Raw genomic sequence first — 144,179 nt, 5'->3', positions numbered from 1 at the left:
GGATCAATACCCGGTGCCTCCAGAATTTTTAACACACCTACATGCGCACCTTGCCATGCAAGTGGAGTAATTCTCAGCCTGCAGATGTGTCTAGGAAGATACAAGCGAATGATTAGCATCCACAATTGGCAAGCGTGCTGTTATTAGTGCGCGGGAAGCACCCTCCTCCCACGCCTACACTTTATTTAGAAACAGTACAAGTGTTCCCGTAAGATTCTCAAGCCTATGCCGGAAAGATCTGCGTTGCGCCGAGTTCACGTAAATCCCACTGCACATTCCTATTCTTTGCGTGCAGTCGGCTGCTACTGGTGTTGCTAGTTGTGACTGCTGATAACAGATGCCGTAGCAATCAATTCATGGAGTGAGTTGTATGTTTTGCGATAGTCTGTCTCTGACAAGCAAGCACAGGTGACATAGGTGCGAACACAGGAAGCTAGCAGACCCTCGCTGCCTGCAGACACCGAGCAGCCACACTAGGAGGGCGGCCTAAGCCGTAGGCGAAATGTGCACATTCGCTTTGGCGCGACGTCGAACTATAAATAATGCTGTCACTAGCGTGAGCGTTGCGTGAGCGTCGTGGAAAGTCGGAAAAGTCGGCTGCGTGGGTGAGTGACAAGTTTGGGGAGCGTTTTGTTGTATGCGCAGTGCAATGGAGACGCGGAAACTTGTTGTGGCCCAGGGTTTTGCAGTTGGAGGACAAGATTAGTACACAGTAGTAAAGAGCGAGGCACTGAGTTGGCATGAATAATGGAGTGCACAATGGGGCTCGAGATGTGTTTGTTACCTCAGGTGCTGTATGATTGTCGATAAGGAGCGAAAACGGAGCAATTTGTGACGGCTCTTTCAATTTAAGACGTTAAAAACAGACGGAATTTGCATTTGTAATACCAGAGCATCGAAACTACTTGGAACGTTTGTGTATATGAACGTGTCCGCGCCTTTGTACTCTGCTCCCTTCACCGCTAAAAACCAACCAACCATCGTGTCCGTGCGCATCAGAGTCGAAAAGAATGGGGAATAGCGCAGTTTGGTCGTGCATGTGGCGTAGCTCAGTTGGTAGCGCGTTCGCTTCGCATGTGAAAGGTGCAGCGTTCAAGCCGCGGCGCCTCCATTTTTTGTGGTCAGTGCATTGTAAGTGTTGGTCGCGGCGAACCTAAAGGCACGCAAGATGTTGCAAAGCCAGCGTCACAGACTGATATGATGTAAACTGATGTAAGGAGAGCAAGGTGTAAGTGTGGGGACCGGCTGTTATCGAGGTGTCATCGAGTGCAGATCTGTCTTAGGTATCACGGCTTAACCTCATTGAAGTCTAGAGGGTGGACAACACGTTCGACTTACTCAGAGCGGTGTCCGAACTCTATTTTCGACGTTATACGTGCCACTTTCATTGTGGCCAACTACGATTCGATACAGAATGCACGAAACCTGAAAGACACCCTAACGGATACATAGAGAGTAGTGTTTGTCTGCTGAATAATGGGAGTGCAAGGGTCTGTGTCATCTATATGGCTGTTTGTAGCACCATTAGTCTTCGGGGGGGCGGGCGTAGCTCAGGTGGTAGAGCGCTAGCTTAGTATGCGAGAGGTACTGGGATCAATACCCGGTGCCTCCAGAATTTTTAACACACCTACATGCGCACCTTGCCATGCAAGTGGAATAATTCTCAGCCTGCAGATGTGTCTAGGAAGATACAAGCGAATGATTAGCATCCACAATTGGCAAGCGTGCTGTTATTAGTGCGCGGGAAGCACCCTCCTCCCACGCCTACACTTTATTTAGAAACAGTACAAGTGTTCCCGTAAGATTCTCAAGCCTATGCCGGAAAGATCTGCGTTGCGCCGAGTTCACGTAAATCCCACTGCACATTCCTATTCTTTGCGTGCAGTCGGCTGCTACTGGTGTTGCTAGTTGTGACTGCTGATAACAGATGCCGTAGCAATCAATTCATGGAGTGAGTTGTATGTTTTGCGATAGTCTGTCTCTGACAAGCAAGCACAGGTGACATAGGTGCGAACACAGGAAGCTAGCAGACCCTCGCTGCCTGCAGACACCGAGCAGCCACACTAGGAGGGCGGCCTAAGCCGTAGGCGAAATGTGCTCATTCGCTTTGGCGCGACGTCGAACTATAAATAATGCTGTCACTAGCGTGAGCGTTGCGTGAGCGTCGTGGAAAGTCGGAAAAGTTGGCTGCGTGGGTGAGTGCCAAGTTTGGGGAGCGTTTTGTTGTATGCGCAGTGCAATGGAGACGCGGAAACTTGTTGTGGCCCAGGGTTTTGCAGTTGGAGGACAAGATTAGTACACAGTAGTAAAGAGCGAGGCACTGAGTTGGCACGAATAATGGAGTGCACAATGGGGCTCGAGATGTGTTTGTTACCTCAGGTGCTGTATGATTGTCGATAAGGAGCGAAAACGGAGCAATTTGTGACGGCTCTTTCAATTTAAGACGTTAAAAACAGACGGAATTTGCATTTGTAATACCAGAGCATCGAAACTACTTGGAACGTTTGTGTATATGAACGTGTCCGCGCCTTTGTACTCTGCTCCCTTCACCGCTAAAAACCAACCAACCATCGTGTCCGTGCGCATCAGAGTCGCAAAGAATGGGGAATAGCGCAGTTTGGTCGTGCATGTGGCGTAGCTCAGTTGGTAGCGCGTTCGCTTCGCATGTGAAAGGTGCAGCGTTCAAGCCGCGGCGCCTCCATTTTTTGTGGTCAGTGCATTGTAAGTGTTGGTCGCGGCGAACCTAAAGGCACGCAAGATGTTGCAAAGCCAGCGTCACAGACTGATATGATGTAAACTGATGTAAGGAGAGCAAGGTGTAAGTGTGGGGACCGGCTGTTATCGAGGTGTCATCGAGTGCAGATCTGTCTTAGGTATCACGGCTTAACCTCATTGAAGTCTAGAGGGTGGACAACACGTTCGACTTACTCAGAGCGGTGTCCGAACTCTATTTTCGACGTTATACGTGCCACTTTCATTGTGGCCAACTACGATTCGATACAGAATGCACGAAACCTGAAAGACACCCTAACGGATACATAGAGAGTAGTGTTTGTCTGCTGAATAATGGGAGTGCAAGGGTCTGTGTCATCTATATGGCTGTTTGTAGCACCATTAGTCTTCGGGGGGGCGGGCGTAGCTCAGGTGGTAGAGCGCTAGCTTAGTATGCGAGAGGTACTGGGATCAATACCCGGTGCCTCCAGAATTTTTAACACACCTACATGCGCACCTTGCCATGCAAGTGGAATAATTCTCAGCCTGCAGATGTGTCTAGGAAGATACAAGCGAATGATTAGCATCCACAATTGGCAAGCGTGCTGTTATTAGTGCGCGGGAAGCACCCTCCTCCCACGCCTACACTTTATTTAGAAACAGTACAAGTGTTCCCGTAAGATTCTCAAGCCTATGCCGGAAAGATCTGCGTTGCGCCGAGTTCACGTAAATCCCACTGCACATTCCTATTCTTTGCGTGCAGTCGGCTGCTACTGGTGTTGCTAGTTGTGACTGCTGATAACAGATGCCGTAGCAATCAATTCATGGAGTGAGTTGTATGTTTTGCGATAGTCTGTCTCTGACAAGCAAGCACAGGTGACATAGGTGCGAACACAGGAAGCTAGCAGACCCTCGCTGCCTGCAGACACCGAGCAGCCACACTAGGAGGGCGGCCTAAGCCGTAGGCGAAATGTGCTCATTCGCTTTGGCGCGACGTCGAACTATAAATAATGCTGTCACTAGCGTGAGCGTTGCGTGAGCGTCGTGGAAAGTCGGAAAAGTCGGCTGCGTGGGTGAGTGACAAGTTTGGGGAGCGTTTTGTTGTATGGGCAGTGCAATGGAGACGCGGAAACTTGTTGTGGCCCAGGGTTTTGCAGTTGGAGGACAAGATTAGTACACAGTAGTAAAGAGCGAGGCACTGAGTTGGCATGAATAATGGAGTGCACAATGGGGCTCGAGATGTGTTTGTTACCTCAGGTGCTGTATGATTGTCGATAAGGAGCGAAAACGGAGCAATTTGTGACGGCTCTTTCAATTTAAGACGTTAAAAACAGACGGAATTTGCATTTGTAATACCAGAGCATCGAAACTACTTGGAACGTTTGTGTATATGAACGTGTCCGCGCCTTTGTACTCTGCTCCCTTCACCGCTAAAAACCAACCAACCATCGTGTCCGTGCGCATCAGAGTCGAAAAGAATGGGGAATAGCGCAGTTTGGTCGTGCATGTGGCGTAGCTCAGTTGGTAGCGCGTTCGCTTCGCATGTGAAAGGTGCAGCGTTCAAGCCGCGGCGCCTCCATTTTTTGTGGTCAGTGCATTGTAAGTGTTGGTCGCGGCGAACCTAAAGGCACGCAAGATGTTGCAAAGCCAGCGTCACAGACTGATATGATGTAAACTGATGTAAGGAGAGCAAGGTGTAAGTGTGGGGACCGGCTGTTATCGAGGTGTCATCGAGTGCAGATCTGTCTTAGGTATCACGGCTTAACCTCATTGAAGTCTAGAGGGTGGACAACACGTTCGACTTACTCAGAGCGGTGTCCGAACTCTATTTTCGACGTTATACGTGCCACTTTCATTGTGGCCAACTACGATTCGATACAGAATGCACGAAACCTGAAAGACACCCTAACGGATACATAGAGAGTAGTGTTTGTCTGCTGAATAATGGGAGTGCAAGGGTCTGTGTCATCTATATGGCTGTTTGTAGCACCATTAGTCTTCGGGGGGGCGGGCGTAGCTCAGGTGGTAGAGCGCTAGCTTAGTATGGGAGAGGTACTGGGATCAATACCCGGTGCCTCCAGAATTTTTAACACACCTACATGCGCACCTTGCCATGCAAGTGGAATAATTCTCAGCCTGCAGATGTGTCTAGGAAGATACAAGCGAATGATTAGCATCCACAATTGGCAAGCGTGCTGTTATTAGTGCGCGGGAAGCACCCTCCTCCCACGCCTACACTTTATTTAGAAACAGTACAAGTGTTCCCGTAAGATTCTCAAGCCTATGCCGGAAAGATCTGCGTTGCGCCGAGTTCACGTAAATCCCACTGCACATTCCTATTCTTTGCGTGCAGTCGGCTGCTACTGGTGTTGCTAGTTGTGACTGCTGATAACAGATGCCGTAGCAATCAATTCATGGAGTGAGTTGTATGTTTTGCGATAGTCTGTCTCTGACAAGCAAGCACAGGTGACATAGGTGCGAACACAGGAAGCTAGCAGACCCTCGCTGCCTGCAGACACCGAGCAGCCACACTAGGAGGGCGGCCTAAGCCGTAGGCGAAATGTGCTCATTCGCTTTGGCGCGACGTCGAACTATAAATAATGCTGTCACTAGCGTGAGCGTTGCGTGAGCGTCGTGGAAAGTCGGAAAAGTCGGCTGCGTGGGTGAGTGCCAAGGTTGGGGAGCGTTTTGTTGTATGCGCAGTGCAATGGAGACGCGGAAACTTGTTGTGGCCCAGGGTTTTGCAGTTGGAGGACAAGATTAGTACACAGTAGTAAAGAGCGAGGCACTGAGTTGGCATGAATAATGGAGTGCACAATGGGGCTCGAGATGTGTTTGTTACCTCAGGTGCTGTATGATTGTCGATAAGGAGCGAAAACGGAGCAATTTGTGACGGCTCTTTCAATTTAAGACGTTAAAAACAGACGGAATTTGCATTTGTAATACCAGAGCATCGAAACTACTTGGAACGTTTGTGTATATGAACGTGTCCGCGCCTTTGTACTCTGCTCCCTTCACCGCTACAAACCAACCAACCATCGTGTCCGTGCGCATCAGAGTCGCAAAGAATGGGGAATAGCGCAGTTTGGTCGTGCATGTGGCGTAGCTCAGTTGGTAGCGCGTTCGCTTCGCATGTGAAAGGTGCAGCGTTCAAGCCGCGGCGCCTCCATTTTTTGTGGTCAGTGCATTGTAAGTGTTGGTCGCGGCGAACCTAAAGGCACGCAAGATGTTGCAAAGCCAGCGTCACAGACTGATATGATGTAAACTGATGTAAGGAGAGCAAGGTGTAAGTGTGGGGACCGGCTGTTATCGAGGTGTCATCGAGTGCAGATCTGTCTTAGGTATCACGGCTTAACCTCATTGAAGTCTAGAGGGTGGACAACACGTTCGACTTACTCAGAGCGGTGTCCGAACTCTATTTTCGACGTTATACGTGCCACTTTCATTGTGGCCAACTACGATTCGATACAGAATGCACGAAACCTGAAAGACACCCTAACGGATACATAGAGAGTAGTGTTTGTCTGCTGAATAATGGGAGTGCAAGGGTCTGTGTCATCTATATGGCTGTTTGTAGCACCATTAGTCTTCGGGGGGGCGGGCGTAGCTCAGGTGGTAGAGCGCTAGCTTAGTATGCGAGAGGTACTGGGATCAATACCCGGTGCCTCCAGAATTTTTAACACACCTACATGCGCACCTTGCCATGCAAGTGGAATAATTCTCAGCCTGCAGATGTGTCTAGGAAGATACAAGCGAATGATTAGCATCCACAATTGGCAAGCGTGCTGTTATTAGTGCGCGGGAAGCACCCTCCTCCCACGCCTACACTTTATTTAGAAACAGTACAAGTGTTCCCGTAAGATTCTCAAGCCTATGCCGGAAAGATCTGCGTTGCGCCGAGTTCACGTAAATCCCACTGCACATTCCTATTCTTTGCGTGCAGTCGGCTGCTACTGGTGTTGCTAGTTGTGACTGCTGATAACAGATGCCGTAGCAATCAATTCATGGAGTGAGTTGTATGTTTTGCGATAGTCTGTCTCTGACAAGCAAGCACAGGTGACATAGGTGCGAACACAGGAAGCTAGCAGACCCTCGCTGCCTGCAGACACCGAGCAGCCACACTAGGAGGGCGGCCTAAGCCGTAGGCGAAATGTGCACATTCGCTTTGGCGCGACGTCGAACTATAAATAATGCTGTCACTAGCGTGAGCGTTGCGTGAGCGTCGTGGAAAGTCGGAAAAGTCGGCTGCGTGGGTGAGTGCCAAGTTTGGGGAGCGTTTTGTTGTATGCGCAGTGCAATGGAGACGCGGAAACTTGTTGTGGCCCAGGGTTTTGCAGTTGGAGGACAAGATTAGTACACAGTAGTAAAGAGCGAGGCACTGAGTTGGCATGAATAATGGAGTGCACAATGGGGCTCGAGATGTGTTTGTTACCTCAGGTGCTGTATGATTGTCGATAAGGAGCGAAAACGGAGCAATTTGTGACGGCTCTTTCAATTTAAGACGCTAAAAACAGACGGAATTTGCATTTGTAATACCAGAGCATCGAAACTACTTGGAACGTTTGTGTATATGAACGTGTCCGCGCCTTTGTACTCTGCTCCCTTCACCGTTACAAACCAACCAACCATCGTGTCCGTGCGCATCAGAGTCGCAAAGAATGGGGAATAGCGCAGTTTGGTCGTGCATGTGGCGTAGCTCAGTTGGTAGCGCGTTCGCTTCGCATGTGAAAGGTGCAGCGTTCAAGCCGCGGCGCCTCCATTTTTTGTGGTCAGTGCATTGTAAGTGTTGGTCGCGACGAACCTAAAGGCACGCAAGATGTTGCAAAGCCAGCGTCACAGACTGATATGATGTAAACTGATGTAAGGAGAGCAAGATGTAAGTGTGGGGACCGGCTGTTATCGAGGTGTCATCGAGTGCAGATCTGTCTTAGGTATCACGGCTTAACCTCATTGAAGTCTAGAGGGTGGACAACACGTTCGACTTACTCAGAGTGGTGTCCGAACTCTATTTTCGACGTTATACGTGCCACTTTCATTGTGGCCAACTACGATTCGATACAGAATGCACGAAACCTGAAAGACACCCTAACGGATACATAGAGAGTAGTGTTTGTCTGCTGAATAATGGGAGTGCAAGGGTCTGTGTCGTCTATATTGCTGCTTGTAGCACCATTAGTCTTCGGGGGGGCGGGCGTAGCTCAGGTGGTAGGGCGCTAGCTTAGTATGCGAGAGGTACTGGGATCAATACCCGGTGCCTCCAGAATTTTTAACACACCTACATGCGCACCTTGCCATGCAAGTGGAGTAATTCTCAGCCTGCAGATGTGTCTAGGAAGATACAAGCGAATGATTAGCATCCACAATTGGCAAGCGTGCTGTTATTAGTGCGCGGGAAGCACCCTCCTCCCACGCCTACACTTTATTTAGAAACAGTACAAGTGTTCCCGTAAGATTCTCAAGCCTATGCCGGAAAGATGTGCGTTGCGCCGAGTTCACGTAAATCCCACTGCACATTCCTATTCTTTGCATGCAGTCGGCTGCTACTGGTGTTGCTAGTTGTGACTGCTGATAACAGATGCCGTAGCAATCAATTCATGGAGTGAGTTGTATGTTTTGCGATAGTCTGTCTCTGACAAGCAAGCACAGGTGACATAGGTGCGAACACAGGAAGCTAGCAGACCCTCGCTGCCTGCAGACACCGAGCAGCCACACTAGGAGGGCGGCCTAAGCCGTAGGCGAAATGTGCTCATTCGCTTTGGCGCGACGTCGAACTATAAATAATGCTGTCACTAGCGTGAGCGTTGCGTGAGCGTCGTGGAAAGTCGGAAAAGTCGGCTGCGTGGGTGAGTGCCAAGTTTGGGGAGCGTTTTGTTGTATGCGCAGTGCAATGGAGACGCGGAAACTTGTTGTGGCCCAGGGTTTTGCAGTTGGAGGACAAGATTAGTACACAGTAGTAAAGAGCGAGGCACTGAGTTGGCATGAATAATGGAGTGCACAATGGGGCTCGAGATGTGTTTGTTACCTCAGGTGCTGTATGATTGTCGATAAGGAGCGAAAACGGAGCAATTTGTGACGGCTCTTTCAATTTAAGACGTTAAAAACAGACGGAATTTGCATTTGTAATACCAGAGCATCGAAACTACTTGGAACGTTTGTGTATATGAACGTGTCCGCGCCTTTGTACTCTGCTCCCTTCACCGCTACAAACCAACCAACCATCGTGTCCGTGCGCATCAGAGTCGCAAAGAATGGGGAATAGCGCAGTTTGGTCGTGCATGTGGCGTAGCTCAGTTGGTAGCGCGTTCGCTTCGCATGTGAAAGGTGCAGCGTTCAAGCCGCGGCGCCTCCATTTTTTGTGGTCAGTGCATTGTAAGTGTTGGTCGCGGCGAACCTAAAGGCACGCAATATGTTGCAAAGCCAGCGTCACAGACTGATATGATGTAAACTGATGTAAGGAGAGCAAGATGTAAGTGTGGGGACCGGCTGTTATCGAGGTGTCATCGAGTGCAGATCTGTCTTAGGTATCACGGCTTAACCTCATTGAAGTCTAGAGGGTGGACAACACGTTCGACTTACTCAGAGTGGTGTCCGAACTCTATTTTCGACGTTATACGTGCCACTTTCATTGTGGCCAACTACGATTCGATACAGAATGCACGAAACCTGAAAGACACCCTAACGGATACATAGAGAGTAGTGTTTGTCTGCTGAATAATGGGAGTGCAAGGGTCTGTGTCGTCTATATGGCTGCTTGTAGCACCATTAGTCTTCGGGGAGGCGGGCGTAGCTCAGGTGGTAGAGCGCTAGCTTAGTATGCGAGAGGTACTGGGATCAATACCCGGTGCCTCCAGAATTTTTAACACACCTACATGCGCACCTTGCCATGCAAGTGGAGTAATTCTCAGCCTGCAGATGTGTCTAGGAAGATACAAGCGAATGATTAGCATCCACAATTGGCAAGCGTGCTGTTATTAGTGCGCGGGAAGCACCCTCCTCCCACGCCTACACTTTATTTAGAAACAGTACAAGTGTTCCCGTAAGATTCTCAAGCCTATGCCGGAAAGATGTGCGTTGCGCCGAGTTCACGTAAATCCCACTGCACATTCCTATTCTTTGCATGCAGTCGGCTGCTACTGGTGTTGCTAGTTGTGACTGCTGATAACAGATGCCGTAGCAATCAATTCATGGAGTGAGTTGTATGTTTTGCGATAGTCTGTCTCTGACAAGCAAGCACAGGTGACATAGGTGCGAACACAGGAAGCTAGCAGACCCTCGCTGCCTGCAGACACCGAGCAGCCACACTAGGAGGGCGGCCTAAGCCGTAGGCGAAATGTGCTCATTCGCTTTGGCGCGACGTCGAACTATAAATAATGCTGTCACTAGCGTGAGCGTTGCGTGAGCGTCGTGGAAAGTCGGAAAAGTCGGCTGCGTGGGTGAGTGCCAAGTTTGGGGAGCGTTTTGTTGTATGCGCAGTGCAATGGAGACGCGGAAACTTGTTGTGGCCCAGGGTTTTGCAGTTGGAGGACAAGATTAGTACACAGTAGTAAAGAGCGAGGCACTGAGTTGGCATGAATAATGGAGTGCACAATGGGGCTCGAGATGTGTTTGTTACCTCAGGTGCTGTATGATTGTCGATAAGGAGCGAAAACGGAGCAATTTGTGACGGCTCTTTCAATTTAAGACGTTAAAAACAGACGGAATTTGCATTTGTAATACCAGAGCATCGAAACTACTTGGAACGTTTGTGTATATGAACGTGTCCGCGCCTTTGTACTCTGCTCCCTTCACCGCTAAAAACCAACCAACCATCGTGTCCGTGCGCATCAGAGTCGCAAAGAATGGGGAATAGCGCAGTTTGGTCGTGCATGTGGCGTAGCTCAGTTGGTAGCGCGTTCGCTTCGCATGTGAAAGGTGCAGCGTTCAAGCCGCGGCGCCTCCATTTTTTGTGGTCAGTGCATTGTAAGTGTTGGTCGCGGCGAACCTAAAGGCACGCAAGATGTTGCAAAGCCAGCGTCACAGACTGATATGATGTAAACTGATGTAAGGAGAGCAAGGTGTAAGTGTGGGGACCGGCTGTTATCGAGGTGTCATCGAGTGCAGATCTGTCTTAGGTATCACGGCTTAACCTCATTGAAGTCTAGAGGGTGGACAACACGTTCGACTTACTCAGAGTGGTGTCCGAACTCTATTTTCGACGTTATACGTGCCACTTTCATTGTGGCCAACTACGATTCGATACAGAATGCACGAAACCTGAAAGACACCCTAACGGATACATAGAGAGTAGTGTTTGTCTGCTGAATAATGGGAGTGCAAGGGTCTGTGTCGTCTATATGGCTGCTTGTAGCACCATTAGTCTTCGGGGAGGCGGGCGTAGCTCAGGTGGTAGAGCGCTAGCTTAGTATGCGAGAGGTACTGGGATCAATACCCGGTGCCTCCAGAATTTTTAACACACCTACATGCGCACCTTGCCATGCAAGTGGAGTAATTCTCAGCCTGCAGATGTGTCTAGGAAGATACAAGCGAATGATTAGCATCCACAATTGGCAAGCGTGCTGTTATTAGTGCGCGGGAAGCACCCTCCTCCCACGCCTACACTTTATTTAGAAACAGTACAAGTGTTCCCGTAAGATTCTCAAGCCTATGCCGGAAAGATCTGCGTTGCGCCGAGTTCACGTAAATCCCACTGCACATTCCTATTCTTTGCATGCAGTCGGCTGCTACTGGTGTTGCTAGTTGTGACTGCTGATAACAGATGCCGTAGCAATCAATTCATGGAGTGAGTTGTATGTTTTGCGATAGTCTGTCTCTGACAAGCAAGCACAGGTGACATAGGTGCGAACACAGGAAGCTAGCAGACCCTCGCTGCCTGCAGACACCGAGCAGCCACACTAGGAGGGCGGCCTAAGCCGTAGGCGAAATGTGCTCATTCGCTTTGGCGCGACGTCGAACTATAAATAATGCTGTCACTAGCGTGAGCGTTGCGTGAGCGTCGTGGAAAGTCGGAAAAGTCGGCTGCGTGGGTGAGTGCCAAGGTTGGGGAGCGTTTTGTTGTATGCGCAGTGCAATGGAGACGCGGAAACTTGTTGTGGCCCAGGGTTTTGCAGTTGGAGGACAAGATTAGTACACAGTAGTAAAGAGCGAGGCACTGAGTTGGCATGAATAATGGAGTGCACAATGGGGCTCGAGATGTGTTTGTTACCTCAGGTGCTGTATGATTGTCGATAAGGAGCGAAAACGGAGCAATTTGTGACGGCTCTTTCAATTTAAGACGTTAAAAACAGACGGAATTTGCATTTGTAATACCAGAGCATCGAAACTACTTGGAACGTTTGTGTATATGAACGTGTCCGCGCCTTTGTACTCTGCTCCCTTCACCGCTAAAAACCAACCAACCATCGTGTCCGTGCGCATCAGAGTCGCAAAGAATGGGGAATAGCGCAGTTTGGTCGTGCATGTGGCGTAGCTCAGTTGGTAGCGCGTTCGCTTCGCATGTGAAAGGTGCAGCGTTCAAGCCGCGGCGCCTCCATTTTTTGTGGTCAGTGCATTGTAAGTGTTGGTCGCGGCGAACCTAAAGGCACGCAAGATGTTGCAAAGCCAGCGTCACAGACTGATATGATGTAAACTGATGTAAGGAGAGCAAGGTGTAAGTGTGGGGACCGGCTGTTATCGAGGTGTCATCGAGTGCAGATCTGTCTTAGGTATCACGGCTTAACCTCATTGAAGTCTAGAGGGTGGACAACACGTTCGACTTACTCAGAGCGGTGTCCGAACTCTATTTTCGACGTTATACGTGCCACTTTCATTGTGGCCAACTACGATTCGATACAGAATGCACGAAACCTGAAAGACACCCTAACGGATACATAGAGAGTAGTGTTTGTCTGCGGAATAATGGGAGTGCAAGGGTCTGTGTCATCTATATGGCTGTTTGTAGCACCATTAGTCTTCGGGGGGGCGGGCGTAGCTCAGGTGGTAGAGCGCTAGCTTAGTATGCGAGAGGTACTGGGATCAATACCCGGTGCCTCCAGAATTTTTAACACACCTACATGCGCACCTTGCCATGCAAGTGGAATAATTCTCAGCCTGCAGATGTGTCTAGGAAGATACAAGCGAATGATTAGCATCCACAATTGGCAAGTGTGCTGTTATTAGTGCGCGGGAAGCACCCTCCTCCCACGCCTACACTTTATTTAGAAACAGTACAAGTGTTCCCGTAAGATTCTCAAGCCTATGCCGGAAAGATCTGCGTTGCGCCGAGTTCACGTAAATCCCACTGCACATTCCTATTCTTTGCGTGCAGTCGGCTGCTACTGGTGTTGCTAGTTGTGACTGCTGATAACAGATGCCGTAGCAATCAATTCATGGAGTGAGTTGTATGTTTTGCGATAGTCTGTCTCTGACAAGCAAGCACAGGTGACATAGGTGCGAACACAGGAAGCTAGCAGACCCTCGCTGCCTGCAGACACCGAGCAGCCACACTAGGAGGGCGGCCTAAGCCGTAGGCGAAATGTGCTCATTCGCTTTGGCGCGACGTCGAACTATAAATAATGCTGTCACTAGCGTGAGCGTTGCGTGAGCGTCGTGGAAAGTCGGAAAAGTCGGCTGCGTGGGTGAGTGCCAAGTTTGGGGAGCGTTTTGTTGTATGCGCAGTGCAATGGAGACGCGGAAACTTGTTGTGGCCCAGGGTTTTGCAGTTGGAGGACAAGATTAGTACACAGTAGTAAAGAGCGAGGCACTGAGTTGGCATGAATAATGGAGTGCACAATGGGGCTCGAGATGTGTTTGTTACCTCAGGTGCTGTATGATTGTCGATAAGGAGCGAAAACGGAGCAATTTGTGACGGCTCTTTCAATTTAAGACGTTAAAAACAGACGGAATTTGCATTTGTAATACCAGAGCATCGAAACTACTTGTAACGTTTGTGTATATGAACGTGTCCGCGCCTTTGTACTCTGCTCCCTTCACCGCTAAAAACCAACCAACCATCGTGTCCGTGCGCATCAGAGTCGCAAAGAATGGGGAATAGCGCAGTTTGGTCGTGCATGTGGCGTAGCTCAGTTGGTAGCGCGTTCGCTTCGCATGTGAAAGGTGCAGCGTTCAAGCCGCGGCGCCTCCATTTTTTGTGGTCAGTGCATTGTAAGTGTTGGTCGCGGCGAACCTAAAGGCACGCAAGATGTTGCAAAGCCAGCGTCACAGACTGATATGATGTAAACTGATGTAAGGAGAGCAAGGTGTAAGTGTGGGGACCGGCTGTTATCGAGGTGTCATCGAGTGCAGATCTGTCTTAGGTATCACGGCTTAACCTCATTGAAGTCTAGAGGGTGGACAACACGTTCGACTTACTCAGAGCGGTGTCCGAACTCTATTTTCGACGTTATACGTGCCACTTTCATTGTGGCCAACTACGATTCGATACAGAATGCACGAAACCTGAAAGACACCCTAACGGATACATAGAGAGTAGTGTTTGTCTGCGGAATAATGGGAGTGCAAGGGTCTGTGTCATCTATATGGCTGTTTGTAGCACCATTAGTCTTCGGGGGGGGCGGGCGTAGCTCAGGTGGTAGAGCGCTAGCTTAGTATGCGAGGGGTACTGGGATCAATACCCGGTGCCTCCAGAATTTTTAACACACCTACATGCGCACCTTGCCATGCAAGTGGAATAATTCTCAGCCTGCAGATGTGTCTAGGAAGATACAAGCGAATGATTAGCATCCACAATTGGCAAGTGTGCTGTTATTAGTGCGCGGGAAGCACCCTCCTCCCACGCCTACACTTTATTTAGAAACAGTACAAGTGTTCCCGTAAGATTCTCAAGCCTATGCCGGAAAGATCTGCGTTGCGCCGAGTTCACGTAAATCCCACTGCACATTCCTATTCTTTGCGTGCAGTCGGCTGCTACTGGTGTTGCTAGTTGTGACTGCTGATAACAGATGCCGTAGCAATCAATTCATGGAGTGAGTTGTATGTTTTGCGATAGTCTGTCTCTGACAAGCAAGCACAGGTGACATAGGTGCGAACACAGGAAGCTAGCAGACCCTCGCTGCCTGCAGACACCGAGCAGCCACACTAGGAGGGCGGCCTAAGCCGTAGGCGAAATGTGCTCATTCGCTTTGGCGCGACGTCGAACTATAAATAATGCTGTCACTAGCGTGAGCGTTGCGTGAGCGTCGTGGAAAGTCGGAAAAGTCGGCTGCGTGGGTGAGTGCCAAGTTTGGGGAGCGTTTTGTTGTATGCGCAGTGCAATGGAGACGCGGAAACTTGTTGTGGCCCAGGGTTTTGCAGTTGGAGGACAAGATTAGTACACAGTAGTAAAGAGCGAGGCACTGAGTTGGCATGAATAATGGAGTGCACAATGGGGCTCGAGATGTGTTTGTTACCTCAGGTGCTGTATGATTGTCGATAAGGAGCGAAAACGGAGCAATTTGTGACGGCTCTTTCAATTTAAGACGTTAAAAACAGACGGAATTTGCATTTGTAATACCAGAGCATCGAAACTACTTGGAACGTTTGTGTATATGAACGTGTCCGCGCCTTTGTACTCTGCTCCCTTCACCGCTAAAAACCAACCAACCATCGTGTCCGTGCGCATCAGAGTCGCAAAGAATGGGGAATAGCGCAGTTTGGTCGTGCATGTGGCGTAGCTCAGTTGGTAGCGCGTTCGCTTCGCATGTGAAAGGTGCAGCGTTCAAGCCGCGGCGCCTCCATTTTTTGTGGTCAGTGCATTGTAAGTGTTGGTCGCGGCGAACCTAAAGGCACGCAAGATGTTGCAAAGCCAGCGTCACAGACTGATATGATGTAAACTGATGTAAGGAGAGCAAGGTGTAAGTGTGGGGACCGGCTGTTATCGAGGTGTCATCGAGTGCAGATCTGTCTTAGGTATCACGGCTTAACCTCATTGAAGTCTAGAGGGTGGACAACACGTTCGACTTACTCAGAGCGGTGTCCGAACTCTATTTTCGACGTTATACGTGCCACTTTCATTGTGGCCAACTACGATTCGATACAGAATGCACGAAACCTGAAAGACACCCTAACGGATACATAGAGAGTAGTGTTTGTCTGCGGAATAATGGGAGTGCAAGGGTCTGTGTCATCTATATGGCTGTTTGTAGCACCATTAGTCTTCGGGGGGGCGGGCGTAGCTCAGGTGGTAGAGCGCTAGCTTAGTATGCGAGAGGTACTGGGATCAATACCCGGTGCCTCCAGAATTTTTAACACACCTACATGCGCACCTTGCCATGCAAGTGGAATAATTCTCAGCCTGCAGATGTGTCTAGGAAGATACAAGCGAATGATTAGCATCCACAATTGGCAAGTGTGCTGTTATTAGTGCGCGGGAAGCACCCTCCTCCCACGCCTACACTTTATTTAGAAACAGTACAAGTGTTCCCGTAAGATTCTCAAGCCTATGCCGGAAAGATCTGCGTTGCGCCGAGTTCACGTAAATCCCACTGCACATTCCTATTCTTTGCGTGCAGTCGGCTGCTACTGGTGTTGCTAGTTGTGACTGCTGATAACAGATGCCGTAGCAATCAATTCATGGAGTGAGTTGTATGTTTTGCGATAGTCTGTCTCTGACAAGCAAGCACAGGTGACATAGGTGCGAACACAGGAAGCTAGCAGACCCTCGCTGCCTGCAGACACCGAGCAGCCACACTAGGAGGGCGGCCTAAGCCGTAGGCGAAATGTGCTCATTCGCTTTGGCGCGACGTCGAACTATAAATAATGCTGTCACTAGCGTGAGCGTTGCGTGAGCGTCGTGGAAAGTCGGAAAAGTCGGCTGCGTGGGTGAGTGCCAAGTTTGGGGAGCGTTTTGTTGTATGCGCAGTGCAATGGAGACGCGGAAACTTGTTGTGGCCCAGGGTTTTGCAGTTGGAGGACAAGATTAGTACACAGTAGTAAAGAGCGAGGCACTGAGTTGGCATGAATAATGGAGTGCACAATGGGGCTCGAGATGTGTTTGTTACCTCAGGTGCTGTATGATTGTCGATAAGGAGCGAAAACGGAGCAATTTGTGACGGCTCTTTCAATTTAAGACGTTAAAAACAGACGGAATTTGCATTTGTAATACCAGAGCATCGAAACTACTTGGAACGTTTGTGTATATGAACGTGTCCGCGCCTTTGTACTCTGCTCCCTTCACCGCTAAAAACCAACCAACCATCGTGTCCGTGCGCATCAGAGTCGCAAAGAATGGGGAATAGCGCAGTTTGGTCGTGCATGTGGCGTAGCTCAGTTGGTAGCGCGTTCGCTTCGCATGTGAAAGGTGCAGCGTTCAAGCCGCGGCGCCTCCATTTTTTGTGGTCAGTGCATTGTAAGTGTTGGTCGCGGCGAACCTAAAGGCACGCAAGATGTTGCAAAGCCAGCGTCACAGACTGATATGATGTAAACTGATGTAAGGAGAGCAAGGTGTAAGTGTGGGGACCGGCTGTTATCGAGGTGTCATCGAGTGCAGATCTGTCTTAGGTATCACGGCTTAACCTCATTGAAGTCTAGAGGGTGGACAACACGTTCGACTTACTCAGAGCGGTGTCCGAACTCTATTTTCGACGTTATACGTGCCACTTTTATTGTGGCCAACTACGATTCGATACAGAATGCACGAAACCTGAAAGACACCCTAACGGATACATAGAGAGTAGTGTTTGTCTGCGGAATAATGGGAGTGCAAGGGTCTGTGTCATCTATATGGCTGTTTGTAGCACCATTAGTCTTCGGGGGGGCGGGCGTAGCTCAGGTGGTAGAGCGCTAGCTTAGTATGCGAGAGGTACTGGGATCAATACCCGGTGCCTCCAGAATTTTTAACACACCTACATGCGCACCTTGCCATGCAAGTGGAATAATTCTCAGCCTGCAGATGTGTCTAGGAAGATACAAGCGAATGATTAGCATCCACAATTGGCAAGTGTGCTGTTATTAGTGCGCGGGAAGCACCCTCCTCCCACGCCTACACTTTATTTAGAAACAGTACAAGTGTTCCCGTAAGATTCTCAAGCCTATGCCGGAAAGATCTGCGTTGCGCCGAGTTCACGTAAATCCCACTGCACATTCCTATTCTTTGCGTGCAGTCGGCTGCTACTGGTGTTGCTAGTTGTGACTGCTGATAACAGATGCCGTAGCAATCAATTCATGGAGTGAGTTGTATGTTTTGCGATAGTCTGTCTCTGACAAGCAAGCACAGGTGACATAGGTGCGAACACAGGAAGCTAGCAGACCCTCGCTGCCTGCAGACACCGAGCAGCCACACTAGGAGGGCGGCCTAAGCCGTAGGCGAAATGTGCTCATTCGCTTTGGCGCGACGTCGAACTATAAATAATGCTGTCACTAGCGTGAGCGTTGCGTGAGCGTCGTGGAAAGTCGGAAAAGTCGGCTGCGTGGGTGAGTGCCAAGTTTGGGGAGCGTTTTGTTGTATGCGCAGTGCAATGGAGACGCGGAAACTTGTTGTGGCCCAGGGTTTTGCAGTTGGAGGACAAGATTAGTACACAGTAGTAAAGAGCGAGGCACTGAGTTGGCATGAATAATGGAGTGCACAATGGGGCTCGAGATGTGTTTGTTACCTCAGGTGCTGTATGATTGTCGATAAGGAGCGAAAACGGAGCAATTTGTGACGGCTCTTTCAATTTAAGACGTTAAAAACAGACGGAATTTGCATTTGTAATACCAGAGCATCGAAACTACTTGGAACGTTTGTGTATATGAACGTGTCCGCGCCTTTGTACTCTGCTCCCTTCACCGCTAAAAACCAACCAACCATCGTGTCCGTGCGCATCAGAGTCGCAAAGAATGGGGAATAGCGCAGTTTGGTCGTGCATGTGGCGTAGCTCAGTTGGTAGCGCGTTCGCTTCGCATGTGAAAGGTGCAGCGTTCAAGCCGCGGCGCCTCCATTTTTTGTGGTCAGTGCATTGTAAGTGTTGGTCGCGGCGAACCTAAAGGCACGCAAGATGTTGCAAAGCCAGCGTCACAGACTGATATGATGTAAACTGATGTAAGGAGAGCAAGGTGTAAGTGTGGGGACCGGCTGTTATCGAGGTGTCATCGAGTGCAGATCTGTCTTAGGTATCACGGCTTAACCTCATTGAAGTCTAGAGGGTGGACAACACGTTCGACTTACTCAGAGCGGTGTCCGAACTCTATTTTCGACGTTATACGTGCCACTTTCATTGTGGCCAACTACGATTCGATACAGAATGCACGAAACCTGAAAGACACCCTAACGGATACATAGAGAGTAGTGTTTGTCTGCTGAATAATGGGAGTGCAAGGGTCTGTGTCATCTATATGGCTGTTTGTAGCACCATTAGTCTTCGGGGGGGCGGGCGTAGCTCAGGTGGTAGAGTGCTAGCTTAGTATGCGAGAGGTACTGGGATCAATACCCGGTGCCTCCAGAATTTTTAACACACCTACATGCGCACCTTGCCATGCAAGTGGAATAATTCTCAGCCTGCAGATGTGTCTAGGAAGATACAAGCGAATGATTAGCATCCACAATTGGCAAGCGTGCTGTTATTAGTGCGCGGGAAGCACCCTCCTCCCACGCCTACACTTTATTTAGAAACAGTACAAGTGTTCCCGTAAGATTCTCAAGCCTATGCCGGAAAGATCTGCGTTGCGCCGAGTTCACGTAAATCCCACTGCACATTCCTATTCTTTGCGTGCAGTCGGCTGCTACTGGTGTTGCTAGTTGTGACTGCTGATAACAGATGCCGTAGCAATCAATTCATGGAGTGAGTTGTATGTTTTGCGATAGTCTGTCTCTGACAAGCAAGCACAGGTGACATAGGTGCGAACACAGGAAGCTAGCAGACCCTCGCTGCCTGCAGACACCGAGCAGCCACACTAGGAGGGCGGCCTAAGCCGTAGGCGAAATGTGCTCATTCGCTTTGGCGCGACGTCGAACTATAAATAATGCTGTCACTAGCGTGAGCATTGCGTGAGCGTCGTGGAAAGTCGGAAAAGTCGGCTGCGTGGGTGAGTGCCAAGTTTGGGGAGCGTTTTGTTGTATGCGCAGTGCAATGGAGACGCGGAAACTTGTTGTGGCCCAGGGTTTTGCAGTTGGAGGACAAGATTAGTACACAGTAGTAAAGAGCGAGGCACTGAGTTGGCATGAATAATGGAGTGCACAATGGGGCTCGAGATGTGTTTGTTACCTCATGTGCTGTATGATTGTCGATAAGGAGCGAAAACGGAGCAATTTGTGACGGCTCTTTCAATTTAAGACGTTAAAAACAGACGGAATTTGCATTTGTAATACCAGAGCATCGAAACTACTTGGAACGTTTGTGTATATGAACGTGTCCGCGCCTTTGTACTCTGCTCCCTTCACCGCTAAAAACCAACCAACCATCGTGTCCGTGCGCATCAGAGTCGCAAAGAATGGGGAATAGCGCAGTTTGGTCGTGCATGTGGCGTAGCTCAGTTGGTAGCGCGTTCGCTTCGCATGTGAAAGGTGCAGCGTTCAAGCCGCGGCGCCTCCATTTTTTGTGGTCAGTGCATTGTAAGTGTTGGTCGCGGCGAACCTAAAGGCACGCAAGATGTTGCAAAGCCAGCGTCACAGACTGATATGATGTAAACTGATGTAAGGAGAGCAAGGTGTAAGTGTGGGGACCGGCTGTTATCGAGGTGTCATCGAGTGCAGATCTGTCTTAGGTATCACGGCTTAACCTCATTGAAGTCTAGAGGGTGGACAACACGTTCGACTTACTCAGAGCGGTGTCCGAACTCTATTTTCGACGTTATACGTGCCACTTTCATTGTGGCCAACTACGATTCGATACAGAATGCACGAAACCTGAAAGACACCCTAACGGATACATAGAGAGTAGTGTTTGTCTGCTGAATAATGGGAGTGCAAGGGTCTGTGTCATCTATATGGCTGTTTGTAGCACCATTAGTCTTCGGGGGGGCGGGCGTAGCTCAGGTGGTAGAGTGCTAGCTTAGTATGCGAGAGGTACTGGGATCAATACCCGGTGCCTCCAGAATTTTTAACACACCTACATGCGCACCTTGCCATGCAAGTGGAATAATTCTCAGCCTGCAGATGTGTCTAGGAAGATACAAGCGAATGATTAGCATCCACAATTGGCAAGCGTGCTGTTATTAGTGCGCGGGAAGCACCCTCCTCCCACGCCTACACTTTATTTAGAAACAGTACAAGTGTTCCCGTAAGATTCTCAAGCCTATGCCGGAAAGATCTGCGTTGCGCCGAGTTCACGTAAATCCCACTGCACATTCCTATTCTTTGCGTGCAGTCGGCTGCTACTGGTGTTGCTAGTTGTGACTGCTGATAACAGATGCCGTAGCAATCAATTCATGGAGTGAGTTGTATGTTTTGCGATAGTCTGTCTCTGACAAGCAAGCACAGGTGACATAGGTGCGAACACAGGAAGCTAGCAGACCCTCGCTGCCTGCAGACACCGAGCAGCCACACTAGGAGGGCGGCCTAAGCCGTAGGCGAAATGTGCTCATTCGCTTTGGCGCGACGTCGAACTATAAATAATGCTGTCACTAGCGTGAGCGTTGCGTGAGCGTCGTGGAAAGTCGGAAAAGTCGGCTGCGTGGGTGAGTGCCAAGGTTGGGGAGCGTTTTGTTGTATGCGCAGTGCAATGGAGACGCGGAAACTTGTTGTGGCCCAGGGTTTTGCAGTTGGAGGACAAGATTAGTACACAGTAGTAAAGAGCGAGGCACTGAGTTGGCATGAATAATGGAGTGCACAATGGGGCTCGAGATGTGTTTGTTACCTCAGGTGCTGTATGATTGTCGATAAGGAGCGAAAACGGAGCAATTTGTGACGGCTCTTTCAATTTAAGACGTTAAAAACAGACGGAATTTGCATTTGTAATACCAGAGCATCGAAACTACTTGGAACGTTTGTGTATATGAACGTGTCCGCGCCTTTGTACTCTGCTCCCTTCACCGCTAAAAACCAACCAACCATCGTGTCCGTGCGCATCAGAGTCGCAAAGAATGGGGAATAGCGCAGTTTGGTCGTGCATGTGGCGTAGCTCAGTTGGTAGCGCGTTCGCTTCGCATGTGAAAGGTGCAGCGTTCAAGCCGCGGCGCCTCCATTTTTTGTGGTCAGTGCATTGTAAGTGTTGGTCGCGGCGAACCTAAAGGCACGCAAGATGTTGCAAAGCCAGCGTCACAGACTGATATGATGTAAACTGATGTAAGGAGAGCAAGGTGTAAGTGTGGGGACCGGCTGTTATCGAGGTGTCATCGAGTGCAGATCTGTCTTAGGTATCACGGCTTAACCTCATTGAAGTCTAGAGGGTGGACAACACGTTCGACTTACTCAGAGCGGTGTCCGAACTCTATTTTCGACGTTATACGTGCCACTTTCATTGTGGCCAACACGCGATCTAGTGTGAATGCACGAAACCTGAAAGACACCCTAACGGATACATAGAGAGTAGTGTTTGTCTGCGGAATAATGGGAGTGCAAGGGTCTGTGTCATCTATATGGCTGTTTGTAGCACCATTAGTCTTCGGGGGGGCGGGCGTAGCTCAGGTGGTAGAGCGCTAGCTTAGTATGCGAGAGGTACTGGGATCAATACCCGGTGCCTCCAGAATTTTTAACACACCTACATGCGCACCTTGCCATGCAAGTGGAATAATTCTCAGCCTGCAGATGTGTCTAGGAAGATACAAGCGAATGATTAGCATCCACAATTGGCAAGTGTGCTGTTATTAGTGCGCGGGAAGCACCCTCCTCCCACGCCTACACTTTATTTAGAAACAGTACAAGTGTTCCCGTAAGATTCTCAAGCCTATGCCGGAAAGATCTGCGTTGCGCCGAGTTCACGTAAATCCCACTGCACATTCCTATTCTTTGCGTGCAGTCGGCTGCTACTGGTGTTGCTAGTTGTGACTGCTGATAACAGATGCCGTAGCAATCAATTCATGGAGTGAGTTGTATGTTTTGCGATAGTCTGTCTCTGACAAGCAAGCACAGGTGACATAGGTGCGAACACAGGAAGCTAGCAGACCCTCGCTGCCTGCAGACACCGAGCAGCCACACTAGGAGGGCGGCCTAAGCCGTAGGCGAAATGTGCTCATTCGCTTTGGCGCGACGTCGAACTATAAATAATGCTGTCACTAGCGTGAGCGTTGCGTGAGCGTCGTGGAAAGTCGGAAAAGTCGGCTGCGTGGGTGAGTGCCAAGTTTGGGGAGCGTTTTGTTGTATGCGCAGTGCAATGGAGACGCGGAAACTTGTTGTGGCCCAGGGTTTTGCAGTTGGAGGACAAGATTAGTACACAGTAGTAAAGAGCGAGGCACTGAGTTGGCATGAATAATGGAGTGCACAATGGGGCTCGAGATGTGTTTGTTACCTCAGGTGCTGTATGATTGTCGATAAGGAGCGAAAACGGAGCAATTTGTGACGGCTCTTTCAATTTAAGACGTTAAAAACAGACGGAATTTGCATTTGTAATACCAGAGCATCGAAACTACTTGGAACGTTTGTGTATATGAACGTGTCCGCGCCTTTGTACTCTGCTCCCTTCACCGCTAAAAACCAACCAACCATCGTGTCCGTGCGCATCAGAGTCGCAAAGAATGGGGAATAGCGCAGTTTGGTCGTGCATATGGCGTAGCTCAGTTGGTAGCGCGTTCGCTTCGCATGTGAAAGGTGCAGCGTTCAAGCCGCGGCGCCTCCATTTTTTGTGGTCAGTGCATTGTAAGTGTTGGTCGCGGCGAACCTAAAGGCACGCAAGATGTTGCAAAGCCAGCGTCACAGACTGATATGATGTAAACTGATGTAAGGAGAGCAAGGTGTAAGTGTGGGGACCGGCTGTTATCGAGGTGTCATCGAGTGCAGATCTGTCTTAGGTATCACGGCTTAACCTCATTGAAGTCTAGAGGGTGGACAACACGTTCGACTTACTCAGAGCGGTGTCCGAACTCTATTTTCGACGTTATACGTGCCACTTTCATTGTGGCCAACTACGATTCGATACAGAATGCACGAAACCTGAAAGACACCCTAACGGATACATAGAGAGTAGTGTTTGTCTGCTGAATAATGGGAGTGCAAGGGTCTGTGTCATCTATATGGCTGTTTGTAGCACCATTAGTCTTCGGGGGGGCGGGCGTAGCTCAGGTGGTAGAGTGCTAGCTTAGTATTCGAGAGGTACTGGGATCAATACCCGGTGCCTCCAGAATTTTTAACACACCTACATGCGCACCTTGCCATGCAAGTGGAATAATTCTCAGCCTGCAGATGTGTCTAGGAAGATACAAGCGAATGATTAGCATCCACAATTGGCAAGTGTGCTGTTATTAGTGCGCGGGAAGCACCCTCCTCCCACGCCTACACTTTATTTAGAAACAGTACAAGTGTTCCCGTAAGATTCTCAAGCCTATGCCGGAAAGATCTGCGTTGCGCCGAGTTCACGTAAATCCCACTGCACATTCCTATTCTTTGCGTGCAGTCGGCTGCTACTGGTGTTGCTAGTTGTGACTGCTGATAACAGATGCCGTAGCAATCAATTCATGGAGTGAGTTGTATGTTTTGCGATAGTCTGTCTCTGACAAGCAAGCACAGGTGACATAGGTGCGAACACAGGAAGCTAGCAGACCCTCGCTGCCTGCAGACACCGAGCAGCCACACTAGGAGGGCGGCCTAAGCCGTAGGCGAAATGTGCTCATTCGCTTTGGCGCGACGTCGAACTATAAATAATGCTGTCACTAGCGTGAGCGTTGCGTGAGCGTCGTGGAAAGTCGGAAAAGTCGGCTGCGTGGGTGAGTGCCAAGTTTGGGGAGCGTTTTGTTGTATGCGCAGTGCAATGGAGACGCGGAAACTTGTTGTGGCCCAGGGTTTTGCAGTTGGAGGACAAGATTAGTACACAGTAGTAAAGAGCGAGGCACTGAGTTGGCATGAATAATGGAGTGCACAATGGGGCTCGAGATGTGTTTGTTACCTCAGGTGCTGTATGATTGTCGATAAGGAGCGAAAACGGAGCAATTTGTGACGGCTCTTTCAATTTAAGACGTTAAAAACAGACGGAATTTGCATTTGTAATACCAGAGCATCGAAACTACTTGGAACGTTTGTGTATATGAACGTGTCCGCGCCTTTGTACTCTGCTCCCTTCACCGCTAAAAACCAACCAACCATCGTGTCCGTGCGCATCAGAGTCGCAAAGAATGGGGAATAGCGCAGTTTGGTCGTGCATATGGCGTAGCTCAGTTGGTAGCGCGTTCGCTTCGCATGTGAAAGGTGCAGCGTTCAAGCCGCGGCGCCTCCATTTTTTGTGGTCAGTGCATTGTAAGTGTTGGTCGCGGCGAACCTAAAGGCACGCAAGATGTTGCAAAGCCAGCGTCACAGACTGATATGATGTAAACTGATGTAAGGAGAGCAAGGTGTAAGTGTGGGGACCGGCTGTTATCGAGGTGTCATCGAGTGCAGATCTGTCTTAGGTATCACGGCTTAACCTCATTGAAGTCTAGAGGGTGGACAACACGTTCGACTTACTCAGAGCGGTGTCCGAACTCTATTTTCGACGTTATACGTGCCACTTTCATTGTGGCCAACTACGATTCGATACAGAATGCACGAAACCTGAAAGACACCCTAACGGATACATAGAGAGTAGTGTTTGTCTGCTGAATAATGGGAGTGCAAGGGTCTGTGTCATCTATATGGCTGTTTGTAGCACCATTAGTCTTCGGGGGGGCGGGCGTAGCTCAGGTGGTAGAGTGCTAGCTTAGTATTCGAGAGGTACTGGGATCAATACCCGGTGCCTCCAGAATTTTTAACACACCTACATGCGCACCTTGCCATGCAAGTGGAATAATTCTCAGCCTGCAGATGTGTCTAGGAAGATACAAGCGAATGATTAGCATCCACAATTGGCAAGTGTGCTGTTATTAGTGCGCGGGAAGCACCCTCCTCCCACGCCTACACTTTATTTAGAAACAGTACAAGTGTTCCCGTAAGATTCTCAAGCCTATGCCGGAAAGATCTGCGTTGCGCCGAGTTCACGTAAATCCCACTGCACATTCCTATTCTTTGCGTGCAGTCGGCTGCTACTGGTGTTGCTAGTTGTGACTGCTGATAACAGATGCCGTAGCAATCAATTCATGGAGTCAGTTGTATGTTTTGCGATAGTCTGTCTCTGACAAGCAAGCACAGGTGACATAGGTGCGAACACAGGAAGCTAGCAGACCCTCGCTGCCTGCAGACACCGAGCAGCCACACTAGGAGGGCGGCCTAAGCCGTAGGCGAAATGTGCTCATTCGCTTTGGCGCGACGTCGAACTATAAATAATGCTGTCACTAGCGTGAGCGTTGCGTGAGCGTCGTGGAAAGTCGGAAAAGTCGGCTGCGTGGGTGAGTGCCAAGTTTGGGGAGCGTTTTGTTGTATGCGCAGTGCAATGGAGACGCGGAAACTTGTTGTGGCCCAGGGTTTTGCAGTTGGAGGACAAGATTAGTACACAGTAGTAAAGAGCGAGGCACTGAGTTGGCATGAATAATGGAGTGCACAATGGGGCTCGAGATGTGTTTGTTACCTCAGGTGCTGTATGATTGTCGATAAGGAGCGAAAACGGAGCAATTTGTGACGGCTCTTTCAATTTAAGACGTTAAAAACAGACGGAATTTGCATTTGTAATACCAGAGCATCGAAACTACTTGGAACGTTTGTGTATATGAACGTGTCCGCGCCTTTGTACTCTGCTCCCTTCACCGCTAAAAACCAACCAACCATCGTGTCCGTGCGCATCAGAGTCGCAAAGAATGGGGAATAGCGCAGTTTGGTCGTGCATATGGCGTAGCTCAGTTGGTAGCGCGTTCGCTTCGCATGTGAAAGGTGCAGCGTTCAAGCCGCGGCGCCTCCATTTTTTGTGGTCAGTGCATTGTAAGTGTTGGTCGCGGCGAACCTAAAGGCACGCAAGATGTTGCAAAGCCAGCGTCACAGACTGATATGATGTAAACTGATGTAAGGAGAGCAAGGTGTAAGTGTGGGGACCGGCTGTTATCGAGGTGTCATCGAGTGCAGATCTGTCTTAGGTATCACGGCTTAACCTCATTGAAGTCTAGAGGGTGGACAACACGTTCGACTTACTCAGAGCGGTGTCCGAACTCTATTTTCGACGTTATACGTGCCACTTTCATTGTGGCCAACTACGATTCGATACAGAATGCACGAAACCTGAAAGACACCCTAACGGATACATAGAGAGTAGTGTTTGTCTGCTGAATAATGGGAGTGCAAGGGTCTGTGTCATCTATATGGCTGTTTGTAGCACCATTAGTCTTCGGGGGGGCGGGCGTAGCTCAGGTGGTAGAGTGCTAGCTTAGTATTCGAGAGGTACTGGGATCAATACCCGGTGCCTCCAGAATTTTTAACACACCTACATGCGCACCTTGCCATGCAAGTGGAATAATTCTCAGCCTGCAGATGTGTCTAGGAAGATACAAGCGAATGATTAGCATCCACAATTGGCAAGTGTGCTGTTATTAGTGCGCGGGAAGCACCCTCCTCCCACGCCTACACTTTATTTAGAAACAGTACAAGTGTTCCCGTAAGATTCTCAAGCCTATGCCGGAAAGATCTGCGTTGCGCCGAGTTCACGTAAATCCCACTGCACATTCCTATTCTTTGCGTGCAGTCGGCTGCTACTGGTGTTGCTAGTTGTGACTGCTGATAACAGATGCCGTAGCAATCAATTCATGGAGTCAGTTGTATGTTTTGCGATAGTCTGTCTCTGACAAGCAAGCACAGGTGACATAGGTGCGAACACAGGAAGCTAGCAGACCCTCGCTGCCTGCAGACACCGAGCAGCCACACTAGGAGGGCGGCCTAAGCCGTAGGCGAAATGTGCTCATTCGCTTTGGCGCGACGTCGAACTATAAATAATGCTGTCACTAGCGTGAGCGTTGCGTGAGCGTCGTGGAAAGTCGGAAAAGTCGGCTGCGTGGGTGAGTGCCAAGTTTGGGGAGCGTTTTGTTGTATGCGCAGTGCAATGGAGACGCGGAAACTTGTTGTGGCCCAGGGTTTTGCAGTTGGAGGACAAGATTAGTACACAGTAGTAAAGAGCGAGGCACTGAGTTGGCATGAATAATGGAGTGCACAATGGGGCTCGAGATGTGTTTGTTACCTCAGGTGCTGTATGATTGTCGATAAGGAGCGAAAACGGAGCAATTTGTGACGGCTCTTTCAATTTAAGACGTTAAAAACAGACGGAATTTGCATTTGTAATACCAGAGCATCGAAACTACTTGGAACGTTTGTGTATATGAACGTGTCCGCGCCTTTGTACTCTGCTCCCTTCACCGCTAAAAACCAACCAACCATCGTGTCCGTGCGCATCAGAGTCGCAAAGAATGGGGAATAGCGCAGTTTGGTCGTGCATGTGGCGTAGCTCAGTTGGTAGCGCGTTCGCTTCGCATGTGAAAGGTGCAGCGTTCAAGCCGCGGCGCCTCCATTTTTTGTGGTCAGTGCATTGTAAGTGTTGGTCGCGGCGAACCTAAAGGCACGCAAGATGTTGCAAAGCCAGCGTCACAGACTGATATGATGTAAACTGATGTAAGGAGAGCAAGGTGTAAGTGTGGGGACCGGCTGTTATCGAGGTGTCATCGAGTGCAGATCTGTCTTAGGTATCACGGCTTAACCTCATTGAAGTCTAGAGGGTGGACAACACGTTCGACTTACTCAGAGCGGTGTCCGAACTCTATTTTCGACGTTATACGTGCCACTTTCATTGTGGCCAACTACGATTCGATACAGAATGCACGAAACCTGAAAGACACCCTAACGGATACATAGAGAGTAGTGTTTGTCTGCGGAATAATGGGAGTGCAAGGGTCTGTGTCATCTATATGGCTGTTTGTAGCACCATTAGTCTTCGGGGGGGCGGGCGTAGCTCAGGTGGTAGAGCGCTAGCTTAGTATGCGAGAGGTACTGGGATCAATACCCGGTGCCTCCAGAATTTTTAACACACCTACATGCGCACCTTGCCATGCAAGTGGAATAATTCTCAGCCTGCAGATGTGTCTAGGAAGATACAAGCGAATGATTAGCATCCACAATTGGCAAGTGTGCTGTTATTAGTGCGCGGGAAGCACCCTCCTCCCACGCCTACACTTTATTTAGAAACAGTACAAGTGTTCCCGTAAGATTCTCAAGCCTATGCCGGAAAGATCTGAGTTGCGCCGAGTTCACGTAAATCCCACTGCACATTCCTATTCTTTGCGTGCAGTCGGCTGCTACTGGTGTTGCTAGTTGTGACTGCTGATAACAGATGCCGTAGCAATCAATTCATGGAGTGAGTTGTATGTTTTGCGATAGTCTGTCTCTGACAAGCAAGCACAGGTGACATAGGTGCGAACACAGGAAGCTAGCAGACCCTCGCTGCCTGCAGACACCGAGCAGCCACACTAGGAGGGCGGCCTAAGCCGTAGGCGAAATGTGCTCATTCGCTTTGGCGCGACGTCGAACTATAAATAATGCTGTCACTAGCGTGAGCGTTGCGTGAGCGTCGTGGAAAGTCGGAAAAGTCGGCTGCGTGGGTGAGTGCCAAGTTTGGGGAGCGTTTTGTTGTATGCGCAGTGCAATGGAGACGCGGAAACTTGTTGTGGCCCAGGGTTTTGCAGTTGGAGGACAAGATTAGTACACAGTAGTAAAGAGCGAGGCACTGAGTTGGCATGAATAATGGAGTGCACAATGGGGCTCGAGATGTGTTTGTTACCTCAGGTGCTGTATGATTGTCGATAAGGAGCGAAAACGGAGCAATTTGTGACGGCTCTTTCAATTTAAGACGTTAAAAACAGACGGAATTTGCATTTGTAATACCAGAGCATCGAAACTACTTGGAACGTTTGTGTATATGAACGTGTCCGCGCCTTTGTACTCTGCTCCCTTCACCGCTAAAAACCAACCAACCATCGTGTCCGTGCGCATCAGAGTCGCAAAGAATGGGGAATAGCGCAGTTTGGTCGTGCATGTGGCGTAGCTCAGTTGGTAGCGCGTTCGCTTCGCATGTGAAAGGTGCAGCGTTCAAGCCGCGGCGCCTCCATTTTTTGTGGTCAGTGCATTGTAAGTGTTGGTCGCGGCGAACCTAAAGGCACGCAAGATGTTGCAAAGCCAGCGTCACAGACTGATATGATGTAAACTGATGTAAGGAGAGCAAGGTGTAAGTGTGGGGACCGGCTGTTATCGAGGTGTCATCGAGTGCAGATCTGTCTTAGGTATCACGGCTTAACCTCATTGAAGTCTAGAGGGTGGACAACACGTTCGACTTACTCAGAGCGGTGTCCGAACTCTATTTTCGACGTTATACGTGCCACTTTCATTGTGGCCAACTACGATTCGATACAGAATGCACGAAACCTGAAAGACACCCTAACGGATACATAGAGAGTAGTGTTTGTCTGCGGAATAATGGGAGTGCAAGGGTCTGTGTCATCTATATGGCTGTTTGTAGCACCATTAGTCTTCGGGGGGGCGGGCGTAGCTCAGGTGGTAGAGCGCTAGCTTAGTATGCGAGAGGTACTGGGATCAATACCCGGTGCCTCCAGAATTTTTAACACACCTACATGCGCACCTTGCCATGCAAGTGGAATAATTCTCAGCCTGCAGATGTGTCTAGGAAGATACAAGCGAATGATTAGCATCCACAATTGGCAAGTGTGCTGTTATTAGTGCGCGGGAAGCACCCTCCTCCCACGCCTACACTTTATTTAGAAACAGTACAAGTGTTCCCGTAAGATTCTCAAGCCTATGCCGGAAAGATCTGCGTTGCGCCGAGTTCACGTAAATCCCACTGCACATTCCTATTCTTTGCGTGCAGTCGGCTGCTACTGGTGTTGCTAGTTGTGACTGCTGATAACAGATGCCGTAGCAATCAATTCATGGAGTGAGTTGTATGTTTTGCGATAGTCTGTCTCTGACAAGCAAGCACAGGTGACATAGGTGCGAACACAGGAAGCTAGCAGACCCTCGCTGCCTGCAGACACCGAGCAGCCACACTAGGAGGGCGGCCTAAGCCGTAGGCGAAATGTGCTCATTCGCTTTGGCGCGACGTCGAACTATAAATAATGCTGTCACTAGCGTGAGCGTTGCGTGAGCGTCGTGGAAAGTCGGAAAAGTCGGCTGCGTGGGTGAGTGCCAAGTTTGGGGAGCGTTTTGTTGTATGCGCAGTGCAATGGAGACGCGGAAACTTGTTGTGGCCCAGGGTTTTGCAGTTGGAGGACAAGATTAGTACACAGTAGTAAAGAGCGAGGCACTGAGTTGGCATGAATAATGGAGTGCACAATGGGGCTCGAGATGTGTTTGTTACCTCAGGTGCTGTATGATTGTCGATAAGGAGCGAAAACGGAGCAATTTGTGACGGCTCTTTCAATTTAAGACGTTAAAAACAGACGGAATTTGCATTTGTAATACCAGAGCATCGAAACTACTTGGAACGTTTGTGTATATGAACGTGTCCGCGCCTTTGTACTCTGCTCCCTTCACCGCTAAAAACCAACCAACCATCGTGTCCGTGCGCATCAGAGTCGCAAAGAATGGGGAATAGCGCAGTTTGGTCGTGCATGTGGCGTAGCTCAGTTGGTAGCGCGTTCGCTTCGCATGTGAAAGGTGCAGCGTTCAAGCCGCGGCGCCTCCATTTTTTGTGGTCAGTGCATTGTAAGTGTTGGTCGCGGCGAACCTAAAGGCACGCAAGATGTTGCAAAGCCAGCGTCACAGACTGATATGATGTAAACTGATGTAAGGAGAGCAAGGTGTAAGTGTGGGGACCGGCTGTTATCGAGGTGTCATCGAGTGCAGATCTGTCTTAGGTATCACGGCTTAACCTCATTGAAGTCTAGAGGGTGGACAACACGTTCGACTTACTCAGAGCGGTGTCCGAACTCTATTTTCGACGTTATACGTGCCACTTTCATTGTGGCCAACTACGATTCGATACAGAATGCACGAAACCTGAAAGACACCCTAACGGATACATAGAGAGTAGTGTTTGTCTGCTGAATAATGGGAGTGCAAGGGTCTGTGTCATCTATATGGCTGTTTGTAGCACCATTAGTCTTCGGGGGGGCGGGCGTAGCTCAGGTGGTAGAGTGCTAGCTTAGTATGCGAGAGGTACTGGGATCAATACCCGGTGCCTCCAGAATTTTTAACACACCTACATGCGCACCTTGCCATGCAAGTGGAATAATTCTCAGCCTGCAGATGTGTCTAGGAAGATACAAGCGAATGATTAGCATCCACAATTGGCAAGCGTGCTGTTATTAGTGCGCGGGAAGCACCCTCCTCCCACGCCTACACTTTATTTAGAAACAGTACAAGTGTTCCCGTAAGATTCTCAAGCCTATGCCGGAAAGATCTGCGTTGCGCCGAGTTCACGTAAATCCCACTGCACATTCCTATTCTTTGCGTGCAGTCGGCTGCTACTGGTGTTGCTAGTTGTGACTGCTGATAACAGATGCCGTAGCAATCAATTCATGGAGTGAGTTGTATGTTTTGCGATAGTCTGTCTCTGACAAGCAAGCACAGGTGACATAGGTGCGAACACAGGAAGCTAGCAGACCCTCGCTGCCTGCAGACACCGAGCAGCCACACTAGGAGGGCGGCCTAAGCCGTAGGCGAAATGTGCTCATTCGCTTTGGCGCGACGTCGAACTATAAATAATGCTGTCACTAGCGTGAGCATTGCGTGAGCGTCGTGGAAAGTCGGAAAAGTCGGCTGCGTGGGTGAGTGCCAAGTTTGGGGAGCGTTTTGTTGTATGCGCAGTGCAATGGAGACGCGGAAACTTGTTGTGGCCCAGGGTTTTGCAGTTGGAGGACAAGATTAGTACACAGTAGTAAAGAGCGAGGCACTGAGTTGGCATGAATAATGGAGTGCACAATGGGGCTCGAGATGTGTTTGTTACCTCATGTGCTGTATGATTGTCGATAAGGAGCGAAAACGGAGCAATTTGTGACGGCTCTTTCAATTTAAGACGTTAAAAACAGACGGAATTTGCATTTGTAATACCAGAGCATCGAAACTACTTGGAACGTTTGTGTATATGAACGTGTCCGCGCCTTTGTACTCTGCTCCCTTCACCGCTAAAAACCAACCAACCATCGTGTCCGTGCGCATCAGAGTCGCAAAGAATGGGGAATAGCGCAGTTTGGTCGTGCATGTGGCGTAGCTCAGTTGGTAGCGCGTTCGCTTCGCATGTGAAAGGTGCAGCGTTCAAGCCGCGGCGCCTCCATTTTTTGTGGTCAGTGCATTGTAAGTGTTGGTCGCGGCGAACCTAAAGGCACGCAAGATGTTGCAAAGCCAGCGTCACAGACTGATATGATGTAAACTGATGTAAGGAGAGCAAGGTGTAAGTGTGGGGACCGGCTGTTATCGAGGTGTCATCGAGTAACACGCGATCTAGTGTATCACGGCTTAACCTCATTGAAGTCTAGAGGGTGGACAACACGTTCGACTTACTCAGAGCGGTGTCCGAACTCTATTTTCGACGTTATACGTGCCACTTTCATTGTGGCCAACTACGATTCGATACAGAATGCACGAAACCTGAAAGACACCCTAACGGATACATAGAGAGTAGTGTTTGTCTGCTGAATAATGGGAGTGCAAGGGTCTGTGTCATCTATATGGCTGTTTGTAGCACCATTAGTCTTCGGGGGGGCGGGCGTAGCTCAGGTGGTAGAGTGCTAGCTTAGTATGCGAGAGGTACTGGGATCAATACCCGGTGCCTCCAGAATTTTTAACACACCTACATGCGCACCTTGCCATGCAAGTGGAATAATTCTCAGCCTGCAGATGTGTCTAGGAAGATACAAGCGAATGATTAGCATCCACAATTGGCAAGCGTGCTGTTATTAGTGCGCGGGAAGCACCCTCCTCCCACGCCTACACTTTATTTAGAAACAGTACAAGTGTTCCCGTAAGATTCTCAAGCCTATGCCGGAAAGATCTGCGTTGCGCCGAGTTCACGTAAATCCCACTGCACATTCCTATTCTTTGCGTGCAGTCGGCTGCTACTGGTGTTGCTAGTTGTGACTGCTGATAACAGATGCCGTAGCAATCAATTCATGGAGTGAGTTGTATGTTTTGCGATAGTCTGTCTCTGACAAGCAAGCACAGGTGACATAGGTGCGAACACAGGAAGCTAGCAGACCCTCGCTGCCTGCAGACACCGAGCAGCCACACTAGGAGGGCGGCCTAAGCCGTAGGCGAAATGTGCTCATTCGCTTTGGCGCGACGTCGAACTATAAATAATGCTGTCACTAGCGTGAGCGTTGCGTGAGCGTCGTGGAAAGTCGGAAAAGTCGGCTGCGTGGGTGAGTGCCAAGGTTGGGGAGCGTTTTGTTGTATGCGCAGTGCAATGGAGACGCGGAAACTTGTTGTGGCCCAGGGTTTTGCAGTTGGAGGACAAGATTAGTACACAGTAGTAAAGAGCGAGGCACTGAGTTGGCATGAATAATGGAGTGCACAATGGGGCTCGAGATGTGTTTGTTACCTCAGGTGCTGTATGATTGTCGATAAGGAGCGAAAACGGAGCAATTTGTGACGGCTCTTTCAATTTAAGACGTTAAAAACAGACGGAATTTGCATTTGTAATACCAGAGCATCGAAACTACTTGGAACGTTTGTGTATATGAACGTGTCCGCGCCTTTGTACTCTGCTCCCTTCACCGCTAAAAACCAACCAACCATCGTGTCCGTGCGCATCAGAGTCGCAAAGAATGGGGAATAGCGCAGTTTGGTCGTGCATGTGGCGTAGCTCAGTTGGTAGCGCGTTCGCTTCGCATGTGAAAGGTGCAGCGTTCAAGCCGCGGCGCCTCCATTTTTTGTGGTCAGTGCATTGTAAGTGTTGGTCGCGGCGAACCTAAAGGCACGCAAGATGTTGCAAAGCCAGCGTCACAGACTGATATGATGTAAACTGATGTAAGGAGAGCAAGGTGTAAGTGTGGGGACCGGCTGTTATCGAGGTGTCATCGAGTGCAGATCTGTCTTAGGTATCACGGCTTAACCTCATTGAAGTCTAGAGGGTGGACAACACGTTCGACTTACTCAGAGCGGTGTCCGAACTCTATTTTCGACGTTATACGTGCCACTTTCATTGTGGCCAACTACGATTCGATACAGAATGCACGAAACCTGAAAGACACCCTAACGGATACATAGAGAGTAGTGTTTGTCTGCGGAATAATGGGAGTGCAAGGGTCTGTGTCATCTATATGGCTGTTTGTAGCACCATTAGTCTTCGGGGGGGCGGGCGTAGCTCAGGTGGTAGAGCGCTAGCTTAGTATGCGAGAGGTACTGGGATCAATACCCGGTGCCTCCAGAATTTTTAACACACCTACATGCGCACCTTGCCATGCAAGTGGAATAATTCTCAGCCTGCAGATGTGTCTAGGAAGATACAAGCGAATGATTAGCATCCACAATTGGCAAGTGTGCTGTTATTAGTGCGCGGGAAGCACCCTCCTCCCACGCCTACACTTTATTTAGAAACAGTACAAGTGTTCCCGTAAGATTCTCAAGCCTATGCCGGAAAGATCTGCGTTGCGCCGAGTTCACGTAAATCCCACTGCACATTCCTATTCTTTGCGTGCAGTCGGCTGCTACTGGTGTTGCTAGTTGTGACTGCTGATAACAGATGCCGTAGCAATCAATTCATGGAGTGAGTTGTATGTTTTGCGATAGTCTGTCTCTGACAAGCAAGCACAGGTGACATAGGTGCGAACACAGGAAGCTAGCAGACCCTCGCTGCCTGCAGACACCGAGCAGCCACACTAGGAGGGCGGCCTAAGCCGTAGGCGAAATGTGCTCATTCGCTTTGGCGCGACGTCGAACTATAAATAATGCTGTCACTAGCGTGAGCGTTGCGTGAGCGTCGTGGAAAGTCGGAAAAGTCGGCTGCGTGGGTGAGTGCCAAGTTTGGGGAGCGTTTTGTTGTATGCGCAGTGCAATGGAGACGCGGAAACTTGTTGTGGCCCAGGGTTTTGCAGTTGGAGGACAAGATTAGTACACAGTAGTAAAGAGCGAGGCACTGAGTTGGCATGAATAATGGAGTGCACAATGGGGCTCGAGATGTGTTTGTTACCTCAGGTGCTGTATGATTGTCGATAAGGAGCGAAAACGGAGCAATTTGTGACGGCTCTTTCAATTTAAGACGTTAAAAACAGACGGAATTTGCATTTGTAATACCAGAGCATCGAAACTACTTGGAACGTTTGTGTATATGAACGTGTCCGCGCCTTTGTACTCTGCTCCCTTCACCGCTAAAAACCAACCAACCATCGTGTCCGTGCGCATCAGAGTCGCAAAGAATGGGGAATAGCGCAGTTTGGTCGTGCATATGGCGTAGCTCAGTTGGTAGCGCGTTCGCTTCGCATGTGAAAGGTGCAGCGTTCAAGCCGCGGCGCCTCCATTTTTTGTGGTCAGTGCATTGTAAGTGTTGGTCGCGGCGAACCTAAAGGCACGCAAGATGTTGCAAAGCCAGCGTCACAGACTGATATGATGTAAACTGATGTAAGGAGAGCAAGGTGTAAGTGTGGGGACCGGCTGTTATCGAGGTGTCATCGAGTGCAGATCTGTCTTAGGTATCACGGCTTAACCTCATTGAAGTCTAGAGGGTGGACAACACGTTCGACTTACTCAGAGCGGTGTCCGAACTCTATTTTCGACGTTATACGTGCCACTTTCATTGTGGCCAACTACGATTCGATACAGAATGCACGAAACCTGAAAGACACCCTAACGGATACATAGAGAGTAGTGTTTGTCTGCTGAATAATGGGAGTGCAAGGGTCTGTGTCATCTATATGGCTGTTTGTAGCACCATTAGACTTCGGGGGGGCGGGCGTAGCTCAGGTGGTAGAGTGCTAGCTTAGTATTCGAGAGGTACTGGGATCAATACCCGGTGCCTCCAGAATTTTTAACACACCTACATGCGCACCTTGCCATGCAAGTGGAATAATTCTCAGCCTGCAGATGTGTCTAGGAAGATACAAGCGAATGATTAGCATCCACAATTGGCAAGTGTGCTGTTATTAGTGCGCGGGAAGCACCCTCCTCCCACGCCTACACTTTATTTAGAAACAGTACAAGTGTTCCCGTAAGATTCTCAAGCCTATGCCGGAAAGATCTGCGTTGCGCCGAGTTCACGTAAATCCCACTGCACATTCCTATTCTTTGCGTGCAGTCGGCTGCTACTGGTGTTGCTAGTTGTGACTGCTGATAACAGATGCCGTAGCAATCAATTCATGGAGTGAGTTGTATGTTTTGCGATAGTCTGTCTCTGACAAGCAAGCACAGGTGACATAGGTGCGAACACAGGAAGCTAGCAGACCCTCGCTGCCTGCAGACACCGAGCAGCCACACTAGGAGGGCGGCCTAAGCCGTAGGCGAAATGTGCTCATTCGCTTTGGCGCGACGTCGAACTATAAATAATGCTGTCACTAGCGTGAGCGTTGCGTGAGCGTCGTGGAAAGTCGGAAAAGTCGGCTGCGTGGGTGAGTGCCAAGTTTGGGGAGCGTTTTGTTGTATGCGCAGTGCAATGGAGACGCGGAAACTTGTTGTGGCCCAGGGTTTTGCAGTTGGAGGACAAGATTAGTACACAGTAGTAAAGAGCGAGGCACTGAGTTGGCATGAATAATGGAGTGCACAATGGGGCTCGAGATGTGTTTGTTACCTCAGGTGCTGTATGATTGTCGATAAGGAGCGAAAACGGAGCAATTTGTGACGGCTCTTTCAATTTAAGACGTTAAAAACAGACGGAATTTGCATTTGTAATACCAGAGCATCGAAACTACTTGGAACGTTTGTGTATATGAACGTGTCCGCGCCTTTGTACTCTGCTCCCTTCACCGCTAAAAACCAACCAACCATCGTGTCCGTGCGCATCAGAGTCGCAAAGAATGGGGAATAGCGCAGTTTGGTCGTGCATATGGCGTAGCTCAGTTGGTAGCGCGTTCGCTTCGCATGTGAAAGGTGCAGCGTTCAAGCCGCGGCGCCTCCATTTTTTGTGGTCAGTGCATTGTAAGTGTTGGTCGCGGCGAACCTAAAGGCACGCAAGATGTTGCAAAGCCAGCGTCACAGACTGATATGATGTAAACTGATGTAAGGAGAGCAAGGTGTAAGTGTGGGGACCGGCTGTTATCGAGGTGTCATCGAGTGCAGATCTGTCTTAGGTATCACGGCTTAACCTCATTGAAGTCTAGAGGGTGGACAACACGTTCGACTTACTCAGAGCGGTGTCCGAACTCTATTTTCGACGTTATACGTGCCACTTTCATATCTGTCTCGCGTGTGTCGATACAGAATGCACGAAACCTGAAAGACACCCTAACGGATACATAGAGAGTAGTGTTTGTCTGCTGAATAATGGGAGTGCAAGGGTCTGTGTCATCTATATGGCTGTTTGTAGCACCATTAGTCTTCGGGGGGGCGGGCGTAGCTCAGGTGGTAGAGTGCTAGCTTAGTATTCGAGAGGTACTGGGATCAATACCCGGTGCCTCCAGAATTTTTAACACACCTACATGCGCACCTTGCCATGCAAGTGGAATAATTCTCAGCCTGCAGATGTGTCTAGGAAGATACAAGCGAATGATTAGCATCCACAATTGGCAAGTGTGCTGTTATTAGTGCGCGGGAAGCACCCTCCTCCCACGCCTACACTTTATTTAGAAACAGTACAAGTGTTCCCGTAAGATTCTCAAGCCTATGCCGGAAAGATCTGCGTTGCGCCGAGTTCACGTAAATCCCACTGCACATTCCTATTCTTTGCGTGCAGTCGGCTGCTACTGGTGTTGCTAGTTGTGACTGCTGATAACAGATGCCGTAGCAATCAATTCATGGAGTCAGTTGTATGTTTTGCGATAGTCTGTCTCTGACAAGCAAGCACAGGTGACATAGGTGCGAACACAGGAAGCTAGCAGACCCTCGCTGCCTGCAGACACCGAGCAGCCACACTAGGAGGGCGGCCTAAGCCGTAGGCGAAATGTGCTCATTCGCTTTGGCGCGACGTCGAACTATAAATAATGCTGTCACTAGCGTGAGCGTTGCGTGAGCGTCGTGGAAAGTCGGAAAAGTCGGCTGCGTGGGTGAGTGCCAAGTTTGGGGAGCGTTTTGTTGTATGCGCAGTGCAATGGAGACGCGGAAACTTGTTGTGGCCCAGGGTTTTGCAGTTGGAGGACAAGATTAGTACACAGTAGTAAAGAGCGAGGCACTGAGTTGGCATGAATAATGGAGTGCACAATGGGGCTCGAGATGTGTTTGTTACCTCAGGTGCTGTATGATTGTCGATAAGGAGCGAAAACGGAGCAATTTGTGACGGCTCTTTCAATTTAAGACGTTAAAAACAGACGGAATTTGCATTTGTAATACCAGAGCATCGAAACTACTTGGAACGTTTGTGTATATGAACGTGTCCGCGCCTTTGTACTCTGCTCCCTTCACCGCTAAAAACCAACCAACCATCGTGTCCGTGCGCATCAGAGTCGCAAAGAATGGGGAATAGCGCAGTTTGGTCGTGCATATGGCGTAGCTCAGTTGGTAGCGCGTTCGCTTCGCATGTGAAAGGTGCAGCGTTCAAGCCGCGGCGCCTCCATTTTTTGTGGTCAGTGCATTGTAAGTGTTGGTCGCGGCGAACCTAAAGGCACGCAAGATGTTGCAAAGCCAGCGTCACAGACTGATATGATGTAAACTGATGTAAGGAGAGCAAGGTGTAAGTGTGGGGACCGGCTGTTATCGAGGTGTCATCGAGTGCAGATCTGTCTTAGGTATCACGGCTTAACCTCATTGAAGTCTAGAGGGTGGACAACACGTTCGACTTACTCAGAGCGGTGTCCGAACTCTATTTTCGACGTTATACGTGCCACTTTCATTGTGGCCAACTACGATTCGATACAGAATGCACGAAACCTGAAAGACACCCTAACGGATACATAGAGAGTAGTGTTTGTCTGCTGAATAATGGGAGTGCAAGGGTCTGTGTCATCTATATGGCTGTTTGTAGCACCATTAGTCTTCGGGGGGGCGGGCGTAGCTCAGGTGGTAGAGTGCTAGCTTAGTATTCGAGAGGTACTGGGATCAATACCCGGTGCCTCCAGAATTTTTAACACACCTACATGCGCACCTTGCCATGCAAGTGGAATAATTCTCAGCCTGCAGATGTGTCTAGGAAGATACAAGCGAATGATTAGCATCCACAATTGGCAAGTGTGCTGTTATTAGTGCGCGGGAAGCACCCTCCTCCCACGCCTACACTTTATTTAGAAACAGTACAAGTGTTCCCGTAAGATTCTCAAGCCTATGCCGGAAAGATCTGCGTTGCGCCGAGTTCACGTAAATCCCACTGCACATTCCTATTCTTTGCGTGCAGTCGGCTGCTACTGGTGTTGCTAGTTGTGACTGCTGATAACAGATGCCGTAGCAATCAATTCATGGAGTCAGTTGTATGTTTTGCGATAGTCTGTCTCTGACAAGCAAGCACAGGTGACATAGGTGCGAACACAGGAAGCTAGCAGACCCTCGCTGCCTGCAGACACCGAGCAGCCACACTAGGAGGGCGGCCTAAGCCGTAGGCGAAATGTGCTCATTCGCTTTGGCGCGACGTCGAACTATAAATAATGCTGTCACTAGCGTGAGCGTTGCGTGAGCGTCGTGGAAAGTCGGAAAAGTCGGCTGCGTGGGTGAGTGCCAAGTTTGGGGAGCGTTTTGTTGTATGCGCAGTGCAATGGAGACGCGGAAACTTGTTGTGGCCCAGGGTTTTGCAGTTGGAGGACAAGATTAGTACACAGTAGTAAAGAGCGAGGCACTGAGTTGGCATGAATAATGGAGTGCACAATGGGGCTCGAGATGTGTTTGTTACCTCAGGTGCTGTATGATTGTCGATAAGGAGCGAAAACGGAGCAATTTGTGACGGCTCTTTCAATTTAAGACGTTAAAAACAGACGGAATTTGCATTTGTAATACCAGAGCATCGAAACTACTTGGAACGTTTGTGTATATGAACGTGTCCGCGCCTTTGTACTCTGCTCCCTTCACCGCTAAAAACCAACCAACCATCGTGTCCGTGCGCATCAGAGTCGCAAAGAATGGGGAATAGCGCAGTTTGGTCGTGCATGTGGCGTAGCTCAGTTGGTAGCGCGTTCGCTTCGCATGTGAAAGGTGCAGCGTTCAAGCCGCGGCGCCTCCATTTTTTGTGGTCAGTGCATTGTAAGTGTTGGTCGCGGCGAACCTAAAGGCACGCAAGATGTTGCAAAGCCAGCGTCACAGACTGATATGATGTAAACTGATGTAAGGAGAGCAAGGTGTAAGTGTGGGGACCGGCTGTTATCGAGGTGTCATCGAGTGCAGATCTGTCTTAGGTATCACGGCTTAACCTCATTGAAGTCTAGAGGGTGGACAACACGTTCGACTTACTCAGAGCGGTGTCCGAACTCTATTTTCGACGTTATACGTGCCACTTTCATTGTGGCCAACTACGATTCGATACAGAATGCACGAAACCTGAAAGACACCCTAACGGATACATAGAGAGTAGTGTTTGTCTGCTGAATAATGGGAGTGCAAGGGTCTGTGTCATCTATATGGCTGTTTGTAGCACCATTAGTCTTCGGGGGGGCGGGCGTAGCTCAGGTGGTAGAGCGCTAGCTTAGTATGCGAGAGGTACTGGGATCAATACCCGGTGCCTCCAGAATTTTTAACACACCTACATGCGCACCTTGCCATGCAAGTGGAATAATTCTCAGCCTGCAGATGTGTCTAGGAAGATACAAGCGAATGATTAGCATCCACAATTGGCAAGCGTGCTGTTATTAGTGCGCGGGAAGCACCCTCCTCCCACGCCTACACTTTATTTAGAAACAGTACAAGTGTTCCCGTAAGATTCTCAAGCCTATGCCGGAAAGATCTGCGTTGCGCCGAGTTCACGTAAATCCCACTGCACATTCCTATTCTTTGCGTGCAGTCGGCTGCTACTGGTGTTGCTAGTTGTGACTGCTGATAACAGATGCCGTAGCAATCAATTCATGGAGTGAGTTGTATGTTTTGCGATAGTCTGTCTCTGACAAGCAAGCACAGGTGACATAGGTGCGAACACAGGAAGCTAGCAGACCCTCGCTGCCTGCAGACACCGAGCAGCCACACTAGGAGGGCGGCCTAAGCCGTAGGCGAAATGTGCTCATTCGCTTTGGCGCGACGTCGAACTATAAATAATGCTGTCACTAGCGTGAGCGTTGCGTGAGCGTCGTGGAAAGTCGGAAAAGTCGGCTGCGTGGGTGAGTGCCAAGTTTGGGGAGCGTTTTGTTGTATGCGCAGTGCAATGGAGACGCGGAAACTTGTTGTGGCCCAGGGTTTTGCAGTTGGAGGACAAGATTAGTACACAGTAGTAAAGAGCGAGGCACTGAGTTGGCATGAATAATGGAGTGCACAATGGGGCTCGAGATGTGTTTGTTACCTCAGGTGCTGTATGATTGTCGATAAGGAGCGAAAACGGAGCAATTTGTGACGGCTCTTTCAATTTAAGACGTTAAAAACAGACGGAATTTGCATTTGTAATACCAGAGCATCGAAACTACTTGGAACGTTTGTGTATATGAACGTGTCCGCGCCTTTGTACTCTGCTCCCTTCACCGCTAAAAACCAACCAACCATCGTGTCCGTGCGCATCAGAGTCGCAAAGAATGGGGAATAGCGCAGTTTGGTCGTGCATGTGGCGTAGCTCAGTTGGTAGCGCGTTCGCTTCGCATGTGAAAGGTGCAGCGTTCAAGCCGCGGCGCCTCCATTTTTTGTGGTCAGTGCATTGTAAGTGTTGGTCGCGGCGAACCTAAAGGCACGCAAGATGTTGCAAAGCCAGCGTCACAGACTGATATGATGTAAACTGATGTAAGGAGAGCAAGGTGTAAGTGTGGGGACCGGCTGTTATCGAGGTGTCATCGAGTGCAGATCTGTCTTAGGTATCACGGCTTAACCTCATTGAAGTCTAGAGGGTGGACAACACGTTCGACTTACTCAGAGCGGTGTCCGAACTCTATTTTCGACGTTATACGTGCCACTTTCATTGTGGCCAACTACGATTCGATACAGAATGCACGAAACCTGAAAGACACCCTAACGGATACATAGAGAGTAGTGTTTGTCTGCTGAATAATGGGAGTGCAAGGGTCTGTGTCATCTATATGGCTGTTTGTAGCACCATTAGTCTTCGGGGGGGCGGGCGTAGCTCAGGTGGTAGAGCGCTAGCTTAGTATGCGAGAGGTACTGGGATCAATACCCGGTGCCTCCAGAATTTTTAACACACCTACATGCGCACCTTGCCATGCAAGTGGAATAATTCTCAGCCTGCAGATGTGTCTAGGAAGATACAAGCGAATGATTAGCATCCACAATTGGCAAGTGTGCTGTTATTAGTGCGCGGGAAGCACCCTCCTCCCACGCCTACACTTTATTTAGAAACAGTACAAGTGTTCCCGTAAGATTCTCAAGCCTATGCCGGAAAGATCTGCGTTGCGCCGAGTTCACGTAAATCCCACTGCACATTCCTATTCTTTGCGTGCAGTCGGCTGCTACTGGTGTTGCTAGTTGTGACTGCTGATAACAGATGCCGTAGCAATCAATTCATGGAGTGAGTTGTATGTTTTGCGATAGTCTGTCTCTGACAAGCAAGCACAGGTGACATAGGTGCGAACACAGGAAGCTAGCAGACCCTCGCTGCCTGCAGACACCGAGCAGCCACACTAGGAGGGCGGCCTAAGCCGTAGGCGAAATGTGCTCATTCGCTTTGGCGCGACGTCGAACTATAAATAATGCTGTCACTAGCGTGAGCGTTGCGTGAGCGTCGTGGAAAGTCGGAAAAGTCGGCTGCGTGGGTGAGTGCCAAGTTTGGGGAGCGTTTTGTTGTATGCGCAGTGCAATGGAGACGCGGAAACTTGTTGTGGCCCAGGGTTTTGCAGTTGGAGGACAAGATTAGTACACAGTAGTAAAGAGCGAGGCACTGAGTTGGCATGAATAATGGAGTGCACAATGGGGCTCGAGATGTGTTTGTTACCTCAGGTGCTGTATGATTGTCGATAAGGAGCGAAAACGGTGCAATTTGTGACGGCTCTTTCAATTTAAGACGTTAAAAACAGACGGAATTTGCATTTGTAATACCAGAGCATCGAAACTACTTGGAACGTTTGTGTATATGAACGTGTCCGCGCCTTTGTACTCTGCTCCCTTCACCGCTAAAAACCAACCAACCATCGTGTCCGTGCGCATCAGAGTCGCAAAGAATGGGGAATAGCGCAGTTTGGTCGTGCATGTGGCGTAGCTCAGTTGGTAGCGCGTTCGCTTCGCATGTGAAAGGTGCAGCGTTCAAGCCGCGGCGCCTCCATTTTTTGTGGTCAGTGCATTGTAAGTGTTGGTCGCGGCGAACCTAAAGGCACGCAAGATGTTGCAAAGCCAGCGTCACAGACTGATATGATGTAAACTGATGTAAGGAGAGCAAGGTGTAAGTGTGGGGACCGGCTGTTATCGAGGTGTCATCGAGTGCAGATCTGTCTTAGGTATCACGGCTTAACCTCATTGAAGTCTAGAGGGTGGATAACACGTTCGACTTACTCAGAGCGGTGTCCGAACTCTATTTTCGACGTTATACGTGCCACTTTCATTGTGGCCAACTACGATTCGATACAGAATGCACGAAACCTGAAAGACACCCTAACGGATACATAGAGAGTAGTGTTTGTCTGCTGAATAATGGGAGTGCAAGGGTCTGTGTCATCTATATGGCTGTTTGTAGCACCATTAGTCTTCGGGGGGGGCGGGCGTAGCTCAGGTGGTAGAGCGCTAGCTTAGTATGCGAGAGGTACTGGGATCAATACCCGGTGCCTCCAGAATTTTTAACACACCTACATGCGCACCTTGCCATGCAAGTGGAATAATTCTCAGCCTGCAGATGTGTCTAGGAAGATACAAGCGAATGATTAGCATCCACAATTGGCAAGTGTGCTGTTATTAGTGCGCGGGAAGCACCCTCCTCCCACGCCTACACTTTATTTAGAAACAGTACAAGTGTTCCCGTAAGATTCTCAAGCCTATGCCGGAAAGATCTGCGTTGCGCCGAGTTCACGTAAATCCCACTGCACATTCCTATTCTTTGCGTGCAGTCGGCTGCTACTGGTGTTGCTAGTTGTGACTGCTGATAACAGATGCCGTAGCAATCAATTCATGGAGTGAGTTGTATGTTTTGCGATAGTCTGTCTCTGACAAGCAAGCACAGGTGACATAGGTGCGAACACAGGAAGCTAGCAGACCCTCGCTGCCTGCAGACACCGAGCAGCCACACTAGGAGGGCGGCCTAAGCCGTAGGCGAAATGTGCTCATTCGCTTTGGCGCGACGTCGAACTATAAATAATGCTGTCACTAGCGTGAGCGTTGCGTGAGCGTCGTGGAAAGTCGGAAAAGTCGGCTGCGTGGGTGAGTGCCAAGTTTGGGGAGCGTTTTGTTGTATGCGCAGTGCAATGGAGACGCGGAAACTTGTTGTGGCCCAGGGTTTTGCAGTTGGAGGACAAGATTAGTACACAGTAGTAAAGAGCGAGGCACTGAGTTGGCATGAATAATGGAGTGCACAATGGGGCTCGAGATGTGTTTGTTACCTCAGGTGCTGTATGATTGTCGATAAGGAGCGAAAACGGAGCAATTTGTGACGGCTCTTTCAATTTAAGACGTTAAAAACAGACGGAATTTGCATTTGTAATACCAGAGCATCGAAACTACTTGGAACGTTTGTGTATATGAACGTGTCCGCGCCTTTGTACTCTGCTCCCTTCACCGCTAAAAACCAACCAACCATCGTGTCCGTGCGCATCAGAGTCGCAAAGAATGGGGAATAGCGCAGTTTGGTCGTGCATGTGGCGTAGCTCAGTTGGTAGCGCGTTCGCTTCGCATGTGAAAGGTGCAGCGTTCAAGCCGCGGCGCCTCCATTTTTTGTGGTCAGTGCATTGTAAGTGTTGGTCGCGGCGAACCTAAAGGCATGCAAGATGTTGCAAAGCCAGCGTCACAGACTGATATGATGTAAACTGATGTAAGGAGAGCAAGGTGTAAGTGTGGGGACCGGCTGTTATCGAGGTGTCATCGAGTGCAGATCTGTCTTAGGTATCACGGCTTAACCTCATTGAAGTCTAGAGGGTGGATAACACGTTCGACTTACTCAGAGCGGTGTCCGAACTCTATTTTCGACGTTATACGTGCCACTTTCATTGTGGCCAACTACGATTCGATACAGAATGCACGAAACCTGAAAGACACCCTAACGGATACATAGAGAGTAGTGTTTGTCTGCTGAATAATGGGAGTGCAAGGGTCTGTGTCATCTATATGGCTGTTTGTAGCACCATTAGTCTTCGGGGGGGCGGGCGTAGCTCAGGTGGTAGAGCGCTAGCTTAGTATGCGAGAGGTACTGGGATCAATACCCGGTGCCTCCAGAATTTTTAACACACCTACATGCGCACCTTGCCATGCAAGTGGAATAATTCTCAGCCTGCAGATGTGTCTAGGAAGATACAAGCGAATGATTAGCATCCACAATTGGCAAGCGTGCTGTTATTAGTGCGCGGGAAGCACCCTCCTCCCACGCCTACACTTTATTTAGAAACAGTACAAGTGTTCCCGTCTCTAGGAAGATACAAGCGAATGATTAGCATCCACAATTGGCAAGCGTGCTGTTATTAGTGCGCGGGAAGCACCCTCCTCCCACGCCTACACTTTATTTAGAAACAGTACTAGTGTTCCCGTAAGATTCTCAAGCCTATGCCGGAAAGATCTGCGTTGCGCCGAGTTCACGTAAATCCCACTGCACATTCCTATTCTTTGCGTGCAGTCGGCTGCTACTGGTGTTGCTAGTTGTGACTGCTGATAACAGATGCCGTAGCAATCAATTCATGGAGTGAGTTGTATGTTTTGCGATAGTCTGTCTCTGACAAGCAAGCACAGGTGACATAGGTGCGAACACAGGAAGCTAGCAGACCCTCGCTGCCTGCAGACACCGAGCAGCCACACTAGGAGGGCGGCCTAAGCCGTAGGCGAAATGTGCTCATTCGCTTTGGCGCGACGTCGAACTATAAATAATGCTGTCACTAGCGTGAGCGTTGCGTGAGCGTCGTGGAAAGTCGGAAAAGTCGGCTGCGTGGGTGAGTGCCAAGTTTGGGGAGCGTTTTGTTGTATGCGCAGTGCAATGGAGACGTGGAAACTTGTTGTGGCCCAGGGTTTTGCAGTTGGAGGACAAGATTAGTACACAGTAGTAAAGAGCGAGGCACTGAGTTGGCATGAATAATGGAGTGCACAATGGGGCTCGAGATGTGTTTGTTACCTCAGGTGCTGTATGATTGTCGATAAGGAGCGAAAACGGAGCAATTTGTGACGGCTCTTTCAATTTAAGACGTTAAAAACAGACGGAATTTGCATTTGTAATACCAGAGCATCGAAACTACTTGGATCGTTTGTGTATATGAACGTGTCCGCGCCTTTGTACTCTGCTCCCTTCACCGGTAAAAACCAACCAACCATCGTGTCCGTGCGCATCAGAGTCGCAAAGAATGGGGAATAGCGCAGTTTGGTCGTGCATGTGGCGTAGCTCAGTTGGTAGCGCGTTCGCTTCGCATGTGAAAGGTGCAGCGTTCAAGCCGCGGCGCCTCCATTTTTTGTGGTCAGTGCATTGTAAGTGTTGGTCGTGGCGAACCTAAAGGCACGCAAGATGTTGCAAAGCCAGCGTCACAGACTGATATGATGTAAACTGATGTAAGGAGAGCAAGGTGTAAGTGTGGGGACCGGCTGTTATCGAGGTGTCATCGAGTGCAGATCTGTCTTAGGTATCACGGCTTAACCTCATTGAAGTCTAGAGGGTGGACAACACGTTCGACTTACTCAGAGCGGTGTCCGAACTCTATTTTCGACGTTATACGTGCCACTTTCATTGTGGCCAACTACGATTCGATACAGAATGCACGAAACCTGAAAGACACCCTAACGGATACATAGAGAGTAGTGTTTGTCTGCTGAATAATGGGAGTGCAAGGGTCTGTGTCATCTATATGGCTGTTTGTAGCACCATTAGTCTTCGGGGGGGCGGGCGTAGCTCAGGTGGTAGAGCGCTAGCTTAGTATGCGAGAGGTACTGGGATCAATACCCGGTGCCTCCAGAATTTTTAACACACCTACATGCGCACCTTGCCATGCAAGTGGAATAATTCTCAGCCTGCAGATGTGTCTAGGAAGATACAAGCGAATGATTAGCATCCACAATTGGCAAGCGTGCTGTTATTAGTGCGCGGGAAGCACCCTCCTCCCACGCCTACACTTTATTTAGAAACAGTACAAGTGTTCCCGTCTCTAGGAAGATACAAGCGAATGATTAGCATCCACAATTGGCAAGCGTGCTGTTATTAGTGCGCGGGAAGCACCCTCCTCCCACGCCTACACTTTATTTAGAAACAGTACTAGTGTTCCCGTAAGATTCTCAAGCCTATGCCGGAAAGATCTGCGTTGCGCCGAGTTCACGTAAATCCCACTGCACATTCCTATTCTTTGCGTGCAGTCGGCTGCTACTGGTGTTGCTAGTTGTGACTGCTGATAACAGATGCCGTAGCAATCAATTCATGGAGTGAGTTGTATGTTTTGCGATAGTCTGTCTCTGACAAGCAAGCACAGGTGACATAGGTGCGAACACAGGAAGCTAGCAGACCCTCGCTGCCTGCAGACACCGAGCAGCCACACTAGGAGGGCGGCCTAAGCCGTAGGCGAAATGTGCTCATTCGCTTTGGCGCGACGTCGAACTATAAATAATGCTGTCACTAGCGTGAGCGTTGCGTGAGCGTCGTGGAAAGTCGGAAAAGTCGGCTGCGTGGGTGAGTGCAAAGTTTGGGGAGCGTTTTGTTGTATGCGCAGTGCAATGGAGACGCGGAAACTTGTTGTGGCCCAGGGTTTTGCAGTTGGAGGACAAGATTAGTACACAGTAGTGAAGAGCGAGGCACTGAGTTGGCATGAATAATGGAGTGCACAATGGGGCTCGAGATGTGTTTGTTACCTCAGGTGCTGTATGATTGTCGATAAGGAGCGAAAACGGAGCAATTTGTGACGGCTCTTTCAATTTAAGACGTTAAAAACAGACGGAATTTGCATTTGTAATACCAGAGCATCGAAACTACTTGGAACGTTTGTGTATATGAACGTGTCCGCGCCTTTGTACTCTGCTCCCTTCACCGCTAAAAACCAACCAACCATCGTGTCCGTGCGCATCAGAGTCGCAAAGAATGGGGAATAGCGCAGTTTGGTCGTGCATGTGGCGTAGCTCAGTTGGTAGCGCGTTCGCTTCGCATGTGAAAGGTGCAGCGTTCAAGCCACGGCGCCTCCATTTTTTGTGGTCAGTGCATTGTAAGTGTTGGTCGCGGCGAACCTAAAGGCACGCAAGATGTTGCAAAGCCAGCGTCACAGACTGATATGATGTAAACTGATGTAAGGAGAGCAAGGTGTAAGTGTGGGGACCGGCTGTTATCGAGGTGTCATCGAGTGCAGATCTGTCTTAGGTATCACGGCTTAACCTCATTGAAGTCTAGAGGGTGGACAACACGTTCGACTTACTCAGAGCGGTGTCCGAACTCTATTTTCGACGTTATACGTGCCACTTTCATTGTGGCCAACTACGATTCGATACAGAATGCACGAAACCTGAAAGACACCCTAACGGATACATAGAGAGTAGTGTTTGTCTGCTGAATAATGGGAGTGCAAGGGTCTGTGTCATCTATATGGCTGTTTGTAGCACCATTAGTCTTCGGGGGGGGGGGGGCGGGCGTAGCTCAGGTGGTAGAGCGCTAGCTTAGTATGCGAGAGGTACTGGGATCAATACCCGGTGCCTCCAGAATTTTTAACACACCTACATGCGCACCTTGCCATGCAAGTGGAATAATTCTCAGCCTGCAGATGTGTCTAGGAAGATACAAGCGAATGATTAGCATCCACAATTGGCAAGCGTGCTGTTATTAGTGCGCGGGAAGCACCCTCCTCCCACGCCTACACTTTATTTAGAAACAGTACTAGTGTTCCCGTAAGATTCTCAAGCCTATGCCGGAAAGATCTGCGTTGCGCCGAGTTCACGTAAATCCCACTGCACATTCCTATTCTTTGCGTGCAGTCGGCTGCTACTGGTGTTGCTAGTTGTGACTGCTGATAACAGATGCCGTAGCAATCAATTCATGGAGTGAGTTGTATGTTTTGCGATAGTCTGTCTCTGACAAGCAAGCACAGGTGACATAGGTGCGAACACAGGAAGCTAGCAGACCCTCGCTGCCTGCAGACACCGAGCAGCCACACTAGGAGGGCGGCCTAAGCCGTAGGCGAAATGTGCTCATTCGCTTTGGCGCGACGTCGAACTATAAATAATGCTGTCACTAGCGTGAGCGTTGCGTGAGCGTCGTGGAAAGTCGGAAAAGTCGGCTGCGTGGGTGAGTGCCAAGTTTGGGGAGCGTTTTGTTGTATGCGCAGTGCAATGGAGACGTGGAAACTTGTTGTGGCCCAGGGTTTTGCAGTTGGAGGACAAGATTAGTACACAGTAGTAAAGAGCGAGGCACTGAGTTGGCATGAATAATGGAGTGCACAATGGGGCTCGAGATGTGTTTGTTACCTCAGGTGCTGTATGATTGTCGATAAGGAGCGAAAACGGAGCAATTTGTGACGGCTCTTTCAATTTAAGACGTTAAAAACAGACGGAATTTGCATTTGTAATACCAGAGCATCGAAACTACTTGGATCGTTTGTGTATATGAACGTGTCCGCGCCTTTGTACTCTGCTCCCTTCACCGGTAAAAACCAACCAACCATCGTGTCCGTGCGCATCAGAGTCGCAAAGAATGGGGAATAGCGCAGTTTGGTCGTGCATGTGGCGTAGCTCAGTTGGTAGCGCGTTCGCTTCGCATGTGAAAGGTGCAGCGTTCAAGCCGCGGCGCCTCCATTTTTTGTGGTCAGTGCATTGTAAGTGTTGGTCGTGGCGAACCTAAAGGCACGCAAGATGTTGCAAAGCCAGCGTCACAGACTGATATGATGTAAACTGATGTAAGGAGAGCAAGGTGTAAGTGTGGGGACCGGCTGTTATCGAGGTGTCATCGAGTGCAGATCTGTCTTAGGTATCACGGCTTAACCTCATTGAAGTCTAGAGGGTGGACAACACGTTCGACTTACTCAGAGCGGTGTCCGAACTCTATTTTCGACGTTATACGTGCCACTTTCATTGTGGCCAACTACGATTCGATACAGAATGCACGAAACCTGAAAGACACCCTAACGGATACATAGAGAGTAGTGTTTGTCTGCTGAATAATGGGAGTGCAAGGGTCTGTGTCATCTATATGGCTGTTTGTAGCACCATTAGTCTTCGGGGGGGCGGGCGTAGCTCAGGTGGTAGAGCGCTAGCTTAGTATGCGAGAGGTACTGGGATCAATACCCGGTGCCTCCAGAATTTTTAACACACCTACATGCGCACCTTGCCATGCAAGTGGAATAATTCTCAGCCTGCAGATGTGTCTAGGAAGATACAAGCGAATGATTAGCATCCACAATTGGCAAGCGTGCTGTTATTAGTGCGCGGGAAGCACCCTCCTCCCACGCCTACACTTTATTTAGAAACAGTACAAGTGTTCCCGTCTCTAGGAAGATACAAGCGAATGATTAGCATCCACAATTGGCAAGCGTGCTGTTATTAGTGCGCGGGAAGCACCCTCCTCCCACGCCTACACTTTATTTAGAAACAGTACTAGTGTTCCCGTAAGATTCTCAAGCCTATGCCGGAAAGATCTGCGTTGCGCCGAGTTCACGTAAATCCCACTGCACATTCCTATTCTTTGCGTGCAGTCGGCTGCTACTGGTGTTGCTAGTTGTGACTGCTGATAACAGATGCCGTAGCAATCAATTCATGGAGTGAGTTGTATGTTTTGCGATAGTCTGTCTCTGACAAGCAAGCACAGGTGACATAGGTGCGAACACAGGAAGCTAGCAGACCCTCGCTGCCTGCAGACACCGAGCAGCCACACTAGGAGGGCGGCCTAAGCCGTAGGCGAAATGTGCTCATTCGCTTTGGCGCGACGTCGAACTATAAATAATGCTGTCACTAGCGTGAGCGTTGCGTGAGCGTCGTGGAAAGTCGGAAAAGTCGGCTGCGTGGGTGAGTGCAAAGTTTGGGGAGCGTTTTGTTGTATGCGCAGTGCAATGGAGACGCGGAAACTTGTTGTGGCCCAGGGTTTTGCAGTTGGAGGACAAGATTAGTACACAGTAGTGAAGAGCGAGGCACTGAGTTGGCATGAATAATGGAGTGCACAATGGGGCTCGAGATGTGTTTGTTACCTCAGGTGCTGTATGATTGTCGATAAGGAGCGAAAACGGAGCAATTTGTGACGGCTCTTTCAATTTAAGACGTTAAAAACAGACGGAATTTGCATTTGTAATACCAGAGCATCGAAACTACTTGGAACGTTTGTGTATATGAACGTGTCCGCGCCTTTGTACTCTGCTCCCTTCACCGCTAAAAACCAACCAACCATCGTGTCCGTGCGCATCAGAGTCGCAAAGAATGGGGAATAGCGCAGTTTGGTCGTGCATGTGGCGTAGCTCAGTTGGTAGCGCGTTCGCTTCGCATGTGAAAGGTGCAGCGTTCAAGCCACGGCGCCTCCATTTTTTGTGGTCAGTGCATTGTAAGTGTTGGTCGCGGCGAACCTAAAGGCACGCAAGATGTTGCAAAGCCAGCGTCACAGACTGATATGATGTAAACTGATGTAAGGAGAGCAAGGTGTAAGTGTGGGGACCGGCTGTTATCGAGGTGTCATCGAGTGCAGATCTGTCTTAGGTATCACGGCTTAACCTCATTGAAGTCTAGAGGGTGGACAACACGTTCGACTTACTCAGAGCGGTGTCCGAACTCTATTTTCGACGTTATACGTGCCACTTTCATTGTGGCCAACTACGATTCGATACAGAATGCACGAAACCTGAAAGACACCCTAACGGATACATAGAGAGTAGTGTTTGTCTGCTGAATAATGGGAGTGCAAGGGTCTGTGTCATCTATATGGCTGTTTGTAGCACCATTAGTCTTCGGGGGGGGGGCGGGCGTAGCTCAGGTGGTAGAGCGCTAGCTTAGTATGCGAGAGGTACTGGGATCAATACCCGGTGCCTCCAGAATTTTTAACACACCTACATGCGCACCTTGCCATGCAAGTGGAATAATTCTCAGCCTGCAGATGTGTCTAGGAAGATACAAGCGAATGATTAGCATCCACAATTGGCAAGCGTGCTGTTATTAGTGCGCGGGAAGCACCCTCCTCCCACGCCTACACTTTATTTAGAAACAGTACAAGTGTTCCCGTAAGATTCTCAAGCCTATGCCGGAAAGATCTGCGTTGCGCCGAGTTCACGTAAATCCCACTGCACATTCCTATTCTTTGCGTGCAGTCGGCTGCTACTGGTGTTGCTAGTTGTGACTGCTGATAACAGATGCCGTAGCAATCAATTCATGGAGTGAGTTGTATGTTTTGCGATAGTCTGTCTCTGACAAGCAAGCACAGGTGACATAGGTGCGAACACAGGAAGCTAGCAGACCCTCGCTGCCTGCAGACACCGAGCAGCCACACTAGGAGGGCGGCCTAAGCCGTAGGCGAAATGTGCTCATTCGCTTTGGCGCGACGTCGAACTATAAATAATGCTGTCACTAGCGTGAGCGTTGCGTGAGCGTCGTGGAAAGTCGGAAAAGTCGGCTGCGTGGGTGAGTGCCAAGTTTGGGGAGCGTTTTGTTGTATGCGCAGTGCAATGGAGACGCGGAAACTTGTTGTGGCCCAGGGTTTTGCAGTTGGAGGACAAGATTAGTACACAGTAGTAAAGAGCGAGGCACTGAGTTGGCATGAATAATGGAGTGCACAATGGGGCTCGAGATGTGTTTGTTACCTCAGGTGCTGTATGATTGTCGATAAGGAGCGAAAACGGAGCAATTTGTGACGGCTCTTTCAATTTAAGACGTTAAAAACAGACGGAATTTGCATTTGTAATACCAGAGCATCGAAACTACTTGGATCGTTTGTGTATATGAACGTGTCCGCGCCTTTGTACTCTGCTCCCTTCACCGCTAAAAACCAACCAACCATCGTGTCCGTGCGCATCAGAGTCGCAAAGAATGGGGAATAGCGCAGTTTGGTCGTGCATGTGGCGTAGCTCAGTTGGTAGCGCGTTCGCTTCGCATGTGAAAGGTGCAGCGTTCAAGCCGCGGCGCCTCCATTTTTTGTGGTCAGTGCATTGTAAGTGTTGGTCGCGGCGAACCTAAAGGCACGCAAGATGTTGCAAAGCCAGCGTCACAGACTGATATGATGTAAACTGATGTAAGGAGAGCAAGGTGTAAGTGTGGGGACCGGCTGTTATCGAGGTGTCATCGAGTGCAGATCTGTCTTAGGTATCACGGCTTAACCTCATTGAAGTCTAGAGGGTGGACAACACGTTCGACTTACTCAGAGCGGTGTCCGAACTCTATTTTCGACGTTATACGTGCCACTTTCATTGTGGCCAACTACGATTCGATACAGAATGCACGAAACCTGAAAGACACCCTAACGGATACATAGAGAGTAGTGTTTGTCTGCTGAATAATGGGAGTGCAAGGGTCTGTGTCATCTATATGGCTGTTTGTAGCACCATTAGTCTTCGGGGGGGCGGGCGTAGCTCAGGTGGTAGAGCGCTAGCTTAGTATGCGAGAGGTACTGGGATCAATACCCGGTGCCTCCAGAATTTTTAACACACCTACATGCGCACCTTGCCATGCAAGTGGAATAATTCTCAGCCTGCAGATGTGTCTAGGAAGATACAAGCGAATGATTAGCATCCACAATTGGCAAGCGTGCTGTTATTAGTGCGCGGGAAGCACCCTCCTCCCACGCCTACACTTTATTTAGAAACAGTACAAGTGTTCCCGTCTCTAGGAAGATACAAGCGAATGATTAGCATCCACAATTGGCAAGCGTGCTGTTATTAGTGCGCGGGAAGCACCCTCCTCCCACGCCTACACTTTATTTAGAAACAGTACAAGTGTTCCCGTAAGATTCTCAAGCCTATGCCGGAAAGATGTGCGTTGCGCCGAGTTCACGTAAATCCCACTGCACATTCCTATTCTTTGCATGCAGTCGGCTGCTACTGGTGTTGCTAGTTGTGACTGCTGATAACAGATGCCGTAGCAATCAATTCATGGAGTGAGTTGTATGTTTTGCGATAGTCTGTCTCTGACAAGCAAGCACAGGTGACATAGGTGCGAACACAGGAAGCTAGCAGACCCTCGCTGCCTGCAGACACCGAGCAGCCACACTAGGAGGGCGGCCTAAGCCGTAGGCGAAATGTGCTCATTCGCTTTGGCGCGACGTCGAACTATAAATAATGCTGTCACTAGCGTGAGCGTTGCGTGAGCGTCGTGGAAAGTCGGAAAAGTCGGCTGCGTGGGTGAGTGCCAAGTTTGGGGAGCGTTTTGTTGTATGCGCAGTGCAATGGAGACGCAGAAACTTGTTGTGGCCCAGGGTTTTGCAGTTGGAGGACAAGATTAGTACACAGTAGTAAAGAGCGAGGCACTGAGTTGGCATGAATAATGGAGTGCACAATGGGGCTCGAGATGTGTTTGTTACCTCAGGTGCTGTATGATTGTCGATAAGGAGCGAAAACGGAGCAATTTGTGACGGCTCTTTCAATTTAAGACGTTAAAAACAGACGGAATTTGCATTTGTAATACCAGAGCATCGAAACTACTTGGAACGTTTGTGTATATGAACGTGTCCGCGCCTTTGTACTCTGCTCCCTTCACCGCTAAAAACCAACCAACCATCGTGTCCGTGCGCATCAGAGTCGCAAAGAATGGGGAATAGCGCAGTTTGGTCGTGCATGTGGCGTAGCTCAGTTGGTAGCGCGTTCGCTTCGCATGTGAAAGGTGCAGCGTTCAAGCCGCGGCGCCTCCATTTTTTGTGGTCAGTGCATTGTAAGTGTTGGTCGCGGCGAACCTAAAGGCACGCAAGATGTTGCAAAGCCAGCGTCACAGACTGATATGACGTAAACTGATGTAAGGAGAGCAAGGTGTAAGTGTGGGGACCGGCTGTTATCGAGGTGTCATCGAGTGCAGATCTGTCTTAGGTATCACGGCTTAACCTCATTGAAGTCTAGAGGGTGGACAACACGTTCGACTTACTCAGAGCGGTGTCCGAACTCTATTTTCGACGTTATACGTGCCACTTTCATTGTGGCCAACTACGATTCGATACAGAATGCACGAAACCTGAAAGACACCCTAACGGATACATAGAGAGTAGTGTTTGTCTGCTGAATAATGGGAGTGCAAGGGTCTGTGTCATCTATATGGCTGTTTGTAGCACCATTAGTCTTCGGGGGGGCGGGCGTAGCTCAGGTGGTAGAGCGCTAGCTTAGTATGCGAGAGGTACTGGGATCAATACCCGGTGCCTCCAGAATTTTTAACACACCTACATGCGCACCTTGCCATGCAAGTGGAATAATTCTCAGCCTGCAGATGTGTCTAGGAAGATACAAGCGAATGATTAGCATCCACAATTGGCAAGCGTGCTGTTATTAGTGCGCGGGAAGCACCCTCCTCCCACGCCTACACTTTATTTAGAAACAGTACAAGTGTTCCCGTCTCTAGGAAGATACAAGCGAATGATTAGCATCCACAATTGGCAAGCGTGCTGTTATTAGTGCGCGGGAAGCACCCTCCTCCCACGCCTACACTTTATTTAGAAACAGTACTAGTGTTCCCGTAAGATTCTCAAGCCTATGCCGGAAAGATCTGCGTTGCGCCGAGTTCACGTAAATCCCACTGCACATTCCTATTCTTTGCGTGCAGTCGGCTGCTACTGGTGTTGCTAGTTGTGACTGCTGATAACAGATGCCGTAGCAATCAATTCATGGAGTGAGTTGTATGTTTTGCGATAGTCTGTCTCTGACAAGCAAGCACAGGTGACATAGGTGCGAACACAGGAAGCTAGCAGACCCTCGCTGCCTGCAGACACCGAGCAGCCACACTAGGAGGGCGGCCTAAGCCGTAGGCGAAATGTGCTCATTCGCTTTGGCGCGACGTCGAACTATAAATAATGCTGTCACTAGCGTGAGCGTTGCGTGAGCGTCGTGGAAAGTCGGAAAAGTCGGCTGCGTGGGTGAGTGCCAAGTTTGGGGAGCGTTTTGTTGTATGCGCAGTGCAATGGAGACGCGGAAACTTGTTGTGGCCCAGGGTTTTGCAGTTGGAGGACAAGATTAGTACACAGTAGTGAAGAGCGAGGCACTGAGTTGGCATGAATAATGGAGTGCACAATGGGGCTCGAGATGTGTTTGTTACCTCAGGTGCTGTATGATTGTCGATAAGGAGCGAAAACGGAGCAATTTGTGACGGCTCTTTCAATTTAAGACGTTAAAAACAGACGGAATTTGCATTTGTAATACCAGAGCATCGAAACTACTTGGAACGTTTGTGTATATGAACGTGTCCGCGCCTTTGTACTCTGCTCCCTTCACCGCTAAAAACCAACCAACCATCGTGTCCGTGCGCATCAGAGTCGCAAAGAATGGGGAATAGCGCAGTTTGGTCGTGCATGTGGCGTAGCTCAGTTGGTAGCGCGTTCGCTTCGCATGTGAAAGGTGCAGCGTTCAAGCCGCGGCGCCTCCATTTTTTGTGGTCAGTGCATTGTAAGTGTTGGTCGCGGCGAACCTAAAGGCACGCAAGATGTTGCAAAGCCAGCGTCACAGACTGATATGATGTAAACTGATGTAAGGAGAGCAAGGTGTAAGTGTGGGGACCGGCTGTTATCGAGGTGTCATCGAGTGCAGATCTGTCTTAGGTATCACGGCTTAACCTCATTGAAGTCTAGAGGGTGGACAACACGTTCGACTTACTCAGAGCGGTGTCCGAACTCTATTTTCGACGTTATACGTGCCACTTTCATTGTGGCCAACTACGATTCGATACAGAATGCACGAAACCTGAAAGACACCCTAACGGATACATAGAGAGTAGTGTTTGTCTGCTGAATAATGGGAGTGCAAGGGTCTGTGTCATCTATATGGCTGTTTGTAGCACCATTAGTCTTCGGGGGGGGGCGGGCGTAGCTCAGGTGGTAGAGCGCTAGCTTAGTATGCGAGAGGTACTGGGATCAATACCCGGTGCCTCCAGAATTTTTAACACACCTACATGCGCACCTTGCCATGCAAGTGGAATAATTCTCAGCCTGCAGATGTGTCTAGGAAGATACAAGCGAATGATTAGCATCCACAATTGGCAAGCGTGCTGTTATTAGTGCGCGGGAAGCACCCTCCTCCCACGCCTACACTTTATTTAGAAACAGTACAAGTGTTCCCGTCTCTAGGAAGATACAAGCGAATGATTAGCATCCACAATTGGCAAGCGTGCTGTTATTAGTGCGCGGGAAGCACCCTCCTCCCACGCCTACACTTTATTTAGAAACAGTACTAGTGTTCCCGTAAGATTCTCAAGCCTATGCCGGAAAGATCTGCGTTGCGCCGAGTTCACGTAAATCCCACTGCACATTCCTATTCTTTGCGTGCAGTCGGCTGCTACTGGTGTTGCTAGTTGTGACTGCTGATAACAGATGCCGTAGCAATCAATTCATGGAGTGAGTTGTATGTTTTGCGATAGTCTGTCTCTGACAAGCAAGCACAGGTGACATAGGTGCGAACACAGGAAGCTAGCAGACCCTCGCTGCCTGCAGACACCGAGCAGCCACACTAGGAGGGCGGCCTAAGCCGTAGGCGAAATGTGCTCATTCGCTTTGGCGCGACGTCGAACTATAAATAATGCTGTCACTAGCGTGAGCGTTGCGTGAGCGTCGTGGAAAGTCGGAAAAGTCGGCTGCGTGGGTGAGTGCCAAGTTTGGGGAGCGTTTTGTTGTATGCGCAGTGCAATGGAGACGTGGAAACTTGTTGTGGCCCAGGGTTTTGCAGTTGGAGGACAAGATTAGTACACAGTAGTAAAGAGCGAGGCACTGAGTTGGCATGAATAATGGAGTGCACAATGGGGCTCGAGATGTGTTTGTTACCTCAGGTGCTGTATGATTGTCGATAAGGAGCGAAAACGGAGCAATTTGTGACGGCTCTTTCAATTTAAGACGTTAAAAACAGACGGAATTTGCATTTGTAATACCAGAGCATCGAAACTACTTGGATCGTTTGTGTATATGAACGTGTCCGCGCCTTTGTACTCTGCTCCCTTCACCGGTAAAAACCAACCAACCATCGTGTCCGTGCGCATCAGAGTCGCAAAGAATGGGGAATAGCGCAGTTTGGTCGTGCATGTGGCGTAGCTCAGTTGGTAGCGCGTTCGCTTCGCATGTGAAAGGTGCAGCGTTCAAGCCGCGGCGCCTCCATTTTTTGTGGTCAGTGCATTGTAAGTGTTGGTCGTGGCGAACCTAAAGGCACGCAAGATGTTGCAAAGCCAGCGTCACAGACTGATATGATGTAAACTGATGTAAGGAGAGCAAGGTGTAAGTGTGGGGACCGGCTGTTATCGAGGTGTCATCGAGTGCAGATCTGTCTTAGGTATCACGGCTTAACCTCATTGAAGTCTAGAGGGTGGACAACACGTTCGACTTACTCAGAGCGGTGTCCGAACTCTATTTTCGACGTTATACGTGCCACTTTCATTGTGGCCAACTACGATTCGATACAGAATGCACGAAACCTGAAAGACACCCTAACGGATACATAGAGAGTAGTGTTTGTCTGCTGAATAATGGGAGTGCAAGGGTCTGTGTCATCTATATGGCTGTTTGTAGCACCATTAGTCTTCGGGGGGGCGGGCGTAGCTCAGGTGGTAGAGCGCTAGCTTAGTATGCGAGAGGTACTGGGATCAATACCCGGTGCCTCCAGAATTTTTAACACACCTACATGCGCACCTTGCCATGCAAGTGGAATAATTCTCAGCCTGCAGATGTGTCTAGGAAGATACAAGCGAATGATTAGCATCCACAATTGGCAAGCGTGCTGTTATTAGTGCGCGGGAAGCACCCTCCTCCCACGCCTACACTTTATTTAGAAACAGTACATGTGTTCCCGTCTCTAGGAAGATACAAGCGAATGATTAGCATCCACAATTGGCAAGCGTGCTGTTATTAGTGCGCGGGAAGCACCCTCCTCCCACGCCTACACTTTATTTAGAAACAGTACTAGTGTTCCCGTAAGATTCTCAAGCCTATGCCGGAAAGATCTGCGTTGCGCCGAGTTCACGTAAATCCCACTGCACATTCCTATTCTTTGCGTGCAGTCGGCTGCTACTGGTGTTGCTAGTTGTGACTGCTGATAACAGATGCCGTAGCAATCAATTCATGGAGTGAGTTGTATGTTTTGCGATAGTCTGTCTCTGACAAGCAAGCACAGGTGACATAGGTGCGAACACAGGAAGCTAGCAGACCCTCGCTGCCTGCAGACACCGAGCAGCCACACTAGGAGGGCGGCCTAAGCCGTAGGCGAAATGTGCTCATTCGCTTTGGCGCGACGTCGAACTATAAATAATGCTGTCACTAGCGTGAGCGTCGTGGAAAGTCGGAAAAGTCGGCTGCGTGGGTGAGTGCAAAGTTTGGGGAGCGTTTTGTTGTATGCGCAGTGCAATGGAGACGCGGAAACTTGTTGTGGCCCAGGGTTTTGCAGTTGGAGGACAAGATTAGTACACAGTAGTGAAGAGCGAGGCACTGAGTTGGCATGAATAATGGAGTGCACAATGGGGCTCGAGATGTGTTTGTTACCTCAGGTGCTGTATGATTGTCGATAAGGAGCGAAAACGGAGCAATTTGTGACGGCTCTTTCAATTTAAGACGTTAAAAACAGACGGAATTTGCATTTGTAATACCAGAGCATCGAAACTACTTGGAACGTTTGTGTATATGAACGTGTCCGCGCCTTTGTACTCTGCTCCCTTCACCGCTAAAAACCAACCAACCATCGTGTCCGTGCGCATCAGAGTCGCAAAGAATGGGGAATAGCGCAGTTTGGTCGTGCATGTGGCGTAGCTCAGTTGGTAGCGCGTTCGCTTCGCATGTGAAAGGTGCAGCGTTCAAGCCGCGGCGCCTCCATTTTTTGTGGTCAGTGCATTGTAAGTGTTGGTCGCGGCGAACCTAAAGGCACGCAAGATGTTGCAAAGCCAGCGTCACAGACTGATATGATGTAAACTGATGTAAGGAGAGCAAGGTGTAAGTGTGGGGACCGGCTGTTATCGAGGTGTCATCGAGTGCAGATCTGTCTTAGGTATCACGGCTTAACCTCATTGAAGTCTAGAGGGTGGACAACACGTTCGACTTACTCAGAGCGGTGTCCGAACTCTATTTTCGACGTTATACGTGCCACTTTCATTGTGGCCAACTACGATTCGATACAGAATGCACGAAACCTGAAAGACACCCTAACGGATACATAGAGAGTAGTGTTTGTCTGCTGAATAATGGGAGTGCAAGGGTCTGTGTCATCTATATGGCTGTTTGTAGCACCATTAGTCTTCGGGGGGGGGCGGGCGTAGCTCAGGTGGTAGAGCGCTAGCTTAGTATGCGAGAGGTACTGGGATCAATACCCGGTGCCTCCAGAATTTTTAACACACCTACATGCGCACCTTGCCATGCAAGTGGAATAATTCTCAGCCTGCAGATGTGTCTAGGAAGATACAAGCGAATGATTAGCATCCACAATTGGCAAGCGTGCTGTTATTAGTGCGCGGGAAGCACCCTCCTCCCACGCCTACACTTTATTTAGAAACAGTACAAGTGTTCCCGTAAGATTCTCAAGCCTATGCCGGAAAGATCTGCGTTGCGCCGAGTTCACGTAAATCCCACTGCACATTCCTATTCTTTGCGTGCAGTCGGCTGCTACTGGTGTTGCTAGTTGTGACTGCTGATAACAGATGCCGTAGCAATCAATTCATGGAGTGAGTTGTATGTTTTGCGATAGTCTGTCTCTGACAAGCAAGCACAGGTGACATAGGTGCGAACACAGGAAGCTAGCAGACCCTCGCTGCCTGCAGACACCGAGCAGCCACACTAGGAGGGCGGCCTAAGCCGTAGGCGAAATGTGCTCATTCGCTTTGGCGCGACGTCGAACTATAAATAATGCTGTCACTAGCGTGAGCGTTGCGTGAGCGTCGTGGAAAGTCGGAAAAGTCGGCTGCGTGGGTGAGTGCCAAGTTTGGGGAGCGTTTTGTTGTATGCGCAGTGCAATGGAGACGCGGAAACTTGTTGTGGCCCAGGGTTTTGCAGTTGGAGGACAAGATTAGTACACAGTAGTACAGAGCGAGGCACTGAGTTGGCATGAATAATGGAGTGCACAATGGGGCTCGAGATGTGTTTGTTACCTCAGGTGCTGTATGATTGTCGATAAGGAGCGAAAACGGAGCAATTTGTGACGGCTCTTTCAATTTAAGACGTTAAAAACAGACGGAATTTGCATTTGTAATACCAGAGCATCGAAACTACTTGGATCGTTTGTGTATATGAACGTGTCCGCGCCTTTGTACTCTGCTCCCTTCACCGCTAAAAACCAACCAACCATCGTGTCCGTGCGCATCAGAGTCGCAAAGAATGGGGAATAGCGCAGTTTGGTCGTGCATGTGGCGTAGCTCAGTTGGTAGCGCGTTCGCTTCGCATGTGAAAGGTGCAGCGTTCAAGCCGCGGCGCCTCCATTTTTTGTGGTCAGTGCATTGTAAGTGTTGGTCGCGGCGAACCTAAAGGCACGCAAGATGTTGCAAAGCCAGCGTCACAGACTGATATGATGTAAACTGATGTAAGGAGAGCAAGGTGTAAGTGTGGGGACCGGCTGTTATCGAGGTGTCATCGAGTGCAGATCTGTCTTAGGTATCACGGCTTAACCTCATTGAAGGCTAGAGGGTGGACAACACGTTCGACTTACTCAGAGCGGTGTCCGAACTCTATTTTCGACGTTATACGTGCCACTTTCATTGTGGCCAACTACGATTCGATACAGAATGCACGAAACCTGAAAGACACCCTAACGGATACATAGAGAGTAGTGTTTGTCTGCTGAATAATGGGAGTGCAAGGGTCTGTGTCATCTATATGGCTGTTTGTAGCACCATTAGTCTTCGGGGGGGCGGGCGTAGCTCAGGTGGTAGAGCGCTAGCTTAGTATGCGAGAGGTACTGGGATCAATACCCGGTGCCTCCAGAATTTTTAACACACCTACATGCGCACCTTGCCATGCAAGTGGAATAATTCTCAGCCTGCAGATGTGTCTAGGAAGATACAAGCGAATGATTAGCATCCACAATTGGCAAGCGTGCTGTTATTAGTGCGCGGGAAGCACCCTCCTCCCACGCCTACACTTTATTTAGAAACAGTACAAGTGTTCCCGTCTCTAGGAAGATACAAGCGAATGATTAGCATCCACAATTGGCAAGCGTGCTGTTATTAGTGCGCGGGAAGCACCCTCCTCCCACGCCTACACTTTATTTAGAAACAGTACAAGTGTTCCCGTAAGATTCTCAAGCCTATGCCGGAAAGATGTGCGTTGCGCCGAGTTCACGTAAATCCCACTGCACATTCCTATTCTTTGCATGCAGTCGGCTGCTACTGGTGTTGCTAGTTGTGACTGCTGATAACAGATGCCGTAGCAATCAATTCATGGAGTGAGTTGTATGTTTTGCGATAGTCTGTCTCTGACAAGCAAGCACAGGTGACATAGGTGCGAACACAGGAAGCTAGCAGACCCTCGCTGCCTGCAGACACCGAGCAGCCACACTAGGAGGGCGGCCTAAGCCGTAGGCGAAATGTGCTCATTCGCTTTGGCGCGACGTCGAACTATAAATAATGCTGTCACTAGCGTGAGCGTTGCGTGAGCGTCGTGGAAAGTCGGAAAAGTCGGCTGCGTGGGTGAGTGCCAAGTTTGGGGAGCGTTTTGTTGTATGCGCAGTGCAATGGAGACGCAGAAACTTGTTGTGGCCCAGGGTTTTGCAGTTGGAGGACAAGATTAGTACACAGTAGTAAAGAGCGAGGCACTGAGTTGGCATGAATAATGGAGTGCACAATGGGGCTCGAGATGTGTTTGTTACCTCAGGTGCTGTATGATTGTCGATAAGGAGCGAAAACGGAGCAATTTGTGACGGCTCTTTCAATTTAAGACGTTAAAAACAGACGGAATTTGCATTTGTAATACCAGAGCATCGAAACTACTTGGAACGTTTGTGTATATGAACGTGTCCGCGCCTTTGTACTCTGCTCCCTTCACCGCTAAAAACCAACCAACCATCGTGTCCGTGCGCATCAGAGTCGCAAAGAATGGGGAATAGCGCAGTTTGGTCGTGCATGTGGCGTAGCTCAGTTGGTAGCGCGTTCGCTTCGCATGTGAAAGGTGCAGCGTTCAAGCCGCGGCGCCTCCATTTTTTGTGGTCAGTGCATTGTAAGTGTTGGTCGCGGCGAACCTAAAGGCACGCAAGATGTTGCAAAGCCAGCGTCACAGACTGATATGATGTAAACTGATGTAAGGAGAGCAAGGTGTAAGTGTGGGGACCGGCTGTTATCGAGGTGTCATCGAGTGCAGATCTGTCTTAGGTATCACGGCTTAACCTCATTGAAGTCTAGAGGGTGGACAACACGTTCGACTTACTCAGAGCGGTGTCCGAACTCTATTTTCGACGTTATACGTGCCACTTTCATTGTGGCCAACTACGATTCGATACAGAATGCACGAAACCTGAAAGACACCCTAACGGATACATAGAGAGTAGTGTTTGTCTGCTGAATAATGGGAGTGCAAGGGTCTGTGTCATCTATATGGCTGTTTGTAGCACCATTAGTCTTCGGGGGGGCGGGCGTAGCTCAGGTGGTAGAGCGCTAGCTTAGTATGCGAGAGGTACTGGGATCAATACCCGGTGCCTCCAGAATTTTTAACACACCTACATGCGCACCTTGCCATGCAAGTGGAATAATTCTCAGCCTGCAGATGTGTCTAGGAAGATACAAGCGAATGATTAGCATCCACAATTGGCAAGCGTGCTGTTATAAGTGCGCGGGAAGCACCCTCCTCCAACGCCTACACTTTATTTAGAAACAGTACAAGTGTTCCCGTCTCTAGGAAGATACAAGCGAATGATTAGCATCCACAATTGGCAAGCGTGCTGTTATTAGTGCGCGGGAAGCACCCTCCTCCCACGCCTACACTTTATTTAGAAACAGTACAAGTGTTCCCGTAAGATTCTCAAGCCTATGCCGGAAAGATGTGCGTTGCGCCGAGTTCACGTAAATCCCACTGCACATTCCTATTCTTTGCATGCAGTCGGCTGCTACTGGTGTTGCTAGTTGTGACTGCTGATAACAGATGCCGTAGCAATCAATTCATGGAGTGAGTTGTATGTTTTGCGATAGTCTGTCTCTGACAAGCAAGCACAGGTGACATAGGTGCGAACACAGGAAGCTAGCAGACCCTCGCTGCCTGCAGACACCGAGCAGCCACACTAGGAGGGCGGCCTAAGCCGTAGGCGAAATGTGCTCATTCGCTTTGGCGCGACGTCGAACTATAAATAATGCTGTCACTAGCGTGAGCGTTGCGTGAGCGTCGTGGAAAGTCGGAAAAGTCGGCTGCGTGGGTGAGTGCCAAGTTTGGGGAGCGTTTTGTTGTATGCGCAGTGCAATGGAGACGCAGAAACTTGTTGTGGCCCAGGGTTTTGCAGTTGGAGGACAAGATTAGTACACAGTAGTAAAGAGCGAGGCACTGAGTTGGCATGAATAATGGAGTGCACAATGGGGCTCGAGATGTGTTTGTTACCTCAGGTGCTGTATGATTGTCGATAAGGAGCGAAAACGGAGCAATTTGTGACGGCTCTTTCAATTTAAGACGTTAAAAACAGACGGAATTTGCATTTGTAATACCAGAGCATCGAAACTACTTGGAACGTTTGTGTATATGAACGTGTCCGCGCCTTTGTACTCTGCTCCCTTCACCGCTAAAAACCAACCAACCATCGTGTCCGTGCGCATCAGAGTCGCAAAGAATGGGGAATAGCGCAGTTTGGTCGTGCATGTGGCGTAGCTCAGTTGGTAGCGCGTTCGCTTCGCATGTGAAAGGTGCAGCGTTCAAGCCGCGGCGCCTCCATTTTTTGTGGTCAGTGCATTGTAAGTGTTGGTCGCGGCGAACCTAAAGGCACGCAAGATGTTGCAAAGCCAGCGTCACAGACTGATATGATGTAAACTGATGTAAGGAGAGCAAGGTGTAAGTGTGGGGACCGGCTGTTATCGAGGTGTCATCGAGTGCAGATCTGTCTTAGGTATCACGGCTTAACCTCATTGAAGTCTAGAGGGTGGACAACACGTTCGACTTACTCAGAGCGGTGTCCGAACTCTATTTTCGACGTTATACGTGCCACTTTCATTGTGGCCAACTACGATTCGATACAGAATGCACGAAACCTGAAAGACACCCTAACGGATACATAGAGAGTAGTGTTTGTCTGCTGAATAATGGGAGTGCAAGGGTCTGTGTCATCTATATGGCTGTTTGTAGCACCATTAGTCTTCGGGGAGGCGGGCGTAGCTCAGGTGGTAGAGCGCTAGCTTAGTATGCGAGAGGTACTGGGATCAATACCCGGTGCCTCCAGAATTTTTAACACACCTACATGCGCACCTTGCCATGCAAGTGGAATAATTCTCAGCCTGCAGATGTGTCTAGGAAGATACAAGCGAATGATTAGCATCCACAATTGGCAAGCGTGCTGTTATTAGTGCGCGGGAAGCACCCTCCTCCCACGCCTACACTTTATTTAGAAACAGTACAAGTGTTCCCGTCTCTAGGAAGATACAAGCGAATGATTAGCATCCACAATTGGCAAGCGTGCTGTTATTAGTGCGCGGGAAGCACCCTCCTCCCACGCCTACACTTTATTTAGAAACAGTACAAGTGTTCCCGTAAGATTCTCAAGCCTATGCCGGAAAGATGTGCGTTGCGCCGAGTTCACGTAAATCCCACTGCACATTCCTATTCTTTGCATGCAGTCGGCTGCTACTGGTGTTGCTAGTTGTGACTGCTGATAACAGATGCCGTAGCAATCAATTCATGGAGTGAGTTGTATGTTTTGCGATAGTCTGTCTCTGACAAGCAAGCACAGGTGACATAGGTGCGAACACAGGAAGCTAGCAGACCCTCGCTGCCTGCAGACACCGAGCAGCCACACTAGGAGGGCGGCCTAAGCCGTAGGCGAAATGTGCTCATTCGCTTTGGCGCGACGTCGAACTATAAATAATGCTGTCACTAGCGTGAGCGTTGCGTGAGCGTCGTGGAAAGTCGGAAAAGTCGGCTGCGTGGGTGAGTGCCAAGTTTGGGGAGCGTTTTGTTGTATGCGCAGTGCAATGGAGACGCAGAAACTTGTTGTGGCCCAGGGTTTTGCAGTTGGAGGACAAGATTAGTACACAGTAGTAAAGAGCGAGGCACTGAGTTGGCATGAATAATGGAGTGCACAATGGGGCTCGAGATGTGTTTGTTACCTCAGGTGCTGTATGATTGTCGATAAGGAGCGAAAACGGAGCAATTTGTGACGGCTCTTTCAATTTAAGACGTTAAAAACAGACGGAATTTGCATTTGTAATACCAGAGCATCGAAACTACTTGGAACGTTTGTGTATATGAACGTGTCCGCGCCTTTGTACTCTGCTCCCTTCACCGCTAAAAACCAACCAACCATCGTGTCCGTGCGCATCAGAGTCGCAAAGAATGGGGAATAGCGCAGTTTGGTCGTGCATGTGGCGTAGCTCAGTTGGTAGCGCGTTCGCTTCGCATGTGACAGGTGCAGCGTTCAAGCCGCGGCGCCTCCATTTTTTGTGGTCAGTGCATTGTAAGTGTTGGTCGCGGCGAACCTAAAGGCACGCAAGATGTTGCAAAGCCAGCGTCACAGACTGATATGATGTAAACTGATGTAAGGAGAGCAAGGTGTAAGTGTGGGGACCGGCTGTTATCGAGGTGTCATCGAGTGCAGATCTGTCTTAGGTATCACGGCTTAACCTCATTGAAGTCTAGAGGGTGGACAACACGTTCGACTTACTCAGAGCGGTGTCCGAACTCTATTTTCGACGTTATACGTGCCACTTTCATTGTGGCCAACTACGATTCGATACAGAATGCACGAAACCTGAAAGACACCCTAACGGATACATAGAGAGTAGTGTTTGTCTGCTGAATAATGGGAGTGCAAGGGTCTGTGTCATCTATATGGCTGTTTGTAGCACCATTAGTCTTCGGGGGGGCGGGCGTAGCTCAGGTGGTAGAGCGCTAGCTTAGTATGCGAGAGGTACTGGGATCAATACCCGGTGCCTCCAGAATTTTTAACACACCTACATGCGCACCTTGCCATGCAAGTGGAATAATTCTCAGCCTGCAGATGTGTCTAGGAAGATACAAGCGAATGATTAGCATCCACAATTGGCAAGCGTGCTGTTATTAGTGCGCGAGAAGCACCCTCCTCCCACGCCTACACTTTATTTAGAAACAGTACAAGTGTTCCCGTCTCTAGGAAGATACAAGCGAATGATTAGCATCCACAATTGGCAAGCGTGCTGTTATTAGTGCGCGGGAAGCACCCTCCTCCCACGCCTACACTTTATTTAGAAACAGTACAAGTGTTCCCGTAAGATTCTCAAGCCTATGCCGGAAAGATCTGCGTTGCGCCGAGTTCACGTAAATCCCACTGCACATTCCTATTCTTTGCGTGCAGTCGGCTGCTACTGGTGTTGCTAGTTGTGACTGCTGATAACAGATGCCGTAGCAATCAATTCATGGAGTGAGTTGTATGTTTTGCGATAGTCTGTCTCTGACAAGCAAGCACAGGTGACATAGGTGCGAACACAGGAAGCTAGCAGACCCTCGCTGCCTGCAGACACCGAGCAGCCACACTAGGAGGGCGGCCTAAGCCGTAGGCGAAATGTGCTCATTCGCTTTGGCGCGACGTCGAACTATAAATAATGCTGTCACTAGCGTGAGCGTTGCGTGAGCGTCGTGGAAAGTCGGAAAAGTCGGCTGCGTGGGTGAGTGCCAAGTTTGGGGAGCGTTTTGTTGTATGCGCAGTGCAATGGAGACGCGGAAACTTGTTGTGGCCCAGGGTTTTGCAGTTGGAGGACAAGATTAGTACACAGTAGTAAAGAGCGAGGCACTGAGTTGGCATGAATAATGGAGTGCACAATGGGGCTCGAGATGTGTTTGTTACCTCAGGTGCTGTATGATTGTCGATAAGGAGCGAAAACGGAGCAATTTGTGACGGCTCTTTCAATTTAAGACGTTAAAAACAGACGGAATTTGCATTTGTAATACCAGAGCATCGAAACTACTTGGAACGTTTGTGTATATGAACGTGTCCGCGCCTTTGTACTCTGCTCCCTTCACCGCTAAAAACCAACCAACCATCGTGTCCGTGCGCATCAGAGTCGCAAAGAATGGGGAATAGCGCAGTTTGGTCGTGCATGTGGCGTAGCTCAGTTGGTAGCGCGTTCGCTTCGCATGTGAAAGGTGCAGCGTTCAAGCCGCGGCGCCTCCATTTTTTGTGGTCAGTGCATTGTAAGTGTTGGTCGCGGCGAACCTAAAGGCACGCAAGATGTTGCAAAGCCAGCGTCACAGACTGATATGATGTAAACTGATGTAAGGAGAGCAAGGTGTAAGTGTGGGGACCGGCTGTTATCGAGGTGTCATCGAGTGCAGATCTGTCTTAGGTATCACGGCTTAACCTCATTGAAGTCTAGAGGGTGGACAACACGTTCGACTTACTCAGAGCGGTGTCCGAACTCTATTTTCGACGTTATACGTGCCACTTTCATTGTGGCCAACTACGATTCGATACAGAATGCACGAAACCTGAAAGACACCCTAACGGATACATAGAGAGTAGTGTTTGTCTGCTGAATAATGGGAGTGCAAGGGTCTGTGTCATCTATATGGCTGTTTGTAGCACCATTAGTCTTCGGGGAGGCGGGCGTAGCTCAGGTGGTAGAGCGCTAGCTTAGTATGCGAGAGGTACTGGGATCAATACCCGGTGCCTCCAGAATTTTTAACACACCTACATGCGCACCTTGCCATGCAAGTGGAATAATTCTCAGCCTGCAGATGTGTCTAGGAAGATACAAGCGAATGATTAGCATCCACAATTGGCAAGCGTGCTGTTATTAGTGCGCGGGAAGCACCCTCCTCCCACGCCTACACTTTATTTAGAAACAGTACAAGTGTTCCCGTCTCTAGGAAGATACAAGCGAATGATTAGCATCCACAATTGGCAAGCGTGCTGTTATTAGTGCGCGGGAAGCACCCTCCTCCCACGCCTACACTTTATTTAGAAACAGTACAAGTGTTCCCGTAAGATTCTCAAGCCTATGCCGGAAAGATCTGCGTTGCGCCGAGTTCACGTAAATCCCACTGCACATTCCTATTCTTTGCGTGCAGTCGGCTGCTACTGGTGTTGCTAGTTGTGACTGCTGATAACAGATGCCGTAGCAATCAATTCATGGAGTGAGTTGTATGTTTTGCGATAGTCTGTCTCTGACAAGCAAGCACAGGTGACATAGGTGCGAACACAGGAAGCTAGCAGACCCTCGCTGCCTGCAGACACCGAGCAGCCACACTAGGAGGGCGGCCTAAGCCGTAGGCGAAATGTGCTCATTCGCTTTGGCGCGACGTCGAACTATAAATAATGCTGTCACTAGCGTGAGCGTTGCGTGAGCGTCGTGGAAAGTCGGAAAAGTCGGCTGCGTGGGTGAGTGCCAAGTTTGGGGAGCGTTTTGTTGTATGCGCAGTGCAATGGGGACGCAGAAACTTGTTGTGGCCCAGGGTTTTGCAGTTGGAGGACAAGATTAGTACACAGTAGTAAAGAGCGAGGCACTGAGTTGGCATGAATAATGGAGTGCACAATGGGGCTCGAGATGTGTTTGTTACCTCAGGTGCTGTATGATTGTCGATAAGGAGCGAAAACGGAGCAATTTGTGACGGCTCTTTCAATTTAAGACGTTAAAAACAGACGGAATTTGCATTTGTAATACCAGAGCATCGAAACTACTTGGAACGTTTGTGTATATGAACGTGTCCGCGCCTTTGTACTCTGCTCCCTTCACCGCTAAAAACCAACCAACCATCGTGTCCGTGCGCATCAGAGTCGCAAAGAATGGGGAATAGCGCAGTTTGGTCGTGCATGTGGCGTAGCTCAGTTGGTAGCGCGTTCGCTTCGCATGTGAAAGGTGCAGCGTTCAAGCCGCGGCGCCTCCATTTTTTGTGGTCAGTGCATTGTAAGTGTTGGTCGCGGCGAACCTAAAGGCACGCAAGATGTTGCAAAGCCAGCGTCACAGACTGATATGATGTAAACTGATGTAAGGAGAGCAAGGTGTAAGTGTGGGGACCGGCTGTTATCGAGGTGTCATCGAGTGCAGATCTGTCTTAGGTATCACGGCTTAACCTCATTGAAGTCTAGAGGGTGGACAACACGTTCGACTTACTCAGAGCGGTGTCCGAACTCTATTTTCGACGTTATACGTGCCACTTTCATTGTGGCCAACTACGATTCGATACAGAATGCACGAAACCTGAAAGACACCCTAACGGATACATAGAGAGTAGTGTTTGTCTGCTGAATAATGGGAGTGCAAGGGTCTGTGTCATCTATATGGCTGTTTGTAGCACCATTAGTCTTCGGGGGGGCGGGCGTAGCTCAGGTGGTAGAGCGCTAGCTTAGTATGCGAGAGGTACTGGGATCAATACCCGGTGCCTCCAGAATTTTTAACACACCTACATGCGCACCTTGCCATGCAAGTGGAATAATTCTCAGCCTGCAGATGTGTCTAGGAAGATACAAGCGAATGATTAGCATCCACAATTGGCAAGCGTGCTGTTATAAGTGCGCGGGAAGCACCCTCCTCCAACGCCTACACTTTATTTAGAAACAGTACAAGTGTTCCCGTCTCTAGGAAGATACAAGCGAATGATTAGCATCCACAATTGGCAAGCGTGCTGTTATTAGTGCGCGGGAAGCACCCTCCTCCCACGCCTACACTTTATTTAGAAACAGTACAAGTGTTCCCGTAAGATTCTCAAGCCTATGCCGGAAAGATGTGCGTTGCGCCGAGTTCACGTAAATCCCACTGCACATTCCTATTCTTTGCATGCAGTCGGCTGCTACTGGTGTTGCTAGTTGTGACTGCTGATAACAGATGCCGTAGCAATCAATTCATGGAGTGAGTTGTATGTTTTGCGATAGTCTGTCTCTGACAAGCAAGCACAGGTGACATAGGTGCGAACACAGGAAGCTAGCAGACCCTCGCTGCCTGCAGACACCGAGCAGCCACACTAGGAGGGCGGCCTAAGCCGTAGGCGAAATGTGCTCATTCGCTTTGGCGCGACGTCGAACTATAAATAATGCTGTCACTAGCGTGAGCGTTGCGTGAGCGTCGTGGAAAGTCGGAAAAGTCGGCTGCGTGGGTGAGTGCCAAGTTTGGGGAGCGTTTTGTTGTATGCGCAGTGCAATGGAGACGCAGAAACTTGTTGTGGCCCAGGGTTTTGCAGTTGGAGGACAAGATTAGTACACAGTAGTAAAGAGCGAGGCACTGAGTTGGCATGAATAATGGAGTGCACAATGGGGCTCGAGATGTGTTTGTTACCTCAGGTGCTGTATGATTGTCGATAAGGAGCGAAAACGGAGCAATTTGTGACGGCTCTTTCAATTTAAGACGTTAAAAACAGACGGAATTTGCATTTGTAATACCAGAGCATCGAAACTACTTGGAACGTTTGTGTATATGAACGTGTCCGCGCCTTTGTACTCTGCTCCCTTCACCGCTAAAAACCAACCAACCATCGTGTCCGTGCGCATCAGAGTCGCAAAGAATGGGGAATAGCGCAGTTTGGTCGTGCATGTGGCGTAGCTCAGTTGGTAGCGCGTTCGCTTCGCATGTGACAGGTGCAGCGTTCAAGCCGCGGCGCCTCCATTTTTTGTGGTCAGTGCATTGTAAGTGTTGGTCGCGGCGAACCTAAAGGCACGCAAGATGTTGCAAAGCCAGCGTCACAGACTGATATGATGTAAACTGATGTAAGGAGAGCAAGGTGTAAGTGTGGGGACCGGCTGTTATCGAGGTGTCATCGAGTGCAGATCTGTCTTAGGTATCACGGCTTAACCTCATTGAAGTCTAGAGGGTGGACAACACGTTCGACTTACTCAGAGCGGTGTCCGAACTCTATTTTCGACGTTATACGTGCAACTTTCATTGTGGCCAACTACGATTCGATACAGAATGCACGAAACCTGAAAGACACCCTAACGGATACATAGAGAGTAGTGTTTGTCTGCTGAATAATGGGAGTGCAAGGGTCTGTGTCATCTATATGGCTGTTTGTAGCACCATTAGTCTTCGGGGGGGCGGGCGTAGCTCAGGTGGTAGAGCGCTAGCTTAGTATGCGAGAGGTACTGGGATCAATACCCGGTGCCTCCAGAATTTTTAACACACCTACATGCGCACCTTGCCATGCAAGTGGAATAATTCTCAGCCTGCAGATGTGTCTAGGAAGATACAAGCGAATGATTAGCATCCACAATTGGCAAGCGTGCTGTTATTAGTGCGCGAGAAGCACCCTCCTCCCACGCCTACACTTTATTTAGAAACAGTACAAGTGTTCCCGTCTCTAGGAAGATACAAGCGAATGATTAGCATCCACAATTGGCAAGCGTGCTGTTATTAGTGCGCGGGAAGCACCCTCCTCCCACGCCTACACTTTATTTAGAAACAGTACAAGTGTTCCCGTAAGATTCTCAAGCCTATGCCGGAAAGATCTGCGTTGCGCCGAGTTCACGTAAATCCCACTGCACATTCCTATTCTTTGCGTGCAGTCGGCTGCTACTGGTGTTGCTAGTTGTGACTGCTGATAACAGATGCCGTAGCAATCAATTCATGGAGTGAGTTGTATGTTTTGCGATAGTCTGTCTCTGACAAGCAAGCACAGGTGACATAGGTGCGAACACAGGAAGCTAGCAGACCCTCGCTGCCTGCAGACACCGAGCAGCCACACTAGGAGGGCGGCCTAAGCCGTAGGCGAAATGTGCTCATTCGCTTTGGCGCGACGTCGAACTATAAATAATGCTGTCACTAGCGTGAGCGTTGCGTGAGCGTCGTGGAAAGTCGGAAAAGTCGGCTGCGTGGGTGAGTGCCAAGTTTGGGGAGCGTTTTGTTGTATGCGCAGTGCAATGGAGACGCAGAAACTTGTTGTGGCCCAGGGTTTTGCAGTTGGAGGACAAGATTAGTACACAGTAGTAAAGAGCGAGGCACTGAGTTGGCATGAATAATGGAGTGCACAATGGGGCTCGAGATGTGTTTGTTACCTCAGGTGCTGTATGATTGTCGATAAGGAGCGAAAACGGAGCAATTTGTGACGGCTCTTTCAATTTAAGACGTTAAAAACAGACGGAATTTGCATTTGTAATACCAGAGCATCGAAACTACTTGGAACGTTTGTGTATATGAACGTGTCCGCGCCTTTGTACTCTGCTCCCTTCACCGCTAAAAACCAACCAACCATCGTGTCCGTGCGCATCAGAGTCGCAAAGAATGGGGAATAGCGCAGTTTGGTCGTGCATGTGGCGTAGCTCAGTTGGTAGCGCGTTCGCTTCGCATGTGACAGGTGCAGCGTTCAAGCCGCGGCGCCTCCATTTTTTGTGGTCAGTGCATTGTAAGTGTTGGTCGCGGCGAACCTAAAGGCACGCAAGATGTTGCAAAGCCAGCGTCACAGACTGATATGATGTAAACTGATGTAAGGAGAGCAAGGTGTAAGTGTGGGGACCGGCTGTTATCGAGGTGTCATCGAGTGCAGATCTGTCTTAGGTATCACGGCTTAACCTCATTGAAGTCTAGAGGGTGGACAACACGTTCGACTTACTCAGAGCGGTGTCCGAACTCTATTTTCGACGTTATACGTGCCACTTTCATTGTGGCCAACTACGATTCGATACAGAATGCACGAAACCTGAAAGACACCCTAACGGATACATAGAGAGTAGTGTTTGTCTGCTGAATAATGGGAGTGCAAGGGTCTGTGTCATCTATATGGCTGTTTGTAGCACCATTAGTCTTCGGGGGGGCGGGCGTAGCTCAGGTGGTAGAGCGCTAGCTTAGTATGCGAGAGGTACTGGGATCAATACCCGGTGCCTCCAGAATTTTTAACACACCTACATGCGCACCTTGCCATGCAAGTGGAATAATTCTCAGCCTGCAGATGTGTCTAGGAAGATACAAGCGAATGATTAGCATCCACAATTGGCAAGCGTGCTGTTATTAGTGCGCGAGAAGCACCCTCCTCCCACGCCTACACTTTATTTAGAAACAGTACAAGTGTTCCCGTCTCTAGGAAGATACAAGCGAATGATTAGCATCCACAATTGGCAAGCGTGCTGTTATTAGTGCGCGGGAAGCACCCTCCTCCCACGCCTACACTTTATTTAGAAACAGTACAAGTGTTCCCGTAAGATTCTCAAGCCTATGCCGGAAAGATCTGCGTTGCGCCGAGTTCACGTAAATCCCACTGCACATTCCTATTCTTTGCGTGCAGTCGGCTGCTACTGGTGTTGCTAGTTGTGACTGCTGATAACAGATGCCGTAGCAATCAATTCATGGAGTGAGTTGTATGTTTTGCGATAGTCTGTCTCTGACAAGCAAGCACAGGTGACATAGGTGCGAACACAGGAAGCTAGCAGACCCTCGCTGCCTGCAGACACCGAGCAGCCACACTAGGAGGGCGGCCTAAGCCGTAGGCGAAATGTGCTCATTCGCTTTGGCGCGACGTCGAACTATAAATAATGCTGTCACTAGCGTGAGCGTTGCGTGAGCGTCGTGGAAAGTCGGAAAAGTCGGCTGCGTGGGTGAGTGCCAAGTTTGGGGAGCGTTTTGTTGTATGCGCAGTGCAATGGAGACGCGGAAACTTGTTGTGGCCCAGGGTTTTGCAGTTGGAGGACAAGATTAGTACACAGTAGTAAAGAGCGAGGCACTGAGTTGGCATGAATAATGGAGTGCACAATGGGGCTCGAGATGTGTTTGTTACCTCAGGTGCTGTATGATTGTCGATAAGGAGCGAAAACGGAGCAATTTGTGACGGCTCTTTCAATTTAAGACGTTAAAAACAGACGGAATTTGCATTTGTAATACCAGAGCATCGAAACTACTTGGAACGTTTGTGTATATGAACGTGTCCGCGCCTTTGTACTCTGCTCCCTTCACCGCTAAAAACCAACCAACCATCGTGTCCGTGCGCATCAGAGTCGCAAAGAATGGGGAATAGCGCAGTTTGGTCGTGCATGTGGCGTAGCTCAGTTGGTAGCGCGTTCGCTTCGCATGTGAAAGGTGCAGCGTTCAAGCCGCGGCGCCTCCATTTTTTGTGGTCAGTGCATTGTAAGTGTTGGTCGCGGCGAACCTAAAGGCACGCAAGATGTTGCAAAGCCAGCGTCACAGACTGATATGATGTAAACTGATGTAAGGAGAGCAAGGTGTAAGTGTGGGGACCGGCTGTTATCGAGGTGTCATCGAGTGCAGATCTGTCTTAGGTATCACGGCTTAACCTCATTGAAGTCTAGAGGGTGGACAACACGTTCGACTTACTCAGAGCGGTGTCCGAACTCTATTTTCGACGTTATACGTGCCACTTTCATTGTGGCCAACTACGATTCGATACAGAATGCACGAAACCTGAAAGACACCCTAACGGATACATAGAGAGTAGTGTTTGTCTGCTGAATAATGGGAGTGCAAGGGTCTGTGTCATCTATATGGCTGTTTGTAGCACCATTAGTCTTCGGGGGGGCGGGCGTAGCTCAGGTGGTAGAGCGCTAGCTTAGTATGCGAGAGGTACTGGGATCAATACCCGGTGCCTCCAGAATTTTTAACACACCTACATGCGCACCTTGCCATGCAAGTGGAATAATTCTCAGCCTGCAGATGTGTCTAGGAAGATACAAGCGAATGATTAGCATCCACAATTGGCAAGCGTGCTGTTATTAGTGCGCGAGAAGCACCCTCCTCCCACGCCTACACTTTATTTAGAAACAGTACAAGTGTTCCCGTCTCTAGGAAGATACAAGCGAATGATTAGCATCCACAATTGGCAAGCGTGCTGTTATTAGTGCGCGGGAAGCACCCTCCTCCCACGCCTACACTTTATTTAGAAACAGTACAAGTGTTCCCGTAAGATTCTCAAGCCTATGCCGGAAAGATCTGCGTTGCGCCGAGTTCACGTAAATCCCACTGCACATTCCTATTCTTTGCGTGCAGTCGGCTGCTACTGGTGTTGCTAGTTGTGACTGCTGATAACAGATGCCGTAGCAATCAATTCATGGAGTGAGTTGTATGTTTTGCGATAGTCTGTCTCTGACAAGCAAGCACAGGTGACATAGGTGCGAACACAGGAAGCTAGCAGACCCTCGCTGCCTGCAGACACCGAGCAGCCACACTAGGAGGGCGGCCTAAGCCGTAGGCGAAATGTGCTCATTCGCTTTGGCGCGACGTCGAACTATAAATAATGCTGTCACTAGCGTGAGCGTTGCGTGAGCGTCGTGGAAAGTCGGAAAAGTCGGCTGCGTGGGTGAGTGCCAAGTTTGGGGAGCGTTTTGTTGTATGCGCAGTGCAATGGAGACGCGGAAACTTGTTGTGGCCCATGGTTTTGCAGTTGGAGGACAAGATTAGTACACAGTAGTAAAGAGCGAGGCACTGAGTTGGCATGAATAATGGAGTGCACAATGGGGCTCGAGATGTGTTTGTTACCTCAGGTGCTGTATGATTGTCGATAAGGAGCGAAAACGGAGCAATTTGTGACGGCTCTTTCAATTTAAGACGTTAAAAACAGACGGAATTTGCATTTGTAATACCAGAGCATCGAAACTACTTGGAACGTTTGTGTATATGAACGTGTCCGCGCCTTTGTACTCTGCTCCCTTCACCGCTAAAAACCAACCAACCATCGTGTCCGTGCGCATCAGAGTCGCAAAGAATGGGGAATAGCGCAGTTTGGTCGTGCATGTGGCGTAGCTCAGTTGGTAGCGCGTTCGCTTCGCATGTGAAAGGTGCAGCGTTCAAGCCGCGGCGCCTCCATTTTTTGTGGTCAGTGCATTGTAAGTGTTGGTCGCGGCGAACCTAAAGGCACGCAAGATGTTGCAAAGCCAGCGTCACAGACTGATATGATGTAAACTGATGTAAGGAGAGCAAGGTGTAAGTGTGGGGACCGGCTGTTATCGAGGTGTCATCGAGTGCAGATCTGTCTTAGGTATCACGGCTTAACCTCATTGAAGTCTAGAGGGTGGACAACACGTTCGACTTACTCAGAGCGGTGTCCGAACTCTATTTTCGACGTTATACGTGCCACTTTCATTGTGGCCAACTACGATTCGATACAGAATGCACGAAACCTGAAAGACACCCTAACGGATACATAGAGAATAGTGTTTGTCTGCTGAATAATGGGAGTGCAAGGGTCTGTGTCATCTATATGGCTGTTTGTAGCACCATTAGTCTTCGGGGGGGCGGGCGTAGCTCAGGTGGTAGAGCGCTAGCTTAGTATGCGAGAGGTACTGGGATCAATACCCGGTGCCTCCAGAATTTTTAACACACCTACATGCGCACCTTGCCATGCAAGTGGAATAATTCTCAGCCTGCAGATGTGTCTAGGAAGATACAAGCGAATGATTAGCATCCACAATTGGCAAGCGTGCTGTTATTAGTGCGCGGGAAGCACCCTCCTCCCACGCCTACACTTTATTTAGAAACAGTACAAGTGTTCCCGTCTCTAGGAAGATACAAGCGAATGATTAGCATCCACAATTGGCAAGCGTGCTGTTATTAGTGCGCGGGAAGCACCCTCCTCCCACGCCTACACTTTATTTAGAAACAGTACAAGTGTTCCCGTAAGATTCTCAAGCCTATGCCGGAAAGATCTGCGTTGCGCCGAGTTCACGTAAATCCCACTGCACATTCCTATTCTTTGCGTGCAGTCGGCTGCTACTGGTGTTGCTAGTTGTGACTGCTGATAACAGATGCCGTAGCAATCAATTCATGGAGTGAGTTGTATGTTTTGCGATAGTCTGTCTCTGACAAGCAAGCACAGGTGACATAGGTGCGAACACAGGAAGCTAGCAGACCCTCGCTGCCTGCAGACACCGAGCAGCCACACTAGGAGGGCGGCCTAAGCCGTAGGCGAAATGTGCTCATTCGCTTTGGCGCGACGTCGAACTATAAATAATGCTGTCACTAGCGTGAGCGTTGCGTGAGCGTCGTGGAAAGTCGGAAAAGTCGGCTGCGTGGGTGAGTGCCAAGTTTGGGGAGCGTTTTGTTGTATGCGCAGTGCAATGGAGACGCGGAAACTTGTTGTGGCCCAGGGTTTTGCAGTTGGAGGACAAGATTAGTACACAGTAGTAAAGAGCGAGGCACTGAGTTGGCATGAATAATGGAGTGCACAATGGGGCTCGAGATGTGTTTGTTACCTCAGGTGCTGTATGATTGTCGATAAGGAGCGAAAACGGAGCAATTTGTGACGGCTCTTTCAATTTAAGACGTTAAAAACAGACGGAATTTGCATTTGTAATACCAGAGCATCGAAACTACTTGGAACGTTTGTGTATATGAACGTGTCCGCGCCTTTGTACTCTGCTCCCTTCACCGCTAAAAACCAACCAACCATCGTGTCCGTGCGCATCAGAGTCGCAAAGAATGGGGAATAGCGCAGTTTGGTCGTGCATGTGGCGTAGCTCAGTTGGTAGCGCGTTCGCTTCGCATGTGAAAGGTGCAGCGTTCAAGCCGCGGCGCCTCCATTTTTTGTGGTCAGTGCATTGTAAGTGTTGGTCGCGGCGAACCTAAAGGCACGCAAGATGTTGCAAAGCCAGCGTCACAGACTGATATGATGTAAACTGATGTAAGGAGAGCAAGGTGTAAGTGTGGGGACCGGCTGTTATCGAGGTGTCATCGAGTGCAGATCTGTCTTAGGTATCACGGCTTAACCTCATTGAAGTCTAGAGGGTGGACAACACGTTCGACTTACTCAGAGCGGTGTCCGAACTCTATTTTCGACGTTATACGTGCCACTTTCATTGTGGCCAACTACGATTCGATACAGAATGCACGAAACCTGAAAGACACCCTAACGGATACATAGAGAGTAGTGTTTGTCTGCTGAATAATGGGAGTGCAAGGGTCTGTGTCATCTATATGGCTGTTTGTAGCACCATTAGTCTTCGGGGGGGCGGGCGTAGCTCAGGTGGTAGAGCGCTAGCTTAGTATGCGAGAGGTACTGGGATCAATACCCGGTGCCTCCAGAATTTTTAACACACCTACATGCGCACCTTGCCATGCAAGTGGAATAATTCTCAGCCTGCAGATGTGTCTAGGAAGATACAAGCGAATGATTAGCATCCACAATTGGCAAGCGTGCTGTTATTAGTGCGCGAGAAGCACCCTCCTCCCACGCCTACACTTTATTTAGAAACAGTACAAGTGTTCCCGTCTCTAGGAAGATACAAGCGAATGATTAGCATCCACAATTGGCAAGCGTGCTGTTATTAGTGCGCGGGAAGCACCCTCCTCCCACGCCTACACTTTATTTAGAAACAGTACAAGTGTTCCCGTAAGATTCTCAAGCCTATGCCGGAAAGATCTGCGTTGCGCCGAGTTCACGTAAATCCCACTGCACATTCCTATTCTTTGCGTGCAGTCGGCTGCTACTGGTGTTGCTAGTTGTGACTGCTGATAACAGATGCCGTAGCAATCAATTCATGGAGTGAGTTGTATGTTTTGCGATAGTCTGTCTCTGACAAGCAAGCACAGGTGACATAGGTGCGAACACAGGAAGCTAGCAGACCCTCGCTGCCTGCAGACACCGAGCAGCCACACTAGGAGGGCGGCCTAAGCCGTAGGCGAAATGTGCTCATTCGCTTTGGCGCGACGTCGAACTATAAATAATGCTGTCACTAGCGTGAGCGTTGCGTGAGCGTCGTGGAAAGTCGGAAAAGTCGGCTGCGTGGGTGAGTGCCAAGTTTGGGGAGCGTTTTGTTGTATGCGCAGTGCAATGGAGACGCGGAAACTTGTTGTGGCCCAGGGTTTTGCAGTTGGAGGACAAGATTAGTACACAGTAGTAAAGAGCGAGGCACTGAGTTGGCATGAATAATGGAGTGCACAATGGGGCTCGAGATGTGTTTGTTACCTCAGGTGCTGTATGATTGTCGATAAGGAGCGAAAACGGAGCAATTTGTGACGGCTCTTTCAATTTAAGACGTTAAAAACAGACGGAATTTGCATTTGTAATACCAGAGCATCGAAACTACTTGGAACGTTTGTGTATATGAACGTGTCCGCGCCTTTGTACTCTGCTCCCTTCACCGCTAAAAACCAACCAACCATCGTGTCCGTGCGCATCAGAGTCGCAAAGAATGGGGAATAGCGCAGTTTGGTCGTGCATGTGGCGTAGCTCAGTTGGTAGCGCGTTCGCTTCGCATGTGAAAGGTGCAGCGTTCAAGCCGCGGCGCCTCCATTTTTTGTGGTCAGTGCATTGTAAGTGTTGGTCGCGGCGAACCTAAAGGCACGCAAGATGTTGCAAAGCCAGCGTCACAGACTGATATGATGTAAACTGATGTAAGGAGAGCAAGGTGTAAGTGTGGGGACCGGCTGTTATCGAGGTGTCATCGAGTGCAGATCTGTCTTAGGTATCACGGCTTAACCTCATTGAAGTCTAGAGGGTGGACAACACGTTCGACTTACTCAGAGCGGTGTCCGAACTCTATTTTCGACGTTATACGTGCCACTTTCATTGTGGCCAACTACGATTCGATACAGAATGCACGAAACCTGAAAGACACCCTAACGGATACATAGAGAGTAGTGTTTGTCTGCTGAATAATGGGAGTGCAAGGGTCTGTGTCATCTATATGGCTGTTTGTAGCACCATTAGTCTTCGGGGGGGCGGGCGTAGCTCAGGTGGTAGAGCGCTAGCTTAGTATGCGAGAGGTACTGGGATCAATACCCGGTGCCTCCAGAATTTTTAACACACCTACATGCGCACCTTGCCATGCAAGTGGAATAATTCTCAGCCTGCAGATGTGTCTAGGAAGATACAAGCGAATGATTAGCATCCACAATTGGCAAGCGTGCTGTTATTAGTGCGCGGGAAGCACCCTCCTCCCACGCCTACACTTTATTTAGAAACAGTACAAGTGTTCCCGTCTCTAGGAAGATACAAGCGAATGATTAGCATCCACAATTGGCAAGCGTGCTGTTATTAGTGCGCGGGAAGCACCCTCCTCCCACGCCTACACTTTATTTAGAAACAGTACAAGTGTTCCCGTAAGATTCTCAAGCCTATGCCGGAAAGATCTGCGTTGCGCCGAGTTCACGTAAATCCCACTGCACATTCCTATTCTTTGCGTGCAGTCGGCTGCTACTGGTGTTGCTAGTTGTGACTGCTGATAACAGATGCCGTAGCAATCAATTCATGGAGTGAGTTGTATGTTTTGCGATAGTCTGTCTCTGACAAGCAAGCACAGGTGACATAGGTGCGAACACAGGAAGCTAGCAGACCCTCGCTGCCTGCAGACACCGAGCAGCCACACTAGGAGGGCGGCCTAAGCCGTAGGCGAAATGTGCTCATTCGCTTTGGCGCGACGTCGAACTATAAATAATGCTGTCACTAGCGTGAGCGTTGCGTGAGCGTCGTGGAAAGTCGGAAAAGTCGGCTGCGTGGGTGAGTGCCAAGTTTGGGGAGCGTTTTGTTGTATGCGCAGTGCAATGGAGACGCGGAAACTTGTTGTGGCCCAGGGTTTTGCAGTTGGAGGACAAGATTAGTACACAGTAGTAAAGAGCGAGGCACTGAGTTGGCATGAATAATGGAGTGCACAATGGGGCTCGAGATGTGTTTGTTACCTCAGGTGCTGTATGATTGTCGATAAGGAGCGAAAACGGAGCAATTTGTGACGGCTCTTTCAATTTAAGACGTTAAAAACAGACGGAATTTGCATTTGTAATACCAGAGCATCGAAACTACTTGGAACGTTTGTGTATATGAACGTGTCCGCGCCTTTGTACTCTGCTCCCTTCACCGCTAAAAACCAACCAACCATCGTGTCCGTGCGCATCAGAGTCGCAAAGAATGGGGAATAGCGCAGTTTGGTCGTGCATGTGGCGTAGCTCAGTTGGTAGCGCGTTCGCTTCGCATGTGAAAGGTGCAGCGTTCAAGCCGCGGCGCCTCCATTTTTTGTGGTCAGTGCATTGTAAGTGTTGGTCGCGGCGAACCTAAAGGCACGCAAGATGTTGCAAAGCCAGCGTCTCAGACTGATATGATGTAAACTGATGTAAGGAGAGCAAGGTGTAAGTGTGGGGACCGGCTGTTATCGAGGTGTCATCGAGTGCAGATCTGTCTTAGGTATCACGGCTTAACCTCATTGAAGTCTAGAGGGTGGACAACACGTTCGACTTACTCAGAGCGGTGTCCGAACTCTATTTTCGACGTTATACGTGCCACTTTCATTGTGGCCAACTACGATTCGATACAGAATGCACGAAACCTGAAAGACACCCTAACGGATACATAGAGAGTAGTGTTTGTCTGCTGAATAATGGGAGTGCAAGGGTCTGTGTCATCTATATGGCTGTTTGTAGCACCATTAGTCTTCGGGGGGGCGGGCGTAGCTCAGGTGGTAGAGCGCTAGCTTAGTATGCGAGAGGTACTGGGATCAATACCCGGTGCCTCCAGAATTTTTAACACACCTACATGCGCACCTTGCCATGCAAGTGGAATAATTCTCAGCCTGCAGATGTGTCTAGGAAGATACAAGCGAATGATTAGCATCCACAATTGGCAAGCGTGCTGTTATTAGTGCGCGGGAAGCACCCTCCTCCCACGCCTACACTTTATTTAGAAACAGTACAAGTGTTCCCGTCTCTAGGAAGATACAAGCGAATGATTAGCATCCACAATTGGCAAGCGTGCTGTTATTAGTGCGCGGGAAGCACCCTCCTCCCACGCCTACACTTTATTTAGAAACAGTACAAGTGTTCCCGTAAGATTCTCAAGCCTATGCCGGAAAGATCTGCGTTGCGCCGAGTTCACGTAAATCCCACTGCACATTCCTATTCTTTGCGTGCAGTCGGCTGCTACTGGTGTTGCTAGTTGTGACTGCTGATAACAGATGCCGTAGCAATCAATTCATGGAGTGAGTTGTATGTTTTGCGATAGTCTGTCTCTGACAAGCAAGCACAGGTGACATAGGTGCGAACACAGGAAGCTAGCAGACCCTCGCTGCCTGCAGACACCGAGCAGCCACACTAGGAGGGCGGCCTAAGCCGTAGGCGAAATGTGCTCATTCGCTTTGGCGCGACGTCGAACTATAAATAATGCTGTCACTAGCGTGAGCGTTGCGTGAGCGTCGTGGAAAGTCGGAAAAGTCGGCTGCGTGGGTGAGTGCCAAGTTTGGGGAGCGTTTTGTTGTATGCGCAGTGCAATGGAGACGCGGAAACTTGTTGTGGCCCAGGGTTTTGCAGTTGGAGGACAAGATTAGTACACAGTAGTAAAGAGCGAGGCACTGAGTTGGCATGAATAATGGAGTGCACAATGGGGCTCGAGATGTGTTTGTTACCTCAGGTGCTGTATGATTGTCGATAAGGAGCGAAAACGGAGCAATTTGTGACGGCTCTTTCAATTTAAGACGTTAAAAACAGACGGAATTTGCATTTGTAATACCAGAGCATCGAAACTACTTGGAACGTTTGTGTATATGAACGTGTCCGCGCCTTTGTACTCTGCTCCCTTCACCGCTAAAAACCAACCAACCATCGTGTCCGTGCGCATCAGAGTCGCAAAGAATGGGGAATAGCGCAGTTTGGTCGTGCATGTGGCGTAGCTCAGTTGGTAGCGCGTTCGCTTCGCATGTGAAAGGTGCAGCGTTCAAGCCGCGGCGCCTCCATTTTTTGTGGTCAGTGCATTGTAAGTGTTGGTCGCGGCGAACCTAAAGGCACGCAAGATGTTGCAAAGCCAGCGTCACAGACTGATATGATGTAAACTGATGTAAGGAGAGCAAGGTGTAAGTGTGGGGACCGGCTGTTATCGAGGTGTCATCGAGTGCAGATCTGTCTTAGGTATCACGGCTTAACCTCATTGAAGTCTAGAGGGTGGACAACACGTTCGACTTACTCAGAGCGGTGTCCGAACTCTATTTTCGACGTTATACGTGCCACTTTCATTGTGGCCAACTACGATTCGATACAGAATGCACGAAACCTGAAAGACACCCTAACGGATACATAGAGAGTAGTGTTTGTCTGCTGAATAATGGGAGTGCAAGGGTCTGTGTCATCTATATGGCTGTTTGTAGCACCATTAGTCTTCGGGGGGGCGGGCGTAGCTCAGGTGGTAGAGCGCTAGCTTAGTATGCGAGAGGTACTGGGATCAATACCCGGTGCTTCCAGAATTTTTAACACACCTACATGCGCACCTTGCCATGCAAGTGGAATAATTCTCAGCCTGCAGATGTGTCTAGGAAGATACAAGCGAATGATTAGCATCCACAATTGGCAAGCGTGCTGTTATTAGTGCGCGGGAAGCACCCTCCTCCCACGCCTACACTTTATTTAGAAACAGTACAAGTGTTCCCGTCTCTAGGAAGATACAAGCGAATGATTAGCATCCACAATTGGCAAGCGTGCTGTTATTAGTGCGCGGGAAGCACCCTCCTCCCACGCCTACACTTTATTTAGAAACAGTACAAGTGTTCCCGTAAGATTCTCAAGCCTATGCCGGAAAGATCTGCGTTGCGCCGAGTTCACGTAAATCCCACTGCACATTCCTATTCTTTGCGTGCAGTCGGCTGCTACTGGTGTTGCTAGTTGTGACTGCTGATAACAGATGCCGTAGCAATCAATTCATGGAGTGAGTTGTATGTTTTGCGATAGTCTGTCTCTGACAAGCAAGCACAGGTGACATAGGTGCGAACACAGGAAGCTAGCAGACCCTCGCTGCCTGCAGACACCGAGCAGCCACACTAGGAGGGCGGCCTAAGCCGTAGGCGAAATGTGCTCATTCGCTTTGGCGCGACGTCGAACTATAAATAATGCTGTCACTAGCGTGAGCGTCGTGGAAAGTCGGAAAAGTCGGCTGCGTGGGTGAGTGCCAAGTTTGGGGAGCGTTTTGTTGTATGCGCAGTGCAATGGAGACGCGGAAACTTGTTGTGGCCCAGGGTTTTGCAGTTGGAGGACAAGATTAGTACACAGTAGTAAAGAGCGAGGCACTGAGTTGGCATGAATAATGGAGTGCACAATGGGGCTCGAGATGTGTTTGTTACCTCAGGTGCTGTATGATTGTCGATAAGGAGCGAAAACGGAGCAATTTGTGACGGCTCTTTCAATTTAAGACGTTAAAAACAGACGGAATTTGCATTTGTAATACCAGAGCATCGAAACTACTTGGAACGTTTGTGTATATGAACGTGTCCGCGCCTTTGTACTCTGCTCCCTTCACCGCTAAAAACCAACCAACCATCGTGTCCGTGCGCATCAGAGTCGCAAAGAATGGGGAATAGCGCAGTTTGGTCGTGCATGTGGCGTAGCTCAGTTGGTAGCGCGTTCGCTTCGCATGTGAAAGGTGCAGCGTTCAAGCCGCGGCGCCTCCATTTTTTGTGGTCAGTGCATTGTAAGTGTTGGTCGCGGCGAACCTAAAGGCACGCAAGATGTTGCAAAGCCAGCGTCACAGACTGATATGATGTAAACTGATGTAAGGAGAGCAAGGTGTAAGTGTGGGGACCGGCTGTTATCGAGGTGTCATCGAGTGCAGATCTGTCTTAGGTATCACGGCTTAACCTCATTGAAGTCTAGAGGGTGGACAACACGTTCGACTTACTCAGAGCGGTGTCCGAACTCTATTTTCGACGTTATACGTGCCACTTTCATTGTGGCCAACTACGATTCGATACAGAATGCACGAAACCTGAAAGACACCCTAACGGATACATAGAGAGTAGTGTTTGTCTGCTGAATAATGGGAGTGCAAGGGTCTGTGTCATCTATATGGCTGTTTGTAGCACCATTAGTCTTCGGGGGGGCGGGCGTAGCTCAGGTGGTAGAGCGTTAGCTTAGTATGCGAGAGGTACTGGGATCAATACCCGGTGCCTCCAGAATTTTTAACACACCTACATGCGCACCTTGCCATGCAAGTGGAATAATTCTCAGCCTGCAGATGTGTCTAGGAAGATACAAGCGAATGATTAGCATCCACAATTGGCAAGCGTGCTGTTATTAGTGCGCGGGAAGCACCCTCCTCCCACGCCTACACTTTATTTAGAAACAGTACAAGTGTTCCCGTAAGATTCTCAAGCCTATGCCGGAAAGATCTGCGTTGCGCCGAGTTCACGTAAATCCCACTGCACATTCCTATTCTTTGCGTGCAGTCGGCTGCTACTGGTGTTGCTAGTTGTGACTGCTGATAACAGATGCCGTAGCAATCAATTCATGGAGTGAGTTGTATGTTTTGCGATAGTCTGTCTCTGACAAGCAAGCACAGGTGACATAGGTGCGAACACAGGAAGCTAGCAGACCCTCGCTGCCTGCAGACACCGAGCAGCCACACTAGGAGGGCGGCCTAAGCCGTAGGCGAAATGTGCTCATTCGCTTTGGCGCGACGTCGAACTATAAATAATGCTGTCACTAGCGTGAGCGTCGTGGAAAGTCGGAAAAGTCGGCTGCGTGGGTGAGTGCCAAGTTTGGGGAGCGTTTTGTTGTATGCGCAGTGCAATGGAGACGCGGAAACTTGTTGTGGCCCAGGGTTTTGCAGTTGGAGGACAAGATTAGTACACAGTAGTAAAGAGCGAGGCACTGAGTTGGCATGAATAATGGAGTGCACAATGGGGCTCGAGATGTGTTTGTTACCTCAGGTGCTGTATGATTGTCGATAAGGAGCGAAAACGGAGCAATTTGTGACGGCTCTTTCAATTTAAGACGTTAAAAACAGACGGAATTTGCATTTGTAATACCAGAGCATCGAAACTACTTGGAACGTTTGTGTATATGAACGTGTCCGCGCCTTTGTACTCTGCTCCCTTCACCGCTAAAAACCAACCAACCATCGTGTCCGTGCGCATCAGAGTCGCAAAGAATGGGGAATAGCGCAGTTTGGTCGTGCATGTGGCGTAGCTCAGTTGGTAGCGCGTTCGCTTCGCATGTGACAGGTGCAGCGTTCAAGCCGCGGCGCCTCCATTTTTTGTGGTCAGTGCATTGTAAGTGTTGGTCGCGGCGAACCTAAAGGCACGCAAGATGTTGCAAAGCCAGCGTCACAGACTGATATGATGTAAACTGATGTAAGGAGAGCAAGGTGTAAGTGTGGGGACCGGCTGTTATCGAGGTGTCATCGAGTGCAGATCTGTCTTAGGTATCACGGCTTAACCTCATTGAAGTCTAGAGGGTGGACAACACGTTCGACTTACTCAGAGCGGTGTCCGAACTCTATTTTCGACGTTATACGTGCCACTTTCATTGTGGCCAACTACGATTCGATACAGAATGCACGAAACCTGAAAGACACCCTAACGGATACATAGAGAGTAGTGTTTGTCTGCTGAATAATGGGAGTGCAAGGGTCTGTGTCATCTATATGGCTGTTTGTAGCACCATTAGTCTTCGGGGGGGCGGGCGTAGCTCAGGTGGTAGAGCGCTAGCTTAGTATGCGAGAGGTACTGGGATCAATACCCGGTGCCTCCAGAATTTTTAACACACCTACATGCGCACCTTGCCATGCAAGTGGAATAATTCTCAGCCTGCAGATGTGTCTAGGAAGATACAAGCGAATGATTAGCATCCACAATTGGCAAGCGTGCTGTTATTAGTGCGCGGGAAGCACCCTCCTCCCACGCCTACACTTTATTTAGAAACAGTACAAGTGTTCCCGTAAGATTCTCAAGCCTATGCCGGAAAGATCTGCGTTGCGCCGAGTTCACGTAAATCCCACTGCACATTCCTATTCTTTGCGTGCAGTCGGCTGCTACTGGTGTTGCTAGTTGTGACTGCTGATAACAGATGCCGTAGCAATCAATTCATGGAGTGAGTTGTATGTTTTGCGATAGTCTGTCTCTGACAAGCAAGCACAGGTGACATAGGTGCGAACACAGGAAGCTAGCAGACCCTCGCTGCCTGCAGACACCGAGCAGCCACACTAGGAGGGCGGCCTAAGCCGTAGGCGAAATGTGCTCATTCGCTTTGGCGCGACGTCGAACTATAAATAATGCTGTCACTAGCGTGAGCGTTGCGTGAGCGTCGTGGAAAGTCGGAAAAGTCGGCTGCGTGGGTGAGTGCCAAGTTTGGGGAGCGTTTTGTTGTATGCGCAGTGCAATGGAGACGCGGAAACTTGTTGTGGCCCAGGGTTTTGCAGTTGGAGGACAAGATTAGTACACAGTAGTAAAGAGCGAGGCACTGAGTTGGCATGAATAATGGAGTGCACAATGGGGCTCGAGATGTGTTTGTTACCTCAGGTGCTGTATGATTGTCGATAAGGAGCGAAAACGGAGCAATTTGTGACGGCTCTTTCAATTTAAGACGTTAAAAACAGACGGAATTTGCATTTGTAATACCAGAGCATCAAAACTACTTGGAACGTTTGTGTATATGAACGTGTCCGCGCCTTTGTACTCTGCTCCCTTCACCGCTAAAAACCAACCAACCATCGTGTCCGTGCGCATCAGAGTCGCAAAGAATGGGGAATAGCGCAGTTTGGTCGTGCATGTGGCGTAGCTCAGTTGGTAGCGCGTTCGCTTCGCATGTGAAAGGTGCAGCGTTCAAGCCGCGGCGCCTCCATTTTTTGTGGTCAGTGCATTGTAAGTGTTGGTCGCGGCGAACCTAAAGGCACGCAAGATGTTGCAAAGCCAGCGTCACAGACTGATATGATGTAAACTGATGTAAGGAGAGCAAGGTGTAAGTGTGGGGACCGGCTGTTATCGAGGTGTCATCGAGTGCAGATCTGTCTTAGGTATCACGGCTTAACCTCATTGAAGTCTAGAGGGTGGACAACACGTTCGACTTACTCAGAGCGGTGTCCGAACTCTATTTTCGACGTTATACGTGCCACTTTCATTGTGGCCAACTACGATTCGATACAGAATGCACGAAACCTGAAAGACACCCTAACGGATACATAGAGAGTAGTGTTTGTCTGCTGAATAATGGGAGTGCAAGGGTCTGTGTCATCTATATGGCTGTTTGTAGCACCATTAGTCTTCGGGGGGGCGGGCGTAGCTCAGGTGGTAGAGCGTTAGCTTAGTATGCGAGAGGTACTGGGATCAATACCCGGTGCCTCCAGAATTTTTAACACACCTACATGCGCACCTTGCCATGCAAGTGGAATAATTCTCAGCCTGCAGATGTGTCTAGGAAGATACAAGCGAATGATTAGCATCCACAATTGGCAAGCGTGCTGTTATTAGTGCGCGGGAAGCACCCTCCTCCCACGCCTACACTTTATTTAGAAACAGTACAAGTGTTCCCGTAAGATTCTCAAGCCTATGCCGGAAAGATCTGCGTTGCGCCGAGTTCACGTAAATCCCACTGCACATTCCTATTCTTTGCGTGCAGTCGGCTGCTACTGGTGTTGCTAGTTGTGACTGCTGATAACAGATGCCGTAGCAATCAATTCATGGAGTGAGTTGTATGTTTTGCGATAGTCTGTCTCTGACAAGCAAGCACAGGTGACATAGGTGCGAACACAGGAAGCTAGCAGACCCTCGCTGCCTGCAGACACCGAGCAGCCACACTAGGAGGGCGGCCTAAGCCGTAGGCGAAATGTGCTCATTCGCTTTGGCGCGACGTCGAACTATAAATAATGCTGTCACTAGCGTGAGCGTCGTGGAAAGTCGGAAAAGTCGGCTGCGTGGGTGAGTGCCAAGTTTGGGGAGCGTTTTGTTGTATGCGCAGTGCAATGGAGACGCGGAAACTTGTTGTGGCCCAGGGTTTTGCAGTTGGAGGACAAGATTAGTACACAGTAGTAAAGAGCGAGGCACTGAGTTGGCATGAATAATGGAGTGCACAATGGGGCTCGAGATGTGTTTGTTACCTCAGGTGCTGTATGATTGTCGATAAGGAGCGAAAACGGAGCAATTTGTGACGGCTCTTTCAATTTAAGACGTTAAAAACAGACGGAATTTGCATTTGTAATACCAGAGCATCGAAACTACTTGGATCGTTTGTGTATATGAACGTGTCCGCGCCTTTGTACTCTGCTCCCTTCACTGCTAAAAACCAACCAACCATCGTGTCCGTGCGCATCAGAGTCGCAAAGAATGGGGAATAGCGCAGTTTGGTCGTGCATGTGGCGTAGCTCAGTTGGTAGCGCGTTCGCTTCGCATGTGAAAGGTGCAGCGTTCAAGCCGCGGCGCCTCCATTTTTTGTGGTCAGTGCATTGTAAGTGTTGGTCGCGGCGAACCTAAAGGCACGCAAGATGTTGCAAAGCCAGCGTCACAGACTGATATGATGTAAACTGATGTAAGGAGAGCAAGGTGTAAGTGTGGGGACCGGCTGTTATCGAGGTGTCATCGAGTGCAGATCTGTCTTAGGTATCACGGCTTAACCTCATTGAAGTCTAGAGGGTGGACAACACGTTCGACTTACTCAGAGCGGTGTCCGAACTCTATTTTCGACGTTATACGTGCCACTTTCATTGTGGCCAACTACGATTCGATACAGAATGCACGAAACCTGAAAGACACCCTAACGGATACATAGAGAGTAGTGTTTGTCTGCTGAATAATGGGAGTGCAAGGGTCTGTGTCATCTATATGGCTGTTTGTAGCACCATTAGTCTTCGGGGGGCGGGCGTAGCTCAGGTGGTAGAGCGCTAGCTTAGTATGCGAGAGGTACTGGGATCAATACCCGGTGCCTCCAGAATTTTTAACACACCTACATGCGCAGCTTGCCATGCAAGTGGAATAATTCTCAGCCTGCAGATGTGTCTAGGAAGATACAAGCGAATGATTAGCATCCACAATTGGCAAGCGTGCTGTTATTAGTGCGCGGGAAGCACCCTCCTCCCACGCCTACACTTTATTTAGAAACAGTACAAGTGTTCCCGTAAGATTCTCAAGCCTATGCCGGAAAGATGTGCGTTGCGCCGAGTTCACGTAAATCCCACTGCACATTCCTATTCTTTGCGTGCAGTCGGCTGCTCCTGGTGTTGCTAGTTGTGACTGCTGATAACAGATGCCGTAGCAATCAATTCATGGAGTGAGTTGTATGTTTTGCGATAGTCTGTCTCTGACAAGCAAGCACAGGTGACATAGGTGCGAACACAGGAAGCTAGCAGACCCTCGCTGCCTGCAGACACCGAGCAGCCACACTAGGAGGGCGGCCTAAGCCGTAGGCGAAATGTGCTCATTCGCTTTGGCGCGACGTCGAACTATAAATAATGCTGTCACTAGCGTGAGCGTCGTGGAAAGTCGGAAAAGTCGGCTGCGTGGGTGAGTGCCAAGTTTGGGGAGCGTTTTGTTGTATGCGCAGTGCAATGGAGACGCGGAAACTTGTTGTGGCCCAGGGTTTTGCAGTTGGAGGACAAGATTAGTACACAGTAGTAAAGAGCGAGGCACTGAGTTGGCATGAATAATGGAGTGCACAATGGGGCTCGAGATGTGTTTGTTACCTCAGGTGCTGTATGATTGTCGATAAGGAGCGAAAACGGAGCAATTTGTGACGGCTCTTTCAATTTAAGACGTTAAAAACAGACGGAATTTGCATTTGTAATACCAGAGCATCGAAACTACTTGGAACGTTTGTGTATATGAACGTGTCCGCGCCTTTGTACTCTGCTCCCTTCACCGCTAAAAACCAACCAACCATCGTGTCCGTGCGCATCAGAGTCGCAAAGAATGGGGAATAGCGCAGTTTGGTCGTGCATGTGGCGTAGCTCAGTTGGTAGCGCGTTCGCTTCGCATGTGAAAGGTGCAGCGTTCAAGCCGCGGCGCCTCCATTTTTTGTGGTCAGTGCATTGTAAGTGTTGGTCGCGGCGAACCTAAAGGCACGCAAGATGTTGCAAAGCCAGCGTCACAGACTGATATGATGTAAACTGATGTAAGGAGAGCAAGGTGTAAGTGTGGGGACCGGCTGTTATCGAGGTGTCATCGAGTGCAGATCTGTCTTAGGTATCACGGCTTAACCTCATTGAAGTCTAGAGGGTGGACAACACGTTCTACTTACTCAGAGCGGTGTCCGAACTCTATTTTCGACGTTATACGTGCCACTTTCATTGTGGCCAACTACGATTCGATACAGAATGCACGAAACCTGAAAGACACCCTAACGGATACATAGAGAGTAGTGTTTGTCTGCTGAATAATGGGAGCGCAAGGGTCTGTGTCATCTATATGGCTGTTTGTAGCACCATTAGTCTTCGGGGGGGCGGGCGTAGCTCAGGTGGTAGAGGGCTAGCTTAGTATGCGAGAGGTACTGGGATCAATACCCGGTGCCTCCAGAATTTTTAACACACCTACATGCGCACCTTGCCATGCAAGTGGAATAATTCTCAGCCTGCAGATGTGTCTAGGAAGATACAAGCGAATGATTAGCATCCACAATTGGCAAGCGTGCTGTTATTAGTGCGCGGGAAGCACCCTCCTCATACGCCTACACTTTATTCAGAAACAGTACAAGTGTTCCCGTAAGATTCTCAAGCCTATGTCGGAAAGATCTGCCTTGCGCCGAGTTCACGTAAATCCCACTGCACATTCCTATTCTTTGCGTGCAGTCGGCTGCTACTGGTGTTGCTAGTTGTGACTGCTGATAACAGATGCCGTAGCAATCAATTCATGGAGTGAGTTGTATGTTTTGCGATAGTCTGTCTCTGACAAGCTAGCACAGGTGACATAGGTGCGAACACAGGAAGCTAGCAGACCCTCGCTGCCTGCAGACACCGAGCAGCCACACTAGGAGGGCGGCCTAAGCCGTAGGCGAAATGTGCTCATTCGCTATGGCGCGACGTCGAACTATAAATAATGCTGTCACTAGCGTGAGCGTTGCGTGAGCGTCGTGGAAAGTCGGAAAAGTCGGCTGCGTGGGTGAGTGCCAAGTTTGGGGAGCGTTTTGTTGTATGCGCAGTGCAATGGAGACGCGGAAACTTGTTGTGGCCCAGGGTTTTGCAGTTGGAGGACAAGATTAGTACACAGTAGTAAAGAGCGAGGCACTGAGTTGGCATGAATAATGGAGTGCACAATGGGGCTCGAGATGTGTTTGTTACCTCAGGTGCTGTATGATTGTCGATAAGGAGCGAAAACGGAGCAATTTGTGACGGCTCTTTCAATTTAAGACGTTAAAAACAGACGGAATTTGCATTTGTAATACCAGAGCATCGAAACTACTTGGAACGTTTGTGTATATGAACGTGTCCGCGCCTTTGTACTCTGCTCCCTTCACCGCTAAAAACCAACCAACCATCGTGTCCGTGCGCATCAGAGTCGCAAAGAATGGGGAATAGCGCAGTTTGGTCGTGCATGTGGCGTAGCTCGGTTGGTAGCGCGTTCGCTTCGCATGTGAAAGGTGCAGCGTTCAAGCCGCGGCGCCTCCATTTTTTGTGGTCAGTGCATTGTAAGTGTTGGTCGCGGCGAACCTAAAGGCACGCAAGATGTTGCAAAGCCAGCGTCACAGACTGATATGATGTAAACTGATGTAAGGAGAGCAAGGTGTAAGTGTGGGGACCGGCTGTTATCGAGGTGTCATCGAGTGCAGATCTGTCTTAGGTATCACGGCTTAACCTCATTGAAGTCTAGAGGGTGGACAACACGTTCGACTTACTCAGAGCGGTGTCCGAACTCTATTTTCGACGTTATACGTGCCACTTTCATTGTGGCCAACTACGATTCGATACAGAATGCACGAAACCTGAAAGACACCCTAACGGATACATAGAGAGTAGTGTTTGTCTGCTGAATAATGGGAGTGCAAGGGTCTGTGTCATCTATATGGCTGTTTGTAGCACCATTAGTCTTCGGGGGGCGGGCGTAGCTCAGGTGGTAGAGCGCTAGCTTAGTATGCGAGAGGTACTGGGATCAATACCCGGTGCCTCCAGAATTTTTAACACACCTACATGCGCAGCTTGCCATGCAAGTGGAATAATTCTCAGCCTGCAGATGTGTCTAGGAAGATACAAGCGAATGATTAGCATCCACAATTGGCAAGCGTGCTGTTATTAGTGCGCGGGAAGCACCCTCCTCCCACGCCTACACTTTATTTAGAAACAGTACAAGTGTTCCCGTAAGATTCTCAAGCCTATGCCGGAAAGATGTGCGTTGCGCCGAGTTCACGTAAATCCCACTGCACATTCCTATTCTTTGCATGCAGTCGGCTGCTACTGGTGTTGCTAGTTGTGACTGCTGATAACAGATGCCGTAGCAATCAATTCATGGAGTGAGTTGTATGTTTTGCGATAGTCTGTCTCTGACAAGCAAGCACAGGTGACATAGGTGCGAACACAGGAAGCTAGCAGACCCTCGCTGCCTGCAGACACCAAGCAGCCACACTAGGAGGGCGGCCTAAGCCGTAGGCGAAATGTGCTCATTCGCTATGGCGCGACGTCGAACTATAAATAATGCTGTCACTAGCGTGAGCGTTGCGTGAGCGTCGTGGAAAGTCGGAAAAGTCGGCTGCGTGGGTGAGTGCCAAGTTTGGGGAGCGTTTTGTTGTATGCGCAGTGCAATGGAGACGCGGAAACTTGTTGTGGCCCAGGGTTTTGCAGTTGGAGGACAAGATTAGTACACAGTAGTAAAGAGCGAGGCACTGAGTTGGCATGAATAATGGAGTGCACAATGGGGCTCGAGATGTGTTTGTTACCTCAGGTGCTGTATGATTGTCGATAAGGAGCGAAAACGGAGCAATTTGTGACGGCTCTTTCAATTTAAGACGTTAAAAACAGACGGAATTTGCATTTGTAATACCAGAGCATCGAAACTACTTGGAACGTTTGTGTATATGAACGTGTCCGCGCATTTGTACTCTGCTCCCTTCACCGCTACAAACCAACCAACCATCGTGTCTGTGCGCATCAGAGTCGCAAAGAATGGGGAATAGCGCAGTTTGGTCGTGCATGTGGCGTAGCTCAGTTGGTAGCGCGTTCGCTTCGCATGTGAAAGGTGCAGCGTTCAAGCCGCGGCGCCTCCATTTTTTGTGGTCAGTGCATTGTAAGTGTTGGTCGCGGCGAACCTAAAGGCACGCAAGATGTTGCAAAGCCAGCGTCACAGACTGATATGATGTAAACTGATGTAAGGAGAGCAAGGTGTAAGTGTGGGGACCGGCTGTTATCGAGGTGTCATCGAGTGCAGATCTGTCTTAGGTATCACGGCTTAACCTCATTGAAGTCTAGAGGGTGGACAACACGTTCGACTTACTCAGAGCGGTGTCCGAACTCTATTTTCGACGTTATACGTGCCACTTTCATTGTGGCCAACTACGATTCGATACAGAATGCACGAAACCTGAAAGACACCCTAACGGATACATAGAGAGTAGTGTTTGTCTGCTGAATAATGGGAGTGCAAGGGTCTGTGTCATCTATATGGCTGTTTGTAGCACCATTAGTCTTCGGGGGGGCGGGCGTAGCTCAGGTGGTAGAGCGCTAGCTTAGTATGCGAGAGGTACTGGGATCAATACCCGGTGCCTCCAGAATTTTTAACACACCTACATGCGCACCTTGCCATGCAAGTGGAATAATTCTCAGCCTGCAGATGTGTCTAGGAAGATACAAGCGAATGATTAGCATCCACAATTGGCAAGCGTGCTGTTATTAGTGCGCGGGAAGCACCCTCCTCCCACGCCTACACTTTATTTAGAAACAGTACAAGTGTTCCCGTCTCTAGGAAGATACAAGCGAATGATTAGCATCCACAATTGGCAAGCGTGCTGTTATTAGTGCGCGGGAAGCACCCTCCTCCCACGCCTACACTTTATTTAGAAACAGTACAAGTGTTCCCGTAAGATTCTCAAGCCTATGCCGGAAAGATCTGCGTTCCGCCGAGTTCACGTAAATCCCACTGCACATTCCTATTCTTTGCGTGCAGTCGGCTGCTACTGGTGTTGCTAGTTGTGACTGCTGATAACAGATGCCGTAGCAATCAATTCATGGAGTGAGTTGTATGTTTTGCGATAGTCTGTCTCTGACAAGCAAGCACAGGTGACATAGGTGCGAACACAGGAAGCTAGCAGACCCTCGCTGCCTGCAGACACCGAGCAGCCACACTAGGAGGGCGGCCTAAGCCGTAGGCGAAATGTGCTCATTCGCTTTGGCGCGACGTCGAACTATAAATAATGCTGTCACTAGCGTGAGCGTTGCGTGAGCGTCGTGGAAAGTCGGAAAAGTCGGCTGCGTGGGTGAGTGCCAAGTTTGGGGAGCGTTTTGTTGTATGCGCAGTGCAATGGAGACGCGGAAACTTGTTGTGGCCCAGGGTTTTGCAGTTGGAGGACAAGATTAGTACACAGTAGTAAAGAGCGAGGCACTGAGTTGGCATGAATAATGGAGTGCACAATGGGGCTCGAGATGTGTTTGTTACCTCAGGTGCTGTATGATTGTCGATAAGGAGCGAAAACGGAGCAATTTGTGACGGCTCTTTCAATTTAAGACGTTAAAAACAGACGGAATTTGCATTTGTAATACCAGAGCATCGAAACTACTTGGATCGTTTGTGTATATGAACGTGTCCGCGCCTTTGTACTCTGCTCCCTTCACTGCTAAAAACCAACCAACCATCGTGTCCGTGCGCATCAGAGTCGCAAAGAATGGGGAATAGCGCAGTTTGGTCGTGCATGTGGCGTAGCTCAGTTGGTAGCGCGTTCGCTTCGCATGTGAAAGGTGCAGCGTTCAAGCCGCGGCGCCTCCATTTTTTGTGGTCAGTGCATTGTAAGTGTTGGTCGCGGCGAACCTAAAGGCACGCAAGATGTTGCAAAGCCAGCGTCACAGACTGATATGATGTAAACTGATGTAAGGAGAGCAAGGTGTAAGTGTGGGGACCGGCTGTTATCGAGGTGTCATCGAGTGCAGATCTGTCTTAGGTATCACGGCTTAACCTCATTGAAGTCTAGAGGGTGGACAACACGTTCGACTTACTCAGAGCGGTGTCCGAACTCTATTTTCGACGTTATACGTGCCACTTTCATTGTGGCCAACTACGATTCGATACAGAATGCACGAAACCTGAAAGACACCCTAACGGATACATAGAGAGTAGTGTTTGTCTGCTGAATAATGGGAGTGCAAGGGTCTGTGTCATCTATATGGCTGTTTGTAGCACCATTAGTCTTCGGGGGGGCGGGCGTAGCTCAGGTGGTAGAGCGCTAGCTTAGTATGCGAGAGGTACTGGGATCAATACCCGGTGCCTCCAGAATTTTTAACACACCTACATGCGCAGCTTGCCATGCAAGTGGAATAATTCTCAGCCTGCAGATGTGTCTAGGAAGATACAAGCGAATGATTAGCATCCACAATTGGCAAGCGTGCTGTTATTAGTGCGCGGGAAGCACCCTCCTCCCACGCCTACACTTTATTTAGAAACAGTACAAGTGTTCCCGTAAGATTCTCAAGCCTATGCCGGAAAGATGTGCGTTGCGCCGAGTTCACGTAAATCCCACTGCACATTCCTATTCTTCGCGTGCAGTCGGCTGCTCCTGGTGTTGCTAGTTGTGACTGCTGATAACAGATGCCGTAGCAATCAATTCATGGAGTGAGTTGTATGTTTTGCGATAGTCTGTCTCTGACAAGCAAGCACAGGTGACATAGGTGCGAACACAGGAAGCTAGCAGACCCTCGCTGCCTGCAGACACCGAGCAGCCACACTAGGAGGGCGGCCTAAGCCGTAGGCGAAATGTGCTCATTCGCTTTGGCGCGACGTCGAACTATAAATAATGCTGTCACTAGCGTGAGCGTCGTGGAAAGTCGGAAAAGTCGGCTGCGTGGGTGAGTGCCAAGTTTGGGGAGCGTTTTGTTGTATGCGCAGTGCAATGGAGACGCGGAAACTTGTTGTGGCCCAGGGTTTTGCAGTTGGAGGACAAGATTAGTACACAGTAGTAAAGAGCGAGGCACTGAGTTGGCATGAATAATGGAGTGCACAATGGGGCTCGAGATGTGTTTGTTACCTCAGGTGCTGTATGATTGTCGATAAGGAGCGAAAACGGAGCAATTTGTGACGGCTCTTTCAATTTAAGACGTTAAAAACAGACGGAATTTGCATTTGTAATACCAGAGCATCGAAACTACTTGGAACGTTTGTGTATATGAACGTGTCCGCGCCTTTGTACTCTGCTCCCTTCACCGCTAAAAACCAACCAACCATCGTGTCCGTGCGCATCAGAGTCGCAAAGAATGGGGAATAGCGCAGTTTGGTCGTGCATGTGGCGTAGCTCAGTTGGTAGCGCGTTCGCTTCGCATGTGAAAGGTGCAGCGTTCAAGCCGCGGCGCCTCCATTTTTTGTGGTCAGTGCATTGTAAGTGTTGGTCGCGGCGAACCTAAAGGCACGCAAGATGTTGCAAAGCCAGCGTCACAGACTGATATGATGTAAACTGATGTAAGGAGAGCAAGGTGTAAGTGTGGGGACCGGCTGTTATCGAGGTGTCATCGAGTGCAGATCTGTCTTAGGTATCACGGCTTAACCTCATTGAAGTCTAGAGGGTGGACAACACGTTCTACTTACTCAGAGCGGTGTCCGAACTCTATTTTCGACGTTATACGTGCCACTTTCATTGTGGCCAACTACGATTCGATACAGAATGCACGAAACCTGAAAGACACCCTAACGGATACATAGAGAGTAGTGTTTGTCTGCTGAATAATGGGAGCGCAAGGGTCTGTGTCATCTATATGGCTGTTTGTAGCACCATTAGTCTTCGGGGGGGCGGGCGTAGCTCAGGTGGTAGAGGGCTAGCTTAGTATGCGAGAGGTACTGGGATCAATACCCGGTGCCTCCAGAATTTTTAACACACCTACATGCGCACCTTGCCATGCAAGTGGAATAATTCTCAGCCTGCAGATGTGTCTAGGAAGATACAAGCGAATGATTAGCATCCACAATTGGCAAGCGTGCTGTTATTAGTGCGCGGGAAGCACCCTCCTCATACGCCTACACTTTATTCAGAAACAGTACAAGTGTTCCCGTAAGATTCTCAAGCCTATGTCGGAAAGATCTGCCTTGCGCCGAGTTCACGTAAATCCCACTGCACATTCCTATTCTTTGCGTGCAGTCGGCTGCTACTGGTGTTGCTAGTTGTGACTGCTGATAACAGATGCCGTAGCAATCAATTCATGGAGTGAGTTGTATGTTTTGCGATAGTCTGTCTCTGACAAGCTAGCACAGGTGACATAGGTGCGAACACAGGAAGCTAGCAGACCCTCGCTGCCTGCAGACACCGAGCAGCCACACTAGGAGGGCGGCCTAAGCCGTAGGCGAAATGTGCTCATTCGCTATGGCGCGACGTCGAACTATAAATAATGCTGTCACTAGCGTGAGCGTTGCGTGAGCGTCGTGGAAAGTCGGAAAAGTCGGCTGCGTGGGTGAGTGCCAAGTTTGGGGAGCGTTTTGTTGTATGCGCAGTGCAATGGAGACGCGGAAACTTGTTGTGGCCCAGGGTTTTGCAGTTGGAGGACAAGATTAGTACACAGTAGTAAAGAGCGAGGCACTGAGTTGGCATGAATAATGGAGTGCACAATGGGGCTCGAGATGTGTTTGTTACCTCAGGTGCTGTATGATTGTCGATAAGGAGCGAAAACGGAGCAATTTGTGACGGCTCTTTCAATTTAAGACGTTAAAAACAGACGGAATTTGCATTTGTAATACCAGAGCATCGAAACTACTTGGAACGTTTGTGTATATGAACGTGTCCGCGCCTTTGTACTCTGCTCCCTTCACCGCTAAAAACCAACCAACCATCGTGTCCGTGCGCATCAGAGTCGCAAAGAATGGGGAATAGCGCAGTTTGGTCGTGCATGTGGCGTAGCTCGGTTGGTAGCGCGTTCGCTTCGCATGTGAAAGGTGCAGCGTTCAAGCCGCGGCGCCTCCATTTTTTGTGGTCAGTGCATTGTAAGTGTTGGTCGCGGCGAACCTAAAGGCACGCAAGATGTTGCAAAGCCAGCGTCACAGACTGATATGATGTAAACTGATGTAAGGAGAGCAAGGTGTAAGTGTGGGGACCGGCTGTTATCGAGGTGTCATCGAGTGCAGATCTGTCTTAGGTATCACGGCTTAACCTCATTGAAGTCTAGAGGGTGGACAACACGTTCGACTTACTCAGAGCGGTGTCCGAACTCTATTTTCGACGTTATACGTGCCACTTTCATTGTGGCCAACTACGATTCGATACAGAATGCACGAAACCTGAAAGACACCCTAACGGATACATAGAGAGTAGTGTTTGTCTGCTGAATAATGGGAGTGCAAGGGTCTGTGTCATCTATATGGCTGTTTGTAGCACCATTAGTCTTCGGGGGGCGGGCGTAGCTCAGGTGGTAGAGCGCTAGCTTAGTATGCGAGAGGTACTGGGATCAATACCCGGTGCCTCCAGAATTTTTAACACACCTACATGCGCAGCTTGCCATGCAAGTGGAATAATTCTCAGCCTGCAGATGTGTCTAGGAAGATACAAGCGAATGATTAGCATCCACAATTGGCAAGCGTGCTGTTATTAGTGCGCGGGAAGCACCCTCCTCCCACGCCTACACTTTATTTAGAAACAGTACAAGTGTTCCCGTAAGATTCTCAAGCCTATGCCGGAAAGATGTGCGTTGCGCCGAGTTCACGTAAATCCCACTGCACATTCCTATTCTTTGCATGCAGTCGGCTGCTACTGGTGTTGCTAGTTGTGACTGCTGATAACAGATGCCGTAGCAATCAATTCATGGAGTGAGTTGTATGTTTTGCGATAGTCTGTCTCTGACAAGCAAGCACAGGTGACATAGGTGCGAACACAGGAAGCTAGCAGACCCTCGCTGCCTGCAGACACCAAGCAGCCACACTAGGAGGGCGGCCTAAGCCGTAGGCGAAATGTGCTCATTCGCTTTGGCGCGACGTCGAACTATAAATAATGCTGTCACTAGCGTGAGCGTTGCGTGAGCGTCGTGGAAAGTCGGAAAAGTCGGCTGCGTGGGTGAGTGCCAAGTTTGGGGAGCGTTTTGTTGTATGCGCAGTGCAATGGAGACGCGGAAACTTGTTGTGGCCCAGGGTTTTGCAGTTGGAGGACAAGATTAGTACACAGTAGTAAAGAGCGAGGCACTGAGTTGGCATGAATAATGGAGTGCACAATGGGGCTCGAGATGTGTTTGTTACCTCAGGTGCTGTATGATTGTCGATAAGGAGCGAAAACGGAGCAATTTGTGACGGCTCTTTCAATTTAAGACGTTAAAAACAGACGGAATTTGCATTTGTAATACCAGAGCATCGAAACTACTTGGAACGTTTGTGTATATGAACGTGTCCGCGCATTTGTACTCTGCTCCCTTCACCGCTACAAACCAACCAACCATCGTGTCTGTGCGCATCAGAGTCGCAAAGAATGGGGAATAGCGCAGTTTGGTCGTGCATGTGGCGTAGCTCAGTTGGTAGCGCGTTCGCTTCGCATGTGAAAGGTGCAGCGTTCAAGCCGCGGCGCCTCCATTTTTTGTGGTCAGTGCATTGTAAGTGTTGGTCGCGGCGAACCTAAAGGCACGCAAGATGTTGCAAAGCCAGCGTCACAGACTGATATGATGTAAACTGATGTAAGGAGAGCAAGGTGTAAGTGTGGGGACCGGCTGTTATCGAGGTGTCATCGAGTGCAGATCTGTCTTAGGTATCACGGCTTAACCTCATTGAAGTCTAGAGGGTGGACAACACGTTCGACTTACTCAGAGCGGTGTCCGAACTCTATTTTCGACGTTATACGTGCCACTTTCATTGTGGCCAACTACGATTCGATACAGAATGCACGAAACCTGAAAGACACCCTAACGGATACATAGAGAGTAGTGTTTGTCTGCTGAATAATGGGAGTGCAAGGGTCTGTGTCATCTATATGGCTGTTTGTAGCACCATTAGTCTTCGGGGGGGCGGGCGTAGCTCAGGTGGTAGAGCGCTAGCTTAGTATGCGAGAGGTACTGGGATCAATACCCGGTGCCTCCAGAATTTTTAACACACCTACATGCGCACCTTGCCATGCAAGTGGAATAATTCTCAGCCTGCAGATGTGTCTAGGAAGATACAAGCGAATGATTAGCATCCACAATTGGCAAGCGTGCTGTTATTAGTGCGCGGGAAGCACCCTCCTCCCACGCCTACACTTTATTTAGAAACAGTACAAGTGTTCCCGTCTCTAGGAAGATACAAGCGAATGATTAGCATCCACAATTGGCAAGCGTGCTGTTATTAGTGCGCGGGAAGCACCCTCCTCCCACGCCTACACTTTATTTAGAAACAGTACAAGTGTTCCCGTAAGATTCTCAAGCCTATGCCGGAAAGATCTGCGTTCCGCCGAGTTCACGTAAATCCCACTGCACATTCCTATTCTTTGCGTGCAGTCGGCTGCTACTGGTGTTGCTAGTTGTGACTGCTGATAACAGATGCCGTAGCAATCAATTCATGGAGTGAGTTGTATGTTTTGCGATAGTCTGTCTCTGACAAGCAAGCACAGGTGACATAGGTGCGAACACAGGAAGCTAGCAGACCCTCGCTGCCTGCAGACACCGAGCAGCCACACTAGGAGGGCGGCCTAAGCCGTAGGCGAAATGTGCTCATTCGCTTTGGCGCGACGTCGAACTATAAATAATGCTGTCACTAGCGTGAGCGTTGCGTGAGCGTCGTGGAAAGTCGGAAAAGTCGGCTGCGTGGGTGAGTGCCAAGTTTGGGGAGCGTTTTGTTGTATGCGCAGTGCAATGGAGACGCGGAAACTTGTTGTGGCCCAGGGTTTTGCAGTTGGAGGACAAGATTAGTACACAGTAGTAAAGAGCGAGGCACTGAGTTGGCATGAATAATGGAGTGCACAATGGGGCTCGAGATGTGTTTGTTACCTCAGGTGCTGTATGATTGTCGATAAGGAGCGAAAACGGAGCAATTTGTGACGGCTCTTTCAATTTAAGACGTTAAAAACAGACGGAATTTGCATTTGTAATACCAGAGCATCGAAACTACTTGGAACGTTTGTGTATATGAACGTGTCCGCGCCTTTGTACTCTGCTCCCTTCACCGCTAAAAACCAACCAACCATCGTGTCCGTGCGCATCAGAGTCGCAAAGAATGGGGAATAGCGCAGTTTGGTCGTGCATGTGGCGTAGCTCAGTTGGTAGCGCGTTCGCTTCGCATGTGAAAGGTGCAGCGTTCAAGCCGCGGCGCCTCCATTTTTTGTGGTCAGTGCATTGTAAGTGTTGGTCGCGGCGAACCTAAAGGCACGCAAGATGTTGCAAAGCCAGCGTCACAGACTGATATGATGTAAACTGATGTAAGGAGAGCAAGGTGTAAGTGTGGGGACCGGCTGTTATCGAGGTGTCATCGAGTGCAGATCTGTCTTAGGTATCACGGCTTAACCTCATTGAAGTCTAGAGGGTGGACAACACGTTCGACTTACTCAGAGCGGTGTCCGAACTCTATTTTCGACGTTATACGTGCCACTTTCATTGTGGCCAACTACGATTCGATACAGAATGCACGAAACCTGAAAGACACCCTAACGGATACATAGAGAGTAGTGTTTGTCTGCTGAATAATGGGAGTGCAAGGGTCTGTGTCATCTATATGGCTGTTTGTAGCACCATTAGTCTTCGGGGGGGCGGGCGTAGCTCAGGTGGTAGAGCGCTAGCTTAGTATGCGAGAGGTACTGGGATCAATACCCGGTGCCTCCAGAATTTTTAACACACCTACATGCGCACCTTGCCATGCAAGTGGAATAATTCTCAGCCTGCAGATGTGTCTAGGAAGATACAAGCGAATGATTAGCATCCACAATTGGCAAGCGTGCTGTTATTAGTGCGCGGGAAGCACCCTCCTCCCACGCCTACACTTTATTTAGAAACAGTACAAGTGTTCCCGTCTCTAGGAAGATACAAGCGAATGATTAGCATCCACAATTGGCAAGCGTGCTGTTATTAGTGCGCGGGAAGCACCCTCCTCCCACGCCTACACTTTATTTAGAAACAGTACAAGTGTTCCCGTAAGATTCTGAAGCCTATGCCGGAAAGATCTGCGTTGCGCCGAGTTCACGTAAATCCCACTGCACATTCCTATTCTTTGCGTGCAGTCGGCTGCTACTGGTGTTGCTAGTTGTGACTGCTGATAACAGATGCCGTAGCAATCAATTCATGGAGTGAGTTGTATGTTTTGCGATAGTCTGTCTCTGACAAGCAAGCACAGGTGACATAGGTGCGAACACAGGAAGCTAGCAGACCCTCGCTGCCTGCAGACACCGAGCAGCCACACTAGGAGGGCGGCCTAAGCCGTAGGCGAAATGTGCTCATTCGCTTTGGCGCGACGTCGAACTATAAATAATGCTGTCACTAGCGTGAGCGTTGCGTGAGCGTCGTGGAAAGTCGGAAAAGTCGGCTGCGTGGGTGAGTGCCAAGTTTGGGGAGCGTTTTGTTGTATGCGCAGTGCAATGGAGACGCGGAAACTTGTTGTGGCCCAGGGTTTTGCAGTTGGAGGACAAGATTAGTACACAGTAGTAAAGAGCGAGGCACTGAGTTGGCATGAATAATGGAGTGCACAATGGGGCTCGAGATGTGTTTGTTACCTCAGGTGCTGTATGATTGTCGATAAGGAGCGAAAACGGAGCAATTTGTGACGGCTCTTTCAATTTAAGACGTTAAAAACAGACGGAATTTGCATTTGTAATACCAGAGCATCGAAACTACTTGGAACGTTTGTGTATATGAACGTGTCCGCGCCTTTGTACTCTGCTCCCTTCACCGCTAAAAACCAAGCAACCATCGTGTCCGTGCGCATCAGAGTCGCAAAGAATGGGGAATAGCGCAGTTTGGTCGTGCATGTGGCGTAGCTCAGTTGGTAGCGCGTTCGCTTCGCATGTGAAAGGTGCAGCGTTCAAGCCGCGGCGCCTCCATTTTTTGTGGTCAGTGCATTGTAAGTGTTGGTCGCGGCGAACCTAAAGGCACGCAAGATGTTGCAAAGCCAGCGTCACAGACTGATATGATGTAAACTGATGTAAGGAGAGCAAGGTGTAAGTGTGGGGACCGGCTGTTATCGAGGTGTCATCGAGTGCAGATCTGTCTTAGGTATCACGGCTTAACCTCATTGAAGTCTAGAGGGTGGACAACACGTTCGACTTACTCAGAGCGGTGTCCGAACTCTATTTTCGACGTTATACGTGCCACTTTCATTGTGGCCAACTACGATTCGATACAGAATGCACGAAACCTGAAAGACACCCTAACGGATACATAGAGAGTAGTGTTTGTCTGCTGAATAATGGGAGTGCAAGGGTCTGTGTCATCTATATGGCTGTTTGTAGCACCATTAGTCTTCGGGGGGGCGGGCGTAGCTCAGGTGGTAGAGCGCTAGCTTAGTATGCGAGAGGTACTGGGATCAATACCCGGTGCCTCCAGAATTTTTAACACACCTACATGCGCACCTTGCCATGCAAGTGGAATAATTCTCAGCCTGCAGATGTGTCTAGGAAGATACAAGCGAATGATTAGCATCCACAATTGGCAAGCGTGCTGTTATTAGTGCGCGGGAAGCACCCTCCTCCCACGCCTACACTTTATTTAGAAACAGTACAAGTGTTCCCGTAAGATTCTCAAGCCTATGCCGGAAAGATCTGCGTTGCGCCGAGTTCACGTAAATCCCACTGCACATTCCTATTCTTTGCGTGCAGTCGGCTGCTACTGGTGTTGCTAGTTGTGACTGCTGATAACAGATGCCGTAGCAATCAATTCATGGAGTGAGTTGTATGTTTTGCGATAGTCTGTCTCTGACAAGCAAGCACAGGTGACATAGGTGCGAACACAGGAAGCTAGCAGACCCTCGCTGCCTGCAGACACCGAGCAGCCACACTAGGAGGGCGGCCTAAGCCGTAGGCGAAATGTGCTCATTCGCTTTGGCGCGACGTCGAACTATAAATAATGCTGTCACTAGCGTGAGCGTTGCGTGAGCGTCGTGGAAAGTCGGAAAAGTCGGCTGCGTGGGTGAGTGCCAAGTTTGGGGAGCGTTTTGTTGTATGCGCAGTGCAATGGAGACGCGGAAACTTGTTGTGGCCCAGGGTTTTGCAGTTGGAGGACAAGATTAGTACACAGTAGTAAAGAGCGAGGCACTGAGTTGGCATGAATAATGGAGTGCACAATGGGGCTCGAGATGTGTTTGTTACCTCAGGTGCTGTATGATTGTCGATAAGGAGCGAAAACGGAGCAATTTGTGACGGCTCTTTCAATTTAAGACGTTAAAAACAGACGGAATTTGCATTTGTAATACCAGAGCATCGAAACTACTTGGAACGTTTGTGTATATGAACGTGTCCGCGCCTTTGTACTCTGCTCCCTTCACCGCTAAAAACCAACCAACCATCGTGTCCGTGCGCATCAGAGTCGCAAAGAATGGGGAATAGCGCAGTTTGGTCGTGCATGTGGCGTAGCTCAGTTGGTAGCGCGTTCGCTTCGCATGTGAAAGGTGCAGCGTTCAAGCCGCGGCGCCTCCATTTTTTGTGGTCAGTGCATTGTAAGTGTTGGTCGCGGCGAACCTAAAGGCACGCAAGATGTTGCAAAGCCAGCGTCACAGACTGATATGATGTAAACTGATGTAAGGAGAGCAAGGTGTAAGTGTGGGGACCGGCTGTTATCGAGGTGTCATCGAGTGCAGATCTGTCTTAGGTATCACGGCTTAACCTCATTGAAGTCTAGAGGGTGGACAACACGTTCGACTTACTCAGAGCGGTGTCCGAACTCTATTTTCGACGTTATACGTGCCACTTTCATTGTGGCCAACTACGATTCGATACAGAATGCACGAAACCTGAAAGACACCCTAACGGATACATAGAGAGTAGTGTTTGTCTGCTGAATAATGGGAGTGCAAGGGTCTGTGTCATCTATATGGCTGTTTGTAGCACCATTAGTCTTCGGGGGGGCGGGCGTAGCTCAGGTGGTAGAGCGCTAGCTTAGTATGCGAGAGGTACTGGGATCAATACCCGGTGCCTCCAGAATTTTTAACACACCTACATGCGCACCTTGCCATGCAAGTGGAATAATTCTCAGCCTGCAGATGTGTCTAGGAAGATACAAGCGAATGATTAGCATCCACAATTGGCAAGTGTGCTGTTATTAGTGCGCGGGAAGCACCCTCCTCCCACGCCTACACTTTATTTAGAAACAGTACAAGTGTTCCCGTAAGATTCTCAAGCCTATGCCGGAAAGATCTGCGTTGCGCCGAGTTCACGTAAATCCCACTGCACATTCCTATTCTTTGCGTGCAGTCGGCTGCTACTGGTGTTGCTAGTTGTGACTGCTGATAACAGATGCCGTAGCAATCAATTCATGGAGTGAGTTGTATGTTTTGCGATAGTCTGTCTCTGACAAGCAAGCACAGGTGACATAGGTGCGAACACAGGAAGCTAGCAGACCCTCGCTGCCTGCAGACACCGAGCAGCCACACTAGGAGGGCGGCCTAAGCCGTAGGCGAAATGTGCTCATTCGCTTTGGCGCGACGTCGAACTATAAATAATGCTGTCACTAGCGTGAGCGTTGCGTGAGCGTCGTGGAAAGTCGGAAAAGTCGGCTGCGTGGGTGAGTGCCAAGTTTGGGGAGCGTTTTGTTGTATGCGCAGTGCAATGGAGACGCGGAAACTTGTTGTGGCCCAGGGTTTTGCAGTTGGAGGACAAGATTAGTACACAGTAGTAAAGAGCGAGGCACTGAGTTGGCATGAATAATGGAGTGCACAATGGGGCTCGAGATGTGTTTGTTACCTCAGGTGCTGTATGATTGTCGATAAGGAGCGAAAACGGAGCAATTTGTGACGGCTCTTTCAATTTAAGACGTTAAAAACAGACGGAATTTGCATTTGTAATACCAGAGCATCGAAACTACTTGGAACGTTTGTGTATATGAACGTGTCCGCGCCTTTGTACTCTGCTCCCTTCACCGCTAAAAACCAACCAACCATCGTGTCCGTGCGCATCAGAGTCGCAAAGAATGGGGAATAGCGCAGTTTGGTCGTGCATGTGGCGTAGCTCAGTTGGTAGCGCGTTCGCTTCGCATGTGAAAGGTGCAGCGTTCAAGCCGCGGCGCCTCCATTTTTTGTGGTCAGTGCATTGTAAGTGTTGGTCGCGGCGAACCTAAAGGCACGCAAGATGTTGCAAAGCCAGCGTCACAGACTGATATGATGTAAACTGATGTAAGGAGAGCAAGGTGTAAGTGTGGGGACCGGCTGTTATCGAGGTGTCATCGAGTGCAGATCTGTCTTAGGTATCACGGCTTAACCTCATTGAAGTCTAGAGGGTGGACAACACGTTCGACTTACTCAGAGCGGTGTCCGAACTCTATTTTCGACGTTATACGTGCCACTTTCATTGTGGCCAACTACGATTCGATACAGAATGCACGAAACCTGAAAGACACCCTAACGGATACATAGAGAGTAGTGTTTGTCTGCTGAATAATGGGAGTGCAAGGGTCTGTGTCATCTATATGGCTGTTTGTAGCACCATTAGTCTTCGGGGGGGCGGGCGTAGCTCAGGTGGTAGAGCGCTAGCTTAGTATGCGAGAGGTACTGGGATCAATACCCGGTGCCTCCAGAATTTTTAACACACCTACATGCGCACCTTGCCATGCAAGTGGAATAATTCTCAGCCTGCAGATGTGTCTAGGAAGATACAAGCGAATGATTAGCATCCACAATTGGCAAGTGTGCTGTTATTAGTGCGCGGGAAGCACCCTCCTCCCACGCCTACACTTTATTTAGAAACAGTACAAGTGTTCCCGTAAGATTCTCAAGCCTATGCCGGAAAGATCTGCGTTGCGCCGAGTTCACGTAAATCCCACTGCACATTCCTATTCTTTGCGTGCAGTCGGCTGCTACTGGTGTTGCTAGTTGTGACTGCTGATAACAGATGCCGTAGCAATCAATTCATGGAGTGAGTTGTATGTTTTGCGATAGTCTGTCTCTGACAAGCAAGCACAGGTGACATAGGTGCGAACACAGGAAGCTAGCAGACCCTCGCTGCCTGCAGACACCGAGCAGCCACACTAGGAGGGCGGCCTAAGCCGTAGGCGAAATGTGCTCATTCGCTTTGGCGCGACGTCGAACTATAAATAATGCTGTCACTAGCGTGAGCGTTGCGTGAGCGTCGTGGAAAGTCGGAAAAGTCGGCTGCGTGGGTGAGTGCCAAGTTTGGGGAGCGTTTTGTTGTATGCGCAGTGCAATGGAGACGCGGAAACTTGTTGTGGCCCAGGGTTTTGCAGTTGGAGGACAAGATTAGTACACAGTAGTAAAGAGCGAGGCACTGAGTTGGCATGAATAATGGAGTGCACAATGGGGCTCGAGATGTGTTTGTTACCTCAGGTGCTGTATGATTGTCGATAAGGAGCGAAAACGGAGCAATTTGTGACGGCTCTTTCAATTTAAGACGTTAAAAACAGACGGAATTTGCATTTGTAATACCAGAGCATCGAAACTACTTGGAACGTTTGTGTATATGAACGTGTCCGCGCCTTTGTACTCTGCTCCCTTCACCGCTAAAAACCAACCAACCATCGTGTCCGTGCGCATCAGAGTCGCAAAGAATGGGGAATAGCGCAGTTTGGTCGTGCATGTGGCGTAGCTCAGTTGGTAGCGCGTTCGCTTCGCATGTGAAAGGTGCAGCGTTCAAGCCGCGGCGCCTCCATTTTTTGTGGTCAGTGCATTGTAAGTGTTGGTCGCGGCGAACCTAAAGGCACGCAAGATGTTGCAAAGCCAGCGTCACAGACTGATATGATGTAAACTGATGTAAGGAGAGCAAGGTGTAAGTGTGGGGACCGGCTGTTATCGAGGTGTCATCGAGTGCAGATCTGTCTTAGGTATCACGGCTTAACCTCATTGAAGTCTAGAGGGTGGACAACACGTTCGACTTACTCAGAGCGGTGTCCGAACTCTATTTTCGACGTTATACGTGCCACTTTCATTGTGGCCAACTACGATTCGATACAGAATGCACGAAACCTGAAAGACACCCTAACGGATACATAGAGAGTAGTGTTTGTCTGCTGAATAATGGGAGTGCAAGGGTCTGTGTCATCTATATGGCTGTTTGTAGCACCATTAGTCTTCGGGGGGGCGGGCGTAGCTCAGGTGGTAGAGCGCTAGCTTAGTATGCGAGAGGTACTGGGATCAATACCCGGTGCCTCCAGAATTTTTAACACACCTACATGCGCACCTTGCCATGCAAGTGGAATAATTCTCAGCCTGCAGATGTGTCTAGGAAGATACAAGCGAATGATTAGCATCCACAATTGGCAAGTGTGCTGTTATTAGTGCGCGGGAAGCACCCTCCTCCCACGCCTACACTTTATTTAGAAACAGTACAAGTGTTCCCGTAAGATTCTCAAGCCTATGCCGGAAAGATCTGCGTTGCGCCGAGTTCACGTAAATCCCACTGCACATTCCTATTCTTTGCGTGCAGTCGGCTGCTACTGGTGTTGCTAGTTGTGACTGCTGATAACAGATGCCGTAGCAATCAATTCATGGAGTGAGTTGTATGTTTTGCGATAGTCTGTCTCTGACAAGCAAGCACAGGTGACATAGGTGCGAACACAGGAAGCTAGCAGACCCTCGCTGCCTGCAGACACCGAGCAGCCACACTAGGAGGGCGGCCTAAGCCGTAGGCGAAATGTGCTCATTCGCTTTGGCGCGACGTCGAACTATAAATAATGCTGTCACTAGCGTGAGCGTTGCGTGAGCGTCGTGGAAAGTCGGAAAAGTCGGCTGCGTGGGTGAGTGCCAAGTTTGGGGAGCGTTTTGTTGTATGCGCAGTGCAATGGAGACGCGGAAACTTGTTGTGGCCCAGGGTTTTGCAGTTGGAGGACAAGATTAGTACACAGTAGTAAAGAGCGAGGCACTGAGTTGGCATGAATAATGGAGTGCACAATGGGGCTCGAGATGTGTTTGTTACCTCAGGTGCTGTATGATTGTCGATAAGGAGCGAAAACGGAGCAATTTGTGACGGCTCTTTCAATTTAAGACGTTAAAAACAGACGGAATTTGCATTTGTAATACCAGAGCATCGAAACTACTTGGAACGTTTGTGTATATGAACGTGTCCGCGCCTTTGTACTCTGCTCCCTTCACCGCTAAAAACCAACCAACCATCGTGTCCGTGCGCATCAGAGTCGCAAAGAATGGGGAATAGCGCAGTTTGGTCGTGCATGTGGCGTAGCTCAGTTGGTAGCGCGTTCGCTTCGCATGTGAAAGGTGCAGCGTTCAAGCCGCGGCGCCTCCATTTTTTGTGGTCAGTGCATTGTAAGTGTTGGTCGCGGCGAACCTAAAGGCACGCAAGATGTTGCAAAGCCAGCGTCACAGACTGATATGATGTAAACTGATGTAAGGAGAGCAAGGTGTAAGTGTGGGGACCGGCTGTTATCGAGGTGTCATCGAGTGCAGATCTGTCTTAGGTATCACGGCTTAACCTCATTGAAGTCTAGAGGGTGGACAACACGTTCGACTTACTCAGAGCGGTGTCCGAACTCTATTTTCGACGTTATACGTGCCACTTTCATTGTGGCCAACTACGATTCGATACAGAATGCACGAAACCTGAAAGACACCCTAACGGATACATAGAGAGTAGTGTTTGTCTGCTGAATAATGGGAGTGCAAGGGTCTGTGTCATCTATATGGCTGTTTGTAGCACCATTAGTCTTCGGGGGGGCGGGCGTAGCTCAGGTGGTAGAGCGCTAGCTTAGTATGCGAGAGGTACTGGGATCAATACCCGGTGCCTCCAGAATTTTTAACACACCTACATGCGCACCTTGCCATGCAAGTGGAATAATTCTCAGCCTGCAGATGTGTCTAGGAAGATACAAGCGAATGATTAGCATCCACAATTGGCAAGCGTGCTGTTATTAGTGCGCGGGAAGCACCCTCCTCCCACGCCTACACTTTATTTAGAAACAGTACAAGTGTTCCCGTAAGATTCTCAAGCCTATGCCGGAAAGATCTGCGTTGCGCCGAGTTCACGTAAATCCCACTGCACATTCCTATTCTTTGCGTGCAGTCGGCTGCTACTGGTGTTGCTAGTTGTGACTGCTGATAACAGATGCCGTAGCAATCAATTCATGGAGTGAGTTGTATGTTTTGCGATAGTCTGTCTCTGACAAGCAAGCACAGGTGACATAGGTGCGAACACAGGAAGCTAGCAGACCCTCGCTGCCTGCAGACACCGAGCAGCCACACTAGGAGGGCGGCCTAAGCCGTAGGCGAAATGTGCTCATTCGCTTTGGCGCGACGTCGAACTATAAATAATGCTGTCACTAGCGTGAGCGTTGCGTGAGCGTCGTGGAAAGTCGGAAAAGTCGGCTGCGTGGGTGAGTGCCAAGTTTGGGGAGCGTTTTGTTGTATGCGCAGTGCAATGGAGACGCGGAAACTTGTTGTGGCCCAGTCTCCTTGACTTGCGCCATAGGGTGGTGGGGTTTCGGGTTCCGCTGAATAGGTCAGGAGTTCACTACACTCAGCTGGCGGCTACACGGGTAGCGGAGGCTGTGTGGCGTGGACTGGGCGGTTTTTTAGGTTAGAAGGCCTCGGGAAAGTGCGGGATGGGCTGCAATGTCAAAGGGTGCTTGGCAATTACAGGACGTGCTTGGATCAAGGAACAGTCGGAATTATAGTTGTAAACTGTTGTAGTTGCGCTGGAAAAGTCCCTGAGCTTCAAGCGCTAATAGAAAGCACAGAAGCGGATATCGTTATAGGTACAGAAAGCTGGCTAAAGCCTGAAATAAGTTCTGCAGAAATTTTTACGAAGTCTCAGACGGTGTTCAGGAAAGATAGATTAGGCAGAATTGGTGGTGGAGTGTTGGTGTCTGTCAGTAGTGGTTTATCTTGTAGTGAAGTCGAAGTAGATACTCTGTGCGAATTGGTGTGGGTGGAGGTTATACTTAACAGCCGAATTAAGTTAATAATTGGCTCCTTCTACCGACCCCCAGACTCCGATGATACAGTTGCGGAACAGTTCAGAGAAAGTTTGAGTCTCGTAACAAATAAATACCCCACTCATACGGTTATAGTTGGTGGGGACTTCAACCTACCCTCGGTATGTTGGCAAAAATACTTGTTCAAAACCGGTGGTAGGCACAAAACGTCTTCCGAGATTGTCCTAAATGCATTCTCCGAAAATTATTTAGAGCAGTTAGTCCACGAACCCACGCGAATTGTAAATGGTTGCGAAAACACACTTGACCTCTTGGCCACAAACAATCCAGAGCTGATAGAGAGCATCATGACTGATACAGGGATTAGTGATCACAAGGTCATTGTAGCTAGGCTCAATACCATTTCTTCCAAATCCATCAGAAACAAACGCAAAATAATTTTATTTAAAAAAGCGGATAAAGTACCACTAGAAGCCTTCCTAAAAGACAATTTCCATTCCTTCCGAACTGACTATGCGAATGTAGACGAGATGTGGCTCAAATTCAAAGATATAGTAGCAACAGCAATTGAGATATTCATACCTCATAAATTGGTAAGAAATGGAACGGATCCCCCGTGGTACACAAAAAAGGTCCGAACGCTGTTGCAGAGGCAACGGAAAAAGCATGCGAAGTTCAGAAGAACGCGAAATCCTGAAGATGGGCTAAAATTTACAGACGCGCGAAATTTGGCACGTACTTCGATGCGAGATGCCTTTAATAGGTTCCACAACGAAACATTGTCTCGAAATTTGGTAGAAAATCCGAAGAAATTCTGGTCGTATGTAAAGTACACAAGCGGCAAGACGCAGTCAATACCTTCGCTGCGCAGTGCCGATGGTACTGTTATCGACGACTGCGCCGCTAAAGCGGAGTTATTGAACGCAGTTTTCCGAAATTCCTTCACCAGGGAAGACGAATGGAATATTCCAGAATTTGAAACACGAACATCTGCTAGCATGAGTTTCTTAGAAGTAGATACCTTAGGGGTTGCGAAGCAACTCAAATCGCTTGATACGGGCAAGTCTTCAGGTCCAGATTGTATACCGATTAGGTTCCTTTCAGATTACGCTGATACTATAGCTCCCTACTTAGCACTCATATACAACCGCTCGCTCACCGATAGATCTGTACCTACAGATTGGAAAATTGCGCAGGTCGCACCAGTGTTCAAGAAGGGTAGTAGGAGTAATCCATTTAACTACAGACCTATATCATTGACGTCGGTTTGCAGTAGGGTTTTGGAGCATATACTGTATTCAAACATTATGAATCACCTCGAAGGGAACGATCTATTGACACGTAATCAGCATGGCTTCAGAAAACATCGCTCTTGTGCAACGCAGCTAGCTCTTTATTCGCACGAAGTAATGGCCGCTATCGACAGGGGATCTCAAGTTGATTCCGTATTTCTAGATTTCCGGAAAGCTTTTGACACCGTTCCTCACAAGCGACTTCTAATCAAGCTGCGGAGCTATGGGGTATCGTCTCAGTTGTGCGACTGGATTCGTGATTTCCTGTCAGGAAGGTCGCAGTTCGTAGTAATAGACGGCAAATCATCGAGTAAAACTGAAGTGATATCAGGTGTTCCCCAGGGAAGCGTCCTGGGACCTCTACTGTTCCTGATCTATATAAATGACCTGGGTGACAATCTGAGCAGTTCTCTTAGGTTGTTCGCAGATGATGCTGTAATTTACCGTCTAGTAAGGTCATCCGAAGACCAGTATCAGCTGCAAAGCGATTTAGAAAAGATTGCTGTATGGTGTGTCAGGTGGCAGTTGACGCTAAATAACGAAAAGTGTGAGATGATCCACATGAGTTCCAAAAGAAATCCGTTGGAATTCGATTACTCGATAAATAGTACAATTCTCAAGGCTGTCAATTCAACTAAGTACCTGGGTGTTAAAATTACAAACAACTTCAGTTGGAAGGACCACATAGATAATATTGTCGGGAAGGCGAGCCAAAGGTTGCGTTTCATTGGCAGGACACTTAGAAGATGCAACAAGTCCACTAAAGAGACAGCTTACACTACACTCGTTCGTCCTCTGTTAGAATATTGCTGCGCGGTGTGGGATCCTTACCAGGTGGGATTGACGGAGGACATCGAGAGGGTGCAAAGAAGGGCAGCTCGTTTTGTATTATCGCGTTATAGGGGAGAGAGTGTGGCAGATATGATACACGAGTTGGGATGGAAGTCATTACAGCATAGACGTTTTTCGTCGCGGCGAGACCTTTTTACGAAATTTCAGTCACCAACTTTCTCTTCCGAATGCGAAAATATTTTGTTGAGCCCAACCTACATAGGTAGGAATGATCATCAAAATAAAATAAGAGAAATCAGAGCTCGAACAGAAAGGTTTAGGTGTTCATTTTTCCCGCTCGCTATTCGGGAGTGGAATAGTAGAGAGATAGTATGATTGTGGTTCGATGAACCCTCTGCCAAGCACTTAAATGTGAATTGCAGAGTAGTCATGTAGATGTAGATGTAGATGTAGATGTAGATGTTTTGCAGTTGGAGGACAAGATTAGTACACAGTAGTAAAGAGCGAGGCACTGAGTTGGCATGAATAATGGAGTGCACAATGGGGCTCGAGATGTGTTTGTTACCTCAGGTGCTGTATGATTGTCGATAAGGAGCGAAAACGGAGCAATTTGTGACGGCTCTTTCAATTTAAGACGTTAAAAACAGACGGAATTTGCATTTGTAATACCAGAGCATCGAAACTACTTGGAACGTTTGTGTATATGAACGTGTCCGCGCCTTTGTACTCTGCTCCCTTCACCGCTAAAAACCAACCAACCATCGTGTCCGTGCGCATCAGAGTCGCAAAGAATGGGGAATAGCGCAGTTTGGTCGTGCATGTGGCGTAGCTCAGTTGGTAGCGCGTTCGCTTCGCATGTGAAAGGTGCAGCGTTCAAGCCGCGGCGCCTCCATTTTTTTGTGGTCAGTGCATTGTAAGTGTTGGTCGCGGCGAACCTAAAGGCACGCAAGATGTTGCAAAGCCAGCGTCACAGACTGATATGATGTAAACTGATGTAAGGAGAGCAAGGTGTAAGTGTGGGGACCGGCTGTTATCGAGGTGTCATCGAGTGCAGATCTGTCTTAGGTATCACGGCTTAACCTCATTGAAGTCTAGAGGGTGGACAACACGTTCGACTTACTCAGAGCGGTGTCCGAACTCTATTTTCGACGTTATACGTGCCACTTTCATTGTGGCCAACTACGATTCGATACAGAATGCACGAAACCTGAAAGACACCCTAACGGATACATAGAGAGTAGTGTTTGTCTGCTGAATAATGGGAGTGCAAGGGTCTGTGTCATCTATATGGCTGTTTGTAGCACCATTAGTCTTCGGGGGGGCGGGCGTAGCTCAGGTGGTAGAGCGCTAGCTTAGTATGCGAGAGGTACTGGGATCAATACCCGGTGCCTCCAGAATTTTTAACACACCTACATGCGCACCTTGCCATGCAAGTGGAATAATTCTCAGCCTGCAGATGTGTCTAGGAAGATACAAGCGAATGATTAGCATCCACAATTGGCAAGCGTGCTGTTATTAGTGCGCGGGAAGCACCCTCCTCCCACGCCTACACTTTATTTAGAAACAGTACAAGTGTTCCCGTCTCTAGGAAGATACAAGCGAATGATTAGCATCCACAATTGGCAAGTGTGCTGTTATTAGTGCGCGGGAAGCACCCTCCTCCCACGCCTACACTTTATTTAGAAACAGTACAAGTGTTCCCGTCTCTAGGAAGATACAAGCGAATGATTAGCATCCACAATTGGCAAGTGTGCTGTTATTAGTGCGCGGGAAGCACCCTCCTCCCACGCCTACACTTTATTTAGAAACAGTACAAGTGTTCCCGTAAGATTCTCAAGCCTATGCCGGAAAGATCTGCGTTGCGCCGAGTTCACGTAAATCCCACTGCACATTCCTATTCTTTGCGTGCAGTCGGCTGCTACTGGTGTTGCTAGTTGTGACTGCTGATAACAGATGCCGTAGCAATCAATTCATGGAGTGAGTTGTATGTTTTGCGATAGTCTGTCTCTGACAAGCAAGCACAGGTGACATAGGTGCGAACACAGGAAGCTAGCAGACCCTCGCTGCCTGCAGACACCGAGCAGCCACACTAGGAGGGCGGCCTAAGCCGTAGGCGAAATGTGCTCATTCGCTTTGGCGCGACGTCGAACTATAAATAATGCTGTCACTAGCGTGAGCGTTGCGTGAGCGTCGTGGAAAGTCGGAAAAGTCGGCTGCGTGGGTGAGTGCCAAGTTTGGGGAGCGTTTTGTTGTATGCGCAGTGCAATGGAGACGCGGAAACTTGTTGTGGCCCAGGGTTTTGCAGTTGGAGGACAAGATTAGTACACAGTAGTAAAGAGCGAGGCACTGAGTTGGCATGAATAATGGAGTGCACAATGGGGCTCGAGATGTGTTTGTTACCTCAGGTGCTGTATGATTGTCGATAAGGAGCGAAAACGGAGCAATTTGTGACGGCTCTTTCAATTTAAGACGTTAAAAACAGACGGAATTTGCATTTGTAATACCAGAGCATCGAAACTACTTGGAACGTTTGTGTATATGAACGTGTCCGCGCCTTTGTACTCTGCTCCCTTCACCGCTAAAAACCAACCAACCATCGTGTCCGTGCGCATCAGAGTCGCAAAGAATGGGGAATAGCGCAGTTTGGTCGTGCATGTGGCGTAGCTCAGTTGGTAGCGCGTTCGCTTCGCATGTGAAAGGTGCAGCGTTCAAGCCGCGGCGCCTCCATTTTTTGTGGTCAGTGCATTGTAAGTGTTGGTCGCGGCGAACCTAAAGGCACGCAAGATGTTGCAAAGCCAGCGTCACAGACTGATATGATGTAAACTGATGTAAGGAGAGCAAGGTGTAAGTGTGGGGACCGGCTGTTATCGAGGTGTCATCGAGTGCAGATCTGTCTTAGGTATCACGGCTTAACCTCATTGAAGTCTAGAGGGTGGACAACACGTTCGACTTACTCAGAGCGGTGTCCGAACTCTATTTTCGACGTTATACGTGCCACTTTCATTGTGGCCAACTACGATTCGATACAGAATGCACGAAACCTGAAAGACACCCTAACGGATACATAGAGAGTAGTGTTTGTCTGCTGAATAATGGGAGTGCAAGGGTCTGTGTCATCTATATGGCTGTTTGTAGCACCATTAGTCTTCGGGGGGGCGGGCGTAGCTCAGGTGGTAGAGCGCTAGCTTAGTATGCGAGAGGTACTGGGATCAATACCCGGTGCCTCCAGAATTTTTAACACACCTACATGCGCACCTTGCCATGCAAGTGGAATAATTCTCAGCCTGCAGATGTGTCTAGGAAGATACAAGCGAATGATTAGCATCCACAATTGGCAAGCGTGCTGTTATTAGTGCGCGGGAAGCACCCTCCTCATACGCCTACACTTTATTCAGAAACAGTACAAGTGTTCCCGTAAGATTCTCAAGCCTATGTCGGAAAGATCTGCCTTGCGCCGAGTTCACGTAAATCCCACTGCACATTCCTATTCTTTGCGTGCAGTCGGCTGCTACTGGTGTTGCTAGTTGTGACTGCTGATAACAGATGCCGTAGCAATCAATTCATGGAGTGAGTTGTATGTTTTGCGATAGTCTGTCTCTGACAAGCTAGCACAGGTGACATAGGTGCGAACACAGGAAGCTAGCAGACCCTCGCTGCCTGCAGACACCGAGCAGCCACACTAGGAGGGCGGCCTAAGCCGTAGGCGAAATGTGCTCATTCGCTTTGGCGCGACGTCGAACTATAAATAATGCTGTCACTAGCGTGAGCGTTGCGTGAGCGTCGTGGAAAGTCGGAAAAGTCGGCTGCGTGGGTGAGTGCCAAGTTTGGGGAGCGTTTTGTTGTATGCGCAGTGCAATGGAGACGCGGAAACTTGTTGTGGCCCAGGGTTTTGCAGTTGGAGGACAAGATTAGTACACAGTAGTAAAGAGCGAGGCACTGAGTTGGCATGAATAATGGAGTGCACAATGGGGCTCGAGATGTGTTTGTTACCTCAGGTGCTGTATGATTGTCGATAAGGAGCGAAAACGGAGCAATTTGTGACGGCTCTTTCAATTTAAGACGTTAAAAACAGACGGAATTTGCATTTGTAATACCAGAGCATCGAAACTACTTGGAACGTTTGTGTATATGAACGTGTCCGCGCCTTTGTACTCTGCTCCCTTCACCGCTAAAAACCAACCAACCATCGTGTCCGTGCGCATCAGAGTCGCAAAGAATGGGGAATAGCGCAGTTTGGTCGTGCATGTGGCGTAGCTCAGTTGGTAGCGCGTTCGCTTCGCATGTGAAAGGTGCAGCGTTCAAGCCGCGGCGCCTCCATTTTTTTGTGGTCAGTGCATTGTAAGTGTTGGTCGCGGCGAACCTAAAGGCACGCAAGATGTTGCAAAGCCAGCGTCACAGACTGATATGATGTAAACTGATGTAAGGAGAGCAAGGTGTAAGTGTGGGGACCGGCTGTTATCGAGGTGTCATCGAGTGCAGATCTGTCTTAGGTATCACGGCTTAACCTCATTGAAGTCTAGAGGGTGGACAACACGTTCGACTTACTCAGAGCGGTGTCCGAACTCTATTTTCGACGTTATACGTGCCACTTTCATTGTGGCCAACTACGATTCGATACAGAATGCACGAAACCTGAAAGACACCCTAACGGATACATAGAGAGTAGTGTTTGTCTGCTGAATAATGGGAGTGCAAGGGTCTGTGTCATCTATATGGCTGTTTGTAGCACCATTAGTCTTCGGGGGGGCGGGCGTAGCTCAGGTGGTAGAGCGCTAGCTTAGTATGCGAGAGGTACTGGGATCAATACCCGGTGCCTCCAGAATTTTTAACACACCTACATGCGCACCTTGCCATGCAAGTGGAATAATTCTCAGCCTGCAGATGTGTCTAGGAAGATACAAGCGAATGATTAGCATCCACAATTGGCAAGCGTGCTGTTATTAGTGCGCGGGAAGCACCCTCCTCCCACGCCTACACTTTATTTAGAAACAGTACAAGTGTTCCCGTAAGATTCTCAAGCCTATGCCGGAAAGATCTGCGTTGCGCCGAGTTCACGTAAATCCCACTGCACATTCCTATTCTTTGCGTGCAGTCGGCTGCTACTGGTGTTGCTAGTTGTGACTGCTGATAACAGATGCCGTAGCAATCAATTCATGGAGTGAGTTGTATGTTTTGCGATAGTCTGTCTCTGACAAGCTAGCACAGGTGACATAGGTGCGAACACAGGAAGCTAGCAGACCCTCGCTGCCTGCAGACACCGAGCAGCCACACTAGGAGGGCGGCCTAAGCCGTAGGCGAAATGTGCTCATTCGCTTTGGCGCGACGTCGAACTATAAATAATGCTGTCACTAGCGTGAGCGTTGCGTGAGCGTCGTGGAAAGTCGGAAAAGTCGGCTGCGTGGGTGAGTGCCAAGTTTGGGGAGCGTTTTGTTGTATGCGCAGTGCAATGGAGACGCGGAAACTTGTTGTGGCCCAGGGTTTTGCAGTTGGAGGACAAGATTAGTACACAGTAGTAAAGAGCGAGGCACTGAGTTGGCATGAATAATGGAGTGCACAATGGGGCTCGAGATGTGTTTGTTACCTCAGGTGCTGTATGATTGTCGATAAGGAGCGAAAACGGAGCAATTTGTGACGGCTCTTTCAATTTAAGACGTTAAAAACAGACGGAATTTGCATTTGTAATACCAGAGCATCGAAACTACTTGGAACGTTTGTGTATATGAACGTGTCCGCGCCTTTGTACTCTGCTCCCTTCACCGCTAAAAACCAACCAACCATCGTGTCCGTGCGCATCAGAGTCGCAAAGAATGGGGAATAGCGCAGTTTGGTCGTGCATGTGGCGTAGCTCAGTTGGTAGCGCGTTCGCTTCGCATGTGAAAGGTGCAGCGTTCAAGCCGCGGCGCCTCCATTTTTTTGTGGTCAGTGCATTGTAAGTGTTGGTCGCGGCGAACCTAAAGGCACGCAAGATGTTGCAAAGCCAGCGTCACAGACTGATATGATGTAAACTGATGTAAGGAGAGCAAGGTGTAAGTGTGGGGACCGGCTGTTATCGAGGTGTCATCGAGTGCAGATCTGTCTTAGGTATCACGGCTTAACCTCATTGAAGTCTAGAGGGTGGACAACACGTTCGACTTACTCAGAGCGGTGTCCGAACTCTATTTTCGACGTTATACGTGCCACTTTCATTGTGGCCAACTACGATTCGATACAGAATGCACGAAACCTGAAAGACACCCTAACGGATACATAGAGAGTAGTGTTTGTCTGCTGAATAATGGGAGTGCAAGGGTCTGTGTCATCTATATGGCTGTTTGTAGCACCATTAGTCTTCGGGGGGGCGGGCGTAGCTCAGGTGGTAGAGCGCTAGCTTAGTATGCGAGAGGTACTGGGATCAATACCCGGTGCCTCCAGAATTTTTAACACACCTACATGCGCACCTTGCCATGCAAGTGGAATAATTCTCAGCCTGCAGATGTGTCTAGGAAGATACAAGCGAATGATTAGCATCCACAATTGGCAAGCGTGCTGTTATTAGTGCGCGGGAAGCACCCTCCTCCCACGCCTACACTTTATTTAGAAACAGTACAAGTGTTCCCGTAAGATTCTCAAGCCTATGTCGGAAAGATCTGCCTTGCGCCGAGTTCACGTAAATCCCACTGCACATTCCTATTCTTTGCGTGCAGTCGGCTGCTACTGGTGTTGCTAGTTGTGACTGCTGATAACAGATGCCGTAGCAATCAATTCATGGAGTGAGTTGTATGTTTTGCGATAGTCTGTCTCTGACAAGCTAGCACAGGTGACATAGGTGCGAACACAGGAAGCTAGCAGACCCTCGCTGCCTGCAGACACCGAGCAGCCACACTAGGAGGGCGGCCTAAGCCGTAGGCGAAATGTGCTCATTCGCTATGGCGCGACGTCGAACTATAAATAATGCTGTCACTAGCGTGAGCGTTGCGTGAGCGTCGTGGAAAGTCGGAAAAGTCGGCTGCGTGGGTGAGTGCCAAGTTTGGGGAGCGTTTTGTTGTATGCGCAGTGCAATGGAGACGCGGAAACTTGTTGTGGCCCAGGGTTTTGCAGTTGGAGGACAAGATTAGTACACAGTAGTAAAGAGCGAGGCACTGAGTTGGCATGAATAATGGAGTGCACAATGGGGCTCGAGATGTGTTTGTTACCTCAGGTGCTGTATGATTGTCGATAAGGAGCGAAAACGGAGCAATTTGTGACGGCTCTTTCAATTTAAGACGTTAAAAACAGACGGAATTTGCATTTGTAATACCAGAGCATCGAAACTACTTGGAACGTTTGTGTATATGAACGTGTCCGCGCCTTTGTACTCTGCTCCCTTCACCGCTAAAAACCAACCAACCATCGTGTCCGTGCGCATCAGAGTCGCAAAGAATGGGGAATAGCGCAGTTTGGTCGTGCATGTGGCGTAGCTCGGTTGGTAGCGCGTTCGCTTCGCATGTGAAAGGTGCAGCGTTCAAGCCGCGGCGCCTCCATTTTTTGTGGTCAGTGCATTGTAAGTGTTGGTCGCGGCGAACCTAAAGGCACGCAAGATGTTGCAAAGCCAGCGTCACAGACTGATATGATGTAAACTGATGTAAGGAGAGCAAGGTGTAAGTGTGGGGACCGGCTGTTATCGAGGTGTCATCGAGTGCAGATCTGTCTTAGGTATCACGGCTTAACCTCATTGAAGTCTAGAGGGTGGACAACACGTTCGACTTACTCAGAGCGGTGTCCGAACTCTATTTTCGACGTTATACGTGCCACTTTCATTGTGGCCAACTACGATTCGATACAGAATGCACGAAACCTGAAAGACACCCTAACGGATACATAGAGAGTAGTGTTTGTCTGCTGAATAATGGGAGTGCAAGGGTCTGTGTCATCTATATGGCTGTTTGTAGCACCATTAGTCTTCGGGGGGCGGGCGTAGCTCAGGTGGTAGAGCGCTAGCTTAGTATGCGAGAGGTACTGGGATCAATACCCGGTGCCTCCAGAATTTTTAACACACCTACATGCGCAGCTTGCCATGCAAGTGGAATAATTCTCAGCCTGCAGATGTGTCTAGGAAGATACAAGCGAATGATTAGCATCCACAATTGGCAAGCGTGCTGTTATTAGTGCGCGGGAAGCACCCTCCTCCCACGCCTACACTTTATTTAGAAACAGTACAAGTGTTCCCGTCTCTAGGAAGATACAAGCGAATGATTAGCATCCACAATTGGCAAGCGTGCTGTTATTAGTGCGCGGGAAGCACCCTCCTCCCACGCCTACACTTTATTTAGAAACAGTACAAGTGTTCCCGTAAGATTCTCAAGCCTATGCCGGAAAGATGTGCGTTGCGCCGAGTTCACGTAAATCCCACTGCACATTCCTATTCTTTGCATGCAGTCGGCTGCTACTGGTGTTGCTAGTTGTGACTGCTGATAACAGATGCCGTAGCAATCAATTCATGGAGTGAGTTGTATGTTTTGCGATAGTCTGTCTCTGACAAGCAAGCACAGGTGACATAGGTGCGAACACAGGAAGCTAGCAGACCCTCGCTGCCTGCAGACACCAAGCAGCCACACTAGGAGGGCGGCCTAAGCCGTAGGCGAAATGTGCTCATTCGCTTTGGCGCGACGTCGAACTATAAATAATGCTGTCACTAGCGTGAGCGTTGCGTGAGCGTCGTGGAAAGTCGGAAAAGTCGGCTGCGTGGGTGAGTGCCAAGTTTGGGGAGCGTTTTGTTGTATGCGCAGTGCAATGGAGACGCGGAAACTTGTTGTGGCCCAGGGTTTTGCAGTTGGAGGACAAGATTAGTACACAGTAGTAAAGAGCGAGGCACTGAGTTGGCATGAATAATGGAGTGCACAATGGGGCTCGAGATGTGTTTGTTACCTCAGGTGCTGTATGATTGTCGATAAGGAGCGAAAACGGAGCAATTTGTGACGGCTCTTTCAATTTAAGACGTTAAAAACAGACGGAATTTGCATTTGTAATACCAGAGCATCGAAACTACTTGGAACGTTTGTGTATATGAACGTGTCCGCGCATTTGTACTCTGCTCCCTTCACCGCTACAAACCAACCAACCATCGTGTCTGTGCGCATCAGAGTCGCAAAGAATGGGGAATAGCGCAGTTTGGTCGTGCATGTGGCGTAGCTCAGTTGGTAGCGCGTTCGCTTCGCATGTGAAAGGTGCAGCGTTCAAGCCGCGGCGCCTCCATTTTTTGTGGTCAGTGCATTGTAAGTGTTGGTCGCGGCGAACCTAAAGGCACGCAAGATGTTGCAAAGCCAGCGTCACAGACTGATATGATGTAAACTGATGTAAGGAGAGCAAGGTGTAAGTGTGGGGACCGGCTGTTATCGAGGTGTCATCGAGTGCAGATCTGTCTTAGGTATCACGGCTTAACCTCATTGAAGTCTAGAGGGTGGACAACACGTTCGACTTACTCAGAGCGGTGTCCGAACTCTATTTTCGACGTTATACGTGCCACTTTCATTGTGGCCAACTACGATTCGATACAGAATGCACGAAACCTGAAAGACACCCTAACGGATACATAGAGAGTAGTGTTTGTCTGCTGAATAATGGGAGTGCAAGGGTCTGTGTCATCTATATGGCTGTTTGTAGCACCATTAGTCTTCGGGGGGGCGGGCGTAGCTCAGGTGGTAGAGCGCTAGCTTAGTATGCGAGAGGTACTGGGATCAATACCCGGTGCCTCCAGAATTTTTAACACACCTACATGCGCACCTTGCCATGCAAGTGGAATAATTCTCAGCCTGCAGATGTGTCTAGGAAGATACAAGCGAATGATTAGCATCCACAATTGGCAAGCGTGCTGTTATTAGTGCGCGGGAAGCACCCTCCTCCCACGCCTACACTTTATTTAGAAACAGTACAAGTGTTCCCGTCTCTAGGAAGATACAAGCGAATGATTAGCATCCACAATTGGCAAGCGTGCTGTTATTAGTGCGCGGGAAGCACCCTCCTCCCACGCCTACACTTTATTTAGAAACAGTACAAGTGTTCCCGTAAGATTCTCAAGCCTATGCCGGAAAGATCTGCGTTCCGCCGAGTTCACGTAAATCCCACTGCACATTCCTATTCTTTGCGTGCAGTCGGCTGCTACTGGTGTTGCTAGTTGTGACTGCTGATAACAGATGCCGTAGCAATCAATTCATGGAGTGAGTTGTATGTTTTGCGATAGTCTGTCTCTGACAAGCAAGCACAGGTGACATAGGTGCGAACACAGGAAGCTAGCAGACCCTCGCTGCCTGCAGACACCGAGCAGCCACACTAGGAGGGCGGCCTAAGCCGTAGGCGAAATGTGCTCATTCGCTTTGGCGCGACGTCGAACTATAAATAATGCTGTCACTAGCGTGAGCGTTGCGTGAGCGTCGTGGAAAGTCGGAAAAGTCGGCTGCGTGGGTGAGTGCCAAGTTTGGGGAGCGTTTTGTTGTATGCGCAGTGCAATGGAGACGCGGAAACTTGTTGTGGCCCAGGGTTTTGCAGTTGGAGGACAAGATTAGTACACAGTAGTAAAGAGCGAGGCACTGAGTTGGCATGAATAATGGAGTGCACAATGGGGCTCGAGATGTGTTTGTTACCTCAGGTGCTGTATGATTGTCGATAAGGAGCGAAAACGGAGCAATTTGTGACGGCTCTTTCAATTTAAGACGTTAAAAACAGACGGAATTTGCATTTGTAATACCAGAGCATCGAAACTACTTGGAACGTTTGTGTATATGAACGTGTCCGCGCCTTTGTACTCTGCTCCCTTCACCGCTAAAAACCAACCAACCATCGTGTCCGTGCGCATCAGAGTCGCAAAGAATGGGGAATAGCGCAGTTTGGTCGTGCATGTGGCGTAGCTCAGTTGGTAGCGCGTTCGCTTCGCATGTGAAAGGTGCAGCGTTCAAGCCGCGGCGCCTCCATTTTTTGTGGTCAGTGCATTGTAAGTGTTGGTCGCGGCGAACCTAAAGGCACGCAAGATGTTGCAAAGCCAGCGTCACAGACTGATATGATGTAAACTGATGTAAGGAGAGCAAGGTGTAAGTGTGGGGACCGGCTGTTATCGAGGTGTCATCGAGTGCAGATCTGTCTTAGGTATCACGGCTTAACCTCATTGAAGTCTAGAGGGTGGACAACACGTTCGACTTACTCAGAGCGGTGTCCGAACTCTATTTTCGACGTTATACGTGCCACTTTCATTGTGGCCAACTACGATTCGATACAGAATGCACGAAACCTGAAAGACACCCTAACGGATACATAGAGAGTAGTGTTTGTCTGCTGAATAATGGGAGTGCAAGGGTCTGTGTCATCTATATGGCTGTTTGTAGCACCATTAGTCTTCGGGGGGGCGGGCGTAGCTCAGGTGGTAGAGCGCTAGCTTAGTATGCGAGAGGTACTGGGATCAATACCCGGTGCCTCCAGAATTTTTAACACACCTACATGCGCACCTTGCCATGCAAGTGGAATAATTCTCAGCCTGCAGATGTGTCTAGGAAGATACAAGCGAATGATTAGCATCCACAATTGGCAAGCGTGCTGTTATTAGTGCGCGGGAAGCACCCTCCTCCCACGCCTACACTTTATTTAGAAACAGTACAAGTGTTCCCGTCTCTAGGAAGATACAAGCGAATGATTAGCATCCACAATTGGCAAGCGTGCTGTTATTAGTGCGCGGGAAGCACCCTCCTCCCACGCCTACACTTTATTTAGAAACAGTACAAGTGTTCCCGTAAGATTCTGAAGCCTATGCCGGAAAGATCTGCGTTGCGCCGAGTTCACGTAAATCCCACTGCACATTCCTATTCTTTGCGTGCAGTCGGCTGCTACTGGTGTTGCTAGTTGTGACTGCTGATAACAGATGCCGTAGCAATCAATTCATGGAGTGAGTTGTATGTTTTGCGATAGTCTGTCTCTGACAAGCAAGCACAGGTGACATAGGTGCGAACACAGGAAGCTAGCAGACCCTCGCTGCCTGCAGACACCGAGCAGCCACACTAGGAGGGCGGCCTAAGCCGTAGGCGAAATGTGCTCATTCGCTTTGGCGCGACGTCGAACTATAAATAATGCTGTCACTAGCGTGAGCGTTGCGTGAGCGTCGTGGAAAGTCGGAAAAGTCGGCTGCGTGGGTGAGTGCCAAGTTTGGGGAGCGTTTTGTTGTATGCGCAGTGCAATGGAGACGCGGAAACTTGTTGTGGCCCAGGGTTTTGCAGTTGGAGGACAAGATTAGTACACAGTAGTAAAGAGCGAGGCACTGAGTTGGCATGAATAATGGAGTGCACAATGGGGCTCGAGATGTGTTTGTTACCTCAGGTGCTGTATGATTGTCGATAAGGAGCGAAAACGGAGCAATTTGTGACGGCTCTTTCAATTTAAGACGTTAAAAACAGACGGAATTTGCATTTGTAATACCAGAGCATCGAAACTACTTGGAACGTTTGTGTATATGAACGTGTCCGCGCCTTTGTACTCTGCTCCCTTCACCGCTAAAAACCAAGCAACCATCGTGTCCGTGCGCATCAGAGTCGCAAAGAATGGGGAATAGCGCAGTTTGGTCGTGCATGTGGCGTAGCTCAGTTGGTAGCGCGTTCGCTTCGCATGTGAAAGGTGCAGCGTTCAAGCCGCGGCGCCTCCATTTTTTGTGGTCAGTGCATTGTAAGTGTTGGTCGCGGCGAACCTAAAGGCACGCAAGATGTTGCAAAGCCAGCGTCACAGACTGATATGATGTAAACTGATGTAAGGAGAGCAAGGTGTAAGTGTGGGGACCGGCTGTTATCGAGGTGTCATCGAGTGCAGATCTGTCTTAGGTATCACGGCTTAACCTCATTGAAGTCTAGAGGGTGGACAACACGTTCGACTTACTCAGAGCGGTGTCCGAACTCTATTTTCGACGTTATACGTGCCACTTTCATTGTGGCCAACTACGATTCGATACAGAATGCACGAAACCTGAAAGACACCCTAACGGATACATAGAGAGTAGTGTTTGTCTGCTGAATAATGGGAGTGCAAGGGTCTGTGTCATCTATATGGCTGTTTGTAGCACCATTAGTCTTCGGGGGGGCGGGCGTAGCTCAGGTGGTAGAGCGCTAGCTTAGTATGCGAGAGGTACTGGGATCAATACCCGGTGCCTCCAGAATTTTTAACACACCTACATGCGCACCTTGCCATGCAAGTGGAATAATTCTCAGCCTGCAGATGTGTCTAGGAAGATACAAGCGAATGATTAGCATCCACAATTGGCAAGCGTGCTGTTATTAGTGCGCGGGAAGCACCCTCCTCCCACGCCTACACTTTATTTAGAAACAGTACAAGTGTTCCCGTAAGATTCTCAAGCCTATGCCGGAAAGATCTGCGTTGCGCCGAGTTCACGTAAATCCCACTGCACATTCCTATTCTTTGCGTGCAGTCGGCTGCTACTGGTGTTGCTAGTTGTGACTGCTGATAACAGATGCCGTAGCAATCAATTCATGGAGTGAGTTGTATGTTTTGCGATAGTCTGTCTCTGACAAGCAAGCACAGGTGACATAGGTGCGAACACAGGAAGCTAGCAGACCCTCGCTGCCTGCAGACACCGAGCAGCCACACTAGGAGGGCGGCCTAAGCCGTAGGCGAAATGTGCTCATTCGCTTTGGCGCGACGTCGAACTATAAATAATGCTGTCACTAGCGTGAGCGTTGCGTGAGCGTCGTGGAAAGTCGGAAAAGTCGGCTGCGTGGGTGAGTGCCAAGTTTGGGGAGCGTTTTGTTGTATGCGCAGTGCAATGGAGACGCGGAAACTTGTTGTGGCCCAGGGTTTTGCAGTTGGAGGACAAGATTAGTACACAGTAGTAAAGAGCGAGGCACTGAGTTGGCATGAATAATGGAGTGCACAATGGGGCTCGAGATGTGTTTGTTACCTCAGGTGCTGTATGATTGTCGATAAGGAGCGAAAACGGAGCAATTTGTGACGGCTCTTTCAATTTAAGACGTTAAAAACAGACGGAATTTGCATTTGTAATACCAGAGCATCGAAACTACTTGGAACGTTTGTGTATATGAACGTGTCCGCGCCTTTGTACTCTGCTCCCTTCACCGCTAAAAACCAACCAACCATCGTGTCCGTGCGCATCAGAGTCGCAAAGAATGGGGAATAGCGCAGTTTGGTCGTGCATGTGGCGTAGCTCAGTTGGTAGCGCGTTCGCTTCGCATGTGAAAGGTGCAGCGTTCAAGCCGCGGCGCCTCCATTTTTTGTGGTCAGTGCATTGTAAGTGTTGGTCGCGGCGAACCTAAAGGCACGCAAGATGTTGCAAAGCCAGCGTCACAGACTGATATGATGTAAACTGATGTAAGGAGAGCAAGGTGTAAGTGTGGGGACCGGCTGTTATCGAGGTGTCATCGAGTGCAGATCTGTCTTAGGTATCACGGCTTAACCTCATTGAAGTCTAGAGGGTGGACAACACGTTCGACTTACTCAGAGCGGTGTCCGAACTCTATTTTCGACGTTATACGTGCCACTTTCATTGTGGCCAACTACGATTCGATACAGAATGCACGAAACCTGAAAGACACCCTAACGGATACATAGAGAGTAGTGTTTGTCTGCTGAATAATGGGAGTGCAAGGGTCTGTGTCATCTATATGGCTGTTTGTAGCACCATTAGTCTTCGGGGGGGCGGGCGTAGCTCAGGTGGTAGAGCGCTAGCTTAGTATGCGAGAGGTACTGGGATCAATACCCGGTGCCTCCAGAATTTTTAACACACCTACATGCGCACCTTGCCATGCAAGTGGAATAATTCTCAGCCTGCAGATGTGTCTAGGAAGATACAAGCGAATGATTAGCATCCACAATTGGCAAGTGTGCTGTTATTAGTGCGCGGGAAGCACCCTCCTCCCACGCCTACACTTTATTTAGAAACAGTACAAGTGTTCCCGTAAGATTCTCAAGCCTATGCCGGAAAGATCTGCGTTGCGCCGAGTTCACGTAAATCCCACTGCACATTCCTATTCTTTGCGTGCAGTCGGCTGCTACTGGTGTTGCTAGTTGTGACTGCTGATAACAGATGCCGTAGCAATCAATTCATGGAGTGAGTTGTATGTTTTGCGATAGTCTGTCTCTGACAAGCAAGCACAGGTGACATAGGTGCGAACACAGGAAGCTAGCAGACCCTCGCTGCCTGCAGACACCGAGCAGCCACACTAGGAGGGCGGCCTAAGCCGTAGGCGAAATGTGCTCATTCGCTTTGGCGCGACGTCGAACTATAAATAATGCTGTCACTAGCGTGAGCGTTGCGTGAGCGTCGTGGAAAGTCGGAAAAGTCGGCTGCGTGGGTGAGTGCCAAGTTTGGGGAGCGTTTTGTTGTATGCGCAGTGCAATGGAGACGCGGAAACTTGTTGTGGCCCAGGGTTTTGCAGTTGGAGGACAAGATTAGTACACAGTAGTAAAGAGCGAGGCACTGAGTTGGCATGAATAATGGAGTGCACAATGGGGCTCGAGATGTGTTTGTTACCTCAGGTGCTGTATGATTGTCGATAAGGAGCGAAAACGGAGCAATTTGTGACGGCTCTTTCAATTTAAGACGTTAAAAACAGACGGAATTTGCATTTGTAATACCAGAGCATCGAAACTACTTGGAACGTTTGTGTATATGAACGTGTCCGCGCCTTTGTACTCTGCTCCCTTCACCGCTAAAAACCAACCAACCATCGTGTCCGTGCGCATCAGAGTCGCAAAGAATGGGGAATAGCGCAGTTTGGTCGTGCATGTGGCGTAGCTCAGTTGGTAGCGCGTTCGCTTCGCATGTGAAAGGTGCAGCGTTCAAGCCGCGGCGCCTCCATTTTTTGTGGTCAGTGCATTGTAAGTGTTGGTCGCGGCGAACCTAAAGGCACGCAAGATGTTGCAAAGCCAGCGTCACAGACTGATATGATGTAAACTGATGTAAGGAGAGCAAGGTGTAAGTGTGGGGACCGGCTGTTATCGAGGTGTCATCGAGTGCAGATCTGTCTTAGGTATCACGGCTTAACCTCATTGAAGTCTAGAGGGTGGACAACACGTTCGACTTACTCAGAGCGGTGTCCGAACTCTATTTTCGACGTTATACGTGCCACTTTCATTGTGGCCAACTACGATTCGATACAGAATGCACGAAACCTGAAAGACACCCTAACGGATACATAGAGAGTAGTGTTTGTCTGCTGAATAATGGGAGTGCAAGGGTCTGTGTCATCTATATGGCTGTTTGTAGCACCATTAGTCTTCGGGGGGGCGGGCGTAGCTCAGGTGGTAGAGCGCTAGCTTAGTATGCGAGAGGTACTGGGATCAATACCCGGTGCCTCCAGAATTTTTAACACACCTACATGCGCACCTTGCCATGCAAGTGGAATAATTCTCAGCCTGCAGATGTGTCTAGGAAGATACAAGCGAATGATTAGCATCCACAATTGGCAAGCGTGCTGTTATTAGTGCGCGGGAAGCACCCTCCTCCCACGCCTACACTTTATTTAGAAACAGTACAAGTGTTCCCGTAAGATTCTCAAGCCTATGCCGGAAAGATCTGCGTTGCGCCGAGTTCACGTAAATCCCACTGCACATTCCTATTCTTTGCGTGCAGTCGGCTGCTACTGGTGTTGCTAGTTGTGACTGCTGATAACAGATGCCGTAGCAATCAATTCATGGAGTGAGTTGTATGTTTTGCGATAGTCTGTCTCTGACAAGCAAGCACAGGTGACATAGGTGCGAACACAGGAAGCTAGCAGACCCTCGCTGCCTGCAGACACCGAGCAGCCACACTAGGAGGGCGGCCTAAGCCGTAGGCGAAATGTGCTCATTCGCTTTGGCGCGACGTCGAACTATAAATAATGCTGTCACTAGCGTGAGCGTTGCGTGAGCGTCGTGGAAAGTCGGAAAAGTCGGCTGCGTGGGTGAGTGCCAAGTTTGGGGAGCGTTTTGTTGTATGCGCAGTGCAATGGAGACGCGGAAACTTGTTGTGGCCCAGGGTTTTGCAGTTGGAGGACAAGATTAGTACACAGTAGTAAAGAGCGAGGCACTGAGTTGGCATGAATAATGGAGTGCACAATGGGGCTCGAGATGTGTTTGTTACCTCAGGTGCTGTATGATTGTCGATAAGGAGCGAAAACGGAGCAATTTGTGACGGCTCTTTCAATTTAAGACGTTAAAAACAGACGGAATTTGCATTTGTAATACCAGAGCATCGAAACTACTTGGAACGTTTGTGTATATGAACGTGTCCGCGCCTTTGTACTCTGCTCCCTTCACCGCTAAAAACCAACCAACCATCGTGTCCGTGCGCATCAGAGTCGCAAAGAATGGGGAATAGCGCAGTTTGGTCGTGCATGTGGCGTAGCTCAGTTGGTAGCGCGTTCGCTTCGCATGTGAAAGGTGCAGCGTTCAAGCCGCGGCGCCTCCATTTTTTGTGGTCAGTGCATTGTAAGTGTTGGTCGCGGCGAACCTAAAGGCACGCAAGATGTTGCAAAGCCAGCGTCACAGACTGATATGATGTAAACTGATGTAAGGAGAGCAAGGTGTAAGTGTGGGGACCGGCTGTTATCGAGGTGTCATCGAGTGCAGATCTGTCTTAGGTATCACGGCTTAACCTCATTGAAGTCTAGAGGGTGGACAACACGTTCGACTTACTCAGAGCGGTGTCCGAACTCTATTTTCGACGTTATACGTGCCACTTTCATTGTGGCCAACTACGATTCGATACAGAATGCACGAAACCTGAAAGACACCCTAACGGATACATAGAGAGTAGTGTTTGTCTGCTGAATAATGGGAGTGCAAGGGTCTGTGTCATCTATATGGCTGTTTGTAGCACCATTAGTCTTCGGGGGGGCGGGCGTAGCTCAGGTGGTAGAGCGCTAGCTTAGTATGCGAGAGGTACTGGGATCAATACCCGGTGCCTCCAGAATTTTTAACACACCTACATGCGCACCTTGCCATGCAAGTGGAATAATTCTCAGCCTGCAGATGTGTCTAGGAAGATACAAGCGAATGATTAGCATCCACAATTGGCAAGCGTGCTGTTATTAGTGCGCGGGAAGCACCCTCCTCCCACGCCTACACTTTATTTAGAAACAGTACAAGTGTTCCCGTCTCTAGGAAGATACAAGCGAATGATTAGCATCCACAATTGGCAAGCGTGCTGTTATTAGTGCGCGGGAAGCACCCTCCTCCCACGCCTACACTTTATTTAGAAACAGTACAAGTGTTCCCGTCTCTAGGAAGATACAAGCGAATGATTAGCATCCACAATTGGCAAGTGTGCTGTTATTAGTGCGCGGGAAGCACCCTCCTCCCACGCCTACACTTTATTTAGAAACAGTACAAGTGTTCCCGTAAGATTCTCAAGCCTATGCCGGAAAGATCTGCGTTGCGCCGAGTTCACGTAAATCCCACTGCACATTCCTATTCTTTGCGTGCAGTCGGCTGCTACTGGTGTTGCTAGTTGTGACTGCTGATAACAGATGCCGTAGCAATCAATTCATGGAGTGAGTTGTATGTTTTGCGATAGTCTGTCTCTGACAAGCAAGCACAGGTGACATAGGTGCGAACACAGGAAGCTAGCAGACCCTCGCTGCCTGCAGACACCGAGCAGCCACACTAGGAGGGCGGCCTAAGCCGTAGGCGAAATGTGCTCATTCGCTTTGGCGCGACGTCGAACTATAAATAATGCTGTCACTAGCGTGAGCGTTGCGTGAGCGTCGTGGAAAGTCGGAAAAGTCGGCTGCGTGGGTGAGTGCCAAGTTTGGGGAGCGTTTTGTTGTATGCGCAGTGCAATGGAGACGCGGAAACTTGTTGTGGCCCAGGGTTTTGCAGTTGGAGGACAAGATTAGTACACAGTAGTAAAGAGCGAGGCACTGAGTTGGCATGAATAATGGAGTGCACAATGGGGCTCGAGATGTGTTTGTTACCTCAGGTGCTGTATGATTGTCGATAAGGAGCGAAAACGGAGCAATTTGTGACGGCTCTTTCAATTTAAGACGTTAAAAACAGACGGAATTTGCATTTGTAATACCAGAGCATCGAAACTACTTGGAACGTTTGTGTATATGAACGTGTCCGCGCCTTTGTACTCTGCTCCCTTCACCGCTAAAAACCAACCAACCATCGTGTCCGTGCGCATCAGAGTCGCAAAGAATGGGGAATAGCGCAGTTTGGTCGTGCATGTGGCGTAGCTCAGTTGGTAGCGCGTTCGCTTCGCATGTGAAAGGTGCAGCGTTCAAGCCGCGGCGCCTCCATTTTTTGTGGTCAGTGCATTGTAAGTGTTGGTCGCGGCGAACCTAAAGGCACGCAAGATGTTGCAAAGCCAGCGTCACAGACTGATATGATGTAAACTGATGTAAGGAGAGCAAGGTGTAAGTGTGGGGACCGGCTGTTATCGAGGTGTCATCGAGTGCAGATCTGTCTTAGGTATCACGGCTTAACCTCATTGAAGTCTAGAGGGTGGACAACACGTTCGACTTACTCAGAGCGGTGTCCGAACTCTATTTTCGACGTTATACGTGCCACTTTCATTGTGGCCAACTACGATTCGATACAGAATGCACGAAACCTGAAAGACACCCTAACGGATACATAGAGAGTAGTGTTTGTCTGCTGAATAATGGGAGTGCAAGGGTCTGTGTCATCTATATGGCTGTTTGTAGCACCATTAGTCTTCGGGGGGGCGGGCGTAGCTCAGGTGGTAGAGCGCTAGCTTAGTATGCGAGAGGTACTGGGATCAATACCCGGTGCCTCCAGAATTTTTAACACACCTACATGCGCACCTTGCCATGCAAGTGGAATAATTCTCAGCCTGCAGATGTGTCTAGGAAGATACAAGCGAATGATTAGCATCCACAATTGGCAAGCGTGCTGTTATTAGTGCGCGGGAAGCACCCTCCTCATACGCCTACACTTTATTCAGAAACAGTACAAGTGTTCCCGTAAGATTCTCAAGCCTATGTCGGAAAGATCTGCCTTGCGCCGAGTTCACGTAAATCCCACTGCACATTCCTATTCTTTGCGTGCAGTCGGCTGCTACTGGTGTTGCTAGTTGTGACTGCTGATAACAGATGCCGTAGCAATCAATTCATGGAGTGAGTTGTATGTTTTGCGATAGTCTGTCTCTGACAAGCTAGCACAGGTGACATAGGTGCGAACACAGGAAGCTAGCAGACCCTCGCTGCCTGCAGACACCGAGCAGCCACACTAGGAGGGCGGCCTAAGCCGTAGGCGAAATGTGCTCATTCGCTTTGGCGCGACGTCGAACTATAAATAATGCTGTCACTAGCGTGAGCGTTGCGTGAGCGTCGTGGAAAGTCGGAAAAGTCGGCTGCGTGGGTGAGTGCCAAGTTTGGGGAGCGTTTTGTTGTATGCGCAGTGCAATGGAGACGCGGAAACTTGTTGTGGCCCAGGGTTTTGCAGTTGGAGGACAAGATTAGTACACAGTAGTAAAGAGCGAGGCACTGAGTTGGCATGAATAATGGAGTGCACAATGGGGCTCGAGATGTGTTTGTTACCTCAGGTGCTGTATGATTGTCGATAAGGAGCGAAAACGGAGCAATTTGTGACGGCTCTTTCAATTTAAGACGTTAAAAACAGACGGAATTTGCATTTGTAATACCAGAGCATCGAAACTACTTGGAACGTTTGTGTATATGAACGTGTCCGCGCCTTTGTACTCTGCTCCCTTCACCGCTAAAAACCAACCAACCATCGTGTCCGTGCGCATCAGAGTCGCAAAGAATGGGGAATAGCGCAGTTTGGTCGTGCATGTGGCGTAGCTCAGTTGGTAGCGCGTTCGCTTCGCATGTGAAAGGTGCAGCGTTCAAGCCGCGGCGCCTCCATTTTTTTGTGGTCAGTGCATTGTAAGTGTTGGTCGCGGCGAACCTAAAGGCACGCAAGATGTTGCAAAGCCAGCGTCACAGACTGATATGATGTAAACTGATGTAAGGAGAGCAAGGTGTAAGTGTGGGGACCGGCTGTTATCGAGGTGTCATCGAGTGCAGATCTGTCTTAGGTATCACGGCTTAACCTCATTGAAGTCTAGAGGGTGGACAACACGTTCGACTTACTCAGAGCGGTGTCCGAACTCTATTTTCGACGTTATACGTGCCACTTTCATTGTGGCCAACTACGATTCGATACAGAATGCACGAAACCTGAAAGACACCCTAACGGATACATAGAGAGTAGTGTTTGTCTGCTGAATAATGGGAGTGCAAGGGTCTGTGTCATCTATATGGCTGTTTGTAGCACCATTAGTCTTCGGGGGGGCGGGCGTAGCTCAGGTGGTAGAGCGCTAGCTTAGTATGCGAGAGGTACTGGGATCAATACCCGGTGCCTCCAGAATTTTTAACACACCTACATGCGCACCTTGCCATGCAAGTGGAATAATTCTCAGCCTGCAGATGTGTCTAGGAAGATACAAGCGAATGATTAGCATCCACAATTGGCAAGCGTGCTGTTATTAGTGCGCGGGAAGCACCCTCCTCCCACGCCTACACTTTATTTAGAAACAGTACAAGTGTTCCCGTAAGATTCTCAAGCCTATGCCGGAAAGATCTGCGTTGCGCCGAGTTCACGTAAATCCCACTGCACATTCCTATTCTTTGCGTGCAGTCGGCTGCTACTGGTGTTGCTAGTTGTGACTGCTGATAACAGATGCCGTAGCAATCAATTCATGGAGTGAGTTGTATGTTTTGCGATAGTCTGTCTCTGACAAGCTAGCACAGGTGACATAGGTGCGAACACAGGAAGCTAGCAGACCCTCGCTGCCTGCAGACACCGAGCAGCCACACTAGGAGGGCGGCCTAAGCCGTAGGCGAAATGTGCTCATTCGCTTTGGCGCGACGTCGAACTATAAATAATGCTGTCACTAGCGTGAGCGTTGCGTGAGCGTCGTGGAAAGTCGGAAAAGTCGGCTGCGTGGGTGAGTGCCAAGTTTGGGGAGCGTTTTGTTGTATGCGCAGTGCAATGGAGACGCGGAAACTTGTTGTGGCCCAGGGTTTTGCAGTTGGAGGACAAGATTAGTACACAGTAGTAAAGAGCGAGGCACTGAGTTGGCATGAATAATGGAGTGCACAATGGGGCTCGAGATGTGTTTGTTACCTCAGGTGCTGTATGATTGTCGATAAGGAGCGAAAACGGAGCAATTTGTGACGGCTCTTTCAATTTAAGACGTTAAAAACAGACGGAATTTGCATTTGTAATACCAGAGCATCGAAACTACTTGGAACGTTTGTGTATATGAACGTGTCCGCGCCTTTGTACTCTGCTCCCTTCACCGCTAAAAACCAACCAACCATCGTGTCCGTGCGCATCAGAGTCGCAAAGAATGGGGAATAGCGCAGTTTGGTCGTGCATGTGGCGTAGCTCAGTTGGTAGCGCGTTCGCTTCGCATGTGAAAGGTGCAGCGTTCAAGCCGCGGCGCCTCCATTTTTTTGTGGTCAGTGCATTGTAAGTGTTGGTCGCGGCGAACCTAAAGGCACGCAAGATGTTGCAAAGCCAGCGTCACAGACTGATATGATGTAAACTGATGTAAGGAGAGCAAGGTGTAAGTGTGGGGACCGGCTGTTATCGAGGTGTCATCGAGTGCAGATCTGTCTTAGGTATCACGGCTTAACCTCATTGAAGTCTAGAGGGTGGACAACACGTTCGACTTACTCAGAGCGGTGTCCGAACTCTATTTTCGACGTTATACGTGCCACTTTCATTGTGGCCAACTACGATTCGATACAGAATGCACGAAACCTGAAAGACACCCTAACGGATACATAGAGAGTAGTGTTTGTCTGCTGAATAATGGGAGTGCAAGGGTCTGTGTCATCTATATGGCTGTTTGTAGCACCATTAGTCTTCGGGGGGGCGGGCGTAGCTCAGGTGGTAGAGCGCTAGCTTAGTATGCGAGAGGTACTGGGATCAATACCCGGTGCCTCCAGAATTTTTAACACACCTACATGCGCACCTTGCCATGCAAGTGGAATAATTCTCAGCCTGCAGATGTGTCTAGGAAGATACAAGCGAATGATTAGCATCCACAATTGGCAAGCGTGCTGTTATTAGTGCGCGGGAAGCACCCTCCTCCCACGCCTACACTTTATTTAGAAACAGTACAAGTGTTCCCGTAAGATTCTCAAGCCTATGCCGGAAAGATCTGCGTTGCGCCGAGTTCACGTAAATCCCACTGCACATTCCTATTCTTTGCGTGCAGTCGGCTGCTACTGGTGTTGCTAGTTGTGACTGCTGATAACAGATGCCGTAGCAATCAATTCATGGAGTGAGTTGTATGTTTTGCGATAGTCTGTCTCTGACAAGCAAGCACAGGTGACATAGGTGCGAACACAGGAAGCTAGCAGACCCTCGCTGCCTGCAGACACCGAGCAGCCACACTAGGAGGGCGGCCTAAGCCGTAGGCGAAATGTGCTCATTCGCTTTGGCGCGACGTCGAACTATAAATAATGCTGTCACTAGCGTGAGCGTTGCGTGAGCGTCGTGGAAAGTCGGAAAAGTCGGCTGCGTGGGTGAGTGCCAAGTTTGGGGAGCGTTTTGTTGTATGCGCAGTGCAATGGAGACGCGGAAACTTGTTGTGGCCCAGGGTTTTGCAGTTGGAGGACAAGATTAGTACACAGTAGTAAAGAGCGAGGCACTGAGTTGGCATGAATAATGGAGTGCACAATGGGGCTCGAGATGTGTTTGTTACCTCAGGTGCTGTATGATTGTCGATAAGGAGCGAAAACGGAGCAATTTGTGACGGCTCTTTCAATTTAAGACGTTAAAAACAGACGGAATTTGCATTTGTAATACCAGAGCATCGAAACTACTTGGAACGTTTGTGTATATGAACGTGTCCGCGCCTTTGTACTCTGCTCCCTTCACCGCTACAAACCAACCAACCATCGTGTCCGTGCGCATCAGAGTCGCAAAGAATGGGGAATAGCGCAGTTTGGTCGTGCATGTGGCGTAGCTCAGTTGGTAGCGCGTTCGCTTCGCATGTGAAAGGTGCAGCGTTCAAGCCGCGGCGCCTCCATTTTTTGTGGTCAGTGCATTGTAAGTGTTGGTCGCGGCGAACCTAAAGGCACGCAAGATGTTGCAAAGCCAGCGTCACAGACTGATATGATGTAAACTGATGTAAGGAGAGCAAGGTGTAAGTGTGGGGACCGGCTGTTATCGAGGTGTCATCGAGTGCAGATCTGTCTTAGGTATCACGGCTTAACCTCATTGAAGTCTAGAGGGTGGACAACACGTTCGACTTACTCAGAGCGGTGTCCGAACTCTATTTTCGACGTTATACGTGCCACTTTCATTGTGGCCAACTACGATTCGATACAGAATGCACGAAACCTGAAAGACACCCTAACGGATACATAGAGAGTAGTGTTTGTCTGCTGAATAATGGGAGTGCAAGGGTCTGTGTCATCTATATGGCTGTTTGTAGCACCATTAGTCTTCGGGGGGGCGGGCGTAGCTCAGGTGGTAGAGCGCTAGCTTAGTATGCGAGAGGTACTGGGATCAATACCCGGTGCCTCCAGAATTTTTAACACACCTACATGCGCACCTTGCCATGCAAGTGGAATAATTCTCAGCCTGCAGATGTGTCTAGGAAGATACAAGCGAATGATTAGCATCCACAATTGGCAAGCGTGCTGTTATTAGTGCGCGGGAAGCACCCTCCTCCCACGCCTACACTTTATTTAGAAACAGTACAAGTGTTCCCGTAAGATTCTCAAGCCTATGCCGGAAAGATCTGCGTTGCGCCGAGTTCACGTAAATCCCACTGCACATTCCTATTCTTTGCGTGCAGTCGGCTGCTACTGGTGTTGCTAGTTGTGACTGCTGATAACAGATGCCGTAGCAATCAATTCATGGAGTGAGTTGTATGTTTTGCGATAGTCTGTCTCTGACAAGCAAGCACAGGTGACATAGGTGCGAACACAGGAAGCTAGCAGACCCTCGCTGCCTGCAGACACCGAGCAGCCACACTAGGAGGGCGGCCTAAGCCGTAGGCGAAATGTGCTCATTCGCTTTGGCGCGACGTCGAACTATAAATAATGCTGTCACTAGCGTGAGCGTTGCGTGAGCGTCGTGGAAAGTCGGAAAAGTCGGCTGCGTGGGTGAGTGCCAAGTTTGGGGAGCGTTTTGTTGTATGCGCAGTGCAATGGAGACGCGGAAACTTGTTGTGGCCCAGGGTTTTGCAGTTGGAGGACAAGATTAGTACACAGTAGTAAAGAGCGAGGCACTGAGTTGGCATGAATAATGGAGTGCACAATGGGGCTCGAGATGTGTTTGTTACCTCAGGTGCTGTATGATTGTCGATAAGGAGCGAAAACGGAGCAATTTGTGACGGCTCTTTCAATTTAAGACGTTAAAAACAGACGGAATTTGCATTTGTAATACCAGAGCATCGAAACTACTTGGAACGTTTGTGTATATGAACGTGTCCGCGCCTTTGTACTCTGCTCCCTTCACCGCTAAAAACCAACCAACCATCGTGTCCGTGCGCATCAGAGTCGCAAAGAATGGGGAATAGCGCAGTTTGGTCGTGCATGTGGCGTAGCTCAGTTGGTAGCGCGTTCGCTTCGCATGTGAAAGGTGCAGCGTTCAAGCCGCGGCGCCTCCATTTTTTGTGGTCAGTGCATTGTAAGTGTTGGTCGCGGCGAACCTAAAGGCACGCAAGATGTTGCAAAGCCAGCGTCACAGACTGATATGATGTAAACTGATGTAAGGAGAGCAAGGTGTAAGTGTGGGGACCGGCTGTTATCGAGGTGTCATCGAGTGCAGATCTGTCTTAGGTATCACGGCTTAACCTCATTGAAGTCTAGAGGGTGGACAACACGTTCGACTTACTCAGAGCGGTGTCCGAACTCTATTTTCGACGTTATACGTGCCACTTTCATTGTGGCCAACTACGATTCGATACAGAATGCACGAAACCTGAAAGACACCCTAACGGATACATAGAGAGTAGTGTTTGTCTGCTGAATAATGGGAGTGCAAGGGTCTGTGTCATCTATATGGCTGTTTGTAGCACCATTAGTCTTCGGGGGGGCGGGCGTAGCTCAGGTGGTAGAGCGCTAGCTTAGTATGCGAGAGGTACTGGGATCAATACCCAGTGCCTCCAGAATTTTTAACACACCTACATGCGCACCTTGCCATGCAAGTGGAATAATTCTCAGCCTGCAGATGTGTCTAGGAAGATACAAGCGAATGATTAGCATCCACAATTGGCAAGCGTGCTGTTATTAGTGCGCGGGAAGCACCCTCCTCATACGCCTACACTTTATTCAGAAACAGTACAAGTGTTCCCGTAAGATTCTCAAGCCTATGTCGGAAAGATCTGCCTTGCGCCGAGTTCACGTAAATCCCACTGCACATTCCTATTCTTTGCGTGCAGTCGGCTGCTACTGGTGTTGCTAGTTGTGACTGCTGATAACAGATGCCGTAGCAATCAATTCATGGAGTGAGTTGTATGTTTTGCGATAGTCTGTCTCTGACAAGCTAGCACAGGTGACATAGGTGCGAACACAGGAAGCTAGCAGACCCTCGCTGCCTGCAGACACCGAGCAGCCACACTAGGAGGGCGGCCTAAGCCGTAGGCGAAATGTGCTCATTCGCTTTGGCGCGACGTCGAACTATAAATAATGCTGTCACTAGCGTGAGCGTTGCGTGAGCGTCGTGGAAAGTCGGAAAAGTCGGCTGCGTGGGTGAGTGCCAAGTTTGGGGAGCGTTTTGTTGTATGCGCAGTGCAATGGAGACGCGGAAACTTGTTGTGGCCCAGGGTTTTGCAGTTGGAGGACAAGATTAGTACACAGTAGTAAAGAGCGAGGCACTGAGTTGGCATGAATAATGGAGTGCACAATGGGGCTCGAGATGTGTTTGTTACCTCAGGTGCTGTATGATTGTCGATAAGGAGCGAAAACGGAGCAATTTGTGACGGCTCTTTCAATTTAAGACGTTAAAAACAGACGGAATTTGCATTTGTAATACCAGAGCATCGAAACTACTTGGAACGTTTGTGTATATGAACGTGTCCGCGCCTTTGTACTCTGCTCCCTTCACCGCTACAAACCAACCAACCATCGTGTCCGTGCGCATCAGAGTCGCAAAGAATGGGGAATAGCGCAGTTTGGTCGTGCATGTGGCGTAGCTCAGTTGGTAGCGCGTTCGCTTCGCATGTGAAAGGTGCAGCGTTCAAGCCGCGGCGCCTCCATTTTTTGTGGTCAGTGCATTGTAAGTGTTGGTCGCGGCGAACCTAAAGGCACGCAAGATGTTGCAAAGCCAGCGTCACAGACTGATATGATGTAAACTGATGTAAGGAGAGCAAGGTGTAAGTGTGGGGACCGGCTGTTATCGAGGTGTCATCGAGTGCAGATCTGTCTTAGGTATCACGGCTTAACCTCATTGAAGTCTAGAGGGTCGACAACACGTTCGACTTACTCAGAGCGGTGTCCGAACTCTATTTTCGACGTTATACGTGCCACTTTCATTGTGGCCAACTACGATTCGATACAGAATGCACGAAACCTGAAAGACACCCTAACGGATACATAGAGAGTAGTGTTTGTCTGCTGAATAATGGGAGTGCAAGGGTCTGTGTCATCTATATGGCTGTTTGTAGCACCATTAGTCTTCGGGGGGGCGGGCGTAGCTCAGGTGGTAGAGCGATAGCTTAGTATGCGAGAGGTACTGGGATCAATACCCAGGTGGTAGAGCGCTAGCTTAGTATGCGAGAGGTACTGGGATCAATACCCGGTGCCTCCAGAATTTTTAACACACCTACATGCGCACCTTGCCATGCAAGTGGAATAATTCTCAGCCTGCAGATGTGTCTAGGAAGATACAAGCGAATGATTAGCATCCACAATTGGCAAGCGTGCTGTTATTAGTGCGCGGGAAGTACCCTCAGGTGGTAGAGCGCTAGCTTAGTATGCGAGAGGTACTGGGATGAATACCCGGTGCCTCCAGAATTTTTAACACACCTACATGCGCACCTTGCCATGCAAGTGGAATAATTCTCAGCCTGCAGATGTGTCTAGGAAGATACAAGCGAATGATTAGCATCCACAATTGGCAAGCGTGCTGTTATTAGTGCGCGGGAAGCACCCTCCTCCCACGCCTACACTTTATTTAGAAACAGTACAAGTGTTCCCGTAAGATTCTCAAGCCTATGCCGGAAAGATCTGCGTTGCGCCGAGTTCACGTAAATCCCACTGCACATTCCTATTCTTTGCGTGCAGTCGGCTGCTACTGGTGTTGCTAGTTGTGACTGCTGATAACAGATGCCGTAGCAATCAATTCATGGAGTGAGTTGTATGTTTTGCGATAGTCTGTCTCTGACAAGCAAGCACAGGTGACATAGGTGCGA

This window comes from Schistocerca gregaria, unplaced genomic scaffold, assembly GCF_023897955.1.
Source record: "Schistocerca gregaria isolate iqSchGreg1 unplaced genomic scaffold, iqSchGreg1.2 ptg000174l, whole genome shotgun sequence".
NCBI lineage: Eukaryota > Metazoa > Arthropoda > Insecta > Orthoptera > Acrididae > Schistocerca > Schistocerca gregaria.
This window is presented reverse-complemented; position numbering follows the sequence as displayed.